The sequence below is a fragment of the Heloderma suspectum genome, chromosome 6 (assembly GCF_057233095.1).
Source record: "Heloderma suspectum isolate Gila_16-S chromosome 6, 16-S_ref, whole genome shotgun sequence".
Lineage (NCBI taxonomy): Eukaryota > Metazoa > Chordata > Lepidosauria > Squamata > Helodermatidae > Heloderma > Heloderma suspectum.
In genome coordinates, this window is record NC_139463.1 from 90,492,430 (window position 1) to 90,606,904 (window position 114,475).

Here is a 114,475-nt window from a genome sequence, read left to right on the forward strand (position 1 = left end):
AAGACCATGTGATTGCTGAGAGGGAAGCATTTAATTTTCAAGGTTCCATAAAACTCAATTAAACAGTGCTATCTAGTGGCTGTTTTAATAGTGCAACGTTCCGACTTAAATACATACAGTAGTTCATTATTTCCGGATCTTTTTGAGATGGAATAACCAGGACATACCTCTGGATGTGCCCTGGAGGTTCACCACATCATCTAAAGGATCAAAGGTCTGTGAGTGACCAATCACAATAGCAGGATAAAAAGCTCCATATGATGAAGCCCAGAGTTAATCCCCCTCCATAAAAAAAGCAAACCAACACCCTTCTCTGGTTTTCAAGGCAGTAACTCCCATACCACCTTTATGGGTAGTGCTGTGCCATCCATACATTTGTGGCCATATCTGCTCACTTTTATCAGTGGTTCCTAACAGGTTTCATTTGAAGTAAGATATTGAGGATCACTTGGAGGTTCTTGTCTGGATTTCTGAACAGCGCAGGAATTCTGAAGAAAGGAAAAAGTTTCAAAAAGATTAACAAAAGTTCTCATTCTCTCTCTCTCTCTCTCTCTCTCTCTCTCATTCTCAGTCTCTCTCCACATGTCCATAAGTGATTTGGACACTGCTTGAGAGCCCGCCACTACTTCTTGGGATCCTACTTTGGATTAACTTGGACATCAGTTACCAAGTACCAAATTCTTTAGAGGAAGAAGAAACTCTTTCCACCTCACCCATCATTTTATGCAGTGTTAGAATTCATATTCATTCCTTCATGTGGAATTATCCTCCATGACTTTTCTTCATTCTTTGTGTGCACTGAAAAAGCTGGCATTTTGCGGGTGTGTGCTGATGCGAAAAGTGTGTGTGCGCCTGACTCAGGTATTCTTTGCATGCAATCAAGTGTTGCCGTCTGTACATGCCTGGAACACATGGATGAAAGGGTTCCCAAGTGTAGAGATGACTGGCAGGAGTGTTAGGCAATTTTGAGGGGCTCCCTGGAGCTAAGGTAAATTATCAAACTGTCAAAAATGTAGATATTTGTGCCTATCTATCTATCTATCTATCATCTATCTATCTATATCTATATCGCCTATATCTATATCTATATATCACAAATAGGTAAAAGCACAACCTGAGTATTAAAAAGAAAGCTAGCATGAAAAACATCTCCTGGCATTTGAAATAGTTTTGAAAATGTGATGCACTAATGGCATAGAGTCCCACTGTAAGGAAGGAAACCTTCAAGATGCTGCTACTTCACATCAGGGAACAATACATCCCACCATAATAGCAACATTCCACACATACACCTCCATTGCAAGAATTATCAACATCACTCAAATAATGGACACACTTTACCCACACATGTCAGTCACACAAATCATGCAGTGCAATGTGCCAGATGTCTCAATAGTTTCGGTAAAGATCCTGTTGTTCTCATTGAATATGATATACTATATATTATGTAGCTCCTCCAGCTGCCCCCACCAAAGTAGGTGAGGTGAGCAGCTACCAAAGACAGGCCCTTTTCAGTCATGGAATGACCACCCCAGAAAGGCTTAACTGGCCATTATGACATTTTCAGCACCAGGTAAAGACCATTTTATTTTCCCAGGCATTTTAATAATAGTGTTTAGTGCTTTAAGATCAGGGGTGCAGAAACTCTGACCCACGGGCCTAATCTGACCTGCAGTTCAGCCCAGGAAGCCTCTTGCGGTCCCCCAGGGGCGGAACTTAGGCTCTAAGCATCCACCTCTAGAGAAATCCCTTGGAAGGCACCCTTACATACACACCTTACATTTTGTCCGGGGAGAAGCGCCCCATCTCCCCGGCTGCAAAATACAAAAGTGAAACACACACACACACACCCGTGATAGGCTACGTAACGATTTATGTAGCCTATCACAGCTAGATTTCCAAAGTCAGCCATGATAGGCTACGTAAATGGTTACGTAGCCTATCACGGGTGACTTTAAAAAAAAAAAAAGCACGTACGCAAATGGCGGCGCCCATGGGCGCTGCCATTTGCGTTCCTTATTTGGGCCCGGGTAGTCTATGTAAAGATTTACGTAGACTACGGTGAAAATAAGGGCAACGCAAATAGCGTTGCCCTTATTTTCGCCATAGTCTACGTAAATCTTTATGTAGACTACCCGTGCCCAAATAAGGAATGCAAATGGTGGCACCCATGGGCACTGCCATTTCCGCATGGGCTTTTTCTTTTCCCCCCAAAGTCACCCGTGATAGACTACGTAACGATTTACGTAGCCTATCATGGCTGACTTTGGAAATCTAGCCGTGATAGGCTACGTAAATCGTTACATAGCCTATCACATGTTTTTTTTTTTTTACTTTATTTTGTAATGGCGGCGGCAGCCAGTCGGAAGACCAGTCGCCGCCCCCGCCGCCGCCGAACCGCCGCCGAACCGCCGCCGGGATCCGCCTCCGAGAGGGACATTCGCAGGAGGTAAGTCCCATCCCGGGGGGGGCGGGGGGGGTGGAGAATTTCCCCGCCAATTTCGGGGGGCCGAATGCATTCGCATTCGGCCTCCCCGAGATTCGTGGAGAAATTCTCCGCCATCCCTACCTATGTGGCAGATAACTTCCTCCTATAGAAAGTAGAGGTAGGAATTACAGGATCGGCTAGGGATGTACGAAAGTCACTTACCTGTTCGTGGATTACGCTGATGCTGGGGGGGAGGCGCTCCGTCCCTCCCCCCGAAATTCTGGCCAGGGGGGAGGTGCTCCGTCCCTCCCCCCCCCCGAATCCTGGCCGGCCGGCTCCCCTCTGCAGGGATTCTGCGGAGCCGCCGGCCAGCTCCGCCAGTGGCCGGACATCCGGCCGCTGGCTCCCAGGGACGTAAATGGCGGCGGCCGTAGCCGCCGCCGTTTGCGTCCCTGCAGTCAGCCATGATAGGCTATGTAAATGTTTACAGAGCCTATCACAGCTGATTAAAACAACAACAACAAAAAACGCGCACACGCAAATGGCGGCGCCCATGGGCGCCACCATTTGCATTCCTTATTTTGGCACGTCTTAGTCTATGTAAACATTTACGTAGACTATGGCGAAAATAAGGGGAACGCAAATAGTGTAGCATCTACGCTATTTGTTGTTCCCCTTATTTTCACCATAGTCTACATAAATGTTTACGTAGACTAAGACGTGCCAAAATAAGGAACGCAAATGGCGGCGCCCACGGGCACCGCCATTCGCATACATGAGTTTTTTTTGTTTGTTTTTTAATCAGCCATGATAGGCTACGTAAACATTTACGTAGCCTATCACGGTGTTTTTTAAAATTTAGCCATGATAGGCTACGTAAATCTTTACTTAGGCTATCACTTTTTTTGTTTTGTTTTGTTGTTTTTTTAACTTGGAAATGGCGGCAGCGGCAGCCGGTTGGAAGACCGGCCGCCGCAGCCGCTGCCGCCGAACTGCCGCCAGAGCTGCCCCCGGAGCCGCAGCTGCCACCAGGAACATCCACCCCAGGTAAGTCCCATCCCGGGGGGGGGGCGGGGGGGCAGGGGGCTGTTCTGCCACCGATTTCGGGGGGCCGAATGCGCTGGCATTCGGCCTCCCTGAGATCCGTGGTGGAACTTTCGTACATCCCTAGGATCAGCTATCCTTGACTTGATCCTAACCAACAGAGATGACTTAATGGGTAAAGTAGCAGTTACAGGAACATTGGGGGAAAGTGACCATGTTATACTTGAGTTCTTGGAAGCAAAAGCCAAGTGTAGCCAAACCTGTCCCTGGATTTTAGGAAAGCTGATTTTAATAAACTCAGAACAATGATCAGTAAGGTCCCATGGCAAGTGACTCTAATAAGAAAAGGAGTCCAAGATTGGTGGGAGTTTTTAAAAAACTCAGGGCACAATCTCAGGGCACAATTTTTCTCAGGGCACAATTACAAACAATTCCAACAAGGAAAAAGGGTGGAAGACAACAGAAGAAGCCAATGTGGCTTCACAAAAGCTTAGAGATGACCTGAAAACAACAAAAAAAGACATCTATAGGAAGTGGAAGGAAGGCCAAGCAACAAAGGAAGAGTACAGGCAGGTAGCACAGAACTGCAGGGATGGCATCAGGAAGGCTAAAGCTGAGAACAAGCTGAGGTTAATGAGGGATGCTAAAAGCAACAAAAAAGCTTTCTTCAGCTACGTGCATAGTAAAAAAACAGAGGAAAGAAATGGTGGTTCAGCTATTAAAAGGATGGCAAAATGATAACAGATGATAAAGAAAAGGAAGAGGTGCTCAATTCCTACTTTGGCTCAGGCTTCTCCCAAAAGAGGGTCTATGACCCCCCTGGCAAAGGCAAAGTACAGGCTGAAGGGGCAGGATTGCAGCTTGAGATTGATAGGCATATGGTCAAGGAACACCTCATTACTTTGAATGAGTTCAAATCTCCAGGGCCAGATGAAATGCATCCTAGAGTAATAAAGGAACTGGCAGAAGAACTCTCAGAACCATTGTCTATTATCTTTGAGAAATCATGGAGGATGGGTGAAGTGCCAGATGACTGGAGGAGGGCTAATGTTGTCCCTATCTTCAAGAAGGGTAAAAAGGAGGAACCTGGGAACTACAGAGCAGTCAGTCTGACATCAATCCCTGGGAAAATTCTGGAACAGATGATAAAACATTCAGTCAGTAAGCACCTTGAAAACAATGCAGTGGTTACTCAATAACAACATGGATTTGTCAAGAACAAATCCTGCCAGACGAATCTGATCTCCTTTTTTGATCAGGTAACCTCTCTTGTGGACTGTGGGAATGCTGTAGACATAATATACCTCGACATCAGCAAAGCTTTCAGCAAAGTGCCCCATGATATCCTGATGAGCAAACTAGCTCAAAGTGGGTAGATGAAACAATGATCAGGTAGATCGACACTTGGCTATGGAATCAGACTCAAAAAGTGCTTCTCAATGGGATCTTCTCAATCTGGAGAGAGGTACCACGGGGCTCAGTCCTTGGCCCAATGCTCTTCAACCCTTTGATGAATGACTTGGAGGAGGAAGTGCAGGGAATGCTGATCAGATTTGCAGATCACACAAAATTGGGTGGGCTAGTTAATACTTTGGAAGACAGAAACAAAATTCAAAGTGATCTTGATAGACTGGAGCACTGGGCAGAAAACAACAGAATGACATTTAATAGGGATAAATGCCAAGTTCTGCACCTAGGAAAAAGAAACCAAATGCACAGTTACAAGATGGGGGATACATGGCTCAACAACACTACAAGTGAGAAGGGTCTTGGTATTGTTGTTGATCGCAAGCTGAAGATGAGCCAACAATGTGATGTGGCTGCAAAAAAGGCAAATGCTATTTTGGGCTGCATTAATAGAAGCATAACTTCAAATTCCCAGGAAGTACAAGTTCCTTCCTACTCAGCACTTGTTAGGCCTCATCTGAAGTACTGTGTCCAGTTCTGGGCACTGCAGTTTAAGAAGGATCCAGACAAGCTAGACAGGCTTTAGAGGAGGGCAAGAAAGATGATCAGGGGACTGGAAACAAAGCCTTATGAAGGGAGACTGAAAAAACTGGGCATGTTTAGCCTTGAGAAGAGAAGACTGAGGGGAGATATGATAGTGCTTTTCAAGTCCTTGAAAGGTTGTCACAGAGAGGAAGGCCAGGATCTCTTCTCGATCATGCCAGAGTGCAGGACACAGAAGAATGGGCTGAAGTGACAGGAAGCCAAATTCCAGCTGAACACCAGGAAAAACATCCTGACTGTTAGAGCAATACGACAATGGAACCTCGGGAGTTAGTGGATTCTCCCACACTAGAGGTATTCAAGATGAGGCTGGACAGCCACCTGTCAGGGATGCTCTGACATGGATTCCTGAATTAACCAGGGGGTTGGACTCAGTGGTCTTGTAGGCCCCTTCCAACCCTACTATTCTATGATTCTATGTTCTATGACTAGGGAGAGGGCCTTTTCTGTGGTGGCCCCCACTCTGTGGAATTTCCTCACTAGTGACCTCTGCCATGGCCCCTCTTTGATGAGCTTCTGCTGGGTTTTGAAAACCTGGCTCTTCAGGCAGGAATCTGGGGTGGGTTAGGGTTTTTTAGAGCAATGTTGTTTTGTTCTGTTGATTATGTAAATTTGCTGTATTTTATGTTGTTATTTGTATTGTACGCTGCCTACAGTAGCCAGCCAGATGGGTGGCTAATTAATCAAATAAGTAAGTAAGTAAGTAAGTAAGTAAGAATTATTCAACATGAAGCATTGAAGAGCATCTTGCATCCCGAAACAACTGAATTGGTTCTCTTCAGACTAAATATGGGATCTTATTTTATTTACCAACCAAAGTGAAATATTCATATAGTATATCTAGACATATTATTACCAATGACTACTGTGTTCAAATGAGTCACTCTCTTCTTATCTTGTGTACTTTTGGGCTTTGCAGAAATTTAAAGACACTCTATTGCTCTTGAATTTCATGGATGTCCACCCTCATAATCTGAGAAACTGGTCTTGTATCCTCATATGTGATACCATAATAAATCTGTTTTCTGCCACAAGACTATTGTTTTCTTTTTCCTTTCCTTTCCTTTCCTTTCCTTTCCTTTCCTTTCCTTTCCTTTCCTTTCCTGTCCTGTCCTTCTCTCTCTTTTTGCTCATAAACTAAAGAACTAAGAGGTATGACAATATACTATCTTCAGCATAATGGCCACCATGTTATTAATAACTTTTAAAGGATTTGAACGGAGATAGCTTTGATCTGTTTAATTCTTAACATCTCATCCCCAGAAACAGTCTAGCCCATAGGCCTGGCATGGCTGACATAAATTCAGCACCTGCCATGTGACCTGTTCAGAATGACTCCCCTTTGGACCTGAGCCAGAATCAGTGTAAGAAGAACTCTTCCCACCCTCTTATAAGCATACTTCATATCATGGATTGGGAGAGACTGGCCTGAGTCACCATACCCCTGTAGTAAAAATGTAACCTAAAAGCCATTGTATGTGTCTTAAGCAGCACATAGTACTGTAAGAGCTGTGCATGCCTGGAATGAGCAGACAGTAACCCTAAGATAAGGTTGCTAAGCAAACCACTGGCAACCAATCAAAAGTAACACGCTGGCTGAGGAATGCAAGCTAAGTGATAAAACTGTAGCGCGGAGGTTGCCCAGGGTCGACTCTGCTTTGAGCGTGAGCTCCTTTGTCGAACTGTTTGCAAACAATAAAATCGAGTTGGACCCAGCCTGAAGTTGACTCTCCTCTTTGGGGCAAATTGGACTAGCCTCCAGGGGGCGAAACTAGCATTTTGTGCAACAAACTGGAGAGCAGTCAGGAGTCCCTTGGACCACCCTGGGGTCAAACGATAGAACCGGCAAAGGTGCCTGTGGGGCACGCCGGACCGCCTTTGAGGTCTGCCACAGCACCAGAGAACGGGGGTCGGGACACCCAGGAGGTTAAAGGCGTGGACTCCATTGATTGAGTCAACCAGGCTGAATGGGTCTGAAGAGACGGCACTAGGGTGTTGGGCAGAGTAAGTACTTGATTTCCCTTCTGTCTTTCTGTTTGAGTTGCCTTCGGAGCGTCTGAGGTTTGTCAGACTCCGTGTAAGTGTCGGAGGTTTGTCAGGCTCCGTGTATGGTTTCAAATAGAGGTAGGCACAATGGGGGCGGGTAGCTCCCGTTTAGAAAGCTCTGCCACTCCCTTGGGATGCATGCTCAGGAACTTTAGCAAAGTCAAGCGTCTGAGGTTTGTCAGACTCCGTGTACTAAGATGTCGAAAGGCAAGCTGGTTACACTCTGTCAATTGGAATGGCCAGCATTTGGAATTAGTGGGCCAGACATAGGATCCTTTGGTGTAAATCTTGTAAATGCTGTATATAAAAATGTGGTGAATAATGGGCAATGGGATCAATTCGCCTATATTGATGGTTGGTTGAATTGGTGCGGAAAGAATCCCCCTTAGTTACAGAAGTGTAAATGTGTAAATGTGTTACTGGCAAAGGACCACAGGGGCAAGAGACCCCGGGTGGTGTCTGAATCAAGGAGTAAGAGATAAATTTGCCTCAGGGAAGGTGAGGTTATCAGCATTTGGATGAGTGCCAACCAAAATCCACTGAAGGTGAGAAAAGGTTGAATATAAAGTTCAATATTGTAAAGTCATGATGGTATGCTCTGAGGTGAAGCCCAAAGCCCCTGTTCTCCCTGATTCAAGCCCCACGGAAGGAGCTTGAAGACTGGGAGACCCTGCCCAAGGTGCCCTGAGCTCCCCCCGGTCTGATTCGGTCTGTTAGGTTGGGAGGAGAGGTTGTTGGGGGAGGGAGGGGGCCCTCCAGAGACAGTTTGTCTGCCACCGTATCCAAGTTTGTTAGAAGAAGCAAAAGCAGTTAAAAAGTTGCAACTTCTGAAGAAAGAGATTTGTTTGACGACTTAAAGACTGTGGCAAAATCAAGAAACAAAGACAGAACAAGTTCTTAAAATATCAGGGTCTGTGTAAGCTTATCTCTGTCAGCCTGCTCAGAGCAGAGCCAAGGGGGACTTGCCTAACCCCCTTTCGCCGTGGCTGGTTTAGCCTTAGCAAGCAGAGAGGCTAGAAGGTGTCTGTGAGGACCTGACAAAAGAGTAAGATTTACAAAAAAAACAAGAAAAGCATCACAGCTGGAAAGCTGAGCAGCACTGCTCTGTTCTTATCTGTGGAGGAATCTAGAAGAGGTGTAAGGTTACACCTTCCCCATTCGAACTGATGAAGAGACACAGAGCTTTTGTTAAGAACATCCCTTCTTTATGGCCCAAAGCCTTCTTTGTTAGAGGCACTCTGCACATGGACTGGAACTTTGGACAGTTAAATACTTGCCATAAAAAGTACTGTGAGGCTTGTCATAGCTTTAAACTCCCGTTGTTGTAGATTGTGTGTTTGTTTGTGATCAGCTCAGTGTACAGTTTGATTTGTGATTTCAACACTCAGATAAAAAGCTGCATTTGACTGAAAGAACTGGGTATATTTAGCCTTGAGAAGAGAAGACTGAGAGGGGATCTGATAGCACTCTTCAAGTACTTAAAAGGTTGTCCCAGAGAGGAAGGCCAGGATCTCTTCTCAATCATCCCAGAGTGCAGGACACGGAATAATGGGCTCAAGTGACAGGAAGCTGGATTCCAGCTGAACATCAGGAGAAACGTCCTAACTGTTAGAGCAATACGACAATGGAACCAATTACCTGGGGAGGTGGTGGGCTCTCCCACCCTGGAGGCATTCAAGACGAGGCTGGACAGCCATCTGTCAGGGATGCTCTGATTTAGATTCCTGCACTGGGCAAGGGGTTGGACTCGATGGCCTTGTAAGCCCCTTCCAACCCTACTATTCTATGATTCTATGATTTCCAAGGCTTTGATTTCATTTACCCTAATGAAGCATACAGATACAAATTTCTAGAGATTCATAGACTACAAAGGAAACAGCCTTCAAAAAGTTCAAAGAGAAACTACGAAAGTTAGTTTCCCTTTAAAAAGGGGGGCAGCAAATTCTCTTAACTTAAGAGGTGAGAGAGAGAGAGTCCCCCACTCTCCCGTGATACTTCTAAGCCCAGCTGTGTTTCTGAAGCCTAAGAAAGTTCCTGCCCCATGTGTTCCAGCTCTTTCTCAAAATCTGAACTGTTCTGACGTTCCATTTGCTCAGAGGCAAACCTGACACTCTGCCAAAACTAATGCAGTGTAGAGTTGCCGATGCAAAAATGGTGGCTTGGAACTCTTTCCACATATGAGAACGCCCTTCCCTTGATTTTGATGGGCCCTGACCATGCAGTCAGAGGAGCAGTATAATGGTTAGATCTGCTCCACCATGCCCTACTATACAAAACAAATGTTTTCCAGTCATGGTGTTAGATTTTAATGATATGAAAAAGGTATAAAAGAAGGCAGAAGAAAGTAGCAGGCAAAAAGGCTTCAAAAAAGAAAGAAAGCTTATCCCAAATGTGTGTCGTTGAGATTAGTAAGAAGATCTAAGCAAGCGAGTCTCTGTCGAAGCAATGGCAAACAGCCTAACTTGCAGAGAAAACAAAGAGTTAAAACTGGTGCATGGCAGAGAATTTGAAACATGATTTGCAGAACAGGCAAGCCAAAAGATAAGTGTGCCTGTTACAAGAGGGAGGCTATAGTAGCCATAAAAAGGGGTGAAGCCCCCTTATGAAGCTTTAACAAAAATATTACCCACTAGAAGTGGACAATTAAAATAAAAAAGGCTTTTCTTAAATTGAAGCAAGCCTTAATATCACCGCCTGCTTTAGCCTTATCAGACCCCAGATCATGAAGTTTTTAGAGCTATGGTGCACATGAGAGCACATAAAAAAGTGCCATTCCTGGAAAAAGGAAAAGGCAATGCTGGCAGCCACCATGGGCGGAGATATAAACAGCAGCTTGAGAGCACAGAAGCGACCAGAGGGGGGGGGCAGAAAAGGAAAGGGCCGACCGGGGCTCAATAAATGTGCGTATTGCCGAGAGAAGAGACATTGGAAGAAAGATTGTCCAGAGCTGAAAGAAAAGAGAAAAGAGACTCACCCTGAAGGCTGCCAAATGCTGGCAGGGTCCTCCAGTGGGGGGGAGTCTAGCTGAAGGGCCACCACCCTACGAACAAACGCTCGGGAGAATCCCAAGGTAAAAGTAAGGGTTGGTGGCGAGGACTGTAAAGCCCTAGTAGATACTGGAGCCACATTTTCTATGATCCCTGTGAAGCCCCCTGCCAAGAGAAAGTGGAAAGCATGTAACTATAAAAGAAATTAAAGGGAAAAAAAACAAACTAAATTGCCCATGTGTAAGCCCCTCCTCACGAAGACTGGAAATAACATACTGGAACATGCCTTTGTAGTTTCATCTGCATACCTGGTTGCCCTCTTGGGGCGGGACTTGTTAACAAAACTGCAAGCTAAAATCTTCTTCAGTGATAATCAGATTGTAGTACAGCTGCCAGCAATGCAGGGCTCAAATTATCGAATGGCCCTTCAAGCAATCAAGATTGTGTCAGAGGCCAAAGGGACTGAGATTTTAGAGAATGTTGATCCATGTGTTTGGGCAGACAGAACCCCTGCCCGACCAAATGCATAACACCAGTTAAAATCTTCTTTAAAAAGGGAGAGCCCTGTGTGCGTAAGGCAGTATCCTCTGAAAAAAGCCACCTGTGCAGGCTTGAAGCCGCTCATTGAGAAGTTCAAAAATTATGGTTAGTTAATAAAGGGATCATCCCCCTTTAACACCCCGATTTTGAGTGCGCCCAAGGCAGATAGCACCTCCTTCAGGTTAGACCAAGACCTGAGAACAGTGGCTGACTGCCCTTTGTGCCTCAAAAATGATTCAAAGATGTTTGAGCCTCCAGCTCAAATGAGAAGTCTCCCATGTGCTTACTATCCTTTTCAGAGATTTCAAATTGACTTTTCAGAGTTGCCCCAGACTCATGGCTATCGGTACCTGCTAATAATGATAAAAGCAATTGACTGCACCGCTCAGACAGTAGCCAAGATCCTGTTAAAAAGTAATCCCTAAGCTCTTGTTACCTAAAGAGAGTGAATCAAATCGGGGGCCCCATTTTGTTGGACAAGTGACGCAAGTAGTGGCCAGGCATAACAAACTAAGTAGAAGCTACACCCCCCTTGGAAACCTCAATCTACAAGTCAAGTTGAGAAGATGAACCGCACCTTAAAGACAATGCTCATTAAAATTTGTTTAAAGATTAAGTTGAAAGGCCACAGGCCTTGCCAATCACCTTGACTCGAGTATGGTGCACCCCCAAGGGAAGTATTAAATTGACACCTTTTAAACATTCCATAAGTGCCCACCTCGGATATTACCTATGGCTGATAGCTTAAATGTGAATTTAAAAGTAAAAGTTTTAAGATTCAGGGCTATGTTACTGCTTTGCAGTCTGTTCTGTTTTCACAGGTTTGCGACACCGCACCAATCCTGGCCTTTAGATGCTCCAGTGCATAATCTCAATCCCAGCGATTGGGTACTAATCCAGTCCTAGAAAGATGAACCACCTACCAAGAAGCAGAAGGGTCTGTTTCAGATCCTACTTACCACTCCCATTGCTATGAAAGTTGCCAAAGAAAAGAAGTGGATTCATCACACTGAATAAAGGCATCACCTGCACCAGAGAGGGTCACACCGGAAGCTGACCCACCTGAAGGTCACCGTTGGAATAATGAACCCCTGAAAGGACTCAAGTAGCTCTACAGAAAGAGGGTGCTCTCGTTTCAAGGGTTCCTGATGAACGGAACAAAACTGAGTTCCAAAAGTTCAAAAAAAAGTGTTTTTGTTGTCAACATTCTAGTAGCTAGAACAAAGGCATCCTAGGCCTCACTTGCTGTTTAGAGAAAACCATCAATGCCACAGCAATAATAGTTTGCGCCTTTAAGTGCATAGTCCACCGCGGGACCAAAGAGAGTATAAATATGAGAAAAGCCTTTTGAGGGGAGAATTGTAGTAAAAATGTAACCTAAAAGCCATTGTATGTGTCTTAAGCAGCACATAGTACTGTAAGAGCTGCGCATGCCTGGAATGAGCAGACAGTAACCCTAAGATAAGGTTGCTAAGCAAACCGCTGGCAACCAATCAAAAGTTGGTTTTGATTGGCTGAATCAAATTCCTCGCTGGCTGAGGAATGCAAGCTAAGTGATAAAACTGTAGCGCGGAGGTTGCCCAGGGTCGACTCTGCTTTGAGCGTGAGCTCCTTTGTCGAACTGTTTGCAAACAATAAAATCGAGTTGGACCCAGCCTGAAGTTGACTCTCCTCTTTGGGGCAAATTGGACTAGCCTCCAGGGGGCGAAACTAGCATTTTGTGCAACACCCCCAACCCCATTAGCTTTTGCAGGGGGGTTGGAAGTGCTCAAAAAGGTTTGGTTTGTCTGTCTCTGAAAGCCAAAAAGCACTGAAAGGCTGGTCTAGGGAGGCCCCCTCACCCTTCCAGTCCAAGCTATGCCTCAGAGTGCTCATCAAATCTCTGGCATCTTATTTTCTGTTTGTCACATGTAGTTGTGGTAGGATGGAGGAAACCATTCCAACATCTGCTGTGGGATAAGGAAGAGTGATTGCTACTTAGCCAGTTCAGTAACTACCTAATCTCACACTGCAACCATTTATTTATACTTAATTATTTCATTTTATATCTCCCAATAGTTGAAGTTCTCTGGGTGGTTCACAAAATTAAAATCACAAAAATATGACAGAAAATACAATGTAAAATATAATAGATTAAAACTACAGAATAAAAATGCAACTAGAGTAAACCTAGCAGCAGTGCAGGTATTTAAAATGCAATCAGAGATTTAAGACAGCAGAGCTAAAAACTTGGAATGCTAAAATGCTAAAAATTCCTGGGGAAATAAAAAGGTTTTCACTGGGCACTGGAAAGAGTACAACGTAGCTACCAGATGAACCTCTCTAGGGATTTCATTCCACAATTAGGGTGCCACAGCAGAAAATGCCCTTTTCCTGGTAGCCACCTGTCTTACCTCTTTTTTGGCAGGGGCTCCTGGAGAAGGACTCCTGAAGATGATCTTAGGGTCCAGGCAGGTACATATGGGAGGAGGCGATCCTTCAGGTAATCTGGGCCAAGCCCATTTAGGGCTTTGAATACCAGCACTTTGAACGGGCCCAGAAAGGGACTGGCAGACAGTGCAGCTGTGAAAGTGACAGCATAATATAATCTTGTTGGCCAGTCCTCATTAACAATCTTGCTGCCCTGTTTTCGACCAAATGAAGTTTCCACTTTCCAGACCATTTTCAAAGGCAGCCCCACATATAATGCTTGCAGTAATCGAGACGAGAAGTTATCAGAGCATGGATAACTGTAGCTAGGCTACCTCTGTCCAGATAAGGGCATAGTTGGTTTATCAGCTTATGGTGATTAAAAAAAGTGACAGTTCTGGGTCCAGGAGCACCCCCAAACTATGAGCCTGATCCTTTACGGGGAGTGCAACCCCCTCCAGAACAGGTTGAACATCACCTAGCCGGACAGATGAACCACCCACTAACAGTACCTCTGTCTTGTCTGGATTTGTAGCAGCCATATCAGGGGTCAGACTAAGTAGCCTCATGCAGTCTCATGCTTCATGTTCTTGCTGAGCTCTTTCTCCCTTGAATATATTGTTGTAAGCTGACAAGACACAGGAATTCCTTATCTTGTCAAAGGTCATACAATTGTATATCTTGTTCTCTGCTGTTCTCTTCTGTTCTCTCCTTATCATGGCTACCCTATAACCCAGTTCTTGTATTATAAACAATAGTGCTAAGAGAAGAATGTTGAGGATTGCAACCCCATGCGGGAGGGGGAGGAGGAGCCGTTTCATATATGTCACAATGTCTATAAAACCAATGTGCTAATGTAAATCGGGGCTTCTGGCTCTTTGGAAATGATTCCAGCCTTAAGCCCGTGCGTTAAATAAAGAATCTCTTTTTCCTTCACTCCGTGGTCTCTCTGACTCTGGGTTCTGCAACATAAATGGTGCCGTGACTCGGATGTGGCAGGCTCTGAGCCAGACAGGTGGCAGTTGCCTGCTCTTGATCGCCACACCAGGAGGACGAGCTCGGCGCATGCCTCCCTTTCTTGGCGCCACCGACCTTTTTGTCGAGTGAATGGGAGAAAGCCTGCACTGGGATCGCCCAAACGGTAGTGAGCAGCAAGAGAACCTTGGGAAGCGGAGGAAGGAACTTGAGCCCTGCCTGTATCGCAGCTGCAATTGAGTTGAAACCCACATTGGAAGCCTTCAGGAGAAAGGCAAGTATATGGGAAAAAGAGGGCCCCGCCTTTAGGGAGAAAGGCCACTGGGCAGAAAAAAAGAGGGCCCCGCCTTATGAAGAAGGTCAGTGTTGGTGGTATACGTATACAAAAGAACCTACTCCTTGCGAGTAGAAGGGGGGCCTGATCACACCCCCGAGTGGGCGCCAGTACCTAGCATGCCAGTACTCAGTAGGAAGCTGAGGAAGCTGGGGAAGCCGTTTTCCGCTCTGGTAAAAAGTGGGAAAAGTGGGTGGCAGGGACATATGGATGTAGTGGAGAGATTGATGATTGTGTGAGTGGCTACTGCGGTTTCTGACGCATACCGTTGACCGTCCGGGTGCCCAGGCCAGTAGCAAAGTGCGTGGTGTGAAAAATCCTCTTGTGTCGGCCAGTGAGACCCCTTACTCACTGACCAATTCCCATTCCCTAATTGTGTCTGTCTTCAATTTAGGAGGGAGGCTATGGGTGGTGGGGGAAGCAAACCTTGCACCCCCTTGAGATGTATGTCAAACAAAGAAGGAAAAAGGTTTTTTTTAAAAGATTCAGAATAGAGAGAGAAAACAGCAAAAAGCTCAAGGTCGAGCTGAGAGGAAAAAAAACAAGATCTGAGGCTGTTAATTAGAAAAATGTTGCAGGACAGTCTGGCTTTTAACAAAGCGTGGGAGCGTGAGAGTGTAAGGCCGAAGAAGTAGCTGTTAGCCTAGCGCGCCGAGAGAGGGGGGGCAGGAAAATTGCCCACAACGTTCTGAGTTGTGCAACATCATCACCTCGCCTAATTGAGATGAAATCCCTAAGAAATGGAAACTGAAAATGAAGACCCAGAAGATGAAGGCAAAATAGAAAATAAAGGTGAAGAATCAGCCCCCAGAGCACAGGCTAGACCCCTCTTCGAGTAAAAAGTGTGCCATAAGACTGTCCCAAAGCAGAATAAAGTGGAAAGACCACGTTGAAGATCTCTGTCAAGGTAACCGTGTTTAGCTTTGAACTGTGTTAAAATTGCATAGAGCCTGTAGCTACTGACCATCAGCTATACGATTTCTGAAGAGCGTAACCATTGAGCTTTTGCCGTGGGATTCCCTGCAATGAAGAAATCTCACTGATTTGAGTGTCCAGTGTTACACTGCCTAAGTGTGTGTGCTAAAGAGACCGAGAAACCAGACAGCATGTTCCTGGCCAAGCCAAAATCACGCTACTGCCATGCTCCTGGAAGCTGCAATAAACTGTGTAAGCTGGGATACCCAACCTGATTGAGAAGAAAAGAAGATATTGGAGCAACTGTCTTGAAAAACAATGAGATCTGTGTAGCTGGCTGGCTGACGCTGTCAGTGATGTTACAACTTTAAATTAAGACTGTTTTCCTGTTTGAGACCCCAGCGAAGAAAGCTGACCCGAGTTATTTGTTGCCCGTGCCAAAGCAAGAATTTGGTGGCCCTGTACCTCATCGTGTCCTGTTTTGAGCTTGGGATTTACAAATACAAACAAACTGAGAAGCTTGCCTTTGAAGTCCTGCAAATCACCCCACCGCCTCCCCGAAGATTAATGGCTGCCTGAAAAATGCAAGTATAAAGCGATGCCCATCACCCCCCAGCGTCCTGAGTTTCGGCACTCAGTGTTTCAGTGCTTTCGTGTACCAGGTTAGAATAAATAAAAAAAAGTAAGTTTTTAAAATGTCTGTGAGAGAACCTGACAGAAATAAAATAAAATTTACAAAGGAGTTGCCCAGGTTAAAGTGTCACGGCTAGAGAGCTGAGCTGTGCCGCTCTGTTTAAACAGAAGCCTTGCTAAAAAGTTAAAGGCCCTTGTCTGTCAGAAGGGGTGTAGGGCCACACTTTCCCTTTTTAAACTGATGCAAAAGTGGAGAGCCTTTGCTGGAAACATCACATCTTCATTGCCCAGAGCCTTCTCTGTTTGCCTCCATCATCATCTGGGCTTTTTAGAGACACTCTGCACATGAACTAAAATTTTAAATTGTCAAAGACTTGCCATGGACAGTGCTGTGAAGCTTTTGATAAACTTGAACTCTCATCGCTGTGGACCATGTGTCTGTGTTTGTAGTCAGCTCAGTGTACAGCAGGCTGAGTTTGATCTGTGACTTTTAGATTTCCTTCTGCCAGAACTCATGCAGCATAGAGTTGCCGATGCAAAAATGGTGACCTAGAACTCTGCGTGTGTGGGTATGCCCGTCCCTTGACTTTAATGAGCCCTGAGCTTTCAGCCAGAAGACCAGTATGATTGCTGGATCTGCTCCATCATGCCTTACCATGCAAAAAGTGTTTTCCATTCATTGTGTTAAATTGCAGAAAAAGTTTGTTGTGTATATTTTATGATTTCTTAAATATCATAAAATATATGTGATATTTACAGATTAGTGTTAGTTGCAACTCCAAATGATACTAAGTGTGGTTCCCAATGGATGACGAAGAGAAAAGACAAAAGCAAGTAGAAAAGAAGGAATAGAGAAAGTAGAAGACAGATAGAGAAGAGAAAAAAAAAAGAAAGAAAAGGCAAGAGGCAAAGAAAAAACATTTATAAAAAAGAAGCGTGGCCATAGTTGCCCCCATGGTAAATTAAAAGCAGCTGATTGTGCCTGGAGCTTATTACCTGGGGTAAAGTAGCCACAATAATGTAATAGTTCTTTAAGATAAAGAAAATGTAACTAGAAGGAGAAGAAGAGCCTATCCCAAATGTGTGTCAGTGGGACTAGTGTAAGGCAGAAAAGTTTAAGTAAGTTTAACTTGAAAAAGACAAATAAAGAGACAAGGCTGGTGCATGGAGCAGAAAGTTTTATATAAAAAGTTTGAAACATGATCTGCAATACAGGCAGATCAGCAAAGAAAAAGAAAGAAAAAGAAAGAAAAAAAAATTTGTCTTCCCATACTAATAAATAAAAGTGTTATCAAGCACTTTGAAAAGCGAAGTTGTTTACAGGAAGCTGTGCCTGAGAACCAAACACTTCTAGCCTATGCTAAAAATGCTTGCTAGTGTTGTGCTGCCTCATGGGTAACATGTATGGTATAAAAACCCATTTAGCCCAATAGCTCGTGGTTCAGAGAAGCTGTCTGATCCAACCATTAAGTACGCCTGTAAGTTACCCAATAAAGTCTCCTTGTAAGTAAATCCCCCCCTCGCTGGAATCCCAAAACACAAGTGCGGCTAGAGCGCCTCACCCAGTATCAAACCCTGCTGTTAAAAGCCATGAAAGCAGGTATGAAGAAGTCAGTTAATATGACCAAAGTGTCTAAAGTGCTGCAAGGTGCCACCGAGGCCCCAGAGCGTACTTGGAACGTCTTTCAAATGTCTATCGCCAGTACACCCCCCTCGACCCAGAGGCCCAAGAAGACGTAAACGAAAAAAAAGAAGAAGACCCGGCAGAGGCAAAAGATTCTTAAAAAAAGAACCAGTGTGCCCAGTGTGGACAAGATGGACATTAGTGGCATGAATGCCCAAATAAAATAAATCAAATACACAAAGGAGAAAACCAAAGGGGCCAGAATGGGCGAAGAGGGAGACAGCTTGTGAGGGGCAGTGACATTGACTTCATAATTGACACTGGAGCAGCATCAAAAGCAATCAAACGTTAGCCTTAAACAAGAAGTCCAAACACTGAGCAAAGGTCTTCAAGCCCAGCGTCGCTTTGTCTTAAAAAATAAGCCATTCCCATCACAGAAGTTCATCCTTTCCAACCAAGAGTTAAAGTATGAGTTAAAGAGGGAAAAATAACCCTTTGACTCCCAGATGGAGAGGACTGAAAACTGTCATACTTTCCACCCCCACAGCTATGAAAGCAGCTGGAGTTAAACCCTGGATACATTGAACACGAGTCAAGAGAGCGAGAGGGGGAGAGTAGACTGTAAACAGAAATCCTGAAAATCCTTTAAAAATCATTCTGAAAAAGCAGTAAGAAGACTCAGGCTAGACCTTACTGTGGACACACCGGGAAACTGTCCCCCTGCGTACGGTCAGACCTGCAACTGGAGAATTGAAGAAGGGGACTAGACCCTACTGCAGCTTGCCAGGTGAATAGCTGCCCAGCGTACGGTCAGATCCCAAAGAAGATCAAACATGTGTGTTGTAGTGTTAGTAGTGTTGCATTGTGTTTCCTTAATAAGGTGCAAAAAGGGGGGCCAGCCGCTGAAAGAGAAAGTTTGTCCCAGTGATTTGCTGATAATTACTGGCTTCACCTGGCTAACATCACGAGAGTAAAACATTTTTGTTTGCCAAAAGGTATACCTGCAAACAGGCTTATTAGCTCTTGCCTAATACCTGTCTGTAGACATCCTGGAAACATTCAAAAAGATACCATGTTAAGAGTTTATGGTGTAAGTTTAACTTATTCCCAAAATGCTAATTGGGGCGTGGTTGCAAAGATCCTACCCCCTACAGAGTTCACTCTACGCACCCCCATCATTGCTGAAACAAATGCTACGTGTGCACAAATGCTTAATTGTCAAAAAATTTTCCAGAAAATACAAAGCTATCCCTGGCCCCCTTCCACTGTAATAAAATTCAAAACATATCTTTTAATGATGCCCACATACTTTTGCCTCATGGATGGTTTTAGACATGTAATTCCCGCACTTGGTCATTCATTCCTGCCAACTTGTCTGATAACCACCCATGTTGCCTCAGCCGCCAATTAAACTGGTGCCAATTCTTCCCCTGTAGCCTGAGAAAATCCGTCAACGGCAGCCTCGAGCACTCCAACTAACTAAAAATTGTAATAGTCACGTGCAGTTATATTTTGACTCAGAAAAATTGGCCTTAGCAATGTCACTGGTTAAGGTTCCAGGTTTAGCCTTGGCTGATGGTCTGGAAATCAACCGGTTAGCTTGCAGCTTAGCCAAAAGCATAAATGCCACCTCACAAGCATTGTCATTGTTAAATAAAGAGTTGCGTAATCTAAGAGGTGCAGTTCTAGAAAATAAAGCTGGTATAGATTACCTCTTCCTTCTTCATCATTTAAGTTGTGAGACACACCAAAAGCTCTGTTGTTTTAACTTAACTGATAATGGCAATGCTGTAGATGAACAGATCAACAAGCTGCACAATATAGTAGCTTACAAAACAATAAGACAAAACAATTAGCTAAATTAGTTAACCCCTTGGCTTCCAGATCTTAGCTAGCTTAAAAGCGTTGTTCATCCTAATTCTACCAGTGTTGTTCATAAAGATACTGTTAAGTCTCTGCGTTCCTTGTCTTATGCGCTGTTTAACCAATCTGGTTTATGTCTCAGCTAGTAAAACTGCTGCCCTCTACGCTCTAATAGCCCAACAAGAAGCTAAGTAATATGTATGTCACAAAAAGCTTTGTATGGTTATCAGAAATGCTATAATTGTAATGAAATTATGCATTTAAGGGGGGAATGTAGCAGCCATATCAGGGGTCAGACTAAGTAGCCTCATGCAGTCTCATGCTTCATGTTCTTGCTGAGCTCTTTCTCCCTTGAATATATTGTTGTAAGCTGACAAGACACAGGAATTCCTTATCTTGTCAAAGGTCATACAATTGTATATCTTGTTCTCTGCTGTTCTCTTCTGTTCTCTCCTTATCATGGCTACCCTATAACCCAGTTCTTGTATTATAAACAATAGTGCTAAGAGAAGAATGTTGAGGATTGCAACCCCATGCGGGAGGGGGAGGAGGAGCCGTTTCATATATGTCACAATGTCTATAAAACCAATGTGCTAATGTAAATCGGGGCTTCTGGCTCTTTGGAAATGATTCCAGCCTTAAGCCCGCGCGTTAAATAAAGAATCTCTTTTTCCTTCACTCCGTGGTCTCTCTGACTCTGGGTTCTGCAACAGATTGAGTTTCAGCTTACTGGCCCTCATCCAGTCCATTACTGTGCCCAGGCACTGATTCAGAACAGCCACTCTCTCAGATTTGAGGAAAAAGAGAGGTGGAGCTGGGTGTTATCTGCATATTGATGACACCTCAGCCCACACCTCCAAATGAGCGGTTTCATGTAACATTAAAGAGCATGGAGGATAAAATAGAGCCCAGTAGAACCCCATGGCATAGTTGCCAAGGCACAGAACAACAATCCCTCAGAACCACCTTCTGGAATCAGCCATCCAAGTAGGAGCAGAACCATTGCAGTGAAGTGCCTCCAACTCCCAGCTGAGACAACCTACCCAGAAGAATACCATGGTCAATGGTAGTGAAAGCCTTTGAGAGGTCCAAGACAATCAATAGGGTTGCACTGCTCTTGTCCCTCTCCCAGCAAAGGCCCTGCACATGCAGAAAACCATGGTGGGTTACTTAATCTGTTCGAGAGAAAGAAGCCACACTCCATGGTTAACAAACCACTCTGCAGAAAACCCATAGCATTCAGACAACACGATAACCCATGGTACAACAACAACTCACAGTTCAACAATAACCCACACTCAATCACTGATTGTGGGTCAGCGGACTGTGTGAACCCTGTCAATGATCATGCAACCCAGCTTATAAGACATCTTCCCAAGTAAGCATGCATACGTTTGTGCTGTAAAATGCCATGACTTTTGACAAACAGATTTTCTTCTGCTCTTCTCATGCAACTGCTGTCTTGCTAAACACAATACTCCGGGGATATGCTGTTGATCCATTTAATTACTTCAGCTTACTATGATCCATCCTCATCTCACCAAAGCCCAAATGGATATTCTGGGGGTTACAATCAATAACATATGCAGAAAGTTTATATAAGATATGTGTATGTTATTCAAAACTGGAGTGATGCTGTGAACAAGCAGGGATATATATCTCTTGTCTTTGGTACTTTCCCTTTATTATCTAAAGAACCTTGATCTACCGAAGAAAGGGTGTAACATCCAAGCTGATGCTAGATGATGGGAAGAGACTGAATATTCTGAATCAAGATTTGCCCACAGATGGCAGAGCCATTTCTTTTACTGCTTCTCTTTCTGTGGCTTCAGATAACTCCAACTGAGTGCAAGGCACACTCTCTTCTGTGTACAATGACTGATCCTTTCCAGCTCCCATACAAATATTATCAGTCAGGAGACCTAATCATTGGAGTAATTGCAACTCAGTTTGGCTATGTATTTCATAAAATATATTTCAATAAACTCCCAATAACAATGAGGAAGGATCGTATTAGGTATGGATACCAGTTTTTCCCCACCACCACCTTTATAGTATGTGGGAGGCTAGACATAATTGCTACAAATATATCAGACAAACACCTGCATATTCAGAAAACAGTCTTCATATTACTTCTTTTGAAGCTACATTTAGGCTTAAGAGCAGGCATATAGATTTTATATATCTGATTCCAACCAAAAGAGTTCTTCATTACTCCAGATCCTTCACCACCTCCTTCCTATTTTTATCATCAACCTTCACCTGACTGTCCCTTCATGCACTTAAGAAGAACCATGCTGGATCAGACCAAGGGCCCATCTAGTCCAGCTTTCACACAGGGTGTCCAACGAGCTGCCCATGGGAAACCCACGAGCAGAGCATATGTGCAACAGCACCCTACTTCCCAAGTTCCCCACCAGCTGGCGTATGTAGGTATGCTGCCTCTGGTACTGGAGGTAGCACATAGCCATCAGGACTATAGTAGCCATTGACAGCTTTGTTGTTGTTCAGTCATTAAGTCATGTCCAACTCTTCGTGACCCCATGGACCACAGCACGCCAGGCCTTCCTGTCCTCTGCTCTCTCTCGGAGTGTGCTCAAGTTTGTATTGATAGCTTTATTCTCCATGAATTTGTCCAGTGTGCTTGTGAAGCCATCCATGTTGGTGGCCATCACTATGTCTTGTGGGAGCAAATTCCATAGTTTAACTATGCACTGTGTGAAGAAGTGCTTCCTTTTTATCTATCCTGAATCTCCCACCTACCAGCTTCATGTGATGAACCTGTTATTGTGACAGAGGGAGAAAAATGTCTCCCTATTCCCTTTCTTCACACCAATCATCATTTTGTACACCTCTATCAGGCCTCCTTGTACTTGCCTTTTTTTCCCCTAAACTAAACAATCCCAGCTATTGTAACTTTTCTTCTTATGGGAGTCGCTCCAGCTCCTTGATAATTTTAGTTGCCCTTTTCTGCACTTTTTCTGCATTTTGTCTAACCCTACAATCTCCTTTATTTAGGTGCAGTGGACAAAAGTGTACACAGTATTCTAAGAGTGGCTGCACCATAAATTTGTAGACAGGCAGAATGATGTTGGGCAGTTTTATTTTCAATTCCATTCCTAATTATGCCTAACACAGAATTTGCCTCTCTTGCAGCAGCTTTATTTGAGCTGTCTACCAGAAGGACAGATACTGAAGCTGAAGCTCAAATATTTTGGCAACCTAATGCGAAGAGAAAACTCACTGGAAAAGACCCTGATGCTGGGAAAGATTGAAGGCAAAAGGAGAAGGGGATGGCAGAGGATGAGATGGCTAGATAGCATCACCAATGCAATGAATATGAACTTGAGCACACTCCGGGAGAGAGCGGAGGACAGGAGGGCCTGGCATGCTATGGTCCATGGGGTCACGAAGAGTCGGACACGACTTAACGGTTGAACAACAACAACCAGAATCCCAAGACCTCTTTGTTGGTCAGTTACCACTAGCTCAGATCTCATCAACATAACAACACGAGGATAAGAAAATGATTGGTCTTCTGTGTTATTCCCCAACCTTTAGTGTATCCACTTCAGATACTTTGCTCCATTGTGATGCTAGTACTGTATACCTTTGATTTTGTAGCTCAACTTTAAATCACATAAAAGTTTGTTTTGTTTGTTTGTTTTAAAAAAAATATCATGTATATCTCTCTCTCCTTATCTGTAATGATTGCTGCTTGCATATATTTTTCAAGATGCACAAGATCCAGCCAAAGTGAAGTAATCTTTAGAACTTTTGATTTTAATGTGAGAGATAATCCAGAAATTGTAATTAGCAGAACTGACATGTGCTTAACTTTGGCTGGATCTTCCCCATACATTGTATTTCAGAACTGGCAGGAGACTTTTATTATACTTTTATTCCCTAGAAGCTGCTTCTTTGTCTTCTTCTTCATCATCTATTTCGTCTAACCCTACTTGTGAGGTATGAGGTTCAATCTATACAAACTCATAATACCCCTAATAGAGAATGTGGATTGACATTTTCTTGCACTTTATTAGACCAGTACATAACAAAGAAGGTCCATTTTTCAACAAAGAAATCAAATAACTGTGAGCCATTTATCCAAGGTCAGGGCTCATGCTTTTTTCCAATTACAGGATACTGTTAACCAAGCTGCAGATAGTAAATATTGAACCATTTCCGTATCATTGACTCAGAATGTTCACGTATCCAAACAGTAGTACTAGTGGGTGTTGCGGTAGTCCATAACCTATGATCAAATCAAGTTGTCCTATTATTCCTTGCCAGAACCTCTGAATTTTAGGGCAGGACCAAAAAATATGAAAAACTCTGCATTCTAGCTGTTACATCTCCAGCAAAGATTATTTACAGTTCCATAAATACAATGAAGGTATGCTGGGATTAAATACCATCTGAGTAATAATTTGTAGAAGCTTTCCTTAAGGTTAATACTAGTCATATAACATGTGACATTTCTCCATAGCCATTTCCAAATAGCAAATGGAATATTACAGCTGATCTCTGTATTCCATCTTGCTTGAAAAGCATTAACAGATGTATCCATATTCATAATCATTTTGTAGAGCCAACTTAATGCATGTTTAGGATGATTTTCTAAAATTAATTTTTCTACCACTGTAACCTCTCTTATTGGACCATGTTTAGTAATTAAAGTTTGTACGATATTCCTAAGTTGGAGATATTGAAAAAATTGTGGACAATTATAATGTGTTTTGGCACAAATACCCTGATATGACTTGAAGACACCATCTCTGAATTAATCATTGATTTGCAAATATCCATGTCATATCCACAAGGCTCTCTCTCCAAGAAATGTGTCTTCTCTAATTTCCTCATCATAAAACGGTGCTGTTAAAGGCAACAGTCACAGACTTAGTTTTTGTTTGTGCTTCTTCCACATTTAATATATGTACAAAGTGCAGGGCTTTAGTTTTATTATTCTTTTATCATCTTTTGTTACATGCCAGAGAACATTTCTTAAATTTGTAGATAAATTATGTTGTTCTAAAATTATAGATCTCTCTGGGTTAAACCAGAATTTCAGATGTGCCAAAGTGGCAGTTTTATAATACCTTTTAATCAAAGGAAAAGCTAAGCCACTTTTATGGATTCTTTTATTTAGAGTTGTTATGGCAACTCCAGGTTTCTTTTTATCTCAGACAAAACTTGAGGAAACCTTTTGCCAATCATTCAGTATTTTTCCAACACTGCCAAACATTCAATATTCAATAGCTTTCACAGGAAGAATATTCATGTGCTCAAAAGCTTGGAAAGATTGCAGGTCTTTCTATTTTTTTTTTTTTAAACTGTTTTCTGTTGAACTGAAAGCACATAGATTTAAGTCTTCTAAATCTGTGTAGCTATGGCATAGTCTCGAACACATCCTTTAGGAAGAGTTGCATATCTGTTTTATACATAACAGATGTATATGTTTGCCTTCCTTTAGGCAAACACCAAAAATCTACCAGCATGTCATGTCCTTGGAATTTGCTGTAAAGGAGATGAATAAGAACTTCAATATCCTACCAAATGTGAGCCTGGGGTTGCACATCTATGACAGTTATACAAATGCAAGGATGACTCATCAGAACATTCTGCAACTTTTGTCCTCTTGGGAAAGGATTGTTCCCAACTTCAAATGTGACAAGACAAAGAATATTATGGCTGTCATTGGAGGACTTGACTCTGAAATTTCCCTTCATATGGCTACCATCTTAGGTGTCTACAAGATTCCACAGGTAAAATGAATCTACAGGCCAGAAGAAAAGAAACGGTTTCTGAATTTCTGACTCTTGCTATGAAATTGGTAGATAATTATTTTCTTTATTTCTTTATTTGATTCTACCAAAACATGGCACTCTAGGTGGCTTACAAAACAATTTAAAATAGACTAAAACAGTGAAACACACTAAAATACAATCAAAAACACAGGAAATATGGAATACAAACAGCACCCAACCTACAGACTTATTTACAGGCCAAAGGCCTCTTTGAATAAAGTGGTCTTTGCCTGCCATTGGAGGGATAGCAGAGAGGGAACGAACCTAACCTCCCTTGAGAGAGAATTCTGTAGTAAGGGAGCAGTCACCAAAAAGTCCCTCTCCCACATCACCACCAAACACACCTCTGATTATGGCAGTCCCTTCAGGGCCTCTTCAGAAAAGTGTATGGTCTGGGCAGTCTCATAAGAAGGCAGTCTTACAGGTAACCATCCAAAGCGATACAGGGCTTTGTTGTCGGTCATAACAAAACCTATGTCTTGTGCCCTGAAACAGATCAGTAGCCAGTGAAGCTGCTGTAATAAAGGAGTCATGTCCTCCCTGTAACTGGCCTCAGTCAACAGTCTGGCCACAGCATTCTGGACCAGCTGAAATTTTTGAACATTTTTCAAAGGCAGCCCCATGTAGAACATGTTATAGTAGAACAAATGAGATGTAACTAAGGCTTGTGTGACCATTGCCAGATCAAACATCTCTAGGAATGGGCTCAGTTGATGAACTACCCTCAGCTGTGCAAATTGAGCAGAATCACTATTCTTTCCCAAACACCTATCTTCAGATGCACACACTCAAAACTGGAAGACTGCAGGATGGGGCACCTGGACAGGTGGAGAGAATCAGGATAGACGACTGCAAATCCACCTTCCTGCCCCCCCCCCCGCCGATCTTGCTTGCTACATGGAGAACTCAGGTGGGCAAAGCCACCCGCAAGAGATTTACTACTCCAGTCTCATCCAGCCAGGTCTCTGTGATCCAGGCCAAGTCAGCACACTCTTCCAGGGCCAAGTCCTGAATGGCAGTGGTTTTCCTAATCTCTGACATGGCATTCAGCAGCTGTACCCCAGCAGGACTGTCCCCAGGGATTCCCAGGCTCTGGGAGACAGCTTCGAAACAACAAACACTCTTTTGCATCCCCCAGCCTCATAGTGACACAGGTGACCCCCATCACTGCATCTCCCTCTGCCCTCTGCTATTTCAATGGGCGCTGTCCCCACCACCCCTTTGTATCTTTTTAAAACACATATTTTCTGACAACAGGGAGTAGTTATAGGTATAATAATGCTATGTATACCCAAGAAGGAAGGTCTACAGGCAATCCCCCCCTTCTCTCCAACAGACCGGATGCCCCTTGCCCTTGATCACCCCTGAAGTGGCTTCACCAAAGGGGCAGCCCCCTTTGGTGCCACCCCTTTGGAGCCATCCCCATCCCCATCCCCAGGTTCCCTGCCTTTTATGCACCTGCCACAGGAAGCTGATGCATTGTTTTCCAAAGTGGCAGAAGCTGTCTTGCAGAGACTGCAAGGCCAGAAGTCTGGTCCTGCAGAGAGGCAGTTGTTTTCTGGCCCCAGAAAGTCTCAGTGGAGCAGCTACAGGTAGAAGCCAGGAAGCTGGGTGGTAAAGCTCACTTACAGTCTACCTGGGCAGGTGTCTTCTTTGCCTCCTTGTAGCCTGGGGGTGCTGGTGGTCTACTTCCCTAGCATTATCTACTTTCCTAGCCAAAACCCAATAAGGCTTCTTTAGAGTAGTGCTATGAACCACCTCCCCAAAACGCATATCCTAACAAAGGGGTTGTTATGAATGAGGAAAAGTGTAGGGGGTTACATGCTGCAAGACAAGCAATTCTTTCATTTTTCTTCTATAAACTATCACTTAATACTAGATTTAGCTGTAGTTGGAATGGTTTTTAATAGTATATTTTAAATGTGGTTTGTATATTTACTGCAGCTAAAATTGTTCTTAATAGTGTATTTAAATGCAATTTTTAATATTTATATGTGAACCACTTAGAGATTTTATTATAAGTGTTATGTAAATATAACAAACATACATGCATACACATACACACACAAATACACATATGTGTGTTTGTGTGTGTGTGTGTGTGTGTGTGTATACATATATATGTATATATGTATATATATATATATATATATATTCTCAAGTTTTCCCATCTGAGCAGATATTTGCGATGAATCATAAGATCTGCTCCTTGTTCTGAAAGAAATGCATTTTTTCCCCTTAGATTGCCTACTGTGTATTAGCACCAGTGCTGAATGTTAGAACCCAGCTCCCTTCTTTCTACCGGATGGTCCCCAATGAAACATATCAGTACAAAGGGATCATCCAGCTACTTCAGCATTTGCAATGGACGTGGGTCGGGATCATTGCCTCAGACAATGATAATGGAGAAAGGTTTGTGGAAAGCTTGATGCCAATGCTTTCCCAAAATGAAATTTGTACTGCGCTCATTGAAAAAACACCGACCCTATCTCAAGTTACAGATCTAAAGAAGTCAATAGATCTTATCAAAGCCAACGCTTTTTCCCTAACAAATTCCAAAATTAAAGTATTTGTTGTAAATGCCGAGTCTCAGACCACAACATGGTTGAATTGGATCATATATTTTCTTTCAACATTTGAAGGTATTAGAGAGGCTTCTTCTGCTAAAGTCTGGATTATGACAGCCCAGTGGGATTTCTCATTAGAAATGCTCCAAAAGGATTTAGATATACAACACTTGCATGGTATTTTGTCATTTGCGATTCACTCAAATGAAGTGCAGGAGTTTCCAAAATTCCTTCAGACACAACATCCTAGCTCAGGAAAAAGTAGTGATTTTTTCAGGATTTTCTGGGAAGAGGCATTCAGCTGCTCATTTACAAATTCTAATGAGAGGATCAGAAACAAAGATAAATGCAGCGGGCAAGAGAAGCTAGAAAGCCTCCCCGGGACTCTGTTTGAAATGACCATGACTGGCCAAAGCTACAGCATCTACAATGCAGTCCAGGCCATAGCACATGCTTTGCATCAGTTGTTCTCATCCAAGCCTAAGCTCAGAGCAACAGGGGACAAATGTAGACTAGACCTGCAACCCTGGCAGGTAATGTTGCACAAAGCATCTCTCCTGCGACGGCTGAGTTAATATATGTTGGCACTGGCTTCACAAGGTGTACAATCAGTTTCAAATTTACACACCATGTTCTACACTCTTTTCTTTTAAAAGCACGAATTTGCCCTTGTTCGGATGTATTCTCTTCATTACTGAATGAGGGCACTGCCCAATAGAAATCCAAATGTTAAAACTTTCCATATAATTCCTCTTCCTTGGGACAGGAGGGGAAGGTAGAATAACTCCCTATATGTGTAAAACTTGACGGCCTTTCCAGCAGCATTTGAAATCCAATGACACATAGGAGGACTCACAGCTGCAGCCAGCTATATTCAAGATACTGGAATTAATGGTCTTTAGAGGCCATATATGGCTGGGGAATGCTGGGAAGTCTATTGCATTTTTGAAAAAGGTAAAAACCCTCTTCTAAGGATTAGTTATTGGCAGTAAGAGATTTTTTTAAAATGCCATACACACACACACACACACACACACTCGGAACTGACCCTTTGCCTTTGGCTCATCCACCACTGGAATGACCCCCTAGTGTTCTCTGAAATCAAATTTGGCTTAATTCTGGTAGGTTAATTCTGATGATCTGAGGAACAGCAGTTCCAAAAGACCATGTGAAAGCAGCTTCAGGCAGTGTGACTTACGTCTGAATAAATAGGCAGAGACACCTGAATACATGGCATGAAAATTTGGGAACTAGCTTCATTTCTCAACTCATCCTCCTGACCTCCTCTAGCCACCCTCCTCCTGTTTGCAGAAGCTGCCCACTTTGGGCTGGTCCAGCCAAGCTAAGAGTCATTCCAAGTAGGAAAAATGTTCAAGACCTTTTGCCCTGCTTTCACTTCACAGTAATGAACTTGAACTGGCAGATAGATAGATAGATAGATAGATAGATAGATAGATAGATAGATAGATAGATATAGATATATAAAATAAAATAAAATAAAATTTTGGGTAAAAGTGTCATTTTAGTAAATGCACTAAAAGTAAATTAAGTCAAGGGGCAGGTGTTTTAAATATTACAATATGGTTGCAAGGATCAAGATTCAGGATCTTCTGGGAAGAGGCATTCAGATGCTCATTTACGAATTCTAATCAGAGCCTCAGGAACAAACGTACATGCAGTGAGCAAGATAAGCTAGTAGAAAGCCTCCCCAGGTCTATTTTTGAAATGACCATGTCGGACCAAAGCTACAGCATCTACAATGCCATCCAGGCCATAGGACATGGTTTGCATCTGTTGCCCTCATCCAAGCCCAAGCTCAGAGCATTAGTGTAGAAATGTAGATTTGAAGACCTTCAACCCTGGCAGGTAACGTTGCACAAAGCATTTCTCCTGTGATTGCTGATTCAATATTTGTTGGCACTGGCTTCATGAAGTGTACTATCAGTTCCAAATTTGCACACAATATTCTATAATCCTTTCTTTTAAAATACATACATACATATATACATGAATATGAACTTGAGCATGCTCTGGGAGAGAGCGCAGGACAGGAAGGCCTGGCGTGTTATGGTCCATGGGGTCACGAAGAGTTGGACACGACTGAACGACTGAACAACAAATACATACATTTCCCCTTGTTCAGGTGTGTTCTCTTCATTACTGGCTGAGGACAATTCCCCATAGGAATCCAATTGTAAAAGTGTTCTACATATTCCTCTACTTAGGGATCAGTTGGGAAGATAGAATAAGTTACCTATGTGTGCAACACTCTGTGTGGAACTACCCCTTTGCCTTTGGCCTACCCACCACTGGAATGCAGCCCCTAGTGCTTCTCTGAAATTGAAGGGGCCTAATTCCAGTAGTTCCTGCCAACCTAGCAGTTCGAAAGCAAGAAATTGCAAGTAGATAAATAGGTACTGCCTCGGCGGGAAAGGTAACAGAGTTCCGTGCACCTCGGTGTTCAGTCATGCCGGCCACATGACCACGGAAGCATCTTCCGACAGCGCTGGCTCTTCGGCTTAGAAACAGGGATGAGCACCGCACCCTAGAGTCGGACATGACTGGTTGGGGACACCTTTACCTTTTTTTACCTTTAATTCCAGTAGAGAACTGGCAGAAATATATATATATACACACACACACACACACACACACACACACACACACGTATATACATACATACATACAGGACGGTGCAAAAGTCTTAGGCCACCACCAGCTTTGTTGTTTTAGCAAAGTTTTAATGACCATCCATAATTATTTTTAATCTCTGTATTAAGATACAAGCAGAAAATACAGGAAATATGTACAGGCAAAAGTCAGCATTTAGTGTGACCTCCCTTGGCTCTAAGCACATCTTGAACTTTTTTGGGGAGACTGTTCTGAAGTTTTCTGTTGTAATCTACTGGTATATTATACTTCTTTCAGCACTTCCCAGAGTTCTTCTTTAGATGTAGGTTGTCTTCTATTTCTTTCTCTGTCCTGGTGATCCCATACTGCATCTATAATATTCAGGTCTGGACTCTGTGGAGGCCAGTCTATGACTGTCAGTGTTTAATCAGCTGTTTTCCTCACTAAATATGATTTCACTGCACTATCAATGTGCTTGGGATCATTATCATGCTGAAAAATGAAACCATTCCCAATCAGGCACTTTCCAGAAGGAATGGCATGATGAATTAAAACTTGTCTGTACTTTTCAGCATTCATGATCCCACCAATACTGACAAGATTGCCAACACCACTGGCAGAAATGCAGCCCCAAAACAGGACAGACCCTCCACCATGTTTCACTGAAGGCTGCAAGCACTCATTTGTCCATCTCTCTCCAACTCTTCTTCTCACATACTGTCGATGATTGGACCCCAAAATTTCAAAGTTGGATTCATTACTCCATAATACTCTTTTCCACTGATTCTCATTCCAATCTTTGTGAGCTTTAGCATATCTTAGCCTTTTCAACCTGTTCCCCTTCTGCAAAAGTGGTTTCTTGGCTGCTACCCTTCCACGGAGACCATTCCTGGCCAGGTGCCTGCTGTTACTCTAGTGTAAGGGGAGATCACACTAAATACTTGCCACTTTAGTCTATGGAAGCAGTTTTTCTGATTTTTTTTCTATTGTTGAATACTGCATATAAATGTCCTGTATTTTCTGGTTGTATTCGAATGAAGAGACTGAGAAATAATTATATATGGTCATTATACCATTGCTTAAACAACAAATCTAATGGTGGCCTTTTGCACAGTACTGTATATATACATTGGTAAAGTGTCATTTTAGTAAATGTACTAAAGGCAAATTAAATCAAAGGAGAAGCATTTCTAAATATTACAGTATGGCTGCAATCCTAACCATGATTATGAGGTAATAAGACCCATTAAACACACTGTGTCTTTCTTCCAAACAAATATGTGTAGCATAGCATTGTGGTTTATGTGATTTTTTTTTTTAAAAAATTGAACACTGGGGTATTTTCACAATTCTGTAAAATAATTGTTTCTCTTTGCAATCTAGCTTCACTCTTCCCTGAGAAGCATCTCATTTAACAACACTGCTGGGGACTTGGTGTCCTTTGATGAGAATGGTGAATTAGCAGCTGGATTTGATATTATCAACTGGGTTACTTTCCCAAACCAGAGCTTCTTGAAAGTGGAAGTAGGCAGCATTTTACCAGGTCAAAAATTCACCCTTAACAAGGAGGCCATTTCATGGCACAGGTCATTTAATCAGGTGGGACTGTATTATAGATCATACTATGCAAAGCTAAATGGGAAAGTGTTCTAGTATGGAGCCTTGATAAACCCACCCACCTTGCTAGAACATTTCCTTCCAGTAGCACTCACATGTTCCCAATGAGCTTAAGGGTTTTCTTTCTCACCAGAAACAACAAATGAGGTAAAATTTTGACTTCCCAGAGCCATCTTGTTGTATGGCAACCAGTGTAATAGTAGTAGCACTATCCAACTAAACACTGAGTGAAGAGTTCTGTTTTGAAATAAGCTGTGTGTAGCTTAAGGCTTAAGTCCCATGTGTATTTAGGAGTAAGAGGCAATGGACTGAGTGGTGAGGACAACAACACTAGAACACATTTGTTCTAACACCTTTAATGCAGAAGAGCAGATCATCTTAAACATTATTAATTAATTTGGAATTACTACTATCCCTGCATATGAAAATATACAGCTGTTTTATCCTATCAGACTATTTTTTGATGACAAAATTCCTTGCATGTGCCCTGAATGCAACTGAAAGGAAATCTCCTAGCTGGTTTTTTGCAGGACTGTGTAGCCCATTAATGTTGCTCAAAGCTGGAAACATCTGCCTAAGAGCATAAGTATAAGTATTGTTCAGCCTAAAGACAGAGATTGCATGCAAGCCTAGGCACTGCTATTGAGCTTCTGTGTTGGAACATCTTTCAGTGACTCGTTCTGTACTCACAGTTGTTAAGGGGACTCAAGTACCTCTTTCACCTCACAATAATTAAGCGCTGAACAGCTTAAAACACATCCAGCCTTGTAAACTATGGATACAAGGACCACAAACCTAGGGCAGTCTAGAGTGCTACAAGGTGATACAAGACTCTGTTGTGTCCATGCTCAGAGTCACCAAGGACTGCAATAGCCATTCTACACTAACCTGCACCTAAATGGTGAAAAAGATCCATGCATTTACAGGACTCTTTAAACACCTTAATTTTGATGAAACTTCAGGCTGGTTTACCAATGAACACATTCGCCGCTCAAACTTTTCAATATTTTTCAGAAAATGATTGATTTTCAAGAGAATTTGATTTCAATGGATTCTAAGTGCAACTTAAGTTCATCATGATTAGCTTGTCACGTTGATTTCAATGGGACCTAATGCAATATGCAGTGAAATTCTGAACTCAGAAGGAAGCTCCATTGAGCTCAATGGGACAAACTACAAGGGAAGTCTGTTTAGGACTGCGGCCGGTACAATACAATTTATTTTTGAGCGAATATACCATCATCCAGGGATTATTGCTGGAATGGGGACAGAAATATTTATATATATACATATATATATATATATATATATATATATATATACACACACACACACACACACACATACATACACATACATACATACATACACATACATACATGCATACATAAATATATATTTGTGTGTGTGTGTGTGTGTGTGTGTGTGTGTGTGTGTATAATCACTTGGATGATATTTTCATAGAGGACTTGATCCAGAAGAAGCCACTAACCTAAATGATCCCTACAATGATAGGGGTCATTTTTTTGGTATTATTATTATTATTATTATTATTATTATTATTATTTTGCTATATTTCTTTTGGTAAACAATGCCATATGTAATTTGAATATTTGGATAATGACAACACATCATTATGAAGCATGCAGAAACCTTCTGGCATAAGGCTGGTATTTTAGTGCATAAATTTTCTGCCTTAAAACAACAACAACAACAACAACAACAGCAACAACATAGGATTAAAATGTGCCACCAAAAGTATTGTGTCTCTGCCTAACACAGCCTATTTCATCTTCTTTCATGGTAGGATTCCCTCAGAAATACAAGCAGCTTGGAAATCTTTTCATTATTTCCACCAAATTTGACCCTAACTGCATATTTCTGCTGCTTGCTTCATTGATCTTGTCCTGGTACCACTGAGATTCTGTCATTTCCTTTACATGGGGTTATACAGTGTCAGAAAATTATACTGAAACAGCATTTTGGGAATTCTTCTGCCTTACTTAAAACCTCTTTTCAGAAAAGACATCTGAAGCCCTCCACTTCTTGAGAAGCTCTGTTCATGGGTCCAATGCTGGAATTCCAAAATCTCACAAGATGTTGCTTATTTCTGTGTAGTTATAGCCCCCAAGAGTAGGAACTTAAGTGCTACATATGTTGAGCAATTTTCTAACAGACCACATGGATGGATTTTGGTTGATATCTTCTAAACTAGATGTGGGAATATGTAGCCCTCCAGATGTTGTTGGACTACAACACCCTTTAGCCGAAGCCAGCCAATGATGTTCCCCACCCCATTGTACATGAAGCCACAGCACAGGACTGATTAACCAAATGAATTAGGATATATTGACAAAAGATTGATGAGAGGGAAACAGACAATATGGGGTTTGCCTACATAATAACATGATGTATTCATGCCCTTCTCTGTCTTCTGTGCACTCTCTCACTGGCAGTTGGTGGCTTTCTATTGGGTGGGAGGGCAAAAATGAAGCTCTAAGACAGAGATGATTGACTGCTTCCTAAAATGTATTAGTGCAGCTTTCTACAATATGTTGCTAACTCAGAAGACACATGCAGCTTTTCCTCTTTATGGACAGGTGCTGCCCACTGCACTATGTAATGGCAAATGCCATCCAGGTTACAGGAGGAAAAAGAAGGAAGGGGAGCCATTTTGTTGCTATGATTGTGCTCCATGTGCAGATGGGAAAATCTCAGACAAGAAGGGTAGGAGACATAAAGTTCAGTGTTAGCAAACTGTATTATATAGCTGCCAAAGTCATGATATCTGTAGTTAAGGCCCATGGGACATTCCACCATGAAAAATGGTATTGGGGTTTGGTTGTGCTCCATGTTCAGATGGGAAGTTCTCTGACCAGAAGGGTAAGAGGAATAATGTTCAGTCTTACAAAACTGTATAATATTGGAGGGAGCAATCCTATGGCCACTAGATACTATCTAGAGGTCCATAGGATTTTTCAGTTTCTGGGAACTGAGGTCAGAGCTAGGGCTCCATCCTTGGTTCCCAGAAACCACACTCCCCACCACCTCCCCTCCCCCTTGTAGCCGGCAAGGTTCTCTCTGCGCCAACTACTTCTCCATGCTCAGAAACATTCCTGGGGTGGAGGGGAGGAGTCTGTGGAAGCTGTGTTACACAGCATCTTATAAGGTCTCCAGGCCCCTCCCCTCCCCTCCCCTTCCCTGAAGACATGCCTAGATGTGCAAGATCACCCATCTAGGCAAAAATGCAGGGTGGCAGGAGCATGGAGGAGAGGCTCCCCTCTGTGTTCCACCCTGTATAGGATGGTTGGCAGACTCCAATTTCGGAGGCTGTTGACTATACAGATAGGATTGCACCTTTTATCTGTTTTTTTTTCTCTTTAGTACCAGTAAGGAACTGGAAAGCAATGGGGATGAAGCCAACCAAATAATGTGCCAGATCTCTAATGTGTTATAACCATGCAATTATGAACACATGTGTTTTCTGAATGACCAGATTCTATCTTCATTGCCATACATTCCTGATGGTAAATTAAACATCTACCAATGCATTCTAGTAAATGTCCAAAATAAACCTCATATATTCACTCACATATATAAATCACAAGGGCCTTCAAGTTTCTTTCAGAACTGTCCAAACTGATTCCTTGCAGATGAAGGCCAACATTGTCCAGTTGTAAGAACATTGCTCACACCTCTTGCACCTCCTTTTGTTCCTTGCTTCCAAAATCCTGTGTCATCTTGGCAGACATATTAAACTCTGTGTAGCAGATCCATCCTGTACTACAAGGTTGGGCTCCATGGCACCCATAGGTAGCATGGGGCTTCACCACCACCACTGCCCCCACAACTGCACAACATGATTTTTTAGTGGAAAAGGGATGTTTGGAGCACTACAGAGAGCTGAAAAGGTCAAATTAGATTGTTTGCAAGCTCTATTTGACTCTTTGGAGGCTCTATAGCAGCTATGCTAAGGAGGGTTGAAAGAGTCCATTTTTTTTCTTGATAACAAGCTAGGTTTGACCCATTTGGCTCTCTGCAGTGTTCCTAGTGCCTTTTTATTATCATTAAAAAAAAGTGGAGACTGGCCCCAGTGTCAGGGGGTGCAACCGGGGATGAAAATGGACACTGGATCTCCCAAAGTTGCCTCTAGCTGCTCTGTTGAAAAGAAGGATACTGTCCTGCTCTGTTGAAAAGAAGGATACTGTACAGGCATTGACTGCTGGCAAACTTGCCACGAGCTGTGTATGCTTGCATGCATGTTTTCTGTGTTACATGTGCTTGTCCAGACATTTGCTTGTTCATCCTCACCATGGCAATTGTGGGGAGATATTAGGGATGGCAGAGAATTCCTCCACCAACTCCAGTGAGGCCTGATTCTTTAGAATCCAGCTCCCCGAAGTCCGTGGTGGAATGGCCTCCCCCCCCACCACCCCGCAGAATCCCCCCAGGATTAGGGGTGGACGAAAGTCACTTACCTGTCGTCGAAGCTTGTTCGCGGTGGGGGGGAGGCGCTTCGCTGCTCCCCCCGCAAAGTTCAGGCTGGGGGCGGAGGCTTCCTGCCTCGCCCGGCCGAAATTCAGGCCGGGAAGGAGGCTTCCCGCCTCGCCTGGCCATGAACTCCAAAGTTTAAAAAAAACAAACAAAAACGCCCCCATGATAGGCTACGTGATGATTAACATAGCCTATCACGGCTAGATCTGCAAAGTCAGCCGTGATAGGCTACGTTAATCGTCACGTAGCTTATCACGTGTGACTTAAAAAAAAAAAAAAAGCGCGTACGCTAATGGCAGCCCCCATAGGGAGCCGACATTCGCGTTCCTTATTTGGTCGCTGTAGTCTATGTAAATCTTTATGTAGACCAGGCAAGTGGGGTTTCGTACACCCCTAGGAGATATCCACTTTTTGATGGTGAATCATGTTTTTGTATACAAGGAGGGCAGAGCAAACAGAAGTGTTTGTATGTTCACAATGGACTCAAAAACTGGAAATCTGATTGTTATGAAACTTTTACGATTAGTTCTACCTCTATCTGAGATGATTTTAGGCATAGCGAAAATTGTGTTGGCTATATCTTGAAACAAAATGTCATCCAATCAAAGTTTTTTTACAAATTTTCTGCTTTAATACCATGTGATCTGTTCCAAAAAAACACGTTGCAACATCATTCAGGACTGCAGTGAGCAGATTTGTACAAAACAAAATTGTGTGCGCTATCTTGAAACAAAGTGGTGGCCAATCAAAATGTTTAAATATTGATAGCTTCAATACCATTTGATCGATTTCAACCAAACTTGACATGACAATTCAGTGCTGCAGTGAGCAAATTTTAATCATATAAAAAGCATTATAAAATTAATAGCAATTCGTAAACAAAAACTGAAATTGGCTGAAAAGCAATATAAATACATGCCTAGGGGTTCCACTGGGTGTGACTCCACTCAGATGGGACAGGCACAATGTCTCCAACTCTGACCGATCTGTAAAGCCTTGCTGTATCAAACTAAAGGCTCTTCCCAATGCATGCAAAGCCGGGTCCATTTGCTAGTTTCAAATAAAAGTAGTTCAGGGGTGTTACACAAGACTTAGAGATGGACCAAACAGTGATAAATATATAAAGACAACTTATGGCATAATTGAAGGATTGACACATCATCTGTTTCATTTTTCAGACATGGTTGAGTGTTTCAAATGCCAAAGAGGTCAGTATCCAAATAAGAACCAAGATCAATGCCTTCCCAAAGTGCTGAACTTCCTCTCTTTCTCAGAACCTTTAGGGATGGCTTTAGCTGTTTTGCCTCTGTCTTTTTCTCTGATCACAGCTTCAGTACTAGGAATATTCATCCAGCACAATAACACTCCCATTGTCAAAGCCAACAATCAGGACGTCACGTACTCTCTGCTCATCTCCCTGTTGCTCTGCTTTCTCTGCTCTTTGCTGTTCATTGGCTTGCCTCAAAGAGTGACTTGCCATTTACGACAAACTGCTTTTGGCATCATCTTCTCTGTGGCTGTTTCATGCGTCCTGGCAAAAACCATCACCGTGGTTCTGGCTTTCATGGCCACCAAGCCAGGATCCAGGATGAGGAATTGGGTGGGCAAAAGACTGGCCAGCTCTATCCTTCTTGGTTGCTCCCTAGTTCAAGCCAGTATTTGTGCTGTATGGCTCTGTACTGCTCCTCCTTTCCCAGATTTTGACATGCACTCTCTGGCTGAAGAAATCATAGTGGAATGCAATGAAGGGTCAGTTGCAATGTTTTTTTGTGTCCTGGGGTATCTGGGATTTCTGGCCACTGTCAGCTTCATTGTGGCTTTCTTTGCCAGAAAATTGCCCAACACTTTTAATGAAGCCAAGTTCATCACTTTCAGCATGTTGGTGTTTTGCAGCATTTGGATTTCCTTTGTTCCAGCTTATCTGAGCACGAAGGGAAAATACATGGTTGCTGTAGAGATCTTCTCCATCTTGGCCTCTAGTGCTGGACTACTGGGTTGTATCTTTTCCCCCAAATGCTATATAATTATTCTGAGACCTGAGATGAACAGCAAGGACCAGCTAATTCGGAGAAATTAGTAAGCCTCCAAGGTTGAGATCTGATACACATTTACCTGGCAATAAGTCAAATCAATCTTAGGCAGGATAACTTCTGAGCAGATATGTATAGGATCCCACTGGTAGAGTTTCATAATTTTATTATTCAATTTATTCTTAAATGGTGTCATTTACCTGGAAGTAAACAAAAATAAACACATTCACACAATCACTTTTTGTTTCCTAGTCAATACCTTGCCTAGCACACTACGGTATCCATCCTGCAAGCAAAGTGTTCTTAGTTGTAATGAGGATTGTGAAATAGGGTATGATTCTAAAATGCCAGTGTGGAATAGTAGCCTAGAAAGCAATGTTTGGTTTATGGTGCTTGAGACAGTGTGTGCAGATTCTCATCAATTAGAAATGGAAATTCTGGAGGACATTGTAATTAATCAGGTTTGATCTCCTGCTGCCTAGATAAGTATAAAAGGGCACAAGTCTGACATGAAATGGGAGAAAAGATTTCAGCCCCCTCTGACCTCAAAATAACAATACTGAACTCATGGTAACAATACTTCAACAGAAAGCATTGAAAAGGAGGCTCCACCCTGTGACAACTGAAGTGGTTCTCTTCAGACTACATATGGACTGTTACTTTATTTCCCAACCAAAGTCTAATATTAATAGAGCGGATCTAGAGATACCATATTATTATTAATGACTACTGTTTTCAACCCCTTCATGGATCACTGCCTTGTTGTGGCAAAAGGGCTTGCGTAACTCAGTAAAGCCATAAGCTATGCCGTGCAGGGCCACCCAAGATGGACAGGTCATGGTGGAGAGTTCTGACAAAATGTGGTACACTGGAGAAGGAAATAGCAACCCACTCCAGTATTCTTGCCAAGAAAACCTCATGGAACATATCACAAGGCTAAAAGATATGACGCCGGAAGATGAGCCCCTCAGGTCAGAAGGTGTCCAATATACTACTGGGGAAGAGCAGAGGGAATTTCCAAGTAGCACCAGAAAGAGTATAGTGGCTGGGCCAAAGCCAAAAGGACACTCAGCTGTGGATGTGTCTGGTGGTGAAAAGAAAGTCCGATGCAGTAAAGAACAATATTGTTTAGGAACCGGGAATGTCAGATCAATGAATCAAGGTAAGCTGGAGGTGGTCAAACATGAGATGGCAAGATTGAAGATCGACATCTTGGGAATCAGCAAACTAAAATGGACAGGCATGGGAGAATTTAATTCAGGTGACCATCACATCTACTACTGTAGGCAAGAATCCCTTAGAAGAAATGGAGTAGCACACATAGTCAACAAAATGGTGGGAAAAGCAGTATTGGGGTACAATGTAGGGGTGGATGAAAGGCACTTACCTTTCGTCGAAGCTTGTTCGCGGTGGGGGGGAGACGCTTCGCGGCTCCCCCCACGAAGTTCAGGCTGGGGGGGAGGCTTCCCGCCTCGCCCCGGCCGAAATTCAGGCCAGGGGGGATGCTTCCCGCCTCGCCGGCCGAAATTCAGGCCAGGGAAGAGGCTTCCCGCCTCGCCCGGCCGCGAACTCTGTTGTTTTTTTTTTAAAAAAAAAAACGCCCCCGTGATAGGCTACGTGACGACTAATGTAGCCTATCACGGCTAGATCTGCAAAGTCAGCCGTGATAGGCTACGTTAATCATCACGTAGCCTATCACGGGTGACTTTAAAAAAAAAGCGCGTATGCTAATGGCGGCGCCCATAGGGAGCCGCCATTCGCGTTCCTTATTTAGTCGCTGTAGTCTACGTAAATGTTTATGTAGACTACGGCGAAAATAAGGGCAAGGCAAATAGTATTGCCCTTATTTTCGCCGTAGTCTATGTAAATCTTTACGTAGACTACAGCGACCAAATAAGAAATGGGAATGGTGGCTCCCTATGGGGGCCGCCATTAGCCATACGCGCTTTTTTTTTAAAGTCACCCGTGATAGGCTACGTGATGATTAACGTAGCCTATCACGGCTGACTTTGCAGATCTAGCCATGATAGGCTACGTTAATCGTCACGTAGCCTATCACGGGGCGGTTTTTTTTTTTCTTTTCTTGGAATGGCGGCGGTGGCAGCCAGTCGAAAGACCGGCTGCCGCTCCCGCCCCACTCGAACACCCGCCGAACCGCCGGCCGGACCCGCCGCCGGGAGGGACATTCGGCGAAGGTAAGTCCCATCCCGGGAGGGGTGCGGGGTGCGGGGGGGCGAAGGATTTCTCCCTAAAACTTGTTCGGGGGGCTGAACACGTTGGCGCTCGGCCCCCTGAAGTTTCGGGGAGAAATTCTCCGCCATCCCTAGTACAATCTCAAAAATGATAGAATGATCTCAGTATGAATCCAAGGCAAATCATTCAACATCACAGTAATTCAAGTCTATGCCCCAACCACTAAGGCTGAAGAAGCTGAAGAAGCTGAGGTTGATCGGTTCTATGAAGACCGACAACACCTTCTAGAACAAACACCAAAAAAGATGTCCTCTTCATCATAGGGGATTGGAATGCCAAAGTAGGAAGTCAATAAATCACTGGGATAACAGGCAAGCATGGCCTTGGTGTACAAAATGAAGCAAGACAAAGGCTAATAGAGTTTTGCCAAGAGAACACGCTGATCATAGCAAACACTCTTTTCCAACAGCACAAGAGGCAACTCTACACATGGACATCACCAGATGGTCAATATCGAAATCAGATTGATTATGTCCTTTGCAGCCAGAGATGGAGAAGCTCTATACAGTCAGTAAAAACAAGACCTGGAGCTAACTGTGGCTCAGATCATGAGCGTCTTGTTGCAAAGTTTCAGCTTAAATTGAAGAACATAGGGAAAACCACTAACCCATTCAGGTATGACCGAAATCATCTCCCTTATGAATATACAGTGGAGGTGAGGAATAGATTTCAGGGATTAGACCTGATAGACAGAGTGCCTGAGGAACTATGGATGGAGGTCCGTAACATTGTTCAGGAGGCAGCAACGAAATCCGTCCCAAAGAAAAAGAAATGCAAGAAAGCCAAGTGGCTGTCTGATGAGGCTTTACAAGTAGCTGAGGAAAGAAGGGAAGCGAAAAGCAAGGGAAAAAGGGGAAGATATACCCAACTGAATGCAGAGTTCCAGAGAATAGCAAGGAGAGACAAGAAGGCCTTCTTAAATGAACAATGCAAAGAAATCGAGGAAAACAACAGAATGGGAAAGACTAGAGATCTCTTCAAGAAATTTGGAGATCTCAAGGGAACGTTTTGTGCAAAGACGGGCATGATAAAGGACAAAGAAGGCAGGGACCTAACAGAAGCAGATGAGATTAAGAAGAGGTGGCAAGAATACACAGAAGAACTATACAGGAAAGATCTGAATGTCCCTGATAGCCATGATAGTGCAGTCACTGAACTTGAACCGGACATCCTCGAGAGTGAAGTCAAGTGGGCCTTAGGAAGCATTAGTAACAACAAAGCTAGCGGAGATGACAGTATTCCAGCCGAGCTATTTAAAATCCTAAAAGATGATGCTGTTAAAGTGCTGCATTCAATATGCCAACAAATCTGGAACACTCAACAGTGGCCACAAGACTGGAAAAGGTTAGTTTACATTCCAATTCCAAAGAAGGACAACGCCAAAGAGTGTTCAAACTACCGCACAATTGCTCTCATTTCACATGCCAGCAAGGTGATGCTCAAAATCCTACAAGCTAGGCTTCAGCAGTATGCAAACCGAGAACTACCGGAAGTACAAGCTGGGTTTCGAAGAGGCAGAGAAACTAGAGATCAAATCGCCAACATTCGCTGCATCATGGAGAAAGCAAGAGAATTCCAGAAAAATGTCTATTTCTGCTTCATTGACTACGCTAAAGCCTTTGATTGTGTGGATCACAACAAACTGTGGCAAATTCTTAAAGTGATGGGAGTACCAGACCACCTTACCTGTCTCCTGAGAAACCTGTACGAGGGTCAAGAAGCAACAGTAAGAACCAGACATGGAACAACCGATTGGTTCAAAATTGGGAAAGGAGTATGACAAGGCTGCATATTGTCACCCTGCTTATTTAACTTATATGCAGAGTACATCATGAGAAATGCCGGGTTGGATGAATCACAGGTCGGAATTAAGATTGCCGGGAGAATTATCAACAACCTCCGATATGCAGACGATACCACCCTAATGGCAGAAAGCAAAGAGGATCTCAAGAGCCTCTTGTTGAGGGTGAAAGAGGAGAGTGCAAAAGCTGGTTTGAAACTCAACATTAAAAAAACTAAGATCATGTCATCTGGCCCTATCACTTCCTGGCATATAGAAGGGGAAGAAATGGAAGCAGTGACAGATTTTACTTTCTTGGGCTCCACGATCACCGCAGACGGTGACTGTAGCCATGAAATTAAAAGACACTTGCTCCTTGGGAGGAAAGCTATGGCAAACCTAGACAGCATAGTAAGAAGCAGAGACATCACCTTGCCGACAAAGGTCCGTCTAATCAAAGCTATGGTTTTCCCAGTAGTAATGTATGGCTGTGAGAGTTGGACTATAAGGAAGGCTGAGCGCCGAAGAATTGATGCTTTCGAACTGTGGTGCTGGAGAAGACTCTTACGAGTCCCCTGGACTGCAAGGAGGTCAAATCAGTCCATCCTAAAGGAAATCAACCCTGACTGCTCATTGGAAGGACAGATAATGAAGCTGAAGCTCCAATATTTTGGCCACCTAATGCGAAGAGAAAACTCCCTGGAAAAGACCCTGATGCTGGGAAAGACTGAAGGCCAAAGGAGAAGGGGACGGCAGAGGATGAGATGGCTAGATAGCATCACGGATGCAATGAATATGAACTTGAGCACACTCCGGGAGAGAGCGCAGGACAGGAAGGCCTGGCGTGCTATGGTCCATGGGGTCACGAAGAGTCGGACACGACTGAACGACTGAACAACAACAACAATAGGTAGAGTTGGGTGCCATCCACATATTGACGACATTTCACCCCATCACTCTAGATAACCTCTTCCCATGTTTTCATGGAGATGTTAAAGAGCATGGGGGACAAAAAGGCCCTGAGGGACACTGCAACTGAGTCCCCACAGGGCAGAACTATAGTCCGCGATCACCATCTTCTGGAACCACCCATCCAAGTAAGAACCGAACCACTGTAAAACAATGCCTCCATCTCCCCAATCAGGCAGCCTCCCCAGAAGGATACCATTGCCAATGGTATCAAAACCCACTGAGACATCTAGGAGAACCAACAGGGATGCACTCCTGCATCTTTCCCCTGGCAAAAGTAATCTTACAGGGCAACAAAAGCAGTCTCTACCCCCAAACCAAGCCTAAAACCCAACGGATGCAAATGGATGGATGCAAATTATCATTACCATGCAGAAGTACCTGAACCCACTTAATTACCTTTCCCAAAAGAGAAGATTGGACACTGATTTAAAATTGTTAAGGTCCCCAGCCTCTTCAAGAGAGGCCAAAGCACTGTCTTTTGAAAAAAAAAAAATCTGTAGTTGGCCATCTCTCAAAGAAACATTGATCACTTCCTGGATCCAGGTCCTCCAGCCAGATCTACTGGCTGTAATTGGCTAAGAAAGGGTAGAGGTCAAGAGCACAGTTGGTCAGATGGAAAAAATCCAAGCACTCTGCCCACATCACATTAATTTATGGAGATTAATCCCACAAAAGTGGATAAGATGATACACTGGACAGCTCCATCATCTGGTTTGCATTGCCTATGGAGTCCAAGTCATGGCAGATCTGAATGACTTTATCTTCAATGTGTACTGTAAAATGATCACAACAAGCAGACAAGGGTTCAATTAGATTTTTTTCTGATCAGCATGTAAGGCCATGAACTACCTGGAAAAGCTCTGCAGAGCAACACTGCAAGGATGCAAAGATGGTGGTGCCATCACTGCCACAGAGTAGGCTTAATAATGGGCTCTAACCTGTATTCAGTCAGATTACGCATAAGACTTCCACCATCTGAGTTCAATCTGCCTTTCCCTTCTCTACATAGCCCTCAGCTCCACAGAATACTATGGTGTCAAGCAGGCTTGGCCAGAAAGAAGGAGGTGCTCAGGAGTGACCAAATGAACTGCCCAGGTCACCTCCATATCCCACCGGGAGACTAAGGCTTCAACAGGAGCGCCAGCCATATCATCAGGAAAATCACCTAGAGGCCTCAGGAATCCATCAGATTCCATCATTCAACAGGAGCACAGTTCTAATAAGTCCCCACCTTTGCAGAGGGGGAATGGATCTAGAAGTCTAAACCTCAATAGAGCATGATTTGACCATGGCAATGGGTCCAGGGTTAGGTCCCCCATTTCCAGATCACCATCCTCCTGCCCAGTAGTGAAGATTAAATCAAAAATATGTTCAGCTGCATGCATTGGGCCAATGACATCATGTTGGGATAGCCTCATTGTTGTCATAGCAGCCATGAAGTCATGAGCCACCCCAGAAATCATAGCCTCGGTGTGGAAGTTGAAGTCATCCAGGACCAACAGCCTGGATGTCCTCAAAACCAAGTCTGAGACCACTTCTATTAACTCAGGCATGGAGACCATTGGACAGCAGGATGGGCAGTACACCAACAAAATCCCTAATCTGTCTGAAGAGCCCAGCACCAGGTACAGACATTCCAGATTTGGACTCACCCAGACAGGAAGTCTAGAGAGGGAGATGGAACTCCTATAGCTTATAGCAACTCAGCTCCTTGATCTTCAAGTTTATGCTGTTGCTGTACAAAATAACTGGGTGGTCACAGCTGGGATATATTAACCTCTCCCAATCAGGTTTCAGTAATGCACATCTGGTTGGCTTTCTTACCCATAATCAGGTCATGGATGATAAGAGATCTTATTGTGAACTGATCTGGCATTAATTAACAGCACCAGCAGACCTAAGTGCATGCTGATAGGACAACAGTCTCCAACCAGTTGGTAGAAAATAGTGTCTATTGCTACAGATGTCACAATAGACACTAAATGGCTACTCTTACATCTCTTTAGCTGGCCTATTGCCATATCTTCCCCTGTCCATAATTACTTCAATAGTAGCACCCCCATTACCTCATCTCCAATTACTTCCTCCTCCTAAACACATCTCCAAGCGTTAATAAACTAATCCATTGGCTCTTCTAAAAGCCAAATTTAAGCCCAACTCAGTGCACACATAAACAGCAGTTTCAAGGTCAATGGCTGGATGGAATGCAGTTCATGAGACGGGCACTTCCACAAGTGAAGAAACACAGTGGGCTCCCTCAACCCAGTTAGCAGCTGGGAAATATGTCATAAGGCTAAGCTTTCTCACCTGCCCTCCAAGTATGCATGTTTTAAAGATAGATACTGATGGAGATGACCCTTCCTGTGTACAAACTTCCCCATTTAAATTGTGCTCCCAACAGCCTGAAAAACAGCTGCTTGGCGGGCTGTCAGGAGCTTGACTGTTCTGAGTTAGAGGAGAAGAGAAATCCCTGTATGTCCTTTTCCCCTAACACAACTATGGTAGCAGTAGCAGAGGCACATGGGGGAGAAATCGGGGGGGGGCACAGCATGGGCATCTGTGACACACTGCACAGGAGGCCTCCATGGGTTGTCCATATATTGTCTAACCCATATTGTTTCAGCATAGAAAACAAGAACACTACCCTTGATGTTTCATTGCTTTTACATTCTTGACAATGTCCTCTTCCCACTGCCAATGGCACAGATCTGTGTGCTTACATTCAGGGCTTCATCACATGGAGCTTTTATCCTGTGATTGAGATTGCTCCTTCACAGAAGTTTGAGGGCTCTTTACATGTTGCCGTGACCCTGCCATGACCCCCCTGAACAAAATGCCCTTTGTTCCATTTTTAAATAGATCGCAGATAATGAGCTATCAAATTACCCTATTGTATTCCACTTCAGTTTCCTCCGTGAAAAGAGTTAAAGCTGAAACAAAAGGAGCGAGATCTATGAAAGATAATGGAAGACTGAGATATGGGGGAAAGCGGGGGGGGGGAAGGAAGCACATGTAAAGAGAGTCAGTGGTGATCCTGCATTTAAAACAGAAGCAGAAAGCCCTGTTTTAAATGCAGGATTATAGGCTGGTGTAGAAATGCCCTCACATTATGTTTCAAAGACAATTATTCTATGGGCAGAGCACCAAACAGTGGAGATGGATGGATGCACTTCTTTGGGAAAAGGGTGGAAAATATCAAAAGAAAAATGAGGTCATAGTACAGAGTTTGACATATTATCTGTGACTGTTTTATTTTTCAGATGTGGTTGAATGTTCAAAATGCCCAGGAAATCAATATCCAAATAGGAAAAAAAATCAATGCCTTCCCAAGGGTACAAATTTCCTCTCATTCACAGAACCTTTGGGGATGGTTTTAACTTTCTTGGCTCTGTCTTTTTCTCTGCTCACAGCTTTGGTGGTAGGAATATTCATCAAGAATCAGAACACTCCCATCGCCAAAGCCAATAATCGGGACATCACCTACTCTCTGCTCATCTCTCTGTTACTCTGCTTCCTCTGTGCCTTGCTATTCATTGGACGGCCTCATACAGTGACCTGCTGTTTACGTCAAGCTGCTTTTGGTGTAATCTTTTCAGTGGCTGTTTCTTGCATATTGGCAAAAACCATCACAGTGGTTCTGGCTTTCATGGCTACCAAGCCAGGATCCAAGATGAGGAGATGGTTGGGGAAAAGATTGGCAAATACTATTATTTTTGCTTGTTCCCTTATTCAAGCCAGTATTTGTGGTATATGGCTCTCCACTGCTCCTCCATTCCCAGATATTGACATGCACTCTCTGGATGAAGAGATCATATTGGAATGCAATGAAGGGTCAGACACTATGTTTTATTGTGTTTTGGGCTACCTGGGATTACTGGCCATTGTCAGCTTCAGTGTGGCTTTCCTAGCCAGGAAGTTACCTGACACTTTCAATGAAGCCAAGTTCATCACTTTCAGCATGTTGGTCTTTTGCAGTGTTTGGCTCTCGTTTGTTCCATCTTACCTGAGCACCAAAGGAAAATACATGATGGCAGTGGAGATTTTCTCCATCTTGGCCTCCAGTGTTGGTTTACTGGGTTGCATCTTTTTCCCCAAATGCTACATAATTATCCTGCGGCCAGGGATGAACACAAAGGACCAGCTAATAAAAAGGAATTAGTTTTAAAAACTCTATGTGTTTGATGTGTTTATTGAAAGGGGGTGTTCTCTGGAGTTCGAGAAATATGGAAGGTCTAGTCACGGTGCATATACAATATTGATCACAAAACCTTCCAGTTTAAGACCAGAGTTAAGGCTATTTCATGATTGTCCAAACTCTGAAAACCCAGGGAATTGGAAGCTAAGTGTGATACCTGATGTGCTCCATGATTGGTGATGATGTTGTGCAATGTCACAAACTGTGCTTACATACAACTTACCCTCCATGCACTTTTCCTTGGTCTTTCAGGACTAAATCCAGATGGGGAAGATGGAATGCCTGTGATCTATATTGCCTTATGAAGCATCTCAGGTTTAATGTTTTGCTAGAGGAATCCTCTTGTGAGTTGATCCTTCTGCTCCCTCATCTGTGCATTCCATCTCCACCTAGGGATGGCAGAGAATTTCTCCCCGAGTCTTTGGGGGGCCGAGCGCCAACGCAGTCGGCCCCCCGAAATTGGCGGTGAAATTCTCCGCCCCCGCCCCCCCCGGGATGGGACTTACCTTTGGTGAATGTCCCTCCCGGCAGCGGGTCCCAGCGGCGGTTCGGCAGCGGTTCGTCACGGGCGGGGGCGGCGGCCGGTCTCCCAACCGGCTGCCACCGCCACCATTGCAAAAAAAAAAAACTAAAGTAAAAAAAACAAACAACACCTGTGCATAGGCTACGTAACAATTTACGTAGCCTATCCCGGCTAGATTTCCAAAGTCAGCTGTGATAGGCTATGTAAATCGTCACGTAGCCTATCACGGGTGACTTCGGAAAAAAAAAGCTCGTATGCAAATGGCGGCGGCCCATGGGCACTGCCATTTGCGTTCCTTATTTTGGCACGTCTAATCTATGTAAAGATTTACGTAGACTACGGCGAAAATAAGGGCATGCTATTTGCGTTGCCCTTATTTTCACCGTAGTCTACGTAAATCTTTACATAGAGTAGACGTGCCAAAATAAGGAATGCAAATGGCGGCGCCCATGGGCCACCGCCATTTGCGTACGCGCTTTTTTTTTTTTCAAAGTCACCCATGATAGACTACGTGATGATTTATGTAGCCTATCATGGCTGACTTTGGAAATCTAGCCATGATAGGCTACCTAAATCGTCACGTAGCCTATCACGGGGTCTTTTTTTTTTTAACTTTTTGTTTCGCGGTCAGGGAGATGGGGCGCTTCTCCCCGGCCTGAATTTCGGCCGGGCGAGGTGGGAAGCCTCCCCCCAGCCTGAATTTTGGCCGGGCGAGGCGGGAAGCCTCCCCCCCTTCACCTGAACTTCGGGGGGAAAAGCGAAGCGCCTCCCCCCCACCGTGAAGGCAAGCTGCGAAAAGGTAAGTGACTTTTGTACATCCCTATCTCCACCACCACCCCATTTTTCTTTCTTAGGATCAAACCACATGTTATTTTAAAGATGTATCTTTTATTTTCATTTTTACTCAAAAGTAAGCACAGAGGACCTAATATGGAGCAGGACTGTAAAGTGAGGGTAAAGGACTGTAGCCCTTTGCCTGGAAGTTTCTTTTCAGCTAGAAGCCTTTTTAGCAGTGTAAATTGGAGTTATGAGGGCATGAAGCAAACAGGGACCACAGTGAGGGGAAAGGGTTAAAGTCTCCCTATCCACACCCATACTAGAGTTCCAATCCATACCCATTCCCTCTCCTCACTTGTAGAGCTTACATGTGAGAATGACTGAATAGGGCTAGATTCTCACAACCATCTTAATGAGTGTCCATAGATGTGAATGCATGTTCACTTTAATGTGTAAATATATCCCTAATGTGAGTCATGATCCTTGCACATCCTTTTCCATCCACATAGAAACAAACAGAAGGGATTGAGGCTTTCACACTGTATTTCTGCCCTCAAGAAGTCAACACATGGGCCCTAATCTGATATGCCCTTTAATCTACCATGCAGAAAGAAGATCAGGGATTGGGGCCCTTGTGCTGAATTTCTGCTTTCAGGAAGGTGTTGTGAGGCCCTGGTCCTTCTTCTTTTCTGACCTATGTATTACACACACACACACACACACACACAATTCCCTGAAAATCTAATTGCATGTTACTTTAAATATATAGCAATGTCTTTTTTTCTTCTTTGATCAAAAGTAAGCTCATGCGTAAGCTAATATGGATCAGGATCATCAAGTGATGGATAGGAGATGTTGATCCTTTGCCCTATGCCTGAAATTTACCTTAAAACTGGATGCCATTTTCGCAATATAAATTGGCGGCATGGGGCGGTGGTGGATCCAGATTGGAACCACAACAGGGGACAAAGGGTTAAAGTCTCCCTACCCACCCACCACCTATACTAGGGTTCTAATACTTGTAGCAATGTGTAGTCTCACTTTATGAGGTTACATTCCATAATTAAAGGAATATACATTTTAAATAGAAGCCCTCTGTAATATTCCTCTGAAAACACTGGAGTACTGGCAACATTCCAACACTGAAACTTTTCCTTTCCCATCCTATCCCCTGTTCATCAGATCCTATTATAGGAAATGCCATAAGATAAATATCTCTACTCCAGTGGTCCGACTAAAGATAATTCATGGGGGAAAATATGGCCATGAGCACTTCTGTGACCAGGGACTTCTCCACATGGAGCTTTTGCTATTGAGATTGGTTACTCATGGACGTTTCTGGTCCTTTAGATAATGTCATCAACGTCCAGGGTGTCTCCTGCACTAAATGGCCTTTATTCCATTTTTTAAAATATTGGAGATAAGGAGCTATCAAATTACAGTACTTGAGTTCCACTTGAGTTATCTCCATGAAAAGAGGAAAACCTGCAATAAGAGGAGCTGGACCAGAAAAAACATATGGAAGACTCAGATGAGGGGGAAAGGGAGGGGGAGAGGAGTGTGTGTAAAGGGATTCTATTGTGATTCTGCTTTAAAATAGCATCAGAAAGCCCCATTTTAATGTGGGATTTTAGTAGGGATGTACGAAAGTTCCGCCACGGATCTTGGGGAGGCTGAATACCAGGGCATTCAGCCTCCCAAAATCGGTGGTGGAACGCCCCCCCCCCGGGATGGGACTTACCTTAGGCGGATCTTCCTGGCAGTGGCCGCTCCGGCGGTGGCTCCAGCGGCAGTGCAGCGGCGGTGCAGCGGCGGCTGCGGTGGCTGGTCTTCCGGTAAATACTGACGGTATTTACCGTAAATACTAACGCTGGGACCCGCCGCCGAGAGGGACATTCGAAGGAGGTAAGTCCCATCCCGGGGGGGCAGCGGGGTGGTGGTGGAGAATTTCACCGCCAATTTCAGGGGTCCGAATGCGTTGGCATTCGGCCTCCCCGAGCTTCATGGAGAAATTCTCTGCCAACCCTAGCAGGGATGCAAATGGCGGCCCTGCATTAGCCGTGATAGGCTACGTAAGTATTTACATAGCCTATCATGGCTATGAAGAAGAGGAAGTGATGGCGGCCGCAGGACGGCCGCCATTCACAAAGCAGCGCAGACAGGAGCAGGTAAGTGCTCCGTTTTGCACGCCTTTTGTGGGGTGGGGGCAGCGGGTACCTCATCCCGCACGCCTTTCCTGGGTTGGGGGGGCGGGAGCTTCGTCCAGCAAAAGATTTCGGGGGGCTGAATGCATTCGGCCTCACCGAGATCCGTCACGGAATTCTCTGACATCCCTAGAGATTACTGCAGAAAAAAAAGGTGGACGAGATGTATAAATGAATACATGCAAAACTGACATGGACCAGAAATAGAGTGATATGTCCACCCAGAAGGGACTAGGCAGATGGAGCACATAAAACCTATGATGTTCAGTCTGCATTGTGACCAATTTGTTTCCATGTTTAAATCAAGGTGCTGGTTCTTATTCTTAAATCACCACATGGGGTGAGACATGAGTACCTTAAGAATCACTTTCTCCTCTCATGTACTTTGTTCAGTGTCTGAGAGCACAATCCTTTGTGATCCATGATTGATAGAGAGAAGGCTAAGAAGCATATTGGAACTGAGAGAGACTAGGGATGGGCAAATGAGAGCTGATCGTGATTGCCCAGATTCTCCAAGCACTGAGTTGATGCTCTTCTCACCTCCATTTGTGATCACTGTTTGTGTTGTGTGAATGGGAAACTGTGCAAAAAACAAACAAAAAACATGATAGAACTGGAAAGTTGTGCAAAAGAAGTCCAAAGTTATGCAAAGTTCCCCCATACGCTAAAGCATGAAATGGCACAACTCTAAAGTTGCATCATTGTAAACGGTTTTTTTTAGTGTAATTCTCAAATATGAGCACATGATTGAGAATTAGTGAACATTTTTGGAGAACATGTTCTCCTGCTTGTGTTCAGGGTTGTGAACACATCATGGTCACATATTTTTCAAACCGAAACAACATTTTCATACATCCCTAAGAGAGGCTGGCCTCAAGACCTTCATGGGTGAACAGGGATGCATCTGTTTTCTACAGTGAAATTGTTATATCTGGAGGAGAGAGACACTGTAATGGAAAGTAGCTACATCTCTCAGACCACACTGCATGGAGTCACTCACCAATATCCCTGCTGAAATTCAGCCCCCAGTGCATGGAGGTTTGTGGAATAGGCAACAGGGAGTCCAGGGACATGAAAAAGTGGCAGAGCTGATGGGCTGATCCCCACTCTCTCCCTCCCACGATGGTAATTAAATGGAGGTGGGGAGAATGATTGAAGATGTCTAAGGATTCATCTCATGCCACTGGGGGTGGGGTCCCCACTTTCTAGAAGAGAGACACTAGTATGGGAAATGGCTGTATCAGCCAGTTCTCCTCCATATTTCACACTACCAAAAGTACTGAAGAGATACTTTGAAGGCAACACGATGCAGGAACTTCAATGACAACTTCCCTAAGTGGTCAAAAGGAAGATGACTCATTGGGAATACATTGATTTGTGGACTTCAGTGGTGCCTTCAGGAAAGAGAAGGCATATGAAAAAAGGAGAGGTGCAAATTTTTAAGGAAAGGGGGATTGTGTGTCCAGATTTGGGTCTGTTAATGTACTCCCTAAAAAAAAGTGTGCTCATACATTAGGCTGATTTCCATGTGAAACATTACCTGCTAATGTTGCAGATTTGGAGGATACAGGGGAGCTCTGTCCACTATGGCTCCAAGCTTGGGCCTGAGTGAGAACATCTTATGTAAAGCATGTGCTATGGTTTGCACTGCATTGTAGATGCTATACTTTGGCCAGTCATGCACATTTCAGAGAGAGCTCCAGAGGGGCTCTCCAACTTCACTTACCAGTCCATTTATCATTGTTCTCTTCATACTAGGCATGGCGGAGAATTCCGTCATGGATCTCGGTGAGGCCAAATGCCAGCACATTCAGCCCCCTGAAATCCGTGGTGGTACGAAGCCCCCCCGCCCCATGAAATGGCCTGGAACAGAGCACCTACTTGCTGCCATCCGCTCTGCATTGCGAAAGGCGGCCACGTCTGTGGTCGCCATTCACTTCTTCCACATAGCCGTGATAGGCTATGTAAATACTTACAGAGCCTATCACAGCTAATGAAGGGATGCCATTTGTGTCCCTGCAGAAGCTGTGATAGCTAAGTAACTATTTACGTAGCCTATCATGGCAAAACTAAGGGAACGCAAATGGTGGTGTCTACGGCGGCCACCATTTGCGTTCCCTTTTTTTCCCGCCGTGACAGGCTACGTAAATATTTATGTAGCCTATCACAGCAAAACAGAGGGGGGCAAATGGTGTAGTGGCTGCCATTTGCGCCCCTCTGTTTTCCCGTAATAGGCTACGTAAATATTTATGTAGCCTATCACGGCGGGAAAAAAACAGAATGCAAATGGCGGCCACCATAGCTGCCACCATTTGCGTTCCCTTTTTTTTTTTTTGCCATGATAGGCTACGTAAATATGTACGTAGCCTATCACGGGCTGGCGTAGGGATGCAAATGGCGTCCCCTACACAGGATGCCATTTGCGTCCGCACCAGCCCGGCAGCGGCTAGAGGCCTCGCTGTGGGTTGGCCCAGCCGGCGGCTCCATGGCCTTGCTGCAGAGCGGAGCCAGACAGGCAGGATTCTGGGGGGGAGGAACAGATTGCCTCCCTCCCATCGAGGATTCTGGGGGGAGGAATGGATTGCCTCCCCCCACCTGCAGAACCTGGTGGAGCCAGGTCAGCGGGGTTTCGTACACCCCTACTTCATACTCATTAGCAGAATCAGAAAATATGCAAATGAACACTTCCCCCCAGAAGATCCTAAGAAAACTGTCTCCTTTCAGTGAATTAGGCCATAGATTCTGAAGGAATTTTGGAAACCCCAACACTTCCTTTGAGTGAATTGCAAAAGACAAGACTCCACTGAAGACTTGTACAGTCAGGGCCAGAAATATCAGAACAAGGATAACTCTTTTGGCAGTTGGCCTCTGTACACCACCACATTGAAGTTGAAAGGAAACACACCCAGATGGGAGTGAAGTCAGGACTTTCAGCTGTAATTCAAGGGGTCTGACAAAAGTGGGGCACTAACCATTCAGGAAGGACTGCCAGTGGCATACACACACACCCATCGTTGGTGGCTCATAAGTAATGGAACAAACCAACATCATTTCAAACTTAAGGATAGGGATGTCAGAGAATTCCGCCACGGATCTCGGTGAGGCTGAATGCCAGTGCATTCAGCCCCCCGAAATCTGTGGCGGAACGGCCTGCCACCCCCTCGCCCACCCGCGGATCCCCCCGGGACAAGACTTACCTGGGGCAGATCTTCTGGGCAGTGGCGACTCCAGCGGCGACTCCGGCGGCGGCTCTGGTGGTGGCTTCTGCAGCAGCTTCGGCAGACGGTCTTCTGACCGGCCGCCACCACCGCTGCCATCATTTCCAGGCTTGTGGTGGGGGGGAAAGAAGATGTGATAGGCTACATAAAGATTTACGTAGCCTATCATGGCTAGGTTTAAAAAAGAAGGAAAAAAAAGACATGATAGGCTATGTAAATCTTTACGCAGCCTATCATGGTTGGGGGTGGGTTAAAAAAGAAAACCCATATGCAAATGGCGGCAGCTACGGCCGCCGCCATTTGCGTTCCTTCTTTTTACTGTCTTAATCTATGTAAATATTTACGTAGACTATGATGGCGAAAATCAAGGGGAACGCAAATAGCATACCGGCGCTATTTGCGTCCCCTTTTGATTTGCCATTTTAGCCTACATAAAGATTTATGTAGGCTAAAACGGTGAATGAAAAGGGGACGCAAATAGCGCCCGCTACGCTATTTGCGTTCCCCTTGATTTTTGCCGTCATAGTCTACGTAAATATTTATGTAGATTAAGACAGCCAAAAAGAAGGAACACAAATGGCGGCGGCTGTAGCCTCCATTTGCATACGTGGTGGTTGTTGTTGTTTTTTTTTTACCCAGAGCCCTCCGTGGCCGGAAATCCAGCTGCGGACGGCTCTGGCGTGGCCGGGCCGGGGCTGACTGGCTGCTCCGCGGAGCTGCCACTGAGCACAGCCGGCTGTTCGAGAATTCCGGGGGGAGGAATGGAGCACCTCCCCCCCCGGCCAGGATTCCGGGGGGAGGGACGGAACACCTCCCCCCCACCATCAACATAATCTGTGAAAGGTAAGTCACTTCGTACATCCCTACTTAAGGATCGCCTTTAATACCTGAATGAAAATCCTTTGCAGTCAATGACTGCCTGAAGTCAGGAACCCATGGACATGGCCAAATGCTGAGTTTCCTCCCTTGAGATGCTTTGTCAGGCCTTTGCTGCAGCTGCCTTCAGCTGCTGCTTGTTTGTGGGTCTTTCTGCCTTCAGTCTTGTCTTCAGTAAGTGAAAAGCATGCTCTATTGGGTTGAGATTTTTTATTTATTATTTATTATTGCATTTATTTCCTGCCTTTTTTCCTCTTGCAAGGAAACCGAGGAGGCTTACATTATCCTCCTCCTCTCCATTTTATCCTCACAACAACCCTGTGAGGTAGGTTGGGATGAGAGTGTGTGACTGGCCCAAAGTCACCCAGTGAGCTTCCATGGCCGAGTGGGGACTAGAACCCAGATCTCCCAGCTCCCAGTCCAACACTCTTGCCACGACACCATACTGGCTCTCTGTGACTGACTTGGCCATTGAAGAACATCCCACTTCTTTGCCTTGAGAAACTCTTGGGTAGCTTTTGCTGTATGTTTTGGGTCATTATCCATCTGCAAGATGAAGCGGCGTCCTATCAGTTTGGCAGCATTCGGCTGAATCTGAGCAGAAAGTATAGCCCTATACACTTCAGAATTCATCCTGCTGCTTTTATCAGCAGTCAGATCATCAGTAATCACCAGTGACCCAGTTCCATTGGCAGCCATACATGGCCAGGCCATAACACTGCCTCCACCATGTTTGACAGATGATGTAGTATGCTTTAGATCATGAGCTGTTCCTTTCCTTCTCCATACTTTTCTCTTCCCCTTCATTCTGGTACAAGTTAATCTTGGTTTCATCAGTCCAAAGAATCCTATTCCAGAACTGGACAGGCTTTTTTAGGTGTTTGCTGGCAAAGGCTAATCTGGCCTTTCGGTTCTTGAGCATTACCAGTGGTTTGCACCTTGTTGTGAAGCCTCTGTATTTACATTCATAAAGCTGTCTCTTGACTGTAGATATTGACAATGACATGCCTACCTCCTCAAGAGCATTCTTGACCTGGCTAGATGTTGTGAAAGGGTTCCTCTTGACCATGAGCAGAATTCTGCGGTCATCCACTTTAGTTGTCTTTTGTGGTCTGCCAGGCCTTTTGCTGTTGCTGAGCTTGCCAGTTAATAGGGATGTATGAAAGGTACTTACCTTTCCATGGATTATGCTGATGCTGGGAGGGAGGCGTTCCGTCCCTCCCCCCGGAATCCTGGCCAGGGGAGGAGGCGCTCCATTCCTCCCCTTCGGAACCCTGGCCGGCCAGTTCCGCTCCGCAGGGGTTCTGCAGAGCCGCCGGCCGGTTCCGCCAGCAGCCGGACATCCGGCCACTGGCTAACAGGGACGCAAATGGCGGCGGCCGTTGCCGCCGCCATTTGCATCCCTACAGTCAGCCATGATAGGCTACTTAAATGTTTACGTAGCCTATCACAGCTGATTAAAAAAACAACAACAACACACTTATGTAAATGGCGGCACCCATGGGCGCCGCCATTTGCGTTCCTTATTTTGGCACGTCTTAGTCTACGTAAACATTTACGTAGACTAAGACGACGAAAATAAGGGGAACACAAATAGCGTACCTATGCTATTTGCGTTCCCCTTATTTTCAGCGTCTTAGTCTACGTAACTGTTTACGTAGACTAAGACATGCCAAAATAAGGAACGCAAATGGCGGTGCCCATGGGCGCCGCCATTTGCGTACGCGTGTGTTTTTTTTTTAATCAGCCGTGATAGGCTATGTAAACATTTACATAGCCTATCACGGTGTTCTTTTAAAATCTAGCCGTGATAGGCTACGTAAATCTTTACATAGCCTATCACTTTTTTTGTTTTTTGTTTTTGTTTACCTGGAAATGGCGGCGGCGGCAGCCAGTCGGAAGACCGGCAGCTGCCACTGCCGCCGAACTGCCCCTGGAGCCACCGCCGCCAGGAAGATCCGCCTAAGGTAAGTCCCGTCCCAGGTGGGGCAGGGGGGTGGGGGCCATTCCGCCACCAATTTCGGGGGGCCGAATGCGCTGGCATTCAGCCTCCCCGAGATCCATGGTGGAACTTTCGTACATCCCTACCAGTTAATTCCTTCTTTTTCAGGATGTTCCAGACTGTTGTGTTGGCCACTCCCAATGTTTTTGCTATATCTCTGATGGGTTTGTTTTGTTTCCTCAGCCTAATGATGACCTCCTTCACTTGCATGGACACCTCTTTGGACCTCTAGTTGGGAGTTCCAGTGAACAGCTACCAGATGCAAATGTAACACTCAGAACCCCCTCCAGGCCTTTCATCTCCTTGACTGGTCATAGGGTACCCAGGAAACAGGCCACACCTGGCCAGGCAACTGCTTGTCAGCCATTCGTTCCATTACTTATGAGCCACCAACAATGGGTGTGTGTGTATGCCACTGGCTGTACTTCCTGAATGGTTAGTGCCCCACTTTTGTCAAACCCCTTGCATTACAGCTGAAAGTCCTGACTTCGTTCCCATCTGGGTGTTTCCTTTCAACTTCAATGTGGTGGTGTATGGAGGCCAACCGCCAAAACAGTTATCCTTGTTCCGATATTTCTGGCCCTGACTGTATATATATAATATACACATATACGTGTGAGATATATATATACACACACACACACATACATACATACACACACACACACACACACACACTCCACTTCCAGCTCATGATCAAACCTCCTGTGAGTTATCTCAGAAGACTCTTGGGTGAATGGGTTTGTTTTTTTTCCAGGGAAACAGCTGGATTGAGAGAGAATCTCCCCCACACATAGACACATAATGGAAGAATACAGTTCTTCATATTCCCTGGTATGTTTATTCCCCATTTTGTCCATTCCCTGAGCATGTGCAGAGTGTGCTTTTTATTCAAACAAAGAGAAGCTTGCTAATCTTTCCCTTCATGCTGCATTTGTACAACTGTGACTGCTTCAGAAAGAACTTTCCATTATACTATCTCTTTTTCATGAGTTTCATAACAGAAGTGTGGTGTAGTGGTTAGAAGCCAGCCCAAATTCACCCAGTGAGATAACTAGCAGGAGGTTTGATCATGAGCTGAATGTGGAAATACAAAGCTGAGCTGGGGGCAAGTGGGGTGCTGACATGTGTAGGAGTAAGTTGCATTGAACTCAGTAAGACTTACTTCTGAATAGACATGCACAGAGTTGGTTCTCCTCTCCATTTTAGCCTCACAACATCAACAGCAATGCTGGATGTGGAAATATAAAGCGTAGCAGGGAGAATAATACCTTGTGCAGGGCTCCAGACCGGCATGGTCATTTTAAAAGGTTCTTTCTTTCTTTCATTCTTTCTTTCAAACACCATTGCTTTAAATAAAGAGTGCATCGCTCAGGCACACCTAGTACAGCTTTGTTTTGGGAAGCCCCTAGGAGGAGGAAGTGTTTTGGCTGAAAGTAATTACTGCAGTATCAGGGCAGGGGAAAAAATATGTGAATATCTACAAAAAATAGCTATTCTTACAGAAGTTATGCAGACTCACGGAGATGGCTGGGCACCGGAATTACGGTTGTCGGTACGGATTTTTCCTGTAACTGCTACTTTATCCACTAAGTCATCTCTGTTGGTTAGGATCAAGCCAAAGATAGCCGATCCTCAAGTTCCTTCCTCTAATTTCTGTAGAAGGAAATTATCAGCAACACAAGTCAGAAATCTCTTGGAGGGGCCACGTTTTGCAGAATTTGTCTCCCAACAAATATCGAGGAAATTGAAGTTCCCCATTACTACTACATCATGCTTCCTTGAAACACTGGCAATTTTCTTTTCAAAGTTTCATCCTTGTCTTCTCCTTGATTGGGTGGCTGGTAGTAGACTCCGACCACCACCTTCCTTTTATTCCTTTTTAAAAGAAATGTTAGGAGCCTCCCCCTTGACCTCCCCTGCTGTACTCCCCCGTCCAACTCCTGTTTGACCTCCCTGTTAGTCAGATATTACTATAGTATTTATTATTTATTTATTTCATTTCTATACCGCCTCATGGCCAGAGCTCTCTGGGCCATTTATGACAATTCATAAACAATACATCAACATACAAAAATACCACATGATAAAAACAGTCTGCAATTTTTCAACACAAAAAATTAAAACCATGTGAACAGCTAAAATCAATTTTAAATAAACAATATTTTCCCTAATTGATCTGTTCAAAACAGCAGATGCTGATGCCCCATCATGTACAGACTAGTCTGTTGTCAACCAATGTGAACGCCAGAGCTAGCAGCAATCTCTCTGTATTCATAAGGACCCTACCTGGCCCTGCATAGAAAGTGGCTGTGAAGGGAAAAATAAAGCAAGCATGGGGGGAAGGGAAAGAAGAGATGAAACTACCAGGCCCCGGACAGGGCTGGGTGAGGCTTTGCTTGGTCTGGTCTATACATCTTTTCACTCCCTGTGTACAGCCCCATGTTACTCTATCAAGCTAAGTGGTTAATATTCTAATCAAAATTAGAAGTAATGGGTATGTGGAAATCTCGCTTTTAAAAATAAAAATAAAGAATCAATATTTCCTCTTCCCAGGGTTAAGTTCATGCTTTTTTGGGCCAGGTTCCATTGCAATAAATGCCGGACTTCCATGTTCCCAGCTGTATCTAGTGTCAGGCCTATGCTGAGGCCATGAATGTTCCTACCAAACCTTTATTTTTCATCTCAGCATCCAAGATGACTGTAGTGTGAACTGGAGAACTTGGCTCCTATGGTACAGCAAGCACAATGCACTGTTTTGTTAACAAGTCAAAGAGCTACATCTTTATCAGATGCCCTGCTGTATGTCCCACCACTAAGTGAGGCTAGGTTGGTAGGTACATCAAACAGGGCCTTTTCTGTAGCAGCACCCTGACTGTGGAACCCTTTCCCAGTGGAAATCCAATTGGGTCTATCCCTACTAATCTTTAGAAAGGCAGTAAAAACTGTATGGTTCCACCACACCTTTGATGGACTTCAATATTGTTTTTGCCTGTTTTAAAGGTTTTTTTTAATCTGGCAAGATTTTAGTGCAACATTATTTTAGATTGCACATCAATTTGAGGGCCCTGGTCAGCACAAAGGTGATTTATAAATACCTTTAATAAATAATAAAGAAAAAAGAATCTCAGGCTCCATGACCATGACTGGTTTTCCTTTCCTCGCTAGTCCAGGTACTACTTCATATTATCTTCTGACTGCAGAGGAGGATGTTTAATAGCCCTATTCCATTCTGTCCCAAAAGAGGACTCTGAGAGGTGATCAAGGAGAATTCATTAGAGCTTACTAGGTTATGTCCCAGACTCAGAGACTCAGCCTATGGCTCCTGGTACTTTATGTTTTAGGAAGTGCCAGGGGTACCCAGAAGCAAGTGCTGGTGTATTCAGTGGGGCTTACTCTCAGGTAACTATGCATATGATTAAAGCAGTTGAGCCTTACTTTTATTTCCTTTTAAGCATGTCCTTGCTGTTCAACCCAGGCCTTAGTATAATTATGTAGCATTTGGGGAAAAAGATGCAACCCAGTAATCCAGCACTTGAGGCCAAGATGGAGAAGATCTCCACAGCCACCATGTATTTTCCTTTGGTGCTTAGGTAAGAGGGAACAAAGGATAACCAAACACTGCAAAAGACCAACATGCTGAAAGTGATGAACTTGGCTTCATTGAAACTATCTGGCAACTTCCTGGCTAGGAAAGCCACTGTGAAGCTGACAATGGCCAGAAATCCTAGGTAGCCCAAAACACAATAAAACATTGTGTCTGAGCCTTCGTTGCATTCCAGTATGATTTCTTCAGCCAGAGAGTGCATGTTAGAATCTGGGAATGGAGGAGCAGTACATAGCCATGCAGCACAAATACTGGCTTGAGTAAGGGAACAAGCAAAAATAATAGAATTTGCCAATCTTTTCCCCACCCATTTCCTCATCTTGGATCCTGGCTTGGTGGCCATGAAAGCCAGAACCACAGTGGTGGTTTTTGCCAATATGCAAGAAACTGCCACTGAGAAGATGATGCCAAATGTTGTTTGTCGAAAATAGCAAGTCAACGGGTGAGGCTGGTCAATGAATAGCAAAGCACAGATGAAGCAAAGCAATAGGGAAATGAGAAGAGAGTAGGTGAGATCCCGATTGTTGGCTTTCACAATGGGAGTGTTCTGGTTCTTAATGAATATTCCTAGCACCAAAGCTGTGGTTAGAGAAGAAGACAATACCAAAATAACAAAAGCAATTCCCAAAGGTTCTTTGAATGAGAGAAAGTTTAGATCCTTGGGAAGGCAATCATCTCGTTTCTCATTTGGAAATTCATCTTCTTGACATTGGAAACAATAATCCATATCTGGAAAAAAAGAGAAAAAAAACAGAATTGGTGCATTTTCCATCCATATATCATGAAATCATTTTTTTACATGTATCTTGTGTCCAAACAAGTGAATGGATCCATATCACTGATTTGATATTGTGCCAATAAACTACATATCTCTAGCTGCCAGTCCATTTCCAGGCCTGATTCAAAGTGCTGGTATTTACATTCAAAGCCCTTAATGGCTTGGGGCCAGGTTATCTGAAGGATTGCCTCCTCCCATATGTGCCTGCCTGGACCTTAAGATCATCCTTCTCCGTGAGCCCCTGCTAAAGGAAGTGAGGCATGTGGCTACTAGGAGGAGGGCTTTTTCTGCTGTGGCACCCTGGCTGTGGAATGAGCTCCCTGGTGAGGTTTGCCTGGCACCTACATTGTATTCTCTCCGGCGCCAGGTGAAGACCTTATTTTCCCAGACATTTAGTATTTTAGCTCTTTAGACTTTAGCTTTGCTGTTTTAAATCTGTATTTTAAATCCTTGCACTGCTGCTAGGTTTTATTCTGGTTTTATTCTGGTTGTATTGTTTACTGTGGTTTTAATGTTTTATATATTTTGTATTGTTTTATTGTGCGCTCTTTGGTTTTAATTTTTGTGAACCGCCCAGAGAGCTTTGGCTATTGGGCAGTATAGAAATAAATAAATAAATAAATGTCTCAGAAATGGCATTCCAATTTCAACACATAAAACAGAAGCAAACTATCATAGATAAATCAAAGAGTGGAGTATTTTCAATGAGGGTACATGTTTGGGGGCATCAATCAACTCATCAATCAGTCAATGAATGGCTATGCTTCTAAATTTGCCATAGTCTCATTTTGCCCAGCAATGTCACTGATTCCTAATTAAATTGTTCAGTTTGCCAGCAACAACAACAACAACAACAACAACCATGCTCACTATCAGAGTAAGATAAAACATACACATATAAAAAAGGAATCAAGCAGTGCCTGCATACTGCAGTTATGGACGGCGCTGGGCCAGTCTACACTAGGTCCCCCCCCCCCCAGTCATTGTAATGCTGGCCTCACTTGTGATGAGTGAGAATTTCACTTCAGTTTTAAAAAGCATCTGCAAAGTTTAAATCTGATCTTATTACACAGCTGTAAGACAGATATCCTTAGGAGATCTGTTGGATAATATGTCACTGTACACATCATTCCAGCTACACATATGTGTGGGCCTATGGATGGGTGAGGATGTTGCTTCAGTTCAGTTTTTATAAGGATTTACCAACATTTGCACACGTGTGCATATTCAGGCTTTACAAATGGATTTCATAGTTTATTTTATTTGTACCCCACCTTTCTATGAAAAAAAAAGAACTTAGGGCAGCTTAATGAACTTGAGCTTTAAAACAAATCAATCTGGGGGAAACCGAAAGTGACAGATTTGTCCATCCTTCAGAACAGAACCACCAGCCTCCACTGGCCTCGAGTGCTTTTGTCTTGGAAGTCTGGGTTTTAATCCCGGTGTATTCAACCATGTTAGTGTTGAATTAGTGTTGCCACCTCTCTTTTTTTTCTGACAAGCTCCTCAACTTTAATAGCTAGATTGCAGGAAGGTACAGCATAGTCCTTTCTGTGCTGGGAATAGCTATACCTATTGAATTTAGCTGGTGCCAATGTTTGAGAATTTTATTTCAGTTTGTGAAATTTCAACCAAATCTGCAGTGGGAGAAAGCAAAACTGACTGGCCCAGTGCTGGAGTCTCCTCCTCCTCATTGCTACCACTTGCTTGCTTGACAGGCAGAGAGATGATGAACAAGTAGGTGGTGGCAACTGCTGATGGTGTCACCATCACTATTGTCTGCACCAGAGTGACAGGCAGATGAACAAGCAGGTTGAAGTGGTGAAGAGGAGCAGCAACTCCAGGAGGCTCTTAGCAGTGGCTATCCTTGACGCTGGCCCTGGATTTTCCCACCTCTATTTGTATGCTTCATTTGTGGTTTACATTGCTGTACAATCCCTTGCCTGGAAAGGTAGACTGGTGGTAAAGCAAAAACAAGGAAAGGCGCAGTTCAGCTCTGCACATTATGTCTCCTACCCTTCTGGTCTGAAATCTTCCCAATAGGACATGGAGCACAATCGTAACAACAAAACTGTTTCCCTTCCTTCTTCTTTTTGCTGTAACCTAGATGGCATTTGTCATTACAATGTGCAATAGGCAGTACCTATCCATAAAAAAGAGAAAAAATATATATAGCAACTCAACCTCAGCAAAACAGATACTTTATGTAGATAACATCAGAATTCCTTCTCATGCAATTGGAAAGGTTGAGAGTAATCACTAGTGCTGGTCTAAAGTAATAGTCCAATAATTTTTTACTGGTTTGAGGGGGTGAGGTATGGTAGACTTTCTTAAGGTAGAAAGTCTTAAGAACACTAAACATACACACACACAAACATAAGAAAGAGCCATGCTGGATCAGAAGGGTTGACCTACTCCAGCGCTCTGTTCACACAGTGGCCAACCATCTGCACATGGGAAACCCACAAAGAGGAAATGAGTGCAACAGCATTCTCCCACCCATGTTCCCCAGCAACTGGTGTACATAGGCATCCTGTCCCCGATACTGGAGGTAGCATATAGCTATCAGGACTATGAGCAATTGATAACCTTTTTTCTCCATGAATTTGTCTAACCCCCTTTTAAAACCATCCAAATTGGTGGCCATCACTACATCTTGTGGTAGTGAATTCTTTAGTTTAACTATGTGCTGTGTGAAGAAGTATTTTTTTTAATCTGTCCTGAATCTCCCACCAGTCAGCTTCATGAGATGACCCCAGGTTCTAGTATTATGAGAAAGGGAGAAAAATATTTCTCTATCCACTTTCTTCACAACATGCAAAATTTTGTATACCTCTATCATGTTTCCCCTTACTTTCCTTTTCCCCAAGCTAAACAATCCCAGCTGTTGTAACCTTCCCTCATAGGGGAGTTGCTCCATCTTCTTGATGATTTTTGTTGCCCTGTTCTGAACTGTTTCCAACTCTACATTTATCATCATCATCACCATGACCGTCACCATGACCATCATTATCACCATCATCATTAGGTATGGTGACCAGAACTGTCCACAGTATTCCAAGTGTGGTCGTACCATAAATTTGTATGAGGGCAGTATGATATTAGCAGTTTTTATTCTCAGTTCCTTTCTGAATTATACCTAACATGGAATTCACCTTTTTCAGAGCAGCCACACCCTGAGTTGACATCTTCATTGAGCTGTCCACCACAAGCCCAAGATCTCTTTCTTGGTCAGTCACCCCTAGCTCAGATCCCATCAGCTTATACTTGACTTTAGGATTTGTAGCCCCAACATGAATCACTTTGCATTTGTTTCATTGAACCACATTAGCCATTTTGATGTCCATCCTCCCAGTTTGGAGAGATCCCTGCTTCAAAAATAGAAGAGGTTGGATCCAGACTTACAGCACAATCCTATCTTTGTCTACTCAGAAGTAGGTCCCATTGAGTTAAATAGATCTTACTCCCAGGTAAGTGCAGATAGGATTGTAGCCCTAGTCATACTTGGAGTAGACCCACTGAAATGAATGGGACTTAAGTTATTCATGACTTACTTGTTCCATTGATTTCAGTGGGTCCATCTAATGTCAATAATGTCTGTGTTTTTTGTTTGTTTGTTTTTGGATGGGGCCAAAAACTTTTAATTTAATCTTAATCTGCCCATTGATTTCATTAATTTTATCATAACTTTTCATTGGGTGCAGCACATTTTCATTGGGGGCTTCAAATGCAACACCATCAGGCTGCTTATTGCATTGGAGTGACAGTAAAGCTTTTGTAGTTAGAGAAAGAAATAAAGAAAGCCCTCTGCCATCTTATCGTAAAATGGTACAACCCCAACCCCAATGGAAATAAAAATATCCCCCCCAAATATTTCTAAAAATTGCCTCCCCCTTGCACAGCAGACCAATAGCCACACAGAGGGGTGGATATTGGGCCCAGCTCTAGATATAACTGAATAGTAGAAATCACAACTCGGTGATTTTGTAAATTTAAAGAATGGTGCTCCTGAAAAAGTGAAAAATTGGTCAAATCAAATGTGGTTTAAAGGAATAGTTTCAAAGGGGATAGAAAAATACCCAGGCTTCCCTGATATTTAGTGCTGGGTTGAACTTTTTACCCATCTTCTCTGTGTGTGTGTGTGTGTGTGTGTGTGTGAGAGAGAGAGAGAGAGAGAGAGAGAGAGAGAGAGTGTCATGGGTCGTGATAACAACAACAGCAAAAAACCCCATGAAGCTGGTGGGGTGCTGACATTACATCTCCCCACGACCTGACTTCGTTCCCAGTGGAAGCTGGGTCCTAGGTAGCCAGCTCAGGTCGACTCAGCCTTTCATCCTTCCGAGGTCGGTAAAATGAGTACCCAGCTTGCTGGGGGAAAGGTACCCACGACTGGGGAAAGCAATGGCAAACCTCCCTACTATAGTTTGCCATGAAAACGCCAGTGTAAGCAGGCATCTCTCGAGGGGTCAGTAATGACCCGGTGCTTGCACAGGAGGAACCTTTACCTTTCCTAGATTAGAATTATGAGGTGAGTGAAGGTTCCCCCTTGTTCTGCACTTTGTTTTTTTAAAAGTGATGTCTCTCAATCAGAGATTGCTGCAGCTTTTGGAGTAGCAGGAGACATTTCCTGAAAAACTCCACCTCTACTTTTTTTTTTTTGCACTCTTTTTTAAAAAACAAATCCTGTTTCCTTATTTTGTTGGGAAAGCCAGTATCAGTCCACCACCTTTAATTTCATCAATAATCCAGTGCTAGAGAACTGAATAAATGCTACTGAATGAGAATCTATGAGTCTGGTTAGACAGTGAATTCTACAGCTCATCTGAGGGTCAAAACAGGAATAACTTTAAATATGTTTCTAGTAGCTACGTTTTTTTTTCATGTTTACTCTATAGTAGGCACAGGGAGTCCGATATGGAACTTAAGCCTCATGTGAGGGTCCCTATCCTGATTGGTGACTCCTACTTTAGCTGGAAAAAAGAAAGAAAGAGAGAGATTTAAAATAATGTCTGTTTTGGTTCCAGGTATTCTGCCAGGGGAATATCCAGTGGTTTCTAGTTCAAGCAGATGGGGGTGGCAAAATCATTTCTGATGATTCAGAGGAGGTGGGTGACATCCGGATAGTGGTGGGTAGATATTCAGTGGGGGCTTCTTAGTAAATGCACAATGTACAATAATACAAGGTTGTCTGAGAGATTTTTTAACAGTTCTCCTCTTCTTCTTTTACAAAATTCCATAAACATATAAACTTCTCTGACTGTCTAGGAAGGTTGGCTACGGATGACAAAATGTGACTGGAAACCTCCCCGGAAATAATGCTCTATTGTTCATAGTGTTGTTTCCAAGTGCTGTACAGAAATATCTGTCTGCTTCTGCCCCCATGTGCCCAGCATCTAAACAACACCACACTTTCTAGTCACTCCAAGAGACTTGTACCTGTAAGGAAGTTAAAAAGAAGATCAAGAAAAACATTAAAGCCCTTGAACCACCCTGTATTACTTTGAGTTTATCAGATACAACCCCCAAGTCCAATTACTTTCTCCATCATCCTACAGATGTCACTATTTTTTTTCTCCCAATCTTTGTTGGAAAGAAGGATATAATGCAGTTGGGAAGGTGAACTTTGCCAGCCGTACTCAGTTTGGAAACACTTCCTAATTTAGCTTTGCATCTTAAGAATGTTTAGACATACTCCACCTGATTAAACATGTTGTGCCATGTGATGACCTCATCATTGACGCTGAACACTCTGCCCGATAAAGCCTTTGGATCCATCCTTCCTACCTTGACTCTTGAGAAAGTTTGGTTTGGGAAAGTAACCCAGTTTATAATGTCAAATCCAGCTGCTAATTCACCATTCTCATCAAAAGACACAAAGTCCCCAACAGTGTTGTTAAATGAGGTGCTCCTCAGGAAAGGGTGAAGCTGGAAGGCAAGAGATGAAGACATGTTTCACAAAACGATTAAAAGGGGCAATCACTGGGATTTCTGTTGTAATCCTTCATTTTAATATTGACAAGCATCAGTACCGTGCGAGGTGTGGTTTCCTTTTCTAAAGTTAAAGCCATAGGAGAAATACCCCTACTCCAATGGTTAGACTAAGGACAAGTCTTCAAAATCTGGAGTTCATGGGAGGAAATATGGCCATGAGAGTTTCTGTGGCCAGGTAAAAGGAAGGAAGAATAGAGAAGTTGGGGCTGTACTCCTCTCTCTCATCATAGTGACCCTGATTGCTATGCTACTCCATCGTCTGGGACTGTAAGGATGCTTGAGAAATCCACTCTTTGTGAATTTGGGTGCTAGCAGACCTGATTCACATCTCCTAGGCTACTGTGTGAATTATCCTTTTGATTTTGCCCTTCTCCAAATTTAGTGATGCATAGCTCAGAATAAGATTCATTTAAAATGTATACTTGAAGATAAAGTATTTTAATAGGTATTTTTAAAAGAAAATCCTACAGATTAATGCAGAAAAAAATGGAACAGATGTATTAATGAATACATGCAAAACTGACATGGACCAGAAATAGAGTGATATGTCCACCCAGAAGGGACTAGCCAGATGGAGAGAATAAGTCATATGTTGTTCCATCTGCATTGTGACCAATTTGTTTCCGTGTTTAAACCAAGGTGCTGCCGGTTCACCGTCACATGGGGTGGGATGTGAGAACCTTAAGGATCACCTTCTCCCTCCTCTCATGTACTCTATTTAGTGTCAGAGAGCACAATCCTATGTGACTGATGCTTGATAGACAGAGGGCTAAGAAGCATATTGGGTCTGAGAGAGTGAGAAGGAGGGAGAGAGAAAGAGAGAGAGAGAGAGAGAGACTACAGATGGGAAAACAAGTGGTGACTATGATAGCCCAGATTCTCTGAGCACCTAGTTGATGCTCATCTCACTTTGTTTCCCATGTTCATTTATGATCACTGTTTGTGTTGCGCACATGGGAAATTGCACAAAACAAACACAATGGAACTGGAAAGGTGGGCAAAAAGTCCAAAGTTGTGCAAATTTCCAAAGGTATGCAAATTTTCCCCTACACTAAAGCATGAAATTGCACATTTCAAAAGTTGCACAATTTGCGAACTTTTTTCTTCTTCTTCTTTATGTGCAATTTTCAAGTGTGATCACACATTTCAGACGCATTTATATATATGCAAACATTTTTGGAGAACATGTTCTCCTGCTTGCGTTCAGGGTTCCGAACATGGCACGCTCACATATTTTGTGACTAGAAGCAAATTTTTCATACAACCCTCAGAGAGGCTGGCCTCAAGACCTTCGTGGGCCAACAGGGATGCATCTCTTTTCTACTGCACAATTGTTATGGTATCTGGAGGAGAGACACTGGGATGGGAAGTTCAGACCACAGTGCATGGCGGGTTGTGGAACAGGCAACAGGGATGTGAAGTAGGAGCATTGCTGATGGGCTGATCCCAACCAATCTCCTCCGATGATGGTAGTTATGTGGAAGTGGGGAGAATGATTGAAGAGGGCTAAGGATTCATAGAATGCCCATGGGGTGTGTGTGTGTGATCCCACTTTCTATAAGGGAGACACTGGTATGGGAAATTGCTCCACCAAGCAGTCTTCCTACATATTGCAGGCTGCCAAAAGCCTTGAAGAAATATTTGAAGGCAACACAATGCAAGAACTTTGATGCCAACATCCCAGAGATGTCAATAGGAAGAAGACTAGTTGGGAATATATTGATTTGTGGACTTCAGTGGTGCCTTCAGTAAAAAGAAGGTATCTAAATAAAGGATATGTGCAAGTTTTTAAGGAAAGTGGGATTTTGTGTGTGTGCAGCTTTGGGTCTGTTAATGTATTCCATGAAAAAAAAAAGTGTGCTCATACATTGGACTAGAACAGAAAAGAGCTGATTTCGAAGGACCTCTCTACCCTAGGCTTTTATTGTGCACTTGTTATTTCTCACTCACAGTAGTTTGTGGGTCCTTTACATGACATCGTCATCTTCCAGGGCCTCTCTCATGCTTTGGAACCAATATCACAGGGTTGTTGTTGTTTCCAGATTGAGGAAAGTGCAATATTTTCTGAATGGCTTCAGAAAATGTGTTAAAAAGCCCCCAGGTAAATTGTCAATTCCACTATACCACAACACCATCTAGTGGTTTTATAATGAAACATGCAGAAAGGCAAAGAAAGAAAAAAAAAACCCTGAAAAAACACACGTGTAAATGAGCCAATCTTAAGCCTGCAACGAATCCGGAAGCAGAAGACTTGGTAAAGGTATGGGATAAAAGCCTCATGTAGAAATGCTCCAAGTGAAACATTACCTGCCAAGGTTGCAGATTTAGAGGATACAGGGGAGCTCTGTCTACTATGGCTCCAAGCTTGGGCCTGAATGAGAACATCTTACGTAAAGCATGTGCTATGGCTTGTACTGCATTGTAGATGGTGTAGCTTTGGCCAGTCATGGTCATTTCAAAAAGAGCTCCAGGGAGGCTCTCCAAGTTCTCTTGGCCAGTGCATTTATCATTGTTCTCTTTGTCCTCATCAGCAGAATCAGAAAATAAGCAGCTGAACGTCTTTTCCCAGAAGATCCTAAGAAAACTGTCCCCTTTCGGTGAATTAGGCTGTAGGTTCTGAAGGAATTTCGGAAACCCCAACACTTCCTTTGAGTGAATTGCAAAAGACAAGATTCCATTGAAGATTTGTATATCAAAAGCCTTGTGCATTGTCTCTATGGAAAAATCCCACTGGGCTGTCATAATCCACACTTTATCAATTGATTTCTGTGAAATATCTTTTAATACTACATAGCAAAATATCAGCAACATCAATGCAGTTGTTGTCTGAGGTTCTGCATTTACAACATATACTTTGACTTCAGGGTTCATGAGGGACACGAGCTTCACTTTCATCTCTTCAAATGATTGCAGTGCCTCCATAGCTTTAGATAACCCTGGCAATTTTTCACTCACAGCTGTACAGATTCCATCCTGAGAAAGCTTTGGCATCAAGGTCTGCATGAACCTTTCTCCATTGTCATCATCCGCTGCAACGATCCCGACCCATGTCCACTGGAAATGCAGGAGTAGCTGGACAATCCCTGCATACTGATACTCTTCACTGGGGACCATCCGATAGAAAAAAGGGAGTTGGGCTTTAACGTGCTTCACTGGTGCAAATACACAGTAGGCAATCTAAGGAAAAATAAGTAACTAGACAAACAAATACATGCATACATAAAATCATATTGAAGAATCGACTGGTACGATAAATTCTTATTCTTCATCCCAAGTACTTGCTGCAATGACTTACAGTGTAAAATACTGATCTAAATACTTTTTCCTTGCTTTCACAGGTGAGGTATGGGGAAGAATGTAATGGCAGATGTGATTGTATTAGCACAGTGGTTTTTAGGGAATCAAACTGTCAATCTTTTTTTTTTTTTTTACCCTTTCTTTCTACAACTTCTTGCGAGAATAGTAGATAATTTTTGCTATTTCATGTCAACCTTTAAAAAGAATTCTCTTACTGAATGTGCTCCTCCTGGATGAATGTACAAATTATGAAAAACATTTCGTCCTTTAAACGTAGGAAATTTTTGTGACTCTTGCAGAGAGCTTTGGCTATCGGGAAGTAAGTAAGTAAGTAAATAAATAATCAATAGTGGGTCTTTGGCAAAGCGGGAACCCAAAACAGCGCACGCATGCGCACTCGCGCACACACGCGCGCGCGCACACACACACAAGGTTCTTCAAGCAATGGAAAATGTCATAAGCACAAACAATAATTTAAAATGTATAGTCATTAGTTTGGGGAAAATAGTGTGGTAAGGAATGACAATTCAAATATAAGCATACAAATAAATTGAACTGTTTAACTAGCCAAACTGAAACACCTTTGTCTAAGAAAAAAATGGACTTTTAACATGAGACTTGTGGTAGACTATCACCTAGAGCAAGGCACAGACCTAAGAGGTCAGACTAGGCTTACTCTGCATGAAAAATGGGTTGCAAAGGAGCGACAGTTCTGCAGTATCCCATAGACTACAGAAGCCCTTTCTCTCTGGGTTCATCCAAGGGCAGGGATGTCAGAGAAATCCACAAAAGATTCAAAGAGTGTTGGATTTCTGTGGATCTGACCCATGGATTCTGCAGCAGACCAGCTTTTTCTAAACCATGTGTTTCCATTAATTTGCTTACCATTTCCCCCCTTTTTCCTTCTGGAATTGTACACAAATTTGGTCATACAAAAATTGGGAAGTTTCTGGCAAATATGTGAATATACGTATATACACCATTTAAAAGCAACATCAACAACACTTTTGCAACTCTGATCTCATTACAGGCCTCTGCTGTGTAGCAATCTTGTGTGTGTGTGTGCTCTGCTCATTGACTGTATGCTGAGCTAAGGAAACATGCACAATGTTACATGCAAGTAAAAGTTATGTCAGTTGTGGTGGCCTTCTTTCTGTACTTCTTCAAAGGGGGGGGGGAATCAGAATGAGCAAAACACAGACAGAACGGATTAAATAAAATCTGTATATCCCTATCCAGGGATTTCACGGTTTGTCTGTCTCCAGGAGAGATCAGCTAGAACTCTTGTGAAAGAATCTCATTTTTCCAAGAATCCAAGTGTCCAGTGGTGAGGACTTAAGATGGACTAAAGGTGCAAACGTATGCATGTTTAGAGAGAAAAAGTCCTACAACTCCCAACATGCCCCAGTCAGCTATACTATATGTTGAGCTAAGGAAAATAGGCAAAATGTTACATGCTAGTAAAATTTCTATAAATTGTGGCAGCTTTTTCTGTGTACTTTTCTGAAGGGGAGGGAATCAGAATGAGTGAATGATGGAGTGGAAAATGCCTGACAATCTGCAAACAGCAGATGGAACAGATTAAACAAAATCTGTATATACTTTTCCAAGGGTGAGCTGGATTCCAGACAGTGTTAGTCCCCCTCCAGGAGAGATTGGCTAGAACTCTTGTGAAGGCACCTCCTTTTCCAAGAGCCCAAGTGTCCAATGGTGAGGACTTAATGGGCATTTCTGCAGCAGCCTAAACTCCTGCATTTAAAACAGGGCTTTCTGCTTCCATTTTAAATGCAGGATCACCACTGACTCCTTTTACATGCGCTTCCTCCCCCCCTTCTCCCCATATTTGAGTCTTCCATTATCCTTCATTGATCTCGCTCCTCTTCTTGCCACATTGACGCTTTTCACGGAGGAAACTTTTCATGGAGGAAACACAACGTGGGTAATTTGAAAGCTCTTTCTCTGTGATCTATTTAAACATGGAACAAAGGGTATTTAGTGCAGGAGATGCCTTGGATGATCATGGCATTATGTAAAGAGCCTGCAAACGTCTGTGAAGGAGCAATCTCAATCACAGGATAAAAGCTCTCTGTGAAGGAGCCCAATATGGAATATGTCTGTCAGCCATGGCAGCAATGCTTACTGCTCAGAACTCTGAAGCTTTATACAATTTAAATAAAGATGTTGACATCATGACTATCACAACTTTGAAGTCTACTACTGGCCACCCAATCAAGGAGAAGGCGAGGATGAAACTTTTGAAAAGCAAATAGCCAATGTTTCAAGGAAGCATGATGTAGTAGTAATGGGGGACTTCAATTTCCCAGATATTTGTTGGGAGATGAATGCTGCAAAACATGGTCCCTCCAGCAAATTCCTGACTTGTGTGGTGGATAACTTCCTCTTACAGAGAGTAGAGGAAGGAACTAGAGGATTGGCTATCCTTGACTTGATCCTAACCAACAGAGATGACATAGTGGATAAAGGAGCAGTTACAGGAACTCTGGGGGAAAGCGACCATGTTATACTTGAGTTCTTGGTTCTAAGAGAAGCAAAAGCCAAGTGCAGTCAAACACGTACCCTGGATTTTAGGAAAGCTGATTTTAATAAACTCAGAACAATGATCAGTAAGGTCCCATGGCAAGTGACTCTAATGAAAAAAGGAGTGCAAGATGGGTGTGAGCTTTTAAAAAAGGAAATTCTCAAGGCACAAGTAGGGATGTATGAAAGTCACTTACCTTTTTGCAGCTTGGCTTCACGGTGGGGGGGGAGGCGCTTCGCTTTTCCCCCCGAAGTCCAGGTGAAGGGGGGGAGGCTTCCCGCCTCGCCCAGCCAAAATTCAGGCCTGGGGGGAGGCTTCCCACCTCGCCTGTCCGAAATTCAGGCTGGGGAGAAGCGCCCCGTCTCCCCAGCCGCGAAACAAAAAGTAAAAAAAAAAAAAAAAGACCCCGTGATAGGCTATGTAACGATTTACGTAGCCTATCACGGCTAGATTTCCAAAGTCAGCCATGATAGGCTACGTAAATCATCAAGTACCCTATCACGGGTGACTCTGAAAAAAAAATGGCCGCCGCCATTTTCGTACACGCTTTTTTTTTTTCAAAGTCACCCGTGATAGGCTACGTGATGATTTACGTAGCCTATCACGGCTGGCTTTGGAAATCTAGCCGTGATAGGCTACATAAATCGTTACGTAGCCTATCACGGTTTTTTTTTTCTTTTTTACTTTAGTGTGGTTTTTTTTTGCAATGGCGGTGGCAGCAGCCAGTCGGGAGACTGGCCGCCGCCCCCGCCCGCGACGAACCGCCGCCGAACCGCCGCCGGGACCCGCCGCCGGGAGGGACATTCGCCAAAGGTAAGTCCCATCCCGGGGGGGTGGGGGGGTGGCGGAGAATTTCACCGCCGATTTCGGGGGGCTGAATGCGTTGGCGCTCAGCCCCCCGAAGATTCGGGGAGAAATTCTCCGCCATCCCTAGGCACAAGTACAAACAATTCCAACAAGAAGAAAAGGTGGAAGACAACAGAAGAAGTCAACGTGGCTTCACAAAAAGCTTAGAGATGACCTGAAAACAAAAAAGGACACATATGGGAAGAGGCTAAAGCTGAGAAAGAGCTGAGGTTAGCAAGGGATGCTAAAAGCAATAAAAAGGCTTTCTTCAGCTACGTGCATAGTAAAAGAGAGTGGAAAGAAATGGTGGTTCAGCTATTAAATAAGGATGGCAAAATGATAATAGATGACAAGGAAAAGGCAGAAGTGTTCAATTCTGCCTTTGGCTCAGTCTTCTCCCAAAAGAGGGTCTATGAGCCTCCTGGCAAAGGCAAAGTACAGGCTGAATGGGCAGGATTGCAGCTTGAGATCGATAGGCATATGGTCAAGGAAAACCTAATTACTTTGAATGAGTTCAAATCTCCAGGGCCAGATGAACTGCATCCTAGAATAACAAAGGAACTGGCAGAAGAACTCTCAGCACCACTGTCTATTCTCTTTGAGAAATCATGGAGGATGGGTGACGTGCCAGATGACTGGAGGATGGCTAATGTTGTTCCTATCTTCAAAAATGAGAAAAAAGGAGGAACCTGGGAACTACAGAGCAGTCAGTCTGACATCAATCCCTGGGAAAATTCTGGAGCAGATGATAAAGCAATCCATCTGGAAGCACCTTGAAAACAATGCCATGATGACTCAAAGTCAACATAGATTTGTCAAGAACAAATCCTGCCAGACGAATCTGATCTCACTTTTTTATCAGGTCACCTCCCTTGTGGAATGCTGTAGACATAATATACCTCAAGTTCAGCAAAGCTTTCAACAAAGTGCCCCATGATATCCTGATGAGCAAACTACCTCCAAGTGGGCTAGATGAAACAACAATCCAGTGGATCCACAGTTGGCTACAGAATCGGACTCAAAAAGTGTTTCTCAATGGGATCTTCTCAAACTGGGGAGAGGTAATGAGCAGGGTACTACGGGGCTCAGTCCTGGGCCCAGTGCTCTTCAACATTTTGATGAATGACTTGGAGGAGGAGGTGCAGGGAATGCTGATCAAATTTGCAGATGACACCAAATTGGGCGGGATAGCTAATACTTTGGAAGACAGAAACAAAATTCAAAGTAACCTTGATAGACTGGAGTGCTGGGCAGAAAACAACAGAATGACATTTAATAGGGGTAAATGCCAAGTTCTGCACCTAGGAAAAAGAAACCAAATGCACAGTTGCAAGATGGGGGATATGTGGCTCAACAACACTACAAGCGGGAAGCATCTTGGCATTGTTGTAGATCACAAGCTGAATATGAGCCAACAATGTGATGTGGCCGCAAAACAGGCAAATGCTATTTTGGGCTGCTTTAGAAGCATCCAAATCCTGGGAAGTACTAGTCTCCTTCTACTCAGCACTGGTTAGGTCTCCTCTGGAGCACTGTGTCCAGTTCTGGGCACCACACTTTAAGAAGGATGCAGACACGCTGGAGAGGGTTCGGAGGAGGGCAACAAAGATTATGAGGGGACTGCAAACAAAGCCCTATGAAGAGAGACCAAAAGAACTGGGCATGTTTAGCCTTGAGAAGAGAAGACTGAGGGGAGATATGATAGCGCTCTTCAAGTACTTGAAAGGTTGTCACAGAGAGGAAGGCCAGGATCTCTTCTCGATCATCCCAGAGTGAAGGACACAGAATAATGGGCTCAAGTTACAGGAAGCCAGATTCCAGCTGAACATCAGGAAAAACCTCCTGACTGTTAGAGCAATACAACAATGGAACCAATTACCTAGGGAGGTGGTGGGCTCTCCCACACTGGAGGCATTCAAGATGAGACTGGATAGCCATCTGTCGGGGATGCTCTGACCTGGATTCCTGCATTGAGTAAGGGTTGGACTTGATGGTTTTTTAGGCCCCTTCCAACCCTACTATTCTATGATTCTATGACTTCTGATATTTTTGTGAGAAAACATGCAAAGTTAAAACAACAACAACAATGACATAATTATGTCCCAAAGGCTCAGGCTACCTGTGGAATCTTGTAGATGCCCAATAGAGTAGCCATTTGAAGCGTGATTTCAGCATCAAGTCCTCCGATTACAGTTATCCGATTCATTTGTTTGTCACATATAAAATTGGGCACCAGCTTTTCCCAGGTGGACAGAAGTTTCAGGGTGTTCTGATGAATCATTCTTGCATTTACATAACTGTCATAGATGTGGAAGCCCAGGCTGATATTTGGTAAGAGTTTGGGGTTCTCATTGATCTCCTTCACAGCAAATGCCACGGAAAGGACATGCTGGTAGCTCTTTGGTATTATGCTGAAAGGAGACATAAATGTAAGAAAGTGATTCAACCTTTCAAGAAATCTATCTTTGAGAGTATGACAATGCATACATCATAGCTTCAAATTTATTAACTGAATTTTACATATTTATAAACTATACAAAAATAAGTGATGAGAACATTGACATCTCATTAAACTAGTCCAATCTTACACAGCTTTTGGCCATGTCCATACGATTTATATATTTTTCTTATCATTTTTTTTCCCCCAGCCACCTCCACATAATAAATTTATAATTGCATCCATAAAGACTTACATACATACAAACGTGTGTGTGTGTGTGTGTGTGTGTGGAGTATACAAATGTAATAAGTAGATAAATGAATATAAATAAATAAATAAATAAATGTATCCAAATATATATTTTACTATCATTTTTCATGAAAACTCCACAAGATAAACTTATAATTGTATTCACACACCTTTACGTGTGTGTGTGTGTGTGTGTGTGTGTATCCTAAAATAATGCATTTTGGCAAATTGGAAAGGGCAGTAAATATATTTCTCCTCCTTTATCTGCTTCTGTGGTAAGGATATGGCCACCTACTCCCTTCAGCTTCTACCAGCAACCAGATCCTATTCACTGGATGAGAGCCCTCATGTTAACAATTCTGATCGGTACCTCTCAAAAAACAGAGCCTGGTAGGAATGTCAGGGATGGAATACAAGCCAGGACACCAGCAACAGCAGACCTTTCCAGTTAGTGAATTCTGTTTTCCATCTTCCCTTCCTCTTAAAGTGGCTCTTAGAAACTGTGAAAGGTTATTATGTTTTGCAAAATGCAAACACAATGATAGAAGAAATGAACCTCATCCCAAATATTTTATTTCTAATTCATTTCTAAAATTTATTTCTCACAACAATTAGTGCCAACTGGAATTACCAGGGAGGCTTATGTAGGGAATAAAAATACAATATTACCAACCAACCAACCAACCAAAACAAACAAACAAAGTAAGAAAGGGAGAGGGAGAGGGAGAGATGCAAAGAAAAAGAGAGAAAAAGAATAAAAGAAACAAAAATCATTTATTATTAGAAAAGGTAAAAGTAACCTTTGTACAGGATCTTTGTCAAAAGCAAGATTTTAAAAAAAATGACAGAGAAATGGCAGAGAAATTATTTCAGTTGCATTTAATTGTGAACTTCTCTCATTTTGCACTTTTGAACCACTATGCAAACCTAAACTCAGTCTGCAGATTTTGGAATGGAGTTTCGAGTCCAGAAATGTGTATAAAAATAGGATAAATAACATTAAAATGCATTAGATTAAGATTTATTTATTTATTTCGCAACAATGACATATTAGGCAAAAATGCATGTATTAGAAATGTGCTTAGGAATTTTCATGCCAACATTTAAAAAAAATCAGAAAATTCAAAATTAAGACAGTAGAAATAAGAAACGGTGATAAACCAAAACTGAAGGATTCGTGCATTTCTAAAACTGACCAATGTCATCCAAAGTACATATCAGGATCTGTGAGGGATAGAAAGTCAAGAAAATGACAGTAGCTGACCTGCATGTGGGGAAAAAAAGCTCAGATGTTATTTGCAGCCAAACTCTGAAAGACAGAAGTGCACGAATGGGCAGAAGTTTGAAGAGCGCAGAAGATTGAAGATAAAAGAGAAAGTGGTGAAATAACATGATGGAAGAAGTGGTGGATATAGTATGGAAAAGTGGGCGAAGAAAGAGAAATGAGCAAAAAGCCTAGCACATTGTATGAAACCTAATGCATGTACAATATAATAAGCTTGCTACTAAGCCTAAATTTGTTCATTAAACAGGTAATCTGAAGACTGTTTTCCAAACTTATTAATGCTTGGATGACATAGTCAAAGTCAATATAACCTGGCCTCATGAACATTAAGGAGAGGGAGGGGTTGTCCTTACACAATTTCATCTAGAAACTTTGTTTTGGGGTGTTCACTGAAAGATATTTCATCAAATATACAGCCAAACAGAGAAGCCATTGTTCCAATGCTGAGGTCCCCGGTCTGATAATAGTTGTGTGAGAGCACAAAGGGTTCACTCATGGCACACATAACAATGTCTGCCTTTCCTTCATTTGGAGACAGCTGAAACCACAGAAAGAGTATCAGCAAAGTAACCATTCCAGCCATCTTGGGGCAAATCTTGATCTTCAGTGGCATACAATTCTTTTGATAAAGATGGTGACGAAAGGTTAGAGTCCCCTACTGCAATTCTGAGTGGGATAAAGATAATTTATGTGCATTTTCAGATTGCTGTTGATCATGGTTTTGATGTTATGTGTTGTTTGGAAAATGGAGGATGATTCCTAATAATTTAAGGTAATTACAGTGTTCTATATGACTCACTAACACACGCACACATGTTTGAGACATCATTTGAAACAGAAGATTTTATATATATATATATATATATATATATATATATATATATATGATCTCACCATTATTTAGTTGAACACAAGGGACATGTAGGTTCCAGATGGTCTCTGACATTTCTTTTTAAAAAATGAAGCAGAATAATAAGCCTCTGTGATTGCAGCCAAGAGGGAAATACCATATTTGGGATGTGTGTGTAACAAAACTTATTTATACAAAATGGAAACTTTTTAAAAAAAAGTTTGAAAATTAGGATTAGATACATAATTAGAGTAGACCCATTTAAATAAATGAGACTTAAGTAAGTTGGCCTAAGTCCCATTCATTTTAATGGGATTTACTATGGATCCAACCCATAACTCATGTTACTTCTGACATCCATCCATCAAGCACAAAGTGGTTTCTGTGTGAGCATTATATAGACGATAGATAGATATGGGCTGTGCATGGATCCCTGATCCAACTTGGAAGCTGCTTTGGGGCTTCCGAGATGGGTCCGATTTGGCTCGTGCTTATTCAGAGGGCCCCTCAGCGTATGAAGCTGAAGCAGGATTCAGACATCTGACTCCAGCTTCCCCCCGGCCAAAAAAAAAAAGGCTGCCAGCCCCCAGCTCCTTACCATCAGGTGGCTTGTGCACCCCAATGGATCGTCTGGCACCCCCCCCCCCGGGGTGAGGGCAACCCACTTTGGAGACCACTGCTTAAGCCACAAAACATTCAGACAGTCTTCTCCTTGGCATGTTGGGAGGGGGGAGCAGGATTCAGTTGCGAGCGGAGATGGGTTAAAGAAGACACAGACAACAAAGTGTGGGTTGAAAATTGGGCCACATTTATTGATAATATCTGCAAAGGGGTACCTAGGATGGGCACCTGACTGTGTCAGCGACTAGCTGGCGCTTCTTGGTTAAGAACACACCCAGCCTGAGGGGTGGTGGTGATCTCGCCATCCCTCCGGACTGCCCCTTGTGGGGGAGGTAGACCTTCCCCTGTCACCCCCTCCCGCTGCCGCACAACACCTGGGTGAGTGAGGAGGGTTGGTCTCCAAGGCAACCCTTATCCCCTCACCGAGCTGCACAACCCATTTGGGGGGCCTCAGGCGTCACCTGTCACCATAAGGTGCCTCTGCATGCACACCATCCCTAATCTCTTTCTGCTTTTGCCTGTCCTAGCCACCAACTGAAAAGTGACCTGTGAGAGATAGGACCATATTCGCCTGCCAGATGCACCCTAGCCCCAGTAACAGTGTGATGTAGGCAAAAAGACTCACAGTAACAGGCCAATTGAACTGTGAGTCAAAAATTCCTACATGGCTCCCAAAAGGGCAACCAGTAAGAAACCCACACTGCTTAAGGGAGGGTGGGAGGGAGACACATGAGCGGGAGAGCTGAGGATGGGAGGGGGGCAGAGCTTAAGGCAACTCTGCCAGCCCCTCCTTGCATGGTGGTGCCACAGGGGATGCACCAATGACTGACAGCCATGTCCTCTCACCCCATCCGCCCGCAATGCCCCCCCTTTCAGCCAGACAAGTTGGCACCGGGGTTAGGGCATATGTCTGAGCTATCAGAGAGAGTGAACAGGGAGAGCAAACAGGAGTTTGGCCTGGGAGTTTCAGTGACAGAGGAGACAAAGGCAAAACAGTGAGTGGGCTGGAGTAAGCCCAGGGACTTTCCATTCTGAGTTGCCATGCACTCACCATGTGCTCCTGAGAACTCCAAGTGAATTGAAGGGGTGTGGCCTGATTACTCTCAGCAGCTGTGTGGGTGGGGAGTTTCAGTCTGTTTCCTGTCTCCTAGCTGAGCAGAACAGAGGAAGCTGCTCCAGCTGATCTAGGGGCTATACAAGCAAGCAAGTTCCCACAGAGTGAGCAATCAGAGCAAGCGAAGAGGGAGAGCAAACAAGAATTTGGCAGGGGAGGTTGGAAGGGGAGGTCAAGGGGGAGGTCCCTAACTTTTTAAAATTTATTTTTCTTGTAACACACACTTCCATACCAATGAGACTCTATTGTTAACCTCCAGTGAATAGAGGACAAGACAAAGGCTATAACAGTCCAATCAGGAAGCTAAAAACGTTATTTATTTATTTATTTATTTATTTATTTCTGTACTGCCCAATAGCCAAGCACTCTGGATGGTTCACAAAAATTAAAGCCAACAAGCACACAGTAAAACAATATAAAATATTAAAATATTAAAACCACAATATAGCAATACAACCAGAATAAAACCAGCCTAAAACTTAGCAGCAATGCAAAGATTGGAAATACAGATTTGAAACAGCAAAGCTAAAAGTCTAGAAAGCTAAAATGCTAAAATGCCTGAGGAAAAAAAGGTCTTAACCTGGTGCTGGAAGGAATACAATGTAGATGCTAGGCGAACCTCACTAGGGAGTTCATTCCATGGCTAGGGTGCCACAGCAGAAAAGGCCTTCTTCCTAGTAGCCACCCGCCTCACTTCCTTTGGCAGGGGCTCATGGAGGAGGGCTGCTGAGGATGATCTTAAGGTCCGGGCAGGCACATATGGGAGGAGGCGATTCTTCAGATAACCTGGCCCCAAGCCGTTTAGGGCTTTGAATGTTAATACCAGCATTTTGAATCGGGCCCGGAAATGGACTGGCAGCCAGTGCAGCTGGAAAAGTACTGCAAAATATGAGCTCACAGGCCAGTCCCTGTTAACAGTCTTGCTGCCCTATTTTGGACCAGCTGAAGTTTCCAGACCGTTTTCAAGGGCAGCCCCACGAATAACGCACTGCAGTAATCCAGGCGAGAAGTTATCAGAGCATGGATAACTGTAGCTAGGCTATCTCTGTCCAGATAAGGGCGTAGTTGGCTATTATCAGCCTAAGCTGATAATAGGTGCTCCGTGCCATGGAGTTCACCTGTGCCTCAAGTGACAGTCCTGGATCCAAGAGCACCCCCAAACTATGAACGTGATCCTTTAGGGCAGAGCTTTCCAAACTTTTCGTGTTGGTGACACACTTTTTAGACATGCATCATTTCGTGACACGGTAATTCAGTTTTACTATCAAACCAGAGGTTAAACTAACCTGTTATAAGAGTTACGGACACATACATAATTGTATGTAATGAAATAATTGTAATAATGAAATGTATGGGGATAGAACATATCTCATGAAAACCTTTCATTTATATTTTTAACAATATATGGTTTGTAAGATAATAACATACATTGTTGTCATTTATGAGTAACAGTGCATAAATATGTGCAAGAATTTTAAAAAGTTGAATAACACTAATACCTACTTACCATTTTAATGGGATGTATGAGGTTGATGGGATGACCACAGCTTTTCAATATTTGGTGGAATATTAGATAAAGACACTCGCATTTCGTCACCAAGCATTTTTAACCTTCCACATTTCAGTGCCTTTAAGTTTGCCATCGTTGAAAAGGATACTTCACAAATGTATGTAGTAGAAAACTGCAGAAGAATTTTTAACTCTTTTTTTAGCTATGTTTGGATGCATTTTTGAAATGCGAATCCAAAAGCTGTCTAAGTCACCCTGTTCATGCAGCATTAACAGATTTCGATTGTTTTTTATGTCAGTTAATTCTTCTTCAATAAGTGAAAAGTTCCTCGTTGCAGTTGAAAGAAATGGATTTCTGATCCAATCATAGTCTTGGATTTCAACATTTGGGAAGTAATTCTCTCCGAGCAATGTTAAATGGTCAACAATTAGCGAGCTGATATCACATTTTAGCTAGCACTCAGCAGTTTTGGAAAAAGTTTCAACATTTCCTTCTTTCACTTTCCTTTTCCAAATTGTTATTTTGTCTCTCATAGCACAAATTTTATCTACCACTGTTAAGATATTTTCTCCTTTTCCTTGCATACTGGTGTTTATTTTATTAAAATGTTCAAATACGTCAGCAAGATATGTCAATTTTGTGCACCAAGGTTTGCTTTGAATTAGATTGCAGAATTCTTTTTGCTGATTTTCCTCAAAAAGTTTAAGCATCATTTCCCTCAATTCATATACATGACAAAGCACTCAACCTCTTGAGAGCCAATTAACTTCTGCGTGTAGTAGAAGCTTTTTAAACCTTTCTCCCATGTCTTCATAAATATGAGCAAATAATCTTGATTGAAGAGGTCTAGTTTTAATGTAATTGACCATTTGAACCACTTTGTCCAAAACTTTTCTTAATTCATTTCCAATGGTTTGCACGACTAGTAGGGGTGGATGAAAGGCACTTACCTTTCATCGAAGCTTGTTCGCTTCGCTGCTCCCCGCGCGAAGTTCAGGCCGGGGGGGAGGCTTCCCGCCTCGCCCCAGCCGAAATTCAGGGCCGAATTCAGATTTCCCCGGCCAAAGTCTTTACATAGCAAATAGTGTTGCCCTTATTTTTGCCGTAGTCTACGTAATCTTTACGTAGACTACAGTGACCAAATAAGGAACGGGAATGGCGGCTCCCTATGGGGGCCGCCATTAGCCGTACGCACTTTTTTTTTTTTAAAAAGTCACCCATGATAGGCTACATGATGATTTACGTAGCCTATCACAGCTGACTTTGCAAATCTAGCCATGATAGGCTATGTTAATCGTCACGTAGCCTATCACGGGGGCGTTTTTTTTTTTATTGGAATGGCGGCGGTGGCAGCCGGTTGAAAGATCGGCTGCCGCCCCTGCCCCTGACGAAGACCCAACGAACTGCCTCCGGGACCCGCCACCAGGAGGGACATTCGGGAAAGGTAAGTCCTGTCCCGGGGGGGGTGCAGGGGGTGGGGGGGTGCGGAGAATTTCTCCCCTAAACTTCTTCGGGGGGCCGAACACGTTGGCGCTCGGCCCCCCGAAGTTTCGGGGAGAAATTCTCCGCCAACCCTACCACCCACTAACAGTAACTCCATCTTGTCTGGATTGAGTTTTAGTTTATTGGTCCTCATCCAGTCCATTACCATGCCCAGGCACTGATTCAGAACAGCCACTGCCTCACCTGGGTTTGATGAGAAATAGAGGTAGAGCTGGGTGTCATCCGCATATTGATGGCACCTCAGCCCACACCTCCAGATAACCTCCCCCAGCGGTTTTATGTAGATGTTAAACAGCATGGGAGATAAAATAGAACCCTGTGGAATCCCATGGCATAATTGCCATGGCACAGAGCAATAATCCCCCCCCCCACACACACACACCCCCCGTGAAATTCTCCCCGGATGGACCCTACCTGCTGCTGGCTGGTCCGGGTCTGTCCACTGCCTTCCACTGCCCCGGTCTGTGGCCGCAAATGGCATACAGCATAGCAGACACCATTTGCGTCCCTGCTTTAGCCATGATAGGCTACGTAAATACTTTTTTATGCTATGCCGGACGCCATTTGCAGCCGCACACCGGCAGCGGACAGAAGTGGTGTCTCCATGGATTTGCCACGGAGCAGAGCCAGCCAGGGAGGATTCCAGGGGGAGGGACGGATTGCCTCCTCCCACCTGCAGACATCCCGAACCGGAACGGTGATTGGGGTTCGTATGCCCCTGATAACAAGGAGAATACACCCACAAATTCACCCTTCAATATATTCCCCTTGGTTGCCAGAAATGAGTGATACCCAAGGGGGGTAGATGTACTCCCTGTTGGAATCACATCATAACTAGTCCTCGCATAAGGATTGTTGTTAGTTATGTGCGACCCAGCCAGAGCCACAGGGTCACTGACTCCAGGGCTGTGCCACACCGCCGTGCAAGCCTCTGTGGCAGACAATACCTGCTGAGTAGCAGGCTCAGAAGGGGTCATAATAGGAGCTGTAACTACTGAAGGTGGTGGGAGTTGAACAGCTTCACCCCCAGATGTAGTATTGGACTCCCTGGTAATAGTGGTAGCAACGGGGTTAGCCTGTCCAGGGACCTGCTCAGTATGCAAAGTGAGACCGGGGGAGGGGGCACAATTGGTGTTGCTGTGGATACAGCTGTGCTGGGAACACTCGAGATGCCCCCTGTAAGAGGTAGAACAGCCCCAATGGCCCAGGCAGTAGGGACATCCCCCTTTTGAGGCAAAGGCCAACACATTACAGACATCCAGGGAAGCCACCCCCAAGGCATGAGTGGGCTCCATCTCTGCCAAGGGGCAGATGGCCCAGGCAACACACACTCACCTGGGCCCTCTGCAGTTACCACAGAAGAATCTGGAATCTGGCCTGGGCCAAGTGCCACTGAGCCCCCAGATGTGGAGGCAGACTCACTGGAGAGCAGAACTGCAGCTGGAACTGATGTCGGCTCTTGTACAGGGTCCCTGGATGAGGAAACATCCATTGACACTGCTATATGCACAAGACTGGAACTGGGGGATGCCTCCAGAGCATCCAACCTGGCTGAAATTCCAAAGCAAGAGTTTCTTCTGAGCCTGCTTCCTAGTTAGCCATGACCCAGAATCCTCACGCTCTGTTGAAGATGAACGACTGGTGCAGAAACCCCCCCTATCCTTCTCAACCATCTCCAACCTAAAGAAGCATAGCCATAATAGGGCTATTGTCCTCAGATGAGGCTAAATCCACCCTATGAAACTGCCATTTGGCAGGAGGGGTGGGGGGCCTTCCCCTTCCCTTTCTTCCCACCAATTCCCTTCTTAGGTGGCATCCTAGTGAAGGAAGATAGAAAATAGCCCAAGGACTACAAATTTTCCCAATGCACACCAGCTACCACAACATTGTAGGAAACGGGGGCGGGGGCTGAGATGCCCATAGGCAGCTCAGAGAATGTCCTCCAGAGAGCCCCAAATCCCACCCATGGGGTGGTCAAGCTCAGTTATTGTTCCCATGCCAACCTCCACTCAACATAAAGACCTGGGATGCCCTGGAATGCTGAGAAACAATTAAATATGAGGAGATGGGGGAGGTGAGGCCCTAGCAGTGCACCTAAAAACCCTCAGGCCCACAGGCCCAGAAAAATCAGAAAAACTACCCACTTTGCACTGCGAGGAGCCACGCATACATGCGAGAAAGGCTGCGTTGTCCTAAGAGTGGGGAATGCCGCCACCAAAATACCACCCAACATGGCTGCTGCCACTCCAACCAGGCCCCGCACAGCCCCTAGAAGCAGCGACACCAGCTGCAGATGCTGAAGGAGGTGAGCTGCCCAACACCAGAGAGGGGGGAGGGGAGACAAAGCCTCTCAGCTCCCTTCACTTGGCCACCTCATTGCTGGCTGCAGGAATATGTGTCCAACCCTCTCTGCAGCCGCATATCGAAAAGGCAGAAGGGAGAGGCCCCCTCAGCCTAAAATGGCTGGGAAGTCCTTGCCTCTCCGGTGGTGCCACCCTGGAGTGCTAGTAGCATTCCAATCGTCTCCTCTTCCCCCCCGCACCCACAAAATCCTCCCCAAAGCGAGGCAAGCCAGATGCCAGAGGAAGGGACTTCTTTAGAGTAGGGATGTATGAAAATCACTTACTTTTTTTTACCCAGACGTTTTAGGCTACTTAAAAACTAGGAGAACGCAAATTTTAGGCTACTTAAAAATCAAGGGGAACGCAATAGTTTTAGGCTACTTAAAAATCAAGGGGAATGCAAATAGTGTAGCAGGCGCTATTTGTGTCCCTTTTTGATTCCCCGTTTTAGCCTACGTAAATATTTACATAGGCTAAAATGGGAAATCAAAAAGGGACGCAAATAGCGCCCACTATGCTATTTCTGTTCCCCTTGATTTTCGCCATCATAGTGTACGTAAATATTTATGTAGATTAAGAGGGCAAAAATAAGGAATGCAACCGGCGGCAGCCGTAGCCGCCGCCACTTGCATACGAGGTTTTTTGTTTTTGTTTTTACCCAGAGCCCTCCGCGGCCAGAAATCTGGCTGCGGATGGCTCTGGCCTGGGCCTGGCCGACTGCTCCGCGGAGCCACAGCGGAGCACAGCTGGCCAGTCGAGGATTCCGAGGGGGAGGAATGGAGCGCCTCCCCCCCACCGTGAAGCCGATCTGCAAAACGGTAAGTGACTTTCGTTCATCCCTAACTGTACCATGGGCAGGAGGGTAGGTGGTGGACTGACCAATTATTGAAGGAGGGGAGGTGAAACTTCCCCTTAAATAGCCATATCCCCAGCCCGTCGCAGCCATTTTGCAACAAAGAAGAAACACATCACCCAAAAGAAGGACAAAAGAGGTCAAAAGAGGACCAAGAAGAACAAAAGAGTATAGTGGAATGTCAATTGTTATGTACTGATGCACATTTATAAATAATTGGTACAATCTAAATAGAAATGCTGTAAACCTCACCGCAATGTAGGGATGGACGAAAGTCACTTACCTGATCCCGAAGCTTGCTTCGTGGTGGCAGGGAGGCGCTCCGTCCCTCCCCCTGAAACTCTGCGTGGGGGGGAGGCGCCCCGTCCCTCCCCACTGAAATTCTGGCCGGGGGGAGGCGCCCCATCCCTCCCCACCGAAATTCTGGCCAGGGGGGAGCGCCCCATCTCTCTGGCCGCGAAACCTCTTCTCCTGCCGGGATGCAAATGGCGGCAGCCATAGCCGCCGCCATTTCCGTCCCTGGCCTGCAGTCAGCCGTGATAGGCTATGTAAATGTTCACATAGCCTATCATGGCTGACTTTGGGGGGAAAAAAAAGTGCGTACGCAAATGGCGGCGCCCATGGGCGCCGCCATTTGTGTTCCTTATTTTGGCACGGGTAGTCTACATAAATATTTACGTAGACTACGGTGAAAATAAGGGCAATGCAAATAGTTTTGCCCTTATTTTTGCCGTAGTCTACGTACATAATTACGTAGACTACCCATGCCAAAATAAGGAAGGCAAATGACAGCGCCTATGGGCGCCGCCATTTGCATACATGCTTTTTTTTTCAAAGTCAGCCATGATAGGCTACGTAAACATTTATGTAGCCTATCACGGTGTTTTTGGGAAATCTAGCTGTGATAGGCTTAGTAAATCTTCACGTAGCCTATCACGTTTGTTGTTTGTTTGTTTTTTTACTTGGAAATGGTGGCGGTGGCAGCCGGTCGGAAGACCGGCCGCTGCCGCAGCCGCTGCACCGCCACCGCACCGCCGCCGGGAGCCGCCGCCACCAGGGACATTCACTCAAGGTAAGTCCCATCCCGTGAGTGGCGGGGGGGTGGCGGACCGTTTCTCCACCAATTTCAGGGGGCCGAATGTGTTGGCATTTGGCCTCCTGGAGTTTCGTGGAGAAATTCTCTGACATCCCTACTGCAATGTGAAATTCTGTGACCAGGCGAGACATACCTGAACAGGTTTTTCAGTCTGCTGTCCAGGTGCCAAGTGGTTATGGACAGCAGTTCTTATGGTTCTGTATTTTTACACCAGAACTGGACAGGATAGCTGTTCAAATAGAGCACACTTTTAAACAGAGAATGGTCCTCTAGTAGCCTTTGAAATAGAGGACTGCCAGGTGCAAAGATGTCACCCACCTGCCTATGTGTTTGCTGAGCATGCACATGGAACACAATTCTAATTAATCCTAACACTGCCAGGTATGTTTCAACTGGAAAGAATAGGTGGCTGCAGTGAGGCTGCTGCACCTGTAGAATTTATGACTGGACATTCACATTTGTTGCTATCATTAGGGTTGTATGAAATAAGTGATTGGGGAAGCTTCTGCACCTGTTAAAATTCTGCATGGACACATTTCCTCATACCCCATCTCAAAGACCAAAGTGAAATATAAGTCCATGGAGCCTAATGTTCTCATTAACCAAGCATAATAATAGCCAAGACTATATACAGTTTCATCTTCTTATCTAGGGTTGGATGCATATTTGGTCATACTTACAGTAGACCCATTGAAATCCAAGGGGGTGACTGATACATAGATTTTTAATGGCTCAGCTAGGTATGATCCAAAACATATTATTTGCCTTAATTTACAATTTCCACACTTTTTTGGATCCTTAATGGAAACTCTACATGACGTTAGGGATGTACGAAAGTCACTTACCTTTTGCGGATTATGTTGATGGTGGGGGGGGAGGTGCTCTGGCCCTCTCCCCGGAATCCTGGCTGGCCGGCTGTGCTCCGCAGGGATTCTGCGGAGCCACCGGCCGGCTCTGCCAGCAGCCAGACATCCGGCCACTGGCAAGCAGGGATGCAAATGGCGGCGGCCATAGCCACCGCCGTTTGCATCCCTGCAGTCAGCCATGATAGGCTACGTTAATGTTTATGTAGCCTATCACAGCTGACTTAGAAAAACCAACAACAACGCACGTACAAAAATTTGCGTTCCCCTTATTTTTGCCGTCTTAGTCTATGTAAATCTTGATGTAGACTAAGATGTGCCAAAATAAGGAACACAAATGGTGGCGGCCGTGGCCGCCGCCATTTGCACACGCGCGTTGTTGTTGTTTTTTAAGTCAGCCGTGATAGACTACGTAAACATTTACGTAGCCTATCACATTTTTTAAAAAAAACCTAGCCATGATAGGCTACATAAATCTTTATGTAGCACTATCACGTTTTTTTTTTTAACTGGAAATGGTGGCGGCGGCAGCCAGTCGGAAGACCAGCCGCCGCCACCGCCGCTGCCAAACCGCCGCCAAACCGCCGCCGGAGCTGCCACAGGAGCCGCTGCCACCAGGAAGATCTGCCCCAGGTAAGTCTTGTCCTGGGGGGGGCGGGGGGCAGGCCGTTCCACCACCGATTTCGGGGGGCCGAATGCGCTGGCATTCAGCCTCCCTGAGATCCGTGGCGGAATTCTCTGACATCCCAACATGACATATGTCATATTAAACAGAAGGATTTTAAAAAATATATATTATTAGAGAACAGACTTATGGAAGAGTTTATGGAAGCTATATGAATGTTGAGAATAATGACAATTTAATTATACATACCTTAAAATAAAGAAGCTTCCCCCCTTTTATACAAATTGAGGATGTTTACTTTAGTTATTACTATCACCCTTCAAAGAACTTGGGGAAAATCCACCCTTTATCCACTACTTAGTTTGATTCAGATGGTACTTAAAGAAGGGGTGGATGGGTAACTTAAAGTGAAATAGACTTATACAACCAATCTGTTCGTTGATATGTGATTATCAAAAGGGAGCGAAGGAGACCCAGTTTCCCCATCCAGCCCAACATAGGATTGAATCCAGACTTTGTCATGTTTAGGGTAGATCGACAAGGAATAATGGGAATTACATTAGTCATGACTAGCCCCATTGCTTTCAATGAGGAACCATAATAAATCTAGATCCAACCCATACTCACTAACAGAAAAGCATCTAAATGAGGGACAGGGAAACTTCAGCATGGGACTTACCTTATCAAACCCATGGGGCTTACACATATGGCCCAACAGCTTCTTCCTCTGGGCAAGCTCCCTCTGCTTGGCCAGAGAATAGAAGGCAAAGCTCTTCTCTACATTTAGCAGCTCATCAGAGATAAATGCTCTCTCCTGCTTAGCACTGAAAAAGGCTTTTGCCTCTGGCTTTGCCCACTACTGGAATGCAACTTCCAGACCATCTCCAAAATGGAATATGCCCTTTGGGCTAAAAAAGGGGTCCCCAGTCCTGCTCTAGTCTTCCATGTTAAACTATGTTATGTCATTTATGTGCTTCTTTCATCATGAGATAGAAATGAAAAATCATACTATTCCACAAGACTCAATATACCAAGATAGATAGATAGATAGATAGATAGATAGATAGATGATAGATAGATAGATAGATAGATAGATAGATAGATAGATATTTAGAGGAAATATTTCATTGAATGCTAACTGAGGCCTGGACTGGAGGAATTCTGAGTGAATCAGTAAATAAGCTTTCTTAGGTTTCCTTCCAAATAACCATTACTATTTAATAAAAAAGATATCACCAAAAATCAGTACATTCTTACTAATTTCACTTGATTAGCTTGTCCTTGCTGTTCAACCAAGGCCTCAGGATAATTATATAGCATTTGGGGAAAAAGATACAGCCCAGCAAACCAGCACTGGAGGTCAAGATAGAGAAGATCTCCACAGCCACCATATATTTTCCTTTTGTGCTCAGGTAAGCTGGAACAAAAGACACCCAAACACTGCAGAACAGCAACATGCTGAAAGTGATGAATTTGGCTTCATTGAAACTGTCAGGTAATTTTCTGGCTAGAAAAGCCAGAGTAAAGCTGACAAGAGCCAAGAGTCCCAGATACCCCAGAACCCAATAAAACATTGTGACAGAACCTTCATTGCATTCCAATATGATTTCTCCAGCCAGAGAGTGCATGTCAAAGTCTGGGAATGGAGGAGCAGTAGAGAGCCATATAGCACAAATACTGGCTTGAACACAGGAGCATCCAAGAAGAATGGAGTTGGCCAACTTTTTCCCCACCCATTTCCTCATCTTGGACCCAGGCTTGGTGGCTGTGAATGCAAGAACCACAGTGATTGTTTTTGCCAATACACAAGAAACAGCCACTGCAAAGATGATGCCAAAAGAAGTTTGACGTAAATAGCAGGTGACTTTCTGAGGCTGGCCAATGAATAGCAAGGAGCAGAGGAAGCAGAGAAGTAGAGAAATGAGCAGAGAGTAAGTGAGGCCCCGATTGTTAGCTTTGACAATGGGAGTATTACGGTTCTTGATGAAGACCCCAAGCACCAACACTGTAATAAGAGATGGAAGCAAGACCAAAAAAGTCAAGGTGATCCCTAAAGCTTCAGTGAGAGAGAGGAAGACTAGTATCTTGGGAATGCACTGATCTCGGTTCTTGTTGGCATACCACTCATCTGGGCATTTTAAGCAGTCGTCCATGTCTGAAAAACAGCACAGAATCATTCATTTCCCATCTATCTATCATGGGAGAAGGGGTTGAAGGAAGGGAATGGAGACATAGAGGAGGGCATTATGGCATTGGGCTCATCCCTGCTTTCCCATAGGTACATATCAAGCTGCCTTATGCTGAGTCACATCATTGGTCCGTGAATCCCAGCACTGTCAACAATAATGGTTAGTGGCTCTCCAGGTTTTCAGGGAGGACGTTTCCTTCTCTACCTGGAGATGCCAAGCTTTGAACTGGGGATTTTCTGCATGCAAAGCATGTGCTTTACCAGAGAGCTATCCATCCCTATTTCATGGGCCATCCCCCATGCCCCCTCTCCTTGCATGTTGGTAATTATGGGGTGGGAGAAGAGAATGACTGAATAGAGCTTATGCTGCCTACCTTTCTGGCCTGATATCTTCCCATCTGGACATGGAGTGCAATCATAGCAACAAAATGGCTCCCCCTCCTTCATTGTTCTGCTGTAACCTGGTTGGCATTTGTCATTACACAGGGCAATGGGCAGCACCTATCCATGAAAAGCATTGAAGGTATATACTCCCTCAGTCTTAACCCCCAAAATAAATACATGGTGCTCTATGCAACAAACACCAAGATTCCTTTTTAGGAGGGTTGTTGAGGTGGAACGACCAAATGGAAGAAATTGTTACCTGGGTCACAGAGAAATTAATCTTTGGACAAAAGTCCAGTGCTCCTGAATACCTTGGAACTGGAGAATGAAGGAGCAGCTTCAAACAGCAAAAGTTAATTTCTGAAGTAATACATGTCTGTATTTAGCTGATATTTCTCCAATAATCTTTTGTGTGGTATGTCCAAGAGAACTGTTATGAGTGAAGGCTTAGTACATTTGGAGAGGCCATCTGCCACCCAGAGACAATGTGTGAAGAAAAGATCTTGTTAGGTGGAAAACAGCAGAAATTCTAATATGGAAGGCTTGGTACATGGAGCTGTTTTAAGTAGGCAAGGCAGAAAAAAATGACCTACCAACTGAAACTACCTAAGGCAAAGGCAAAGTACCAGATGTTGGGATGTCAGAGAATTTTGCCACGAATCTCGGGGAGGCCGAATGCCAGTGCATTCGGCCCCCCGAAATTGGTGGCAAAACAGTCTGCCCCCCCACCCCCCCGGGACGGAATTACCTTGGGTGAATCCTCCTGGCAGCAGTGGCTCTGGCGGCAGTTTGGCGGCAGTTCGGCAGCGGCGGCTGCGGCAGCCGGTCTTCTGACCAGCTGCCGCCGCCGCCATTTCCAATTAAAAAAAAACCCCAAAAAACGTAATAGGCTACGTAAAGATTTACGTAGCCTATCACGGCTAGATTTTTAAAAAATACCGTGATAGGCTACGTAAATGTTTACGTAGCCTATAATGGCTGAGTGAAAAAAACAAACAAACCGCGTGTACGCAAATGGCCGTGCCCATGGGCGCCGCCATTCGCGTTCCTTATTTTGGCATGTCTAGTCTACGTAAACATTTACGTAGACTACGGCGAAAATAAGGGGAACGCAAATAGCGTAGCGTCTATGCTATTTGTGTTCCCCTTATTTTTGCAGTAGTCTACGTAAATGTTTACGTAGACTAGACATGCCAAAATAAGGAACGCAAATGGCGGCGCCCATGGGCGCCGCCATTTGCGTACGCGTGGTGTTTTTTTTTTTTCAACTCAGCCGTGATAGGCTACATAAACATTTACGTAGCCTATCACGGCTGACTGCAGGGACGCAAACGGCGGTGGCTACAGCCGCCGCCATTTGCAGACCCGGACGGCCAGGATTCATGGCGGGAGGGATGGGGCGCCTCCCCCCCAGCCAGAATTTCAGGGGGAGGGACGGAGTGCCTCCCTCCCACTGCGAATCAAATTTCGTAAAAGGTAAGTGACTTTCGTACATCCCTAAGATGTTTAGAAAATATGGCATGATTTTATTGCATTTACAAATTAAAGACATCCGTAGCAATATTTGACAAGGCTTTTCCTCAAAGTATGGAAAAGAAACTAATTGTTTATTATTATGAAGAATGATGGATAAAGCTCAAAACCGCCAAGGGATTCCACCTATGTTTTTGTCTGTAAAGTAAAGGAAAAATATATTATTTTTTTTACCCTCTATCAGTTACCAGATTTAAGTCTAATGAATTATTTGTTCATCTTTGTATATGGAAAAATAATATTGTTAAAATGAAAGAAACAGAAAAAAAATCTTATTTTTGTTGGTTGCTTTTGTTAAGTTAGCAGATTGTACTTAGAGGTTCTAGGCCTGGTTATGTTTTATACTAAGATAGAGTTTACATTAATTCATAAGAAGCAGTGGTTGTGTTTAGTGGAGGGCAGAGAACACTGATGAATCTCTTTTACGGCGGTGCCCAAGGGAACTGACGTGGTGCTACTGAATGGGTTTCCTTCAGCATGTTTGCAGATCCTACCTGATTGAACCTGTTGTGCCATGTGATGGCCTCATCATTAATGCTGAATGCTCTGCCCAGAAAAGCCTTCAGATCCATCTTTCCTACTTTCACTTTCAAAAAAGATTGGTTTGGAAAAGTAACCCAGTTTATAATATCAAATCCATCTGATAATTCACCATTCTCATCAAGAGACACCAGATCTCCAACAGTGTTGTTAAATGAGATGCTCCTCAGGAAAGGGTGAAGCTGCAATGAAACAGGCAAACACAGATTTTTACTCCTGTCAATTCATCAGTTGATGTCAATTAAAATTATAGGCTCAGGGGGGTTGATCTGGATTGGGGCAACCTTAAAAGGTTAAGCCCCCTACCCCCGCACTAGGTTCCTAATCCATATTGTGGCCCCTGAACTTACTTCAGAGTACGAAAAAAAGTTGAGCATTCCTTGGCCCTCAGATATATTTGATCAAATAATAATTTAAATACCACTGATCTAACATCAAAATTAATTGGGAAGCATTTTTCTAGTTGTAATTATTGCATGCCAGAGGGAATCTATATGTGTGTAATGCTCAAATTATTCCAGTGATAATACTGCTTTTTCAAAAAATAATGGCTTAATGGAAGTGCAGAGGCCCTTTCGAGGGCACCATTCCTCGCAGAGGCCAATTTGTCAGGCATGCATGACAGGGTTTTCTCCCTAAATTATAGTATGTGCTACTGCAAGAACAATTCAGCTAATACTTTTGCTTTTATAAAGCCATAACAACAACAAAATACGGTATCAGTGAAAATGGAGATCCCTTTTGAGGGTGCCATTGCCCACAGAGGCACATTTGCTGGGCATGAGTAAACGGGCATTCTGCTTTGTTGTCTCAAAATGATGGGATGTGTTCCCTCAAGAAAAATGGTAATGAAAGTACTTTGAGATACTGTTAGGGGCAGGGATTACTTTGGACCCATTGGTAGCTTTGTTAGGCAGGGATAAATAAAATATATATTTCTTAAAAACACACACACAAAAATAATTGGAGACAACACAATCTCCAAATGTTAAAGAAAGGCTAAGGAAGATTTGGCACAGGGTGCCAATGGTTAAGCTTAGGAATGGTTGAAAATTTATTTGAGTTCACAGTGTAATGTAAGATTTCCCAGTTGTCACCTCCTGGAATTGAGCATGGACATGAACATAATTTGCCACTGGAAATCTGTACATTTCAGAAGTTATGATGCATTTCCCCAAAAGAAAGAGAAGTGTTCAAAAACAGATAGCACATATGAAAGAAGATGTTAAAACGTGCACTTAAAAAAATGAGATGAGAAATACATATGGATTTCTGTGTGGAAATCAAATAGTCATTTGCAGAAGTGAGACAGAGCAAGGCTAGCATTGGAAAATGCAGAGCTCAATATGCAGTAGCACAGCTTCTTTCTTAAGGCTGTAGTTGTTTTTTGTGTCGCCACAGCCTCTACAGTTGGAAGTACCAGCAGCCTGGCCATCATTTTGCATCTTCCACAATGCCTTGGGCATAGTATTTCAGGGCATTGCTGGGCAGAAAATGAAGGTTGATTTAAACAAACAAACAAACAAACAAACAAACTATGGTAAGTATCCAGAGGAAATTCTGCAAAATGGCCTTCATTTTCTAGGAAGGGTGGTGAGAAAGAGAAAGTTCTCATTCTCTCCACCCCTCCATGCAATTCACATTATGTGAGGATGAAAGCATTGGCCTTCCCTGCTCCAGCTTGTCCCCATCAGCAGCCCCAAGGCTCTCCACACATTGGATGGTGGAGTATCTGAACTTGGGATTTATGAAACCCATGTGGTTTAGAAGCCTGGAAGATAAGGCTTCTCATTCATGCAACAGAGCAGACATAACTAGAACATGCTCTGTGTTGCAATGGATGAATGTATGGGGGAGAGGCCACAAGGACATAACGGAACATGTTCCCCTCACACAATACTGATGGTAGGGTTGGGGAGAGGAGAATGATTGAATTGGGCTAAAGTCGGTAAAGATTCATCACATTTCAACTAAATTTTCAGGGTGTAGGTACTGATATGGGAAATAGTGGCATCAGCCATCCATCCTGCAGGGGACAAAAAAAATGCTGAAGCAATATTTGATGGCATCGGCAACACACCTCTAAGGGGTCTGTATGAAGAGGACTGTGTAGGAAGAGGATACTTTGATTTGAGATTTGATTTGATTTAGAGGTGCCTTCAGCTGGTTGGAAAGATATAGTATCTGAACATAGAAGATATATAAAAACTAAGGAATGTTGTATGCAGATTTGGTGGGGAGGTGTTCATGTATGCCCTGAATCAATTTTTATCATACATTAGGCCAGAATACCAAAGAGAGGTAATTTGCAAGTAAAATAACACCTGCCAAGGTTGCAGATTTGGAGGCATCAGTCTCGTTTTCTTAACCATTGCTCCAAACTTGGTCTTGGATGAGAACATCTTAGGTAAAACATGTGCTATGGCTTGGACTGCATTGTAGATACTGTAGCTTTGGCCAGTCATGCTTGTTTCAAAAAAAGTTGCAGGGAGGCTCCTCAAGTCCTCTTGACCAGTGCATTTCTCATTACCCTCCATGTCCTCACTAGAATCAGAATATAAGCAGCTGAATGCACTTTCCCAGAAGATCCTGAGAAAATCATCCCCTTTTAGTGAATCAGGATGTAAACTTTGAAGAAATGTTGGAAACCCTGGTACTTCTTTTGAGTGAACTGCAAAAGACAAGGCACCATGGAAGAGTTGGATATCAAAACCCTTGTGTGTTGTCTCTGTTGAGAAATCCCACTGGGCTGTCATAATCCATACTTTAGCTACAGAAGTCTCACTTGTATCTTCTGCTAGTGCATAAAAATATATCAACAATGTCAAACCTGCTGTAGTCTGAGGCTCTGTATTTACTACATACACATTGACGTTGAAGTTGACGAGTGAAATAGCCTTGACTTTCATGTATTCATAAGATTGTAATAACTCCATAGTTTGAAACAGGGCTGGGATTTTTTCATTCAGTGCTGTACAAATTCTATGTTGGGAAAACATTGCCATCAAGGTCTGTATAAACCTTTCTCCATTGTCATCATCTGCCGCAACAATCCCGACCCATGTCCAATGGAAATGCAGGAGCAGCTGGATAATCCCTTCATACTGATATGCTTCATTAGGGACCATCCGGTAGAAGGAAGGGAGATGGCTTTTAATATGCATCATTGGAGCAAACACACAATTCGCAATCTAAGCAGAAAGAAAACAATAAAAGGAAAGGAGATACAATTGAAGGGATAAGCAGGTACACTGATGGGAGTATATCATTTCTGGGGAAAATGCAGCTAATTAAATGCAATTAATGCAAATATTTCAAGGCCTAACAAAAAAGGTTCTGCTAATGTTAGGGTTGAGCTAGGGGATAAACTGAAAAGCAGCAAGAAGAATCAAATGTTTACTAGCAGCAAGTTATGTAGTAAAGAGTTTGAAGTTTCCAGCAGTTTAGAGTTAGCACACTGGAAGAATGAAAATGAGGGGTTGGCAAATATCCTCTCAATGACTTTTAAAGATGGCTCAACTGGGCACAAAGGAAGTAGAGTAAAGGCATGATTAAAAGAACAAAAAGCCACACCAGCTAGTGGTCAGGAGGGCTTTCCAAACCCACAGATTGAAGAAACAACAAACGCTACCTGAGGGGCCTATTTTCCAGTGAGACCAATGGTAATTTTGCAAACACTGGGAACTTGGCTAACACAAGAAACATGCCAACGTAGATGGAACTGCTAGGCTTAAGATGTTTGGGGGCAGTGGTTTTGGAGATCCCAACCACTAGTGAGAATGCTCAACTTCATAAAATTTCCAAATTTGGCATGAAGAATAGGGAATAGCAAAATCTTTGAACATAAATTGCAGTGCACCCTTCTTTTGGGGTCCTGAATACAATCCAAACTTCTAGGAGGCATATCAGGTCTGGATACGAACATTTGGGAAAACATGTGCTATGGCTTGGAAGGCAGTGTAGATGCTGTAGCTTTGGCCTCGCATCCCCGTTTCAAAAACAGTTGCAGGGAGGCTTCTGAGTGGGGTTCACTAGCTAATGCTTGAAGCAAAATTGTAAACTTCACTTCTGCTTTCTGTTATGTGAATGAGTGAGTGTGTGATTTTTTTTCTTACAATAAACAAAGATTTTGAGCTAAACTAAGCTTGATATATGGTGCTCTATTATTTTAATCCAAGGGCAGATCTCAAATTCCGAATGCAATTCATAATGGTTGAGCAGGGTTTGTAGGGATCAGTCTCTGAGAGATCTTAATTTCGAAATAGAGTATGTCCTCACTAAATTGGAGACCCTAATTTAAAGTCCTAAGCAACAAATCATAGAATGTTCTACGAAAATGTAGTGATTTATCTAGGGATGGTGGAGAATTTCTCCACGAATCTCGGGGAGGCCGAATGCCAATGCATTCGGCCCCTCAAAATTGTTGGTGAAATTCTCCGCCTCCCCCCCATCCCGGGATGGGACTTACCTCCCTCGAATGTCCCTCTTGGCGGCGGGTCCCGGCGGGAATTCGGGGGCATTTCGTCAGGGGCGGGGGCGGTGGCCAGTCTTCCGACCAGCTGCCGCCGCTGCCGCCATTAAATAATAAAGTAATAAAAAAAACACACCCGTGATAGGCTATGTAATTATTAACGTAGCCTATCACGGCTAGATTTCCAAAGTCAGCCATGATAGGCTACGTAAATTGTTACGTAGCCTATCACGGGTGACTTTGGAAAAAAAAAGTGCGTACTCAAATGGCGGCACCCATGGGCGCCGCCATTTGCGTTCCTTATTTGGTCCCAATAGTTTACGTAAAGATTTACGTAGACTACGGAGAAAATAAGGGCAACACAAATAGCGTTGCCCTTATTTTCGCCGTAGTCTACGTAAATCTTTACGTCGACTACCAGGACCAAATAAGGAACGCAAATGGCGGCGCCCATGGGCGCCGCCATTTGTGTACGGGCTTTTTTTTTTCAAAGTCACCCGTGATAGGCTACGTAACGATTTACGTAGCCTATCATGTCTGACTTTGGAAATCTAGCCGTGATAGGCTACGTTAATTGTTACGTAGCCTATCATGGGTGTGGGGTTTTTTTGTGTTTTTTTTACTTTTGTATTTTGCGGCCGGGGAGACGGGGCGCTTCTCCCCGGGCTGAATTTCGGCCAGGCGAGGCGTGGCACCTCCCCCCGGCCTGAATTTCAGCTGGGCGAGGTGGGGTGCCTCCCCCCCGGCCTGAACTTTGGGGGAAGAACCGAAGCGCCTCCCCCCACCACGAAGCAAGCTGCGGGACCAGGTAAGTCCCTTTCGTACATCCCTAGATTTATCCTAAATATCTCTTGAGATGAAAATGCATTGGAAAATATGAAAACAAAAATATATTTATGTGTATTGTTTTTTCCATGATTTCACACTATCATTAGTTTCAGTTACTTTCAGAGGAAGAAATTACAACTGCCTTTGAAATATTGGTGGTTTCTCTTTCGGTACTCCATTCTTGCTTTAGGCTAAACATCCTGTTCAGTAACAGATATGCAACTATCTAGTGGGTAAGAAATATATGAGATACACACCGGCATTGTCTCTGAGCAAGGCACTGCTGTGAAACATTTTAGAGATTATTTCATTTTGACTGCTGTGACGAGGGAAAAAAGGAATGCCTCAGGCCAGCTGCAACACATGCACACTATAAAGGAAATGTAATGCTGTTTTCCTCATCTCAGGTATTTTCTGGAAGAACACACAAGGCCTCTTCCTTTTATCTCAAGAAACTCTCTCTCATAATCACTCCATATATTTTTTAAAAATAGATAAAAAGGGAAAGTCTGGTTCGTTCTAGACTTATTCATGTATACCGTAGATTGATCAAAATCAACTGGATTTTTAAATTACAACCTCCACAGTCTGATTGATTTTAGTTAGATCAATCAAATTAAAGTTAGTCATGAAGACTGTCATGTTGATTTCAATGGGATTAACTTGGTCTGGATCTAACTGATACTGAAAAGGATATACTCTATCAGAGCTGAAAACTGCCACGGACAAAATAATTGTTGTACTTGTGCGATTTTGTAGATGTCTAAAATTGTAGCAAGATGAAGTGAAATTTCAGAGTCAAGTCCTCCAATAACAGCAATCAGATCCTTTTGCTTCTCACAACTGAAGTTGGGAACACTTTTTTCCCTCATGGACAGAAGTTTCAGGTTGTTCTGATGGGTCAGTATTGCATTTGTGTAACTGTCATAGATGTGGAAGCCCAGACTGATGTTTGGCAAGATTTTGTGGTTGTCATTGATCTCCTTCACAGCAAATACCAAGGACAGGACATGCTGATAGTTTTTTGGAATTGCACTAAAGGAAAAACAACAGCAACACGCACACACACACACACATTATATATGAGAGAGATCCAACTCTTCAGGAAGTACCTTTCTGAGACCATGTCACTGTATACATCACCATAGCTCTTATAGGTATTAGAGATTTGTATTCTTCAAAGCCATAGAAAAAGAGAGGCATAAATACACACAATATTTAAGTAGCACACACTTTTATAGCTCATCAGCAAATTGGTATACTTCTCAGGTTTTCTGTATTTTTTTTTCCTGATTCAGTGACTTTATCAGAGGGGTCTTACATTCAAAGAAGACGTGGCCAAGGTTTTTCTTCTTTCCTTAAAAAAATATTAAGAAAGCAGTTTTCTCAGAACATCAAGCAGATGTTTGCCGTGTTTTGGTACATATCAGCAACAATACACGCCTGGGAAGGGTTTTATGTTGAGAGGTAGCTTTGTTTACAGAGGGATTCTTGTGGTGTGTGTGTGGGGGGAGTGACTGTCATTGTGGGATAGACATACTCATTTACTGATAGAGTACAGGAAGTAAAATGGCAATTGTGAAATCCATGTGGGGGGAAACTCTGGTTTTATGTGGAGTCAAATACTGTACTGAAGGCCAGAAAATGCATTATTGTAGAATGAAAACAAAACTGAAAGAAATTGGTGAAGGACATTAAAAAATGGTGATTTGAAATGGAAAAGTGTTGGAAGTAGGGATGTACGAAACTCTTACCTGGCTCCGCACTGGGCAATCCGCAGTAGGGGGGAGGCACTCCGTCCCTCTCCCCGGAATCATCCCTGGCCGGCTCCGCTCTGGGGGGCCTCTCTGTGGAGCCGCCGGCTGGGGCCTCCCGCAGCCAGACATCCGGCCGCTGGGCTGCACAGGGACGCAAATGGCAGCTGCCATAGCTGCTGTCATTTGCACCCCTGTCTTTATCCGTGATAGGCTATGTAAATACATCTGTAGCCTATCATGGCTAACGACACGGATGCAAATGGCAGCTACGCCATTTGCGTCCCTGTTCTGAGCCAGCCATGATAGGCTACGTAGATACTTATGTAGCCTATCAAGGCTTACCAGGGATGCAAATGCTATTTGCAACCACAGACCGGCAGCAGCTGGAGCTGCCGGAGCTGCCACTGCTGCCAGAGCCACTGCTGCCACTGGAGCTGCCAGAGCCTCTGCTGCCACCGCCAGAGCCACAGCCAGGTAGGCTCCATTTCGCGGAGCTTTTGCCGGGTGGTGGGGTGGGTTGCTCCATTCCACCATGGATTCCAAGGGTCCAAATTTACTGGAATTCGGCCACCCTGGGATCCATGACGGAATTCTCTAACATTACCAGTTGGAAGAGAGCAACATGCCAAGGTGCTGACAGAAATACTTATACGGCTTTTGAAGGATGTTTGCTATGAAACCAAAATTCAGCTTTAGAACTAGTAATATATGGACAGTTTTCTGAACAAGCCAGTGCTTGGATGATGTAGTCAAATCAGATATCAGCTATCCTAGTGCCTATCGTAGAAGAGGAAAAACTTACATAAATTCATCTAGAAACCTCATTTTGGGATTTTCCCTGAAAGATATTTCTTCAGATATGAAGCCAAACTGAGAAGTAATTGCTCCAATGGTTATGTCTCCTGTCTGATGATACTTAAACGGAAAATCAAAGGGCTCAGTGATGGTACATATGTGTGGCTTACACGCAGCTGGAGATAGCCTCAACCAAAGCATAAGCAGAAGCAAAGGAAATAACTCTACTTTCTCCAAGTGCATCTTGGCACACAAATCCCACTTCCAGTCTATTATCTTCCAGCAGTCTGCTTATTGACACTGTTCCTCCAATGGCTCAAGATTCTTTTGATAAAAAGAAAGGGATGAAGAACAGAGAGGTAACGTCATGTACATCATCCACACACCTTTTCCCAGCTCTGAAGAGCATATGGATGTTTTATGCCAGTATTCAGGCTGTGTCACTGACTGTGCTTTTGACTTCACTAATCCATGTCTGAAGTCAATCAAGATCAGTCCTAGTAATCTGAGTAAATTACAGGGTTCAGAATCAACTCCCATGAATATTATGCTGAGTGAGGATTCATTTGCAACAGATGAGCAGAAGAAAACATGTTTTTCAGAACCCCCTACTACTTAGAAAAGTACCACAGAGAGAGAGAGAAAGAGAGAGAGAGATTAGAGGTTAAGTGAATTGAGCAGTTAGTATGCATAACAATTGGCTATTGTCTGGACTTATCACACCTCAAGGAGAATGAGCACAATCTCAGTATGAAGAGGGATTTATTTATTTATTTATTACATTTATTACATTCATTACATTTGTATATCACCCAATAGCCAAAGCATTCTGAGCAGTTCACAAAACATGACTTAAAACCATAAAATACAAAGTCAGTCTCTCATCTGTGTCATCCTTTTTTCTTCATAGTTGTTGTCAACCTGGCACCAATGGAGTGAATTCATCCATTCCCCAATATTTCTTGCAGTGCCTATGGAGTACTTTTCTTTTAATTGTACCTTCCCTCTACATACAACACTGAGGCATTTTATACTAGAAAGGACAACACCACGGACAATGATACATTTGGTTGGTACCCCATGTTTGCACATTGTGTGGGGAACTAATGAAATGTTCCATTTTCAGTTGTTTTTTACCTAGAAAGAATGGAATTTTATTAGTCACTAATGCAATTTTGTTGGCCCCAATACTGATCAATTGTTTTTGACAGGTGTCATGAGAAATAGGATTGTTGTCATTAAGTACAAGCACATGAGTGTAGATTCAAGACACATGTTCTTGGAGTCAACAAAGCTACAACATTACTAATATTATGTTAAATAATCTCCAAACAGTTGAAACTTAACAATTATTGTTTTACTACCAAACCCTGTCCTGGTATCATAGGAAGAGATGGTGGAGAAGTGGGGAAGGAATATTGTTAGTTTCCATTTTGAATTAGGGCTGACATCTTGGAATCAAGCTATCTGGAAAATGGGGAACACACTTTCAATGTGACTATTAAAACATGAATCTGAAAAGATCAGCTCCAGCAGAATTTGTTTTGCCCATGTCCTCGACACCAGACCCTGAACTACTCTGGAAGTTTATTTATTGATTTATTTCTATCCCGCCCAATAGTCATTGCTCTCTGGGCAGTTCTGGGAAATTAGATGCTACAAATACCAATAAGAAAGAATATTAGATATCATCCTTAAGATGTAAAAAAAACACCAAACATCAATACAATGTAAAACAGTTACAGTCAAATACTGGACTGGATAAAGAAAACTGACATAAATGCCCCATCATATGCCACCCAATGCTTGGAGGTAGGGGACAGTCTTACCCTGAGGGAGGAACGATGACTATGTTGGTGCCAGGCAGACCTCGGTGGGGATAGTACTCAAGAATCAGGGGTCCACCTCTGTCAAGGCCTTCTCCCAAATCAGGTTTGGAAACATGCAGGCAGCCATTATATGCTTCGCAGATTTGGTCCTTCTTATTCATCTGGCTTCTACATTTAGCGCAACCTTCAGAACAATGTTCAAGGGAAACCCCAGATGGAGCACACTGTAGTAATCTAACTTGGAAGGTTACCATGGCATAGACTACTATCACTGTCCAGATAGGTGCATAGCTGGGACACCAACCAAAGTTGGTAGAATCATGTTCTAGCTGATGCTCATTCAGTATGCATTTATGTTTGGAGGAGCAGGTACCACAAACCATAACTGTAGTCTTTGAGTAATTCCCATATAGTTGTTCCCAGAGCACCACCTTCTGGAGTTAGCCATCCCAGTAGGAGTGGCTCTACTGCAGTGCAGCACCCCACCCTCCCACGTTAGTCTCCCGTGGGAGGATTCCATAGTTGATGGTACTGAAAGCCACAGAAAGAACAAGGAGAATCAACAGGGTCACATGCCCTCTTTCTGTCTCCCAACATAGGTTATCATGCAGAATGACCATGGCTGTTTCCAGGCCCAAACCCCTCCTAAACCCCGAATGAAATGGATAATCAGATAATCAGTCCCATAGCAGAGAATCTGGAATTGCTTGGCAACCACCTATTCTAGGACTTGGCCCAGATAGGAAAGTTATTCCCCACTTGCCTAAAAGTTGGTAGACCTTGATCTCCAGGAGGACCTCACCATAAGGATACTACTTAACCTCCTATGATAAATTCATTTTATCATATTTTATCATATTTTATTTTCAGAGTGGCTGGGTGACCAGTCAGATGGGCGATTAATAAATTTAATAAATAAATAAATATTTTTTGCCCCACATGCAACTGGGGGGCAAAAAAAAAATTGCATAGCTTATGCAAGCTGATATTTGAATAGTCACCTTTAAATTCAGAGGGATCTACTTCAAGCAACCCATCATATGATCACAAATTTAAAACAAACACACACACAAACAAAAAACATGAAAACAAACACACACTGTGTCCCAGAGACTCAGGCTACCTGTGGAAACTTGTAGATGGCCAATATAGCAGCCATTTGTACAGTGATTTCAGCATGAAGTCCTCCGATTAAAGTTTATTTATTTATTTCATTTCTATACCGCCCAATAGCCGAAGCTCTCTGGGTGGTTCACAAAAATTAAAACCAAACAGCACACAATAAAACAATGTAAAATATATAGAACATTAAAAGCACAATGTAACAATACAACCACAATAAAACCTAGCAGCAGTGCAGGAGTTTAAAATACATATTTTAAACAGCAAAGGTAAAAGTCTAGAAAGCTAAAATGCTAAAATGCCTGGGAAAATAAAAAGGTCTGCACCTGGTGCCAAAATGAATACAATGTAGGTGCCAGGCAAACCTCACTAGGGAGCTCATTCCAGAGCCAGGGTGCCACAGCAGAAAAAGCCCTCCTCCTAGTAGCCACCCGCCTCACTTTCTTTGGCAGGGGCTCACGGAGAAGGGCTGCTGAGGATGATCTTAGGGTCTGGGCAGGCACATATGGGAGGAGGCAATCCTTCAGATAACCTGGCCCCAAGCCGTTAAGGGCTTTAAATATTAATACCAGCACTTTGAATCGGGCCCAGAAATGGACTGGCAGCCAGTGCAGCTGAAGAAGTACTGGCGTAATATGAGCTCGCAGGCCAGTCCCTGTTAACAATCTTGCTGCCCTATTTTGGACCAGCTGAAGTTTCCGGACCGTTTTCAAAGGCAGCCCCACATATAACGCATTGCAGTAGTCCAGACAAGAAGTTATCAGAGCATGGATAACTGTTGCTAGGCTATCTCTGTCCAGATAAGGGCGTAGTTGGTATACAAGCCTAAGCTGATAAAAGTGCTCCATGCCACTGAGTTCACCTGTGCCTCAGGTGACAGTTCTGGATCCAAGAGCACCCCCAAACTACGAACGTGATCCTTTAGGGGGAGTGCAACCCCCTCTGGAACAGGTTGAATATCACCTAGCCAGGCAGACGACCCACTAACAGTACCTCCGTCTTGTCTAGTTATCTGATTATCTGATGGAAACCATGGCTTCCTGGGAGCTGCACCATATTCTAACTGGGCCCACTCATGTAGCCGGTCATGCACTAGACCTTGTGGTTGTTTCTGGAGAAGCGGGGAGTGATCTGGAAGTCGGGGGTATATCCACCACCCCCTTGTCATGGTCAGATCACTATCTGGTGATGTTGGACTTCTCGGTTCCACAACCCCTCCGCAGGGGTGGAGGACCCATTAAAATGGTCCGCCCCAGGTGTCTTATGGATCCAAATGGATTCCTGAATATGCTTGGGGATTCTCTGGGGCATGCCAACGGCCACTCAGTCGAGACCCTGGCGGGTGGCTGGAATGCCACAATCACTAGGGCATTAGATCAGGTTGCTCTGAAACGCCCTCTCCCCCTGAACAGGGCTCAGACTGCACCATGGTTCAATCCATGGTTACGAGCTCTGAAACAGGAGGTGAGATGGCTAGAGTGCCGGTGGCGGAAGTCTCGCTCCAAAGACGATCAGACACGGGCTAGAGCTGTATCTTCGGCCTATCACATGGCGGTGAAGGCAGCAAAAAAGGAATATTATGCTGCCTCTATCGCATCTGCAGAGTGCTGTCCCAGGAGGCTGTTCCAAGTGGTCCGGAGCCTGGTCAGTCCTGTGGCTCCTGAACCACTGGAGCATTCTAAGGCTTCCTGTGAGGCCTTGGCAAGGCACTTTGCAGATAAAATTGATTGGATTAGGAGTGTTATTCTGTGCGTTATGGATACAGTTAGTGAGCAAGAGGCGGCCTGTGGCAAACCGGTTTTGTGGGATCGGTTCCAGCTTCTTCCTCCTGATGAAGCGGACAAGGTGCTTTCATCTGTAAGGCTGACCACCTGCTTACTTGATCCTTGCCTATATTGGCTCATTATGGGCTGCAGAGAGAGACTGGGTGAGGGGATCAAGGCGGTGGTGAATGCCTCCCTTGAGGAGGGAGTGATGCCATCAGCCCTCAAGGAGGCAGTGATAAGACCACTCTTAGAGAAGCCCTCCTTGGATCCTCAAGTTCTGAACAACTTTTGCCCAGTCTCAAATTTGCCATTTTTGGGCAAGGTGATTGAACGGGTGGTGGTGATGCAGTTAGGGACATACGAAAGTCACTTACCTGTTCGCGGATTATGTTGATGGTGGTGTGGGGCACTCCGTCCCTCCCCCCGGAATCCTCACCGGGGGGGAGGCGCTCTGTTCCTCCCCCTTGGAATCCTCCGAGGATGGCTGTGCTCCGCGGAGCAGCCAGCCAGGCCTGGCCAGGCGAGAGCCATCCGCAGCCAGATTTCCGGCCATGGAGGGCTCTGGGTAAAAAACAAAATAAAACCCACGTACGCAAATGGTGGCGGCTACAGCCGCCGCCATTTGCATTCCTTATTTTTGCCCTCTTAATCTACGTAAATATTTACGTAGACTATGATGGCGAAAATCAAGGGGAACACAAATAGCGTAGCGGGTGCTATTTGTGTCCCTTGTTGATTCCCCCTTTTAGCCTAATTAAATCTTTACATAGGCTAAATCGGGGAATCAAAAAGGGACGCAAATAGCACCCGCTACGCTATTTGCGTTCCCCTTGATTTTCGCCATCATAGTCTACATAAATATTTACATTGATTAAGAGGGCAAAAATAAGGAATGCAAATGGCAGCGGATTTTTTGTTTTTTTAACCCACCCAGGCATGGTTTACGTAGCCTATCACGTCGTGTTTTTTTTTTAAAACCTAGTCATGATAGGCTACATAAACCTTTACGTAGCCTATCACGTCTTTCTTTCTTTCTTTCTTTCTTTCTTTCTCTTTCTTTCTTTCTTTCTTTCTTTCTTTTTTTACCAGAGTGGAAATGGTGGCGGTGGCAGCCAGTCAGAAGACCGGCTGCCATTGCCACTGCTGCTGCTGCCACCGCCGCCACCACCAGAGCCGCAGCCGGAGCCGCCACCACCCGGAAGATCCACCCAAGGTGAGTCTCGTCCTGGGGGGATCTGCGGAGGGGCGGGGGGTGGTAGGCTGTTCCGCCACGGAGTTCAGGGGGGGCGAATGCAGTGGCATTCGGCCTCGCCGTGATCCATGGCAGAATTCTCTGACATCCCTAGGTGCAGTTGAAGGCACACTTGGAAGAAACTGATTATCTAGACCCATTTCAGTTGGGCTTCGGGCTTGGGCATGGGACAGAAACGGCCTTGATCGCCTTGGTGGATGATATGAGGAGGGTTCTGGATAGGGGTGAATGCTCCTTCCTTGTTCTCCTCGACCTCTCAGTGGCTTTTGATACCATTGACCACGGTATCCTCCTGGTACCACCTGGAGGGGTTGGGCATTGGAGACACCATATTTTGTTGGTTCTGGTCCTTCCTCTCTGGCAGGTACCAGAGAGTAGCACTGGGCGAGGAGGTTTCGGACCCATGGCCACTCACTTGTGGGTTGCCTCAGTGTTCCATCCTTTCCCTGATGCTATTTAACATCTATGTGAAGCTGCTGGGGGCTATCATCAGGAGGTTTGGGGTGCGGTGTCACCAATATGCGGATGACATGCAGCTCTACCTCTCGTTCAAATCTTCACCAAGGTTGGCCGTCGAATCCCTGTCCAAATGTCTGGAGACGGTGAGTGGCTGGATGGGGAGGAATAAGCTGAAGCTGAACCCTGACAAGACCGAGGTACTTTTGGTGGGAGACAAGAGGAGGCTGGGGGATGTTGACCTGGTGTTGAATGGGGTACGGCTACCCTTGAAAGACCAGGTCCACAGCCTGGGGGTCATTTTGGACTCCCAGCTATCCATGGAGGCTCAGGTATCAGCTATCAACTCCATTTGATATGGCAGCTGTGCCCCTTCCTTCCCGACCATCTGTTCCCATCGGTTGTACATGCCCTGGTCTCCTCTCGTTTAGACTACTGTAATGCGCACTACATGGGGTTACCTTTGAAGACCGTTGGGAAGCTGCAGCTGGTACAGAACGCGGCGGCTCGCCTGATTAAAGGCAGCTGCTGGTGAGATAACATCACTCCAGCGCTGAAGGAGTTGCACTGGTTACCAGTTGTTTTCCGGGCGAAATTCAAGGTGTTGGTTTTGACCTTTAAAACCCTATATGGTTCAGGCCCAGCCTATCTTAAGGAACACCTCCAGCAACATCATACAGGTAGGGGTGGACGAAAGTCACTTACCTTTCGTCAAAGGTTGTTCATGGTGGGGGGGAGGCGCTTCGCTGCTCCCCCCGTGAAGTTCAGGCTGGGGGGGAGAGGCTTCCTGCCACGCCCCAGCTGAAATTCAGGCCGGAGGGAGGCTTCCCGCCTCGCCCCGGCTGAAATTCAGGCCGGGGAGGAGGCTTCCCTCCTCGCCCGTCCGCGAACTCGAAAGTTAAAAAAACAAACAAAACGCCCCCGTGATAGGCTATGTGACGATTAATGTAGCCTATCATGGCTGACTTTGCAAATCTAGCTGTGATAGGCTACGTTAATCATCACGTAGCCTATCACGGGGGCATTTGTTTTTTTTTTCTTTCATTGGAATGGCGGCGGCGGCAGCTGGTCAAAAGACCGGCTGCCGCTCCCGCCCACTCGAACACCTGCCGAACCGCCGGCCGGACCCGCCGCCGGGAGGGACATTCGGCGAAGGTAAGTCCTGTCCTGGGGGGGTGCGGGGGGTGGGGGGGTGCAGAGGATTACTCCCCGAAACTTGTTCGGGGGGCCGAACACATTGGCGCTCGGCCCCCTGAAGTTTCGGGGAGAAATTCTCTGCCATCCCTACATACAGGCCGCTCAACAAGATCAGCCTCTGATGGCCTTCTCTGTGTCCCATCAGCCAGGACAGCTAGACTGGTGGGGACGAGGGAGAGGGCCTTTTCTGTGGTGGCCCCCACTCTGTGGATCTCCCTCCCTAGGGAACTCCGTCATGCCCCCTCTTTAATGAGCTTCCGTTGTGCATTAAAAACGTGGTTGTTCAGGCAGGCATTTGGGGTGGGTTAGGGTATTTTAGAAAATGTTTTTACTGTAGAATTTTATTGTTTTAACCTGTTTTATTGTACATTGTACATCGTCCAGAGTGGCTGGGTGACCAGCCAGATGGGTGATTAATAAATTTAATAATAAATAAATATAAATAAATGATTCTTTTTTGGGGGGGTCACAGTTAAATTTGGGGACAAGACATTCCCAGGTGGATTGAAATTTCAAGTTGTTCTGACAAATCATCCTTGCATGTGTCTAACTCTCATAGATGTGAAACTCCAAGCTGGTAAGAGTTTGTGGTTGTCATTGATTTCCTTCACAGCAAATGCCACAGAAAGGACATGCTGGTAGCTCTTTGGGATTAGAATAAAGGAATCCATACATTTAAGAAAGTGATTCAGCCTTTCAAAAAGTATATCTTTGAGTGCATGACATTGTATACATCATAGCTTCAAATGTAGTAACTTTGGCCACATCCATAGGCTTTATGTCCAATATATTTTTCTTATCATTTTTCATGAAAACTCCACAAGATAAATTGGATTTGCACACACACACACACACACACTCACACACACACACGCACACACACACACACACACACACATGCCCACACACAGATGTGTGTGTATATATCCAGGTCCCCAATCGCCACGGATGCCTAAAACAGTGGGTCGTGGCAAAGTAGAAAAAGGCAGCAAACTTGTTTTCTCTACTCTTCCTTTATTTGGTCCTGTGGCAAGCGTGTGGCCACCTACTCCCTTCAGTTCCAATCTGCAGCCAGATCTCACTCACTGGATGGAGAGTTCTGAGGTTAACAATTCTGATTGCGTCCTCTTATAAAAACAGAGCCTGGAAGAAACATCAGGGATGGGACACAGACCAGGAGACTATTTCCATGAGCTATTTACTTTGAAATGGCTGCATGTGGAAGTCATTAGGGATACATGATGTCGTGGCCATCCAGCAGCCACCCTGGAGCTTATCAGGGAAAAATAGGAATTCCTGAGAATGCTTAAAGTCCAATTCTTTTCCTTAATTTGGGTTCTCCCCAGTATAGTTGCTGTGTGCCCCAACCCACACATTGACCTTGGGTATGCTAGCCCTGCCCAGGGGAGTACCTTTCACCATGACCCCAGTCAAGGGGTATTTCCTGTGTGTTTCCCGTCCCTGCACAAACCAATTAGTATCTATTCAGAAGTAACTCCCATTGTGGTCAATGACATTTCTCCTCTGAACACAGAGCCTGTGGGTTAAAATGGGGGCTGGTTTCCCTCTTTGTGTTTACTTCTCTTTCTTTCAACAAATGTATTGGTGTCTCCTCAGAAGTATCCCCCATTGTGCTGAATGAGGTTTGCCCTCTGACTTCCCACATCAGTACTTACAGAAATCCCCCTCAATGGAAATGGCACAGTTTAAAACACAGTTCCCTAAGTGTGGCTAAGCGAGATCTTGAGGCTCTGATTCTCAGTTGTTTGCTTTATTGCCTTAGGAAATAACTAATTCACAGCTTTGGCATAGAGACCCTGTGCAGTATCAGTTTGGTTAGAAAGGGGGCTGGTTTCCTATCCCTGTGTTCTCCCCCCCCCTTTCCCAACATAAGCATATTGTCTCTACTCAGAAGTAACACCCATTGTGTTTAATATGGCTTGGGGCTCATTGGGTGGCTTGCCTTACAAATGTGCACAAGGGGAAGCAACTACTTCACACCTTCCTTGAAGAGCCTGGAAGGGGGGGGTCTCTTATTGGTTGAGCAGCCCCTGCCACTCAGATGAGATTTACTCCCTCCCCCAACACACCCACCCAGAAGTATATTTTGTGAAGCCATTTAGAATAGTGTGATGTACACCCTCGTAGAGCCCTGCCCAGGCCAAAAGTGGCTCCTACAAAAATGTGGGTTAGCCACTCCTCCCTTCTTTTTCCATTGTCATGGGAACAGGGCCTATGAGACACCAGCAACAGTTGAACCTCTCCAGTTAGTGAATTCTGTTTTCCATCTCCCCTTCCTCTTAAAGGGGCTCCTAGAAACTGTGAGAGGTTATTATGTTTTGCAAAATGATGGCCACTCTGCTGTTACACTGATGAACTTTGGACTGTCATCAAAAATCTAAAAGGAGATACAAAGATAGAGGGTATGAACCCCATCCCATATATTTTATTTCTATTTCATTCCTAAAATGTATACCTCACAGCATTCAGTGCCAACCGGCATTCCTATGGTGGTTTATGTAGATAATAAAAATGCAATATTAAAAAAGTGTGCGTGTGTGTGTGTGTGAGAGAGAGAGAGAGACAGAGGCAAAGAAAAAGAAAGAAAGAAAGAAAGAATCAAACATAATTTATTATTAGAAAGGGCAAAGGTCACCATACTGGATATTTGTTAGAAGCAAGTAGTTTTTTGTTCTTGTTTTGTTTTTAAATGACATGGTCAAAGCAGAGTCTGAAAGATGATAACTAATAAAACAACTTTTATGTGAATTAAAACTGAATAGGGTTGGCAGAGCAATTTGTTGAGTGGGCATGTTATTGTGAACTTTCCTCATTTTGCACTTTTGAAACACTATGAAAACATAACCTCTGTCTGATCATATTTGTAATGGAGTTTTCCAATTAAAAAATGTGTTAAATCATTAGAGAAAATAACATTCAAAATGCACCTGACTAGGAGCATTGCTTGCAAAAATGTATATTAGGCAGAAATGAATACAAATTGATGTATTAGGAGAAATGTGGACTGTCTTTTACGTAATGTTTGCGTTCCCTATTTTTCACAGATTTATCTTACGTAAATATTTATGTAAGATAAAGCGGCGAAAAAAAGGGGAAAGCAAATAGCATAGTGGTGCTATTTGCATTCCTTTATTTTTCGCCATTCTAGCCTACGTAAATATTTACGTAGGCTAGAATGGCAAAAAATAAAGGAACGCAAATAGCACCCACTACACTATTTGGGTTCCCCTTTTTTTGCCATCTTATCTTATGTAAATATTTACGTAAGATAAATCAGTGAAAAATAGGGAACACAAATGGCAGCCACTGTAGCCGCTGCCATTTGCGTAAGCTGTTTTTTTTAATTATTATTGGCTTGCCGTGATAGGCTACGTAAATACTTACATAGCCTATTATGGCAAAGACCAGGACGACAATGGCGGCCGCAGCAGCCGGTCGAAAGACCAGCTGTGGCTGCTGCCGCCACTGCCACCACTGGACCTGCCACCATCCAGAACATCTGCCCCAGGTAAGCCTTGTCCTGGGGGGAATCCACAGGGGGGGGTAGGCCATTCCGCCACAGATTTTGGGGGGCTGAATTCCAGTGCATTCAGCCTCACTGAAATCTGTGGCGGAATCCTCCGCCATCCCTAATACAACCATGGTGTTATTGTGGTTAGATTATCAAAAGGGAACCAGAGAGACCCAGTTTATTCACTCAGCCTGACACTGGATTGGATCCAGATTTAATCATGTTTTGAGTAGATCCACAAACATTAATGGGACTTACATTAGAAATGACCTGTGCCATTGTTTTCAATGAGAAATTATGATAACGCTTGGATCCAGCCCATGGTCACCCACAGAAAAGCCTCTAAATCAGGGACAGGTAAGTCCAGAATGGGACTTACCTTAACAAACCCATGGGGCATACACATCAGGTACAGCAGCTTCTTTCCCTGACCAAGCTCCCTCTGCTAGGCCAGAGAATGGGGTGGGCGGGATCTTATTTCCATTCAGCAGCTGTTCGGAGGTAATGCTCTCCCCTGCTTAGCACTGAAAAAGGCTTTTACCTTGGGCTTTGGTCACCACTGCGATGCAATGCCACAGCTTGCCCAAAATGGAATCTGCCCTTTGGGCTAAAAAAAGTTCCCCACTCCTAGACTAACATTCCACATTACAGTATTCTCATCA

At 44.0% G+C, this 114,475-nt stretch overlaps 4 protein-coding genes across 4 annotated transcripts; 2 read left to right on the forward strand and 2 right to left on the reverse strand.

Annotated features, from left to right (window-relative positions):
- The first annotated feature begins 25,309 nt into the window (after positions 1-25,309).
- On the forward strand, positions 25,310-48,118 carry LOC146341788 (vomeronasal type-2 receptor 26-like). Its single transcript, XM_084807682.1, has 5 exons — positions 25,310-25,573; positions 27,858-28,715; positions 32,197-32,412; positions 35,031-35,157; positions 47,220-48,118. The coding sequence occupies exons 1-5, from the start codon at positions 25,310-25,312 to the stop codon at positions 48,116-48,118; spliced, it is 2,364 nt and encodes a 787-aa protein (XP_084663808.1).
- Positions 32,368-39,001, forward strand: LOC146341789 (vomeronasal type-2 receptor 26-like). Its single transcript, XM_084808409.1, has 3 exons — positions 32,368-32,412; positions 35,031-35,157; positions 38,103-39,001. The coding sequence occupies exon 3, from the start codon at positions 38,105-38,107 to the stop codon at positions 38,999-39,001; it is 897 nt and encodes a 298-aa protein (XP_084664535.1). The 5' UTR covers positions 32,368-32,412; positions 35,031-35,157; positions 38,103-38,104.
- A 13,076-nt stretch (positions 48,119-61,194) lies between the features above and the next one.
- On the reverse strand, positions 61,195-86,057 carry LOC146341790 (vomeronasal type-2 receptor 26-like). Its single transcript, XM_084807683.1, has 8 exons — positions 85,807-86,057; positions 85,332-85,560; positions 79,140-79,324; positions 76,932-77,223; positions 70,438-71,307; positions 67,837-68,064; positions 64,156-64,282; positions 61,195-62,090 (listed from the first exon to the last, which is right to left on the reverse strand). Exons 1-8 carry the CDS (start codon positions 86,055-86,057, stop codon positions 61,195-61,197), a joined length of 3,078 nt encoding a protein of 1,025 aa, XP_084663809.1.
- A 5,368-nt stretch (positions 86,058-91,425) lies between these two features.
- Positions 91,426-94,840, reverse strand: LOC146341791 (vomeronasal type-2 receptor 26-like). Its single transcript, XM_084808410.1, has 3 exons — positions 94,763-94,840; positions 92,726-92,852; positions 91,426-92,318 (listed from the first exon to the last, which is right to left on the reverse strand). Exons 1-3 carry the CDS (start codon positions 94,838-94,840, stop codon positions 91,426-91,428), a joined length of 1,098 nt encoding a protein of 365 aa, XP_084664536.1.
- Between the last annotated feature and the right edge of the window lie 19,635 nt (positions 94,841-114,475).

What these genes read in the sequence shown, in the direction of transcription:
- LOC146341789 (XM_084808409.1), top strand. Translation starts at nt 38,105, where the DNA reads ATGGTTGAGTGTTTCAAATGCCAAAGAGGTCAGTATCCAAATAAGAAC.
- LOC146341791 (XM_084808410.1), bottom strand. Translation starts at nt 94,840, where the DNA reads ATGGATCTGAAGGCTTTTCTGGGCAGAGCATTCAGCATTAATGATGAG. An exon ending in GGCACAACAGGTTCAATCAG is followed by an intron (nt 92,853 to 94,762) that starts GTAGGATCTGCA and finishes TTTCATGGATAG; the next exon opens with GTGCTGCCCATTGCCCTGTG. An exon ending in GAAGATATCAGGCCAGAAAG is followed by an intron (nt 92,319 to 92,725) that starts GTAGGCAGCATA and finishes GCTGTTTTTCAG; the next exon opens with ACATGGACGACTGCTTAAAA.
- LOC146341790 (XM_084807683.1), bottom strand. Translation starts at nt 86,057, where the DNA reads ATGGTTGAGAAGGATAGGGGGGGTTTCTGCACCAGTCGTTCATCTTCA. An exon ending in CTGAGCCTGCTACTCAGCAG is followed by an intron (nt 79,325 to 85,331) that starts GTATTGTCTGCC and finishes CTGTGGTTTCAG; the next exon opens with CTGTCTCCAAATGAAGGAAA. An exon ending in GGCACAACATGTTTAATCAG is followed by an intron (nt 64,283 to 67,836) that starts GTGGAGTATGTC and finishes TTTTATGGATAG; the next exon opens with GTACTGCCTATTGCACATTG.
- LOC146341788 (XM_084807682.1), top strand. Translation starts at nt 25,310, where the DNA reads ATGTCCTTGGAATTTGCTGTAAAGGAGATGAATAAGAACTTCAATATC. An exon ending in GTGTCTACAAGATTCCACAG is followed by an intron (nt 25,574 to 27,857) that starts GTAAAATGAATC and finishes TTTTCCCCTTAG; the next exon opens with ATTGCCTACTGTGTATTAGC. An exon ending in TAGACCTGCAACCCTGGCAG is followed by an intron (nt 28,716 to 32,196) that starts GTAATGTTGCAC and finishes TTTGCAATCTAG; the next exon opens with CTTCACTCTTCCCTGAGAAG.